The sequence below is a fragment of the Scyliorhinus torazame genome, chromosome 12 (assembly GCF_047496885.1).
Source record: "Scyliorhinus torazame isolate Kashiwa2021f chromosome 12, sScyTor2.1, whole genome shotgun sequence".
In the NCBI taxonomy this organism is placed as follows: Eukaryota; Metazoa; Chordata; class Chondrichthyes; order Carcharhiniformes; family Scyliorhinidae; genus Scyliorhinus; species Scyliorhinus torazame.
Window position 1 is genome coordinate 123,838,413 of NC_092718.1, and position 141,634 is coordinate 123,980,046.

Here is a 141,634-nt window from a genome sequence, read left to right on the forward strand (position 1 = left end):
CACAAGGCCAGCTGGGATTCCAAGAAACAACAGCAGACCAAGGGAGAGTCAAAGATTAGCGTTACAGACTCCCGTCGGTTTTTGCAAGGCCGAAACAAGATAACACGCTACAAACTGAAGCACAGAAGCGTACCCGATTAACTCAATGCATTTTATGATGGGTTCGAGCAGGCAATCATCAATCCACTATCGATCGGCCAGCAATCCCGGAAACACCTACACCCACCATCACAGTTTCTGAAGTCAAATCGTCCTTCTTAAAGTGGACACTCGGAAGGCGACGGGTTAGGATGGGGTCCATGGTCATGCACTCAGATCCTACACGGACAAGCTGACAGATGTGTTTGCTGACATCTTCCCCCACTCCCTACTTCGTTCCGAGCTCCCCACCTGCTTCAACATGACCAGAATCGTACCTGCGCGAAAAGAAAACAGGCAACCTCCCTCAATTGCAACCGTGCGGTGACCATTACATCGATCGTAACTGAAGTGCTTCGAGAGTCTGGTCTTGAGGCACATCAACTCAATACTCCCAGTTCCTCTTCAATTCGCATACCGCTGCAACAGGTCCACAGCAGAGGCCACGTGCTTGGTTCTACACATATCACTGGAGCATCTCAACAGCAAGGAATCCTACTCCACACTCCTATTTATTGTCTAGAGCTCTCTCGTCAACACCATAAGACCAGCCAATCTCAAACGAAATCTCCAAATCCTGGGACTTGGCTTCTCACTCTGGTACTGGATCTTGGACTTTTTGGCCCATAGACGACAATCAGTAAGAATAAACAACAACACCTCATCCATGATAGACTGCAATACCGGGGACCCGCAAGGCTGCCTACTTAACACCCTACGACACGCCTTACATGTATGACTGCTGGCAAAATGTGGCTCCAACACCTTCGACACTTTTGCTAACGACACGACCATATTGGCTTGGATCTTGAACAACGACGAATCAGAATACAGGAGTGAGATTGAGAACCTAGTGGAGTGGTGTAACGATAACAATCTCTCGACAAATGCCAACAAAACTAAAGAGCTAGTCATTGCTTTCAGGAAGCAAAGTACTGTACACACCTATTGTACGCACCCATGCTGCATAAATAGGGCCAAGGTGGAGCTGGTTGACCGCATCAAATTCCTATGTGTGCACATCAGGAAAAATCTGCCCTGGCCCACCCAGATTGACGCCACGCCCAATAAATCAGCCCAGCACCTATACTTCCTCAGGAATCTAAGGAAACGTGGCACGTCCACATTGACACTTACTAACCTTCACAGGCGCCCCAAAGAAAACATCCTATCTGGCTGCATCACAGTCTGGTATGGCAACTGCTCAGCCCAAGACCAAAATAAACTACAGAGAGTCGTGAATACGAAAAAGGCCATCGTAAATACCAACAAGTCCATCGTACGAACCCGTTTCCCATCCGTTGACTCTGTCTATACCTCCCGCTGCCTTGGGAAAGCGAGAGCATAATCAAAGACCCATCCCACCAGGCTTACTTATTCTTCCAACATTTTCCATCGGGCAGGAGGTAAAACAGGCTGAGAACACCAACGACCATATTCAAAAACAGTTTCTTCCCTGCTGTTGCCAGACCCGTAAACAACCCTCTTGTGGACTGATGTGATTAACACTACGTTCCTGAATACTTCACCTGATGCCGGTGTCTATGTCTTTGAAAAGTGTGCCTTTTGATGCCCCATTGCGTATTTTCTTTTCATGTGCTGCATGATCTGTTTTCGCTGCGCACAGAGAAATACTTTCCACTGTACCTTACTACATGTGACGATGAACAAATCAAATGCAATCCAACTGAGGAGCATTGCGTGTTCGATATGTTGCAGGATTACGCAACCCTGTTGTTCCGTAAATCGCAGAGGAGAGTCTGGAAAGTCCATGGCCAATTTGAAGGATGAATCAGTGCTGGCTGCCCCAGACATCCCCGAACTGTGGACTATGTAGAAACATATATTAAAACAAGAACGCGACGGTTTTCGGCCAGAGTCACTGATGTAAAAATTTGCTGCAATGTCTTTGCACATAATTCTTGGACGCAATAATGTGACGGCAAGTATTTTATCGTGCGTGTTGAACGTCAAATAGCCATTAATGCCGAAATCTGCCAGAGGATTTTTGGGCAGCTAGTTTAGGCAGGGATGTGCGGGTGCTGTGTGTCTGGCATAACTCGCAAGAAAACATTTCATTCCCTTCTGGGAGGAGGTGGTATGTCAGGATATTGCTGTAAAAAAATGTTGTCTGTCTTGTATACCTTTTTTGCCCTAGGCCTGTTGCCTGATTTTATCTACAGTTCCCGTTAGCTGCTGCAACATTCATGGACCGTTTGGGATTTCTGTTTAAATTACACCGTTTGGATCCTGGAACACCCCGGTCCTGTTGGGCCAGAATACGATGTCCTTTTAGTTTCTGTGGAAGAATGTGTGATGTTGACGTCAGAGAAGTAGCAAGCAGCCAATCGGTGCATGGAGGATTCTCTACTAGCTGCTGTCTTTACCTGTGATTGCTGAAGCCAGTCATAAACTGTCAAGAAACAAGACGGATATTCTTGAGAGTTCCATTTTGTCTTCAATTCCGAAGAGGTTTCAGACAGGTGGCGGCTGGAAGGCATTCTATCTATCTGCTGTTCTGTCTCCTCGGCCGGGCGATTTGTAAAAACTCCAAGCCAGTTCTGTGAAGAAAGCCAGCTAGCAAGGACCCTGAAGACAGCCCTAAGGTTTGGTGAAGTCTTCTGGAGTCAGAAAACAAGCAGTCACTTAGCAGATCTGTACACTTGCTGCCTGGAAGGCTGGGAAGAGCATGAACTGAGCACATTTCTTAAAATTCAGCTGGCATTTGTTTACTAAAATCAAGCAAACAATAGGGGTCCAAACCTTCAAATTGCATGCGCAGTAATCTCACAGGAGAGCGAAAGGTCCATCTGGTGGTTGGACAGTGGACGTGCACCAACGAAGCATCCTGTGTGCTGCACGTTCTCGTGGCCAGCTATGAGATTTTCATTGATCTGCTCACCCGGTACATAATGCCGTTTGGTGGCAGAAGGGTGGAAATTTCCCGATCTGCAACTCTGAGGAGAAACGCGATCTGCTAGTCAATGAACGGATTTACTCGAATCTGAAAACGTTGATTAAATCTGTTTCACAGAAGCCGCAGCCACAGCATTTAAGTCTTATTTCAAACCGATCCTTTAATTCATTGTATGTTTTTATCCCCACCAACCGTTGCCTTGTGTCTGTCTTGTGTGCGACAGGGTAGAGGGTGAGGCGGGATTTTGGGATTAGGTCGTCTGATAGATCATTATTCTGTTATTTCTTTATATATTTCGAGAATTCACACACATATACATATGCATATATATATATATTTACATATATACATATTTACTAACTTAGAAAACTGTTGCCTGTACCTCACTGGATCTGTCAAGGGTGAAAGATCTTTGCAAAATTCAAATTATTGGGTCATTTACTTAAATTGGAACTGCGGGGTTTGACCGTGCACTCGATCAGGGTGTCGCTACACTAGTTACTAGTGATACAATGCATTTGTTTATATTACCGCCCTCCCTATCTCCTTACACCGCATTATATTATCTCCTATGTCGGCCTGTGCTGTCGAAAGTTGTCTATGTTTGATAAACGCTTCCATTTCCATAAGAACTTGGAGCAGGAGTAGGTCATCTGGCCCCTCGAGCCTGCTCCACCATTCAATGAGATCATGGCTGATCTTTTGTGGACTCAGCTCCACTTTCCGGCCCGAACACCATAACCCTTAATCCCTTTATTCTTCAAAAAACTATCTATCTTTATTTTAAAAACATTTAATGAAGGAGCCTCTACTGCTTCACTGGGCAAGGAATCCATAGATTCACAACCCTTTGGGTGAAGAAGTTCCTCCTAAACGCAGTCCTAAATCTACTTCCCCTCATTTTGAGGCAATGCCCCCTAGTTCTGCTTTCACCCGCCAGTGGAAACAACATAAGAACATAACCTTTTGAAGTTTTTCCATCCATTTTTGCACATCTCTAGTATTTGTTTATTATGATTAGCCGGCTGTTGTGATTACCTTTCCTTGCTACAGCCCATCCGCGCCTGGAGTTCCCAACGGCATAGGATGGGAAACCCCGTTGACAATCGGGCAATGGGAAATACCATTGACTTACACTAATCCGAACGCCGATAAAGCTCAATATTTCGCATTTCATTAAATGGTGTTCGACCCTCCATTGCCGAAATGGAGAGGGTGTCCCGGATGTCCGACGGGCAGGAATCATGAATCGCTGGAGAAAAGAAGCAAGGAGAGAGAATGGCCTGGAAGCGGGGTCAACGAAGCTGTATTGCCCGACAGTGGAAACAAATGAGTGGCATTGTGGATACCCTCCGAAGTTGGCACTACCACCGTGCCAAATGGAATCGACTTAAGACCAGAAGACCAGAAGACATAGGAGCGGAAGTAAGGCCATTCGGCCCATCGAGTCCACTCCGCCATTCAATCATGGCTGATTTCAACTCCATTTACCCGCTCTCTCTCCATAGCCCTTAATTCCTCGAGAAATCAAGAATTTCTCAACTTCTGTCTTAAAGACACTCAACGTCCCGGCATCCACCGCCCTCTGTGGCAATGAATTCCACAGACCTACCACTCTCTGGCTGAAGAAGTTTCTCCTCATCTCTGTTCTAAAGTGACTCCCTTTTACTCTACGGCTGTGCCCCCGGGTCGTAGTCTCCCCTGCTAATGGAAACAACCTCCCTACATCCACCCTATCTAAGCCATTCATTTTCTTGTAAGTTTCTATTAGATCTCCCCTCAACCTCCTAAACTCCAATGAATATTATCCCAGGATCCTCAGACGTTCATCGTATGTTAGGCCTACCATTCCTGGGATCATCCGTGTGAATCTCCGCTGGACCCGCTCCAGTGCCAGTATGTCCTTCCTGAGGTGTGGGGCCCAAAATTGCTCACAGTATTCTAAATGGGGCCTAACTAATGCTTTATAAAGCTTCAGAAGTACATCCCTGCTTTTATATTCCAAGCCTCTTGAGATGAATCACAACATTGCATTTGCTTTCTTAATTACGGACTCAACCTGCAAGTTTACCTTTAGAGAATCCTGGACTAGGACTCCCAAGTCCCTTTGCACTTCAGCATTATGAATTTTGTCACCGTTTAGAAAATAGTCCATGCCTCTATTCTTTTTTCCACAGTGCAAGACCTCGCACTTGCCCACGTTGAATTTCATCAGACATTTCTTGGACCACTCTCCTAAACTATCTAAATATTTCTGCAGCCTCCCCACCTCCTCCATACTACCTGCCCCTCCACCTATCTTTGTATCATCGGCAAACTTAGCCAGAATGCCCCCAGTCCCGTCATCTAGATCGTTAATATATAAAGAGAACAGCTGTGGCCCCAACACTGAACCCTGCGGGACACCACTCGTCACCGGTTGCCATTCCGAAAAATAACCTTTTATCCCAACTCTCTGCCTTCTGCCTGACAGCCAATCGTCAATCCATGTTAGTACCTTGCCTCGAATACCATGGGCCCTTATTTTACTCAGCAGTCTCCCGTGAGGCACCTTATCAAAGGCCTTTTGGAAGTCAAGATAGATAACATCCATTGGCTCTCCTTGGTCTAACCTATTTGTTATCTCTTCAAAGAACTCTAACAGGTTTGTCAGGCACGACCTCCCCTTACTAAATCCATGCAGACTTGTCCTAATCTGACCCTGCACTTCCAAGAATTTAGAAATCTCATCCTTAACAATGGATTCTAGAATCTTGCCAACAACCGAGGTTAGGCTAATTGGCCTATAAATTTCCATCTTTTTCCTTGTTCTCTTCTTGAACAGGGGGGGTTACAACAGCGATTTTCCAATCCTCTGGGACTTTCCCGGACTCCAGTGACTTTTGAAAGATCATAATTAACGCCTCCACTATTTCTTCAGCTATGTCCTTTAGGACTCTAGGATGTAGTCCATCTGGGCCCGGAGATTTATCAATTTTTATGACCTCTTAGTTTCTCTAGCACTTTCTCCTTTGTGATGGCTACCATATTCAACTCTGCCCCCTGACTCTCCGGAATTGGTGGGATATTACTCATGTCTTCTACTGTGAAGACTGACGCAAAGTACATATTTAGTTCCTCAGCTATTTCCTTGTCTCCCATCTCAAAATTACCAGCGTCATTTTGGAGCGGCCCAATGTCAACTTTTGCCTCCCGTTTGTTTTCAATGTATTTAAAGAAACGTTTACTATCATTCCTAATGTTACTACCTTCATATTTGATCCTCTCTTTCCTTATTTCTCTCTTTGTTATCCTCTGTTTGTTTTTGTAGCCTTCCCAATCTTCTGACTTCCCACTACTCTTTGCCACATTATAGGCTTTCTCTTTGGCTTTGATGCATTCCCCAACTTCCTTTGTCAGCCATGGCTGCCTAATCCCCCCCTCTGATAACCTTTCTTTTCTTTGGGATGAACCTCTGCACTGTGTCCTCAATTACTCCCAGAAACTCCTGCAATTGCTGTTCTACTGTCTTTCCCACTCGGCTCTGCTCCCCGTCGATTTTCGTCAGTTCCTCCCTCATGCCCCTGTAGGTACCTTTATTTAACTGTAACACCTTTACATCCGATTCTACCTTCTTTCTTTCAAATTGGAGATTGAATTATACCATATTATGATATTACCATATTACCATATTAATTTCATTCCTAATTAACAAGGCTACCCCGCCCCCTCTGCCCACCTCCCTGTCTTTTCGATAGGTTATGAATCCCTGGATGTTTAAATGCCAGTCCTGAACCCCCTGCATCCATGTCTCTGTGATGCCTACCACATCATACCCGCCAGTCACAATCTGGGCCACAAGCTCATCTACCTTGTTCCTTACACTGCGCGCATTTAAATATACCACCTTTAATTCTCTATTGACCGTCCCTTTTTGTTTTCTTAGTGTGGTGGACCTTGGTTTACTGGGCCTTTCCATACACTGTGTCATATTTTGTGGGATGGGGACTATCGTAACCTCTCCTGAGTTTTGTCTTTTCGTGCTTTTTTGTATTCCTAAGCAGCTACGCTTCCCACTGATTACTTCACTTCTAGGTTCCCTGACTTTCCCTCCCCCCCGCCCCCCAATCTTCAGTTTAAAGTCCAATTGACCACCCTATTTATTCTTTTCGTCAGAACACTGGTCACAGCTCGGTTAAGGTGGAGACCATCCCAACGGTATAAGTCCCCCCTGCCCCAAAACTGATGCCAGTGTCCCATGAAAAGGAACCCCTTTTCCCACACCACTCTTTCAGCCACGTGTTAACTTCCCTTATTCTTGCCTCCCGATGCCAATTTGCACGTGGCTCGTGCAGTAATCCGGAGATTATGACCCTTGAGGACCTGTTGTTTAATTTGAATCCAAGCTCTTTATAATCTCTAAACAGGTCCTCTTTCCTAGATTTGCCTATGTTGTTGGTACCGACATGGACCACAACAACTGGATCCTCCCCCTCCCTCTCCAGTATCCTTTCAAGCCGGTCAGAGATGTCCCGCACCCTAGCACCGGGCAGGCAACATACCATGCGGGACTCTTTATCCTGCTCACAAAGGATACTATCTATCCCCCTGATAATAGAATCCCCTACAACTACAACTTGCCTATTTACTCCCTCTCCCTGAATGGCCTGCTGAACCATGGTGCCTTGGTCAGCTGACTCATCCTTCCTGCAGCCCTGTTCGCCATCCACACAGGGAGCAAGTGCCTCATACCTGTTGGACAGAGTCAAGGGCTGAGGCTCCTGAGTTCCTGACTGCTGGTTCCCTTTACCTACCTGACTTGCAGTCACACCCTGCTGTCCATGGCTACTGGCAGGATTTTAACTACTTACTCTGACAGGTGTGACTGCCTCCTGAAACACAGTGTCCAGGTAAGTCTCCCCCTCCCGGATGTGCCTCAGTGTTTGAAGCTCAGAATCCAGCTCATCAACTCTGCGCCGGAGCTCTTCGACCAGCCAACACTTACTGCAGATGTGGTCGCTGCAGCTCGCAATGGGATCTGCCAGCTCCCACATCAAGCAGCTCAAGCACATCACCTGACCAGCCATCACTAATTAATTAATTAGTCTAATTTAAGTTTATGAGTTTAGCTGTGGTTTTTTTTTTAAATTTGGGGCAGATTTGCTATCAATCACTCAGATCACAGCTTCCCTCTGACGTCAATTTTGGGAAACAAACTGGAAAACAGGACGTTTCCGTTAGGTTTTTATACTCACAGAGACTGCTCCTCCTCCTCCGAACGGCTCCCGAAATTAGGCCCGAAGAAAGAGAGAGAACAAAACGGTAGGGAAAAAGCACCTTTTCGCACTCTTCATCGAATTACCTCACTGCACCAATTTACCAAATTCTCACTCGGTCTGTATCTCTCTCACTTTTATACAGACTTTAGGATGACTCACACTAAAACTTCAAAGATAAGAAAACAATGTGTACCCTCGTGCCCCTTAACAGGCCTCAGGTGACTGCCAGATAACTGCCTCTCAGCAATTAGGGTGGGGGCAGCTTCAGCCAATCAGACACTAATCTACACTGCACTTTTAACTGAAAAACAGTAAAATTAGATGAACCACTTACCTTTCCTGGTTAGCTCACTGCACCAAATTACCAAATTCTCACTCGGTCTGTATCTCTCTCACTCAGGCTGTGTGTCCTTGACCTGCGCAATGCTTACTAATGTGCGCTTTCTGTCTGTCGTTTATACAGACTTTAGGATGACACACACTAAAACTTCAAAGAGAAGAAAACAATGTGTACCTTTGTGCCCCTTAACAGGCCTCAGGTGACTGCCAGATAACTGCCTCTCAGCAATTAGGGTGGGGCAGCTTCCGCCAATCATACACTAATCGATACTGCACTTTTAACTGAAAAACAGCAAAATTAGATGAACCACTTACCTTTCCTGGTTACCTCACTGCACCAAATTACCAAATTCTCACTCGGTCTGTATCTCTCTCACTCAGGCTGTGTGTCCTTGACCTGCGCAATGCTTCGAACTGATCTAGCAAATCAAGACTGGGCAGCCATGATACGCTGTGGCCACCAGCAGCAGGAGAATTGTATTCATCGTGAGCAGCATGGTGGTACAGGGTTAGCCCTGCTGCCTCACGGGGCTGAGGTCCCAGGTTCGATCCCGGCTCTGGGTCACTGTCCGTGTGGAGTTATCACATTCTCTCCGTGTTTGCGTGGTATTCGCCCCCACAACCCAAAAGATGTGCAGAGTAGATGGATTGGCCACGCTAAATTGACCCTTTATTGGAAAAAAATGAATTGGGTACTCTAAATTTATTTTAAAAATTAATTGTATCCATCCATAATGGAAAACCAAATGGCGCGGCATACCCCCACTCTACAATTACGACCAAGCCAGGTAATCAACCCTGGTTCAATGAAGAGTGCTGGACAGCATGCCATGGGCAACATCTGGCATATCGAATATTTAGATGTCGACCTGGTAAAACCACAACACACAATGGCTTGTGTACCAAACAGCATAAGTGCAAATAATGGACATAGCTAAGCGATTCCACGACAAAAGCATAAAATCAAAGCTATGTAGCCCTGCCATATCCAGCCCTAAATGTTCGGGGACAATTAAACAACTCAGTGGTGTAGGAGGCTCCACAAATATCTGCATCGTCAATGATGGAGGCTTCCAACACATATGTGCACAAGACAAGGCTGACGTATTCGCAACAATCTTCAGCTAGAACGGGCAAGAGGATGCTCCATCTCGGTCTCCTTCACAGGTCACCAGCATCACAGATGTCAGCCTCAGCCAATACAATTCACTCCACGTGATATCAAGAAAAGATTGAAGGCACTGGATACTGCTAAAGCTTTGATCCCTCCCAATATTACAGCAATAGTTCTGAAGACCTGTACTCCTGATTTTGCCGCACCCCGAGCCAAGCTGTTCCAATACAGATACAACATGCATGAACCCAGTAATGTGTGTCCTGTTAACAAAGAACAGGACAACTGCAACTTTGCCATTTACCGCCCTGTCAGTCTACATTCCATCTTCCCCAAAGTGATGAAATGAGTCATCAACAGTGCCGTGAATCGATTGTTTCTCGGCAATAACCTGCTCATGGACGCTCAACTTGTATTTCTCCAGGGACACTCAGCTCCTTACCTCATTACAGCCTTGTTTAATACATGGAAATAAGAGCTGAATGCCGGAGTTGAGGTAAGAGTGACTGCCCTTTACAGTATGGCATCAAGGAGCGCTAGCCAAACTGGAGTCAATGGGAATCATGGCGAACACACTCCGTTGGTTGGAGTTACACCTGGCCCAAAGAAAGATGGGTATGGAGATTGGAGGCCAATTATCTCAACCCTCGGACATCACTTCAGAAGTTCCTTCAGGGTAGTGTCATAGTCCCAGCCATCTTTATCTGATTCATCAATAACCTCTCTTCCATTATAAGGTCAGAAGTGGGGACGTTTGCGGGTGACCGCACAATTGTCATACCATTCGTGACTCCTCAGATAATAAGTGCAGCGAGACACGAACAATATCCAGGCTTGGGTAAACAAGTGGCAAATTACATTCGCGCCTGGGAATGACCATTACTAACAAGAGAGGAGAGAACCAGCGCCCCTTTACATTCACTGGCAATGCCATCGCTGAATCCCCAAAAATAAACATCCAGGAGCTGTCATTGATCAGAAAATTACCTGGTCTAGCCTCATTAACACTGCGGCTATCATGGCAGATCAAAGACTCGGAACTCTACCGCGAGTAACTCACCTCCTGACCCCCTCGCCCCCCGCCACCCCAAAACTGTCCACCATCTGCAAGGCACAAGTCAGGAATGTAACGGAATGCTATCGATTTGCATGGATTAGTGCAGCTCCAACAAAACTCAAGAAGGTCGGCGCCAGGCAGGACAAAGCAGCCGACTTGATTACCACCCCTTCCACAAACATTCAAACCCTCCACCACCGGCGAACAGTGGCAGCCATGTGGACCATCTAAATGATACACTGCAGGAGCTCACCAAGGTTCCTTACATAACACCTTCCAACCCGACGGCCACCAACATTTATGTATTTATTTATTTTTAAAAAAAATAAATTTAGAGTACCCAATTAATCTTTTCCAATTAAGTGGTAATTTAGCGTGGCCAATCCACATAGCCTGCACATCTTTGAGTTGCGGGGGCGAAACCCACGCAGGACGGGAAGAATGTGCAAACTCCGCACAGCCAGTGACCCAGAGCCGGAATCGAACATAGGACATCGGCGCCGTGAGGCAGCAGGGCTAACCCACTGCGCCACCGTGGTACCCTCACCACCCTTAACAAGAACACGATTAGCTGATACCTGGGAAGTCGAGCACCTCGAGGATGCCTTCCAAGTCACTCTCCAGCCTGACTTGGAATTATATGAGCCGCTCCTTCGCTGTCGTTCAAGCTAAATTTAGAGTATCTACTTCTTATTTTATTTTCAATTAAGGGGCAATATAGCGTGGCAATCCACTACCCTGCACATGTTTGGGTTGTGGGGATGAGACACCTGCAACCGCGAGGAAAATGGGCAAACTCCACATGAACAGTGACCCAGGGCCAGACTCGAACCCGGATCTCAGCGCCGTAAGGCAGCAGTGCTAAATACTGCGCCACCGTGATGCCCACACATAGGCCTTTCAATCACATCATTCTGTGCTCGCGATATGTTATTGTCAGTCGCACTCTTGCTGAAGGTGCGGGACCTGCTCGGCTGCCTGTGCCCTGACAGTGGAAGGCACAGGACCACAGGGCATGAAACATTGCCAATGAAATGGCCTAAGGTCAAACATAAGCAAATTTGGATCCATGGTCTTGCAGTCGGCTTTAACATGCATGACTCAAAATTCACATGTGATAACATGCGGACACTTGGTCTGGATCACTGCGAAGCAGTTGGGAAGGGATGAGCGGCTGTTCTGGTTCAATGAATAGAAACCCGGGATGAGACTGAAGTAGATCAAAATAGATGTGAAGCGGCCTGTCTGGAGCATCCCGTTGATCAGTATCATTAACCATCAGATTCGGGCGTGTCTGATGCTTTGATCACTCTAAAACTCAACGGGAGGAATGTGCAGCCGATCGGAAACACGCTAAAGCATATGAAGAAGTGTAGGATCGCTGGATAAAAAGGAACCAAGCCGGGAGAAGAATGGAACAGGTGAGTGTTATTTTGAAACAGACCGGTGCGAGTGTGAAGAAGGTTAGCATAAATGTAAAGCAGAACGAGAAGAGTGCAGCACGCCGCGCTTACGTTTATAATACACTTAAAGTATCCAATTATTTTCGATTTCAGGGGGAATTTGGCGTGTCCTATCCAACTAACAATACATATTTGGGTTGTGGGGATGAATCCCAGGCAGACACGGGGCGGGGGGGGGGGGGGGGGAGGATGTGCAACGCGACACCGTCAGTGGAGCAGCAGTGCTAACCACAGCGCCACCGTGCCGCCCCATGACGTCATGTATTCTGTGAAACAGTTCCTGACGAAAGTGCAGCAGGTCTGGATCACTGCAAAGCACACGGAAGGGTGGCAGGACAGGTTGTGATACGTGCGAAACGACATGGACGACACAGCACGAAACTGCAAGAGGATAAGGTATTAGTTTCAAAGGAAGGCCGTGAGTTGAATAGCTGATAAGTTTTGAGTTTATTTCTGTTTCTAATGTTAAGGGGTTCCCGACGGGAAAAATGGTGCGGCGCGTCCCCGCCGGCACAGGGGTTCTCCGTCGTGCAGCCGGCCAATGGGGTTTCCCATTGTGTGCTGCCCCACGTCGTCGGGAAATCTCGGGCGGGGCTGCGGTTCCGCCGCAACGGAGAACCCCGCCGACGGAGAAGCCAATCCAAAGTGTCAGTCTAATTAGCTAGAAAACAAAAGCTGTTTATCAATAATCGCCGTTTGAATTATGATTTCTCTTTGTTTTATAAACATAGAGTACTCAATTCATTTTTCCGTATTCAGGGGCAATTTAGCGTGTCCAATCCACATACCTCACAGATCTTTGTGTTGTGGGGGCGAAACCCAAGCAAACATGGGGAGACTGTGCAAATCCACACGGACAGTGACCCACAGCCGCGAATGCAACTGGGACCTGGAATGCCAAGATGGCGCCGGAGCGAGGCGACTCTCTGTGAGCTCTCCCCAACAGGTCCACTTCTTATTCAACTTATACTCGCTCTAATCTTTGAAAAATGAATTCTAAAACTAACAGTATTACTAATCGCTCTCTTTTACCTTCTGTTGCAGGCTCGAACATCCTCCTAGGCCCATGGAGACCTTTTGACCAGATCCCACCTGTCCGCGACCTGGAAGAACATCAGGCCCAAACCGGAAGAGAAGCTGCGACCTCGATCTGGAGCCGACCCAGACTTCGGAGCTCCAAACCCGGCCTAACTACCGACGCCAGCCCCCGGATCGCCCAGCCCAGTCCCCGGAGCCACAGACCATACCCCCAACGGCAAGACTCGGCCCACCGCGACCCCGAGTGACCCGCCCAGCGACCCGGCCCGGAGAGGCCCGCCAGCAAGGCGACCTACCTGGTGATGGAATAAAGAAACATCCAGCTGCAGGCCCGATAGGGCCTACTTCAAGATCCGACCCAAGGAGCTCCCAGGTAGGGAACAGACCACGGGACTCAGCGCAACCTGCATCAGGATGCCCCTTCCCATGACCCAGGACCCCAGAAATGGCTGAGACCCCGTGCGAGGAGCCGAACGCGCTGCAAGGTATTCCCGCACCCGCAGAATGCCGGGACCCATCCGGATCGCAAACTCGCCCCCCGAGCAATCTCTCTCCCTCAACCAGCGCCCGGAAACCTGGCATACGTGACCCCGGATACGTAAACAGCGTCCTGGTTCCCGCCAGCGCCCTGGGCCCCTCCAGACAAATCCAATTACCTTCCACAATGGCTGACGTCTCTCTTCGGATCACAGGATCATCCAGCCGCAGCCCGAGACGGAGGAAGCGAGGGAAATGCGGCGGTCTGCAGGTTAGACTGAAGCAACGCGGTTTCAAGACCCCTCTCCTCAGCATACTCCTGGCAAACGTCCAAGCGATCGAAAACAAGCTGGGTGAACTTAACGCTTGACTCACCTCTCACAGGGATTTAAGAGACTGCTATGTGCTCTGTTTCACAGAGACATGGCTCACCCCCGCCTCACCGGACTGTGCCATACAACCTGAAGGCTTCTCAATACACCGCTTGGACCGCACGGCATCATCAGGCAAAGTAAAGGGTGGAGGGGTATGCCTCCTCATCAACTCCTCCTGGTGCTTGGATGTGGCGATCCTGGCGACCTACTGCTCCCCAGATCTGGAATACCTTACCATAAAGTGCCACCCACAGTATTTTCCACGTGAGTTCACTTCAGCCATTATCACAGTGGTCTGCATCCCACCCCATGCAGAAGTGAGGAAGGCGCTGGATGAACTGTACACAGTTATACACAATTATGAAACAGAACACCCGGAGGCCATGTTCACCATGGCCGGAGACTTCAACAAGGCCAACCTCAAGGCTGTACTGCCAACATTCCACCAGCACATCTCCTGTCCCACCAGGGGCGACAACACTCTTGACCACTGCTACTCAAAAATCAAGGGTGCCTACCATTCGATGCCCCGACCGCATTTTGGGAAAACAGACCATACGACAGTGCTCCTTCTCCCGGCATTCAAGCAGAAACTCAAGCGGGATAATCCTGCTAAGAAGGTTGTGCAGTGCTGGACCGAGCAGACATAAGAGCTCTTACGTGACTGCTTAAAGACAGTGGACTGGTCCATATTGAAGAACTCAGCGACCAACTTAAAGGGGCATGCCACCACCGTCACAGACTTCATCAGCAAATGAGTGGACGACTGCGTGCCAAAGAAAGCAGTACGTACGTTCCCCAACCGGAAACCATGGCTCAATTGCGAGACTGACTGCCTCCTGAAGGACAGATCTGAGGCATTCAAGGCAGACGACCCTGACCAATACATGAAATCCTGGTACGACCTCCACAAAGCCATCCGAGGTGCAAGAGAGAATAACAAACCAACCTGGAGTCACAGACAGACTCTCTGCGGTTGTGGCAAGGACTAAACAACATACAAACTACAAAGCGAAGCCGAGCAGTATCTCTGGCAGCAGCTCACCCCTCCCCAATGAACTCAATGCATTCTGTGCTCGGTTCGAGCAGATAACCAACAATCCGATGTCGAATGCCCCAGCAGCCCATAATTCACCCATACCCACCATCACAGCTTCCGAAGTCAGATCGGCCTTCCTGCAAGTGAACTCTCAGATGGCGACTGGCCCGGACGGGATACCTGGTCGTGCACTCAGAGACTGCACGGACCAGCTGGCAAAGGTATTCAAATACATCTTTAACATGTCCCTACTCCACTCCGTGTTCCCCACCAGCTTTAAGAAGACCACCATCATAACGGTACCAAAGAAGAATCAGGCAACGTGCCTCAATGACTACCGACTGGTGTCTCTGATTTCAGTCGTAATGAAGTGCTTCGAGAGGTTGATCATGAAGCGCATCACCTGCATCCTCCCAGAACGCCTTGATCACTGCAGTTCATATACCGTTGCAACCGGTCCACATCAGACGCTATTTTTCTGCCCCTACACTCTACCCGAGAGCATCTCGAAAACAAGGAGCCCTACATATGACTCCTATTTCTTGACTACAGCTCCCCCTTCAACACCATAATCTCAGCCACGGTCATATCAAAGCTCCAAAACCTTGGACTTGGCTCTCCACTCTGCAACTGGATCCTCTATTTTCTGACCAACAGACTACACTCAGTAAGAATGAATAACAACACCTCCTCCATAATAGTCCTCAATACCGGGCCCCCGCAATGCTGCGTACTTAGCCCCCTACTCTACTCCCTGTACACACACGACTGCGTGGCAAAACTTGGTTCAAACTCCATCTACAAATTTCCTGACGATTCGACCATAGTGGGCCGGATCTCGAATAATGACGAGTCACAATACAGGAGGGAGATACAGAATCTAGTGGAGTGGTGTAGCGACAACAATCTCTGCCTCAATGCCAGCTAAACTAAAGAGCTGGTCATTGACTTCAGGAAGTCAAGTATTGTACACACCCCTGTCAGCATCATCAACGGGGCCGCGGTGGAGATGGTTAGCAGTTTCAAATTCCTAGGACTGCACATCTCCAAAAAATTGTCCTGGTCCACCCACGTCGACGCTACCAGCAAGAAAGCAAAGCAGCGTCTATACTTCCTCAGAAAACTAAGGAAATTCGGCATGTCCACATTAACCCTAACCAACTTTTACAGATGCACCAGAGGAAGCATCCTATTGGGCTGCATCACAGCCTGGTATGGCAACTGCTCGGCCCAGGCGCGCAAGAAATTTCAGAGATTCGTGAACACCGCCCAGTCCATCACACGAACCTGCCTCCCATCCATTGACTCCATCTACATCTCCCGCTTCCTTGGGAGGGCGGGCAATATAATAAAATATCCCTCCCACCCGGCATACTCACTCTTGCAACTTCCTCCATCAGGCACGAGATACAGAAGGCTGAGAATACGCACGAACAGACTCAAAAACAGCTTCTTCCCCACTGTAGCCAGATCCCTAAATAACAATCTTGTGGATTGACCTCAACAACACTACACCCTGTATGCTTCATCCAATGCCAGTACTTATGTAGTTACATTGTATATCTTGTGTTGCCGTATTATGTATTTTCTTCTATTCCATTTTCTTCCCATGCACTTAATCATCTGTTGAGCTGCTCACAGAAAAATATTTTTCACTGTACCTCGGTACACGTGACAATAAACAAATCCAATCCAATCTAATCCAAACCTCGGTACCGTGAGACTGCAGTGCTAACCGCCGTGCTGCCCTGTGCTTCCTCTTCTTAAGTTTGTGCAGGAACAGAGCAGCAAGAACCTCGTGAGCATACATTTATACATTTAAAGTGTATTATCAGATAATAAGATGAATGGAAATGCAGAAGAAACAGTTGGTGTGTGCATTATCTTCCGCATGAATACCCCAGAATATTCCCTGAGTACTGGGTAAACATAAGTTCAGGAAGTGCTGTCAGCTCCAGCATCTGCATCTCGACAGCTAGTTTTCGAACCTGAGACTTGAACCAGCATTGCATCCGTATATCCATGAATTAGTAACGTTGTGGCTATCACGATTATAGATGTGATCGATTGAAGCTCAAGCATTGAGAGACGGAGCTCGTTTCCATAAAGCATTCGAGTAGAAACAGGCGTGGAGTGGATAAATCCCCGCATCTCACACCTCCAGTATTTAGTTTTGAATTCTGATCAACGCGATGTTTCTGCTGGGACGTTCATAGAACATACAGTACAAGATGCCATTCCACCCAACGAGTCTGCGACGACCCACTTAAACCCTTATTTCCACCCTATCCCAGTGACCCCATAACCCCTCCTAACCTTTTTGGTCACCAAGGGCAATTTGTTATGGCCTGTCCGCCCTCCTTACGAGAAGGCAGCACACAACCGCCTCAAGATGGGTAATACTGGAGTGGACACCTCAACGAAGCAGAGGCTTCTCACCAAAGCATAAATGATGGCAATGGAGGTGGTGAGATGGCCTGAATAACGTGTAGTTGCAGAGTAGAGGTGGGCATTTGGCGAGGATTTGAGACCCCACTGAGTTGTGTTTTCCCCATGGTACATGTGCATCGCTCCCAGCATCACCCCCCACACCCAAACAACCCCCACATCACCAAGAGCCACACACACCGGTTCATCACCATCACCACAACCATCCCCATACCCACTTTCCCGCACTATCCATTTCTGTCTCCCAACACCCAAACCCTCACACGCCAGCATGACTCCCATGCCCCTCGGCCCGCGATGTGACCATGCATCTTATTTTGTGTCTTGCAGGATGCGCTAGTCATGATCCGGGACCCTTGTTGCCCCTCGCCATACCGAAACACAACCACATCCACACATTCAGAGCAGCGACAACAATGAGGGGCACGAGCGGGTGCTAGCGATCCTAATCCCGTGATACCCTGGAGCTCGTGCCTGGAAATAACACCGAATTTCGTGACAGCTGTCCATAACATTCTCTACCATCCAAAAAAGACTCACCTCGGCTGTGTATCTAAGTGAATAGGCACCGGGGACACTATCTCGTGCGCAGCACACACATGGTGCGGTGCAACAGGTGGAGGTTTGAACCCCCGAGAGGGCGGACAGTCGGAGGGTGAGCACGTCAGTGACAAACGGCCGTCCATAAACGTTTCAGGCTTCAGCACCTGAGGGTCCCATCGCTTCTTGAGATGCAGTCACGGAGCGAGAGACTGCATGAAGGGTTTTCGGCAAACATCCAGTAACCCCAGGTTCAGTTAGAGGAGTCCATCCGCGTGCAGGAACTGTGGTGCTGTCGATGCATGTCACCCAGGCAAACAGCGCACAAGAAGCGTCCATGGTGGAGTCCTTGAGTGCGAGGCTTTCGGCCATCGGTCAACATGTCCAAGGTTTGGGGCAATTTGTGCAGGCGCTGGCCGAGGCGCAGGGCAGCGTGGTCTTATCACCGGAAGCCACGTACCAGCGCAACGTCGACATTACAGGGTATCTCCAGAGCGTGTCCCAGTCACAGAAAGCATGGCTGAGAGGGCCGGTGGCATTGTGCGGCGACGTGGAACAGACACAACGGGAGGGCTCCCGGTACCAGAGGGAGATGACGCTGTCACTGGCTGATGTGCCGCACACCCATAAGCTGATGGCAGAGTGTGGCGCATTGGTAGATGGAAGTTGTACACACCATGTGCCCCGTGGCCGCGAACATGCAGACCCTAGTCGAGTTGTGAGGGGACTGCAGATATAGCAGCGCCCTACCGCGTGCAGGGAGGGAGGAAGAAGTGATGGAGCCTGTGCCGCTAACTCCAACAGGGGAGATGCCAGAATACCGCAGCGCCTTAGAATCCCCCTTGATTACTTGGACAGCAGCTGAGCAGGGGGAACCATACCACCTGGCACTCAACAGTAGCAGGTCTGTCCCTCCATGCCCGGTCGGCCACCGAACGTGGCCGCCAAAGACGACCCATGTCACAAGTAAGAAGTCGCAGCAGGCCACCTGGAATCCTGATGTGCTACCTGGGGAACCACGTAGGCGTGGTAACAGGGTCCTTTCAATTGCTTTGCACTGCATTGAGTTAGGGGTTAGGACATAAACGTTTTTACAGTTGTTCACTTTATAAACCCGTGCGCAATCCTACAATCTGCCTTGTAGCTCGGTCAGAAGGGTGCGAGGGATGGGCATGCCTGAACGTGCCGCGGGGGGGGGGGGCAGGGGGCGAAGGGAGTTGGGGAAATTAGCCGACACCGTGGGTAGGCTTGGCTCAGGGACCACAGTTCAGCCAACGAAAGGGAAAATGCTCGAAAATCTCACTCAGTCTGGCAGCATCTGTAGGGAGAGAAACGAGCTAACGTTTTGAGTCCGATGACACTTTGTCAAAGCTAAGAGGCAGAGAAGTGGGAAATATTTATACTGTGGAGTGAGAATGAAAGATGAATCACAGCCACAGAAACCCAGGGAAACCGGATACTAATGGCCACAGAAACCAAGGGAAAAGAGTGCGAATGGCAGAACCCAGACAGGACAAAAGATGTGAAAGGTCAAACAGCAGCGAAACTAACATCAGAGGATGAACTGCAGATGTGGAGGGAGGGGAAGGGGAGCAAAGAGGAGAGAGGTGAAGGACAGGTGGATAAGATTGGTGGTGGGGGGGGGGGGGCAATTTAAATGTATATTAAGAAAGAAAGAAATGGTAAAAGACAGTTAAAATGAAATGACAACAAATGGGTCGATGTGGGGTAGGCCTGATCATCTGAAGTTGTTGGATTCGATGTTCGGGCCGGAAGGCTGCAGCGTGCTTGACCGGAAGTTGTGATGTTGTTCCACCAGTTTGCGTTCCGCTGCACTCTAACATTGCAGCAGGCCAGGAACAGACATGTGGGCATGGGAGCAGGGTCTTTTGTTAAAATGGCAAGCAACAGGAAATTGAGCAACAGGGCATCTTGACAAATACATGAATAGGGTGGGAATAGAGGGATACGGACCCAGGAAGGGGTCCTAAATGCGCACAGATAGAAGATACTCAGCAAAGTGATCACCCAGTCTGCATTTGGTCTCTCCGATGTAGAGGAGACCGCATTGGAAGCAGCGAATGCAGTAGAACAAATTGGAAGAGATGCAAGTGAAACGCTGCTTCACCTGGAATTCGTGTTTTGGGCCTGGGATGTTAAGCATGGAAGAGGTAAAGAGGCATGTGTTAGCCCTTCTGCGAGTGCATGGGAAGGTGCCATGGGTGATGGGAGAGGTACTGGGTATGGTGAAGGAGTGGACTAAATTGTCTCGGAGGAAGCAGTCTCTGCGGAATGCTGACCGAGGGAGGGAAGGGAAGATGTGTTTGGTGGTGGCATCACGCTGGAGTTGTCGAAAATGGCGGAGGATTATGCTTTGCACACGGAGGCTGGTGGGATGAAAGGTGAGAACGAGGGGGACTCTATCCCTGTTCTGGGAAGGAATGGAGGGTGCGAGGGTAGTGGCGCTGGAGATGGATGAGCACACTGTTGAGGCCCCTGTCCACAATAGTCAGAGGCTTTTCCCCAGGGTACTAGGGGGCATAGGTTTAAGGTGCGACGGGCAAGGTTTAGAGTAGATGCACGAGGCAAATCTTTCACACAGAGGGTAGTGGGTGCCTGGAACTCGCTACCGGAGGTGGTGCTGGAAGCAGGGACGGGGGTGACATGTAAGGGGAATCTTGACAAATACATGAATATGATGGGGATAGAGGGATACGGACCCAGGAAGTGTAGAAGATTGTAGTTTAGTCGGGCAGCATGGTCGGCACGGGCTTGGAGGGCCGAAGGGCCTTTTCCTGTGCTGTACTTTTCTTTGTTCTTTGTTCACAACTGTAGATGGGAAATCACGTTTTAGGAAGAAGGATTACATTTTCGAAGCACCAATTTTGGAAAGTGGCATCATCGTAACAAATGCGATGGAGGCAAAGGAGTTGAGAGAAAGGTATGGAGTCGTTACAGTGTGTAGGGTGCGAAGAGCTGTAGTCCAGATAGTTGTGGGAGTCAGTGGGCTTATAGTGGATATTAGTGGACAGCCTATTGCCGGAAATGAAGACAGAAACTTCAAGGAAGGGAAGTGTCTGAGATGGACCAGGTCAAAGTGATGGAGGGGTCCAAACTGGAGGAGCAGTTGATGACGTTTTCAAGTTCTGGGCGAGAGCATGATGCGGACCAAAATTGTCATGAATGTATCGCTAAACGAGTTGTGGGAGGGGGCCCGGATAGACCCGGAATAAGGAATGTTCCACATACCCCATAAAAAGGCAAGAGTAGCTAGGACCCATGCGGGTACCCATTGCTACACCTTTGATTTGTAGAAACTTAGATGAGTTAAAGGAGAAGTTGTTGAGAGTTAGGGCGAGTTCAGCCAAGTGGAGGAGAATGGGAGTGGATTGGAATTGTCCGGGCCTCTTTTCGAGAAAAATGCGAAAAACTCTCAGGCTATCCTGGTGTGGGATGGAGGTCTAGAGGGATTGCACATCAATGGTGAATAGAATGCGGTTAGGGCCCGCCAACTGGAAGCTGCCAATATGACGTAGGGCATCAGAGGAATCCCGGACGTAGGTGGGGAGGTAATGGACCAGAGGAGTGAGGATGGAGTCAAGATAAGAGAAAATAAGTTCGGTGGGTCAAGATCATGCTGACATAATGAGCCTGTCGGGACAGTCCGTTTTGTGCATTTTGGGAAATAGGTAAAAGCGGCCTGTCCCGGGTTGGGAGACGAGGAGGTTGGAAGCCGTAGGGGCAAGGCATCCAGAGGAAATGAGGTCGCTAACGGTGTTGGAGAAAATGGCTTAATGTTCAGTGGTCTGGTCATGGTCCAGGGGGAGGTAAGAGGAAGTATCAGAGAGTTGGCGCTCAGCCTCTGCGAGGTAGAGGTCAGTGCGCCAGACGACAACAGCACCCCCTTTGTCGGCAGGTTTGATGACAAAGCCGGGGTTAGACTTAACGGAGTGAAGAGCAGAAAGTTGGGAAGGAGACAGGTTGGAATGGGTGAGGGGGGAAGAAAAATTAAGACGGCCAATGTCCTGTCGACAGTTCTCAATAAAAAGATCAAGGGCAGGTAGTTGTCCCGGCCCGGGGGGGTTGGGGGAGGGGGGTGGCAGGGGGGTCCACTTAGAGGCAGAATGTTGGAGGCACACAAAAGGATCAGTGGAACTGGAGCGGGGGGGGGGGGTTCTTGCCCCAAAAAAGTGGGCACGGAGACGAAGGCGACGAAAGAAGAGTTTAACATCATGTCGAGCCCGGAATGAAAATGAAGTGAAATGAAAATCGCTTATCATCACAAATAGGCTTCAGATGAAGTTACTGTGAATAGCGCCTAATCGCCACATTCCGGTGCGTGTTCGGGGAGGCTCGTACGGGAATCGAACCGTGCTGCTGGCCTGCCTTGATCTGCTTTAAAAGCCAGCGATTTAGCTCAATGTGCTAAACCAGCCCCATTGAGGTGGGGATGTAAGGGCGCACAGCTGAGTCCTTTGCTGAGAACAGCACGCTCAGCCTCAGACAGGGGAAGGTCATCGGGTATGGTGAACACTCGTCAAGTGCTGAGGTTGGGAAAAATGGGGTACGAGGCATTGGGACTGGTGGAGGGCATGGGATGGGCAGTGGTGTTGGTACTGGGAGAAGCAGGGTACGAGGGATTGGGACTGGTGGTGGGCCTAAGTTGGGTTGTGGTGTTGATGAGTTGCTGAAGCTTGCGTTCCTTACCATCTGTAAGACGTCGAATGATGCAAAGGATGAAATTAAAATGGATACAGGGACAGCTTTGAGAGAGAGTAAGATGGTGCTGCTGGAGAGCGATGACGAGTGTCTTCATGTGGCGGCGCATGGCACTGAGTGTTCCTTTCAGGATGCGGCGAGAGCAGCAGTTGGAAGAATGTTGTGTATCCTGGCGGGTACCTGTAATCGTGGAGGTTACATACAGGGTGGAATTTAAGTTGAAATCCCTGTGGCGCAGGTCGGCGACGAAAACAGTCACTGAGGAAGGACAGTTCAGCCAACTCTAACCGCTCCGGTGTCCCACCTCCATTTTACCCCTCCCAAACCGTCCCCAACTCAGCCACCCTAGGATTTCGATGGGACCATTTGGTGGAATGGTCAGAGTGCATTTCGGGGTCACCCAGGTATACGGCGGAAAGTACTACTGTTGGCAGTAGTCAGATTCGGGATCCCAGGATAACTCCTCTGCATGTTCTCCCTCGTCTCTCTCCCGCATTAGCCACGGCACCTGTTTCCTCATTTTTAAGAGCAAGTGAACTCCGCCGTCTGGAATTCCCCCCGAGCAGGGTCGGAGGATTGCATTTACTCCAGAGAATTCCGGGTCAGGCCTTCTCACGATAAGCGAATGCCGTTTATATGCGTAACACCACTGGTCCCAGCCCTCCAATCAGAAAAGCACCTTTCCATTGCTACTCTCTGCCTTCTCTGACCTAGCCAGTTCTGTATCCGTCTTGCCAGCTCACCGCTGACCCCGTGTGACTTCCCCTTTTGTACCAGTCGACCATGAGGGACCTTGTCAAAGGCCTTACTGAGTTCCATATGGACAACATCCAATGCCCTACCTGCATCAATCATCTTTGCGACCTCCTCGAAAAACTCTGTCAAGTTAGTGAGACACGACCTCCCCTTCAAAAACCCGAGTTGACTCTCGCTAATACGTCCACTTGCTTCCAAATGGAGTAGATCCTGCCTCGAAGAATTCTCTCTCGTAATTTCCCTACCACTAATGTAAGACTCACCGGCCTGAAGTTCCCTGGATTATCCTTGCTATCCTTATTAAACAAAGGAACACCTGTACATTCTCCACCAAATGCAAGTGCATCGCGTTCCACAATTTAAGGTCCACCTTAAACAGCTCCAGTAACCCCGTCAGGTTCCACCTACCCATCGTTTCCCACTCACGCGTTACCTGGTTCCCCAGACACCGGGAACTCTCCATCACCATCTTTAATTACAGAGCCCTCTGCTTTGCCCCTGTGCAAATTGTGTTATTGGGTCTTGGGTGGGGCAGTGTTTGTAAGGTGTATTCAGGAAGGCATCTTGATGCAATAGGTAGATAGTCCAACTGGGGAGAGACAGTATTGGACATGGCATTGGGAAATGAGCCTTGGAAGGTGATTGACGTTTCAGTCGGGGAACATTTTGGACGTAGTGACCACAATATGGTAGGTGCTAATGTAATTCTGGATAGGGATGAGGGTAACCCTTTCGTTCAGGTGCTAAAACGGAGAAAGACAAATTCTGATAACGTTGGGCAGGAATTGTAGAAGTTGGATTAGGTGTGGCTGTGTAAGTAAACGTCGGACATGAAGAAGTATTTCCAGCTACAGTTGAGCATGATTCAGGAAGGTCACGCTCCTGACATAACGACGGATACGTATGGGGAGATTAGGGAGCCTTGGATCAGGAGGGTCATTGTGAAAATCGTCAAAAAAGGGGGATTTTGTAAGATGCAGTAGGCGCAATCAGTCCAAAGCTTTGAGGAGTAAAAAGAAAGTAAGAAGGTATGGAAGATGGAAATTATGAGCGCTCGGAGGTGTTCCGAAAAGTCGTTGGCATGTAGGATTAATCTACGTTTTAATCAAATGTGAATAGCAAGTGCGTGACCAGGGACATGATTGAACCACCGAAGGTCAATGGGGAGAATCAATGTGTTGAGCCAGGGGAAATGGGTGAGGTACTAAATGAGTACTTTGCATTTGTGTTCATCAATGAAAAGGACTTTGTGTAAGATGATGTTTGGATGTGTGGACCGCTTGGGCCATATTGACGTCGAAAACGAGGAGGTATTGGTTCTTTTTGGAAGTATTAATGCATATTGGTCTCCTGATGGGAGTTACCACAGACTACTGAGTCAACTACGGGAAGAAATTGTTGGGACCCTGACTGAGATATTTGTATCCTCATTGGGTACAGGTGAGATGCCATAGGGCAGGAAAATAGCTAATATGGTACCGCTGTTTCACAAAAGTAGCAGGGATAATCCAGGAAACTATAGGTCGGTGAGTCTCAGTTCTGTAATCGGTACATTATTGGAGAGAATTCTCATGGACAGGATCCATACCCAATTGGAAACAAATTGACTCATTAGCGATAGGCGGCATGATTTTGTCAAGGGTGTGTCCCGCCTCACTAAAACGATCGAGTTTTTTGAGGAGGTGACAAAGATGATTGATGACGGTGGAACGTATTTAGATGGACTTCAGTAAAGTCTTTGATAAGGTGCCGCATGGATGGCTGGTGCAAAATGTGAAGTCACACGGGACCATAGAACATGGAACATTACAGCGCAGTACAGGCCCTTAAGTCCTCGATGTTGCGCCGACCTGTGAAACCACTCTAAAGCCCATCTACACTATTCCCTTCTTGTCCATATCTCTATTCAATGACCATTTGAATGTCCTTAGTGTTGGCGTGTCCACTACTGTTGCAGGCAGGGCATTCTACGCCCTTACTACTCTCTGAGTAAAGAACCTACCTCTGACATCTGTCTTACCTCAATCTCCCCTCAATTTAATTTTACATCCCCTCGTTCTAGACATCACCATCCGAGGAAAAAGGCTCTCACTGTCTACCCTATCGAATCCTCTAATCGTCTTGTATGCCTCAATTAAGTTACCTCTTAACCTTCTTCTCTCTAAGGAAAGCAGTCTGAAGTCCCTCAGCCTTTCCTCATAAGATTTTCCCTCCATACCAGGCAACATTCTGGTAAATCTCCTCTGCACCCTTTCCAATGCTTCCACATCCTTCCTATAATGCGGCGACCAGAATTGCACGCAGTACTCCAAATGTGGCCGCACCACAGTGTTGTATAGCTGCAACATAACCTCGTGGCTCCTAAACTCAATCCCTCTACCAATAAAAGCTAACACACCGTACGCCTTCTTAACAACCCTCTCAACCTGGGTGGCAACTTTCAGGGATCTATGTGCATGGACACTGAGATCTCGCTGCTCATCAACACTGCCAAGAATCTTACCATTAGCCCAGTACTCAGTCTTCCTGTTATTCCTTCCAAAATGAATCACCTCGCACTTTTCTGCATTAAACTCCATTTTCCACCTCGCAGCCCAGCGCTGCAGCTTAGCTATGCCCCTCTGTAACTTGTAACATCCTTCCGCACCGTCCCCAACTCCACCGACTTTAGTGTTATCTGCAAATTTACTCACCCATCCTTCTGCGCCCTCCTCCAGGTCATTTCCAAACATGACAAACAGCAGTGGCCCCAAAACAGATCCTTGTGGTACACCACTAGTAACTGGACTCCAGTCTGAACATTTCCCATCAACCACCACCCTTTGTCTTCTTCCAGCTAGCCAATTTCTGATCCAAACTGTTAAATCACCATGAATCCCATGCCTCCGTATTTTCTGCAGCAGTCTACCATGGGGAAACTTATCAAACGCTTTACTGAAATCCATATACACCACACCAACTGCTTTACCCTCATCCACCTATTTGGTCACCTTCACAAAGAACTCAATCAGGTTAGTGAGGCACGACCTACCCTTCAAAAAACCGTGTTGACTATCTCTAATCATGTTCTCTACTGAGCTGGCTAAAGAAAAAGGGAGCAAATAATTTATGGTGATAAAGTTGAAGAACAGTGGAGAATATTCCAAGTGATTTTTCACAGTGCTCAGCAAAAGTGTATACCAATCAAAAGGAAGGACGGTCGAAAGAGGGAAACTCGATCGTAGATATCTAAGGAAATAAGGGAGAGTATCAAATTGAAGGTAAAAACATACAAAGTGGCAAAAAATAGTGGGAGACTAGAGGATTGGGAAATCTTTAGGGGCCAAAAGAAAGCTACTAAAAAAGCTATAAAGATGTGTTAAATAGATTATGACAGTAAACTTGCTCAGAATATAATAACAGATAGTAAACGTTTCTACAAATATCTCAGAACAAAAAAGAGTGGCGAAGATAAATATTGGTCCTTTAGACGATGAGAAGGGGGATTTAATAATGGGAGATGAGGAAATGGCTGAGGAACTGAACATTTGGGCGGTCTTCACAGTGGAAGAGACAAATAACATGCCAGTGACAAATGGAAATGAGGCTATGACACGTGAGGACCTTGCGATGATTGTTATCACAAAGAGGGTCGTGATGGGCAAGCTAATGGGGCTAAAGGTAGTACAAGTCTTCTGGCCTTGATGGAATGCAAAGATGATACTAAAATGGAAAGCTAGAGAAATTGCAAATGCAAGCTTGATAATTTACGGCCATTCACTGGACTCTTCGGTGGTCCTGGCGGATTGGAAATTAGCAAACGTGACACCGCTGTTTAAGAAAGGAGGCAGGCAGAATGCGGGTAATTATAGGCTAATTACTTAACGTCAGTAGTAGTGAAGATGCTGGAATATATCGCCACGGAAGAGATAGCGAGGTAACTGGATGGAAATTGTCCCATTGGACAGATGCAGCATGGGTTCAAAAAGGACAGGTCGTGCCTAACTAATTTGGTGGAATTTGTTGAGGACATTACCAGTGCAGTAGACAACGGGGAGACAATTGATGTGGTATATCTGGATTTCCAGAAAGCATTTGACAAGGTGCCACACAAAATGTTGCTGCATGAGATAAAGACGCATGGCGTTAAGGGTAAAGTAGTAACATGGATAGAGGATTTTTTAATTAATAGAAAGCAAATAATTTGGATTAATGGGTGTTTCTCTGGTAGCCAATCAGTAGCTGGTGCTGTCCCTCAGGGACCAGTGATGTGCCAACAATTGTTCGCAAATTCCATACATGATTTAGAGTTGGGGACCAAGTACAATGTGTTCACGTTTGCAGACGACACTAAGTTGAGTGGTGAAGCAAAATTCTGCACAGGGATTTGGATAGTTTAAGGGAATGGGCTCGGGTCTGGCAGATGAAATACAATGTTGAAAATGTGAGGTTATCTATCTTGAAAGGAATAACAGCAAAAGGGATTATTATTTAAATGATAACATATTAAAACATGCTGTTGTGCAGAGGGACCAGGTTGTCACAGTGCACGAGTCCCAAAAAGTTAATTTACAGATGCAGCATGAGATTAAAAAGGCGAATGGAGTTTTGTCCTTCATTGGTAGAAGGATGGAGTTTAAGACTAGGCAGGTTATGCGATTATGCTGCAACTGTATGAAGTGTTGGTGAGGCCACATCTGCAGTATTGTGTTCAGTTTTGGTCTGCTTCCCTGAGAAAGGACGTACTGTCGCAGGAGGGTGTGCAGAGGAGATTCACGAGGTTAATCCCAGGGTGGAGAGGGTTGGATTACGAGGAGAGGTTCAGTAGACTGGGACTTTACTCGTTGGAATTTCGAACGATGCGGGGGATCTTATAGAAACATGTAGACTTATGAAGGGAATGAATAGGATAGATGCGGGGTGGTTGTTTTCAGTGATGGATTAAAGCAGAACTAGGGGGCATAGCCTCAAAATAAGAGGAAGTAGATTTATGACTGAGATTAGGAGGATCATCTTGACACAAAGGTTGTGAATCTATGGAATTCCCTGCCAGTGAAGCAGTTGAGGCTCCTTCATTACATGTCTTCAAGATAAAGATAGGTGGTTTTTTTGAAGAATAAAGGAGTAAAGGGTTATGATGTACGGGCGGCAAAGTCCACAAAAGATCAGCCACGATTTGATTGAATGGCGGAGCAGGCTCGAAGGGCCAGACGGCATACAGCTGCTTCGAGTTTTTATCTTCTCATGTTCTTATAGACCGCACTCTGCTGCGATAAAGAGCCGATTTTCTTCCGAACATTTTATGATTCGCTCGTGAAAATGAAAATCGCTTATTGTCACAAGTCGGCTTCAAATGAAGTTACTGTGAAAAGCCCCTAGTCGCCAGATTCCGGCGCCTGTTCGGAGAGGCTGTTACGGCAATCGAACCGTGCTGCTGGCCTGCCTCGCTCTGCTTTCAAAGCCAGCGATTTACCCCTGTGCTAATCAGCCCTGTAATCGTCAGATTAAAAGCTATGAAAACATGTTGTCACGTGTTTGTTCATTTTTAGTGGTTTTGCTCGAAGTGACCAATGGACCCCATTAAGTCTTTGTTCACCACTCCTGTTACATCTTTCAGCATTTGTTTCAATATGTCGTCGAATATGGATCTTTTATTCCTTCAGGAAGACCCACGATATTTAGGTTATTCCACATTGATATATTTTTCCACGACATACACCATTGTTGCTCGGCTATTATTTTACTCTTCCATTTTTCGTAACTTAGCATCGAGAGAGACTAAATGGTGACTGTACTGTGACAGTGCGTCTTCCATTTCCCACAATATCTTGTCATATTGCAGTACTGCCGTCGCTATTACTTCCACAGTTTCCTTCATCGATGCCAGGTGCTCATTTTTGTACGTTTCCATAATGTAACTCTCATGTCATGTAAAATATTTACGAAATCGTTGGTGAAATTATCCGCTGATGTGCCGATTTTAATTGGTATGGTATCATAATTTAATAGTTTCATCTGAAGTACTTGCCAAACGCATTTTATTTTTTTCTGCTCACCTAATTTTTTGGATGGATTATTTTTTCTATCTGTTTAGTAAAGCTTTCTTTGGTGCATTTGACATTTGTATCTATTATATTTGTGATTAGGCTCAGTTTATTCACTAAATACTCCTTTTTTTTAAATGGCTGAATCTGAAGGAGCTATCTTTCGAGAGGCTGTTCACTACGTCGCGCTAAAAGGAAAAAAAAGTAGCATCACTGTTAAATAATAAATATTTATTTGTGTAGATTTTTCAAACTTGTTGACTGCAGTTTATTGGGCACAGCCAAAGTCCTCAGATATGTTTTCGACAGCACGAAATTTCGTTTGTTTTGCGACTGTGCGTCAAGGTGTGCTGTGTTTGACAACGCAAGAGTTCAGAGGGGTGTGACATAAATTCTGGGCTTGCTTCTGGGCTGATTAGAATGATTTACAGCAACAATTTGCGGACAGTATATATTAAAAAGTGATACCAGATTATTCGTACTGTAACACATGTGAATGCAACCAACGTCTTTCTTCAAGTAAAGAACCTGCCTTTGTTTTATTTTACAATGGTGTCGAAAAGACAAAAGCAATGAATTGACAAGTGAATTAAATAGAGTTGCCGGCCACAATTGAGAAGGTCCACATAATTGAAGCTTTCATTCAGCTTTCGGTTTGAAAGAGATGTCAAAGGCACAGCTTGAGTCGTGGCAAATGTAGATGCGAAGTTACAAATTAAATAATTAGAAAAGCAGAAAATGGGAAAAGATAGAGCTTTCAAATATAAATTCAAATGAAGGGAAACGAAATTCGAAAGAGTGGAAAACTAAAGAGAGGAACAGAAAAAGCACGAGAGAAAATGAGGTGGCCATCTGGCCCCTCGAGCCTGCTCCACCATTCAATGAGATCATGGCTGATCTTTTGTGGACTCAGCTCCACTTTCCGGCCCGAACACCATAACCCTTAATCCCTTTATTCTTCAAAAAACTATCTATCTTTATTTTAAAAACATTTAATGAAGGAGCCTCTACTGCTTCACTGGGCAAGGAATCCATAGATTCACAACCCTTTGGGTGAAGAAGTTCCTCCTAAACGCAGTCCTAAATCTACTTCCCCTCATTTTGAGGCAATGCCCCCTAGTTCTGCTTTCACCCTCCAGTGGAAACAACATAAGAACATAACCTTTTGAAGTTTTTCCATCCATTTTTGCACATCTCTAGTATTTGTTTATTATGATTAGCCGGCTGTTGTGATTACCTTTCCTTGCTACAGCCCATCCGCGCCTGGAGTTCCCAACGGCATAGGATGGGAAACCCCGTTGACAATCGGGCAATGGGAAATACCATTGACTTACACTAATCCGAACGCCGATAAAGCCCAATATTTCGCATTTCATTAAATGGTGTTCGACCCTCCATTGCCGAAATGGAGAGGGTGTCCCGGATGTCCGACGGGCAGGAATCATGAATCGCTGGAGAAAAGAAGCAAGGAGAGAGAATGGCCTGGAAGCGGGGTCAACGAAGCTGTATTGCCCGACAGTGGAAACAAATGAGTGGCATTGTGGATACCCTCCGAAGTTGGCACTACCACCGTGCCAAATGGAATCGACTTAAGACCAGAAGACCAGAAGACATAGGAGCGGAAGTAAGGCCATTCGGCCCATCGAGTCCACTCCGCCATTCAATCATGGCTGATTTCAACTCCATTTACCCGCTCTCTCTCCATAGCCCTTAATTCCTCGAGAAATCAAGAATTTCTCAACTTCTGTCTTAAAGACACTCAACGTCCCGGCATCCACCGCCCTCTGTGGCAATGAATTCCACAGACCTACCACTCTCTGGCTGAAGAAGTTTCTCCTCATCTCTGTTCTAAAGTGACTCCCTTTTACTCTACGGCTGTGCCCCCGGGTCGTAGTCTCCCCTGCTAATGGAAACAACCTCCCTACATCCACCCTATCTAAGCCATTCATTTTCTTGTAAGTTTCTATTAGATCTCCCCTCAACCTCCTAAACTCCAATGAATATTATCCCAGGATCCTCAGACGTTCATCGTATGTTAGGCCTACCATTCCTGGGATCATCCGTGTGAATCTCCGCTGGACCCGCTCCAGTGCCAGTATGTCCTTCCTGAGGTGTGGGGCCCAAAATTGCTCACAGTATTCTAAATGGGGCCTAACTAATGCTTTATAAAGCTTCAGAAGTACATCCCTGCTTTTATATTCCAAGCCTCTTGAGATGAATCACAACATTGCATTTGCTTTCTTAATTACGGACTCAACCTGCAAGTTTACCTTTAGAGAATCCTGGACTAGGACTCCCAAGTCCCTTTGCACTTCAGCATTATGAATTTTGTCACCGTTTAGAAAATAGTCCATGCCTCTATTCTTTTTTCCACAGTGCAAGACCTCGCACTTGCCCACGTTGAATTTCATCAGACATTTCTTGGACCACTCTCCTAAACTATCTAAATATTTCTGCAGCCTCCCCACCTCCTCCATACTACCTGCCCCTCCACCTATCTTTGTATCATCGGCAAACTTAGCCAGAATGCCCCCAGTCCCGTCATCTAGATCGTTAATATATAAAGAGAACAGCTGTGGCCCCAACACTGAACCCTGCGGGACACCACTCGTCACCGGTTGCCATTCCGAAAAATAACCTTTTATCCCAACTCTCTGCCTTCTGCCTGACAGCCAATCGTCAATCCATGTTAGTACCTTGCCTCGAATACCATGGGCCCTTATTTTACTCAGCAGTCTCCCGTGAGGCACCTTATCAAAGGCCTTTTGGAAGTCAAGATAGATAACATCCATTGGCTCTCCTTGGTCTAACCTATTTGTTATCTCTTCAAAGAACTCTAACAGGTTTGTCAGGCACGACCTCCCCTTACTAAATCCATGCAGACTTGTCCTAATCTGACCCTGCACTTCCAAGAATTTAGAAATCTCATCCTTAACAATGGATTCTAGAATCTTGCCAACAACCGAGGTTAGGCTAATTGGCCTATAAATTTCCATCTTTTTCCTTGTTCTCTTCTTGAACAGGGGGGGTTACAACAGCGATTTTCCAATCCTCTGGGACTTTCCCGGACTCCAGTGACTTTTGAAAGATCATAATTAACGCCTCCACTATTTCTTCAGCTATGTCCTTTAGAACTCTAGAATGTAGTCCATCTGGGCCCGGAGATTTATCAATTTTTATGACCTCTTAGTTTCTCTAGCACTTTCTCCTTTGTGATGGCTACCATATTCAACTCTGCCCCCTGACTCTCCGGAATTGGTGGGATATTACTCATGTCTTCTACTGTGAAGACTGACGCAAAGTACATATTTAGTTCCTCAGCTATTTCCTTGTCTCCCATCTCAAAATTACCAGCATCATTTTGGAGCGGCCCAATGTCAACTTTTGCCTCCCGTTTGTTTTCAATGTATTTAAAGAAACGTTTACTATCATTCCTAATGTTACTACCTTCATATTTGATCCTCTCTTTCCTTATTTCTCTCTTTGTTATCCTCTGTTTGTTTTTGTAGCCTTCCCAATCTTCTGACTTCCCACTACTCTTTGCCACATTATAGGCTTTCTCTTTGGCTTTGATGCATTCCCCAACTTCCTTTGTCAGCCATGGCTGCCTAATCCCCCCTCTGATAACCTTTCTTTTCTTTGGGATGAACCTCTGCACTCTGTCCTAAATTACTCCCAGAAACTCCTGCAATTGCTGTTCTACTGTCTTTCCCACTCGGCTCTGCTCCCAGTCGATTTTCGTCAGTTCCTCCCTCATGCCCCTGTAGGTACCTTTATTTAACTGTAACACCTTTACATCCGATTCTACCTTCTTTCTTTCAAATTGGAGATTGAATTATACCATATTATGATATTACCATATTACCATATTAATTTCATTCCTAATTAACAAGGCAACCCCGCCCCCTCTGCCCACCTCCCTGTCTTTTCGATAGGTTATGAATCCCTGGATGTTTAAATGCCAGTCCTGAACCCCCTGCATCCATGTCTCTGTGATGCCTACCACATCATACCCGCCAGTCACAATCTGGGCCACAAGCTCATCTACCTTGTTCCGTACACTGCGCGCATTTAAATATACCACCTTTAATTCTCTATTGACCGTCCTTTTTTGTTTTCTTAGTGTGGTGGACCTTGGTTTACTGGGCCTTTCCATACACTGTGTCATATTTTGTGGGATGGGGACTATCGTAACCTCTCCTGAGTTTTGTCTTTTCGTGCTTTTTTGTATTCCTAAGCAGCTACGCTTCCCACTGATTACTTCACTTCTAGGTTCCCTGACTTTCCCTCCCCCCCCCCCCCAATCTTCAGTTTAAAGTCCTATTGACCACCCTATTTATTCTGTTCGCCAGAACACTGGTCACAGCTCGGTTAAGGTGGAGACCATCCCAACGGTATAAGTCCCCCCTGCCCCAAAACTGATGCCAGTCTCCCATGAAAAGGAACCCCCTTTCCCACACCACTCTTTCAGCCACGTGTTAACTTCCCTTATTCTTGCCACCCGATGCCAATTTGCACGTGGCTCGTGCAGTAATCCGGAGATTATGACCCTTGAGGACCTGTTGTTTAATTTGAATCCAAGCTCTTTATAATCTCTAAACAGGTCCTCTTTCCTAGATATGCCTATGTTGTTGGTACCGACATGGACCACAACAACTGGATCCTCCCCCTCCCTCTCCAGTATCCTTTCAAGCCGGTCAGAGATGTCCCGCACCCTAGCACCGGGCAGGCAACATACCATGCGGGACTCTTTATCCTGCTCACAAAGGATACTATCTATCCCCCTGATAATAGAATCCCCTACAAGTACAACTTGCCTATTTACTCCCTCTCCCTGAATGGCCTGCTGAACCATGGTGCCTTGGTCAGCTGACTCATCCTTCCTGCAGCCCTGTTCGCCATCCACACAGGGAGCAAGTGCCTCATACCTGTTGGACAGAGTCAAGGGCTGAAGCTCCTGAGTTCCTGACTGCTGGTTCCCTTTACCTACCTGACTTGCAGTCACACCCTGCTGTCCATGGCTACTGGCAGAATTTTAACTACTTACTCTGACAGGTGTGACTGCCTCCTGAAACACAGTGTCCAGGTAAGTCTCCCCCTCCCGGATGTGCCTCAGTGTTTGAAGCTCAGAATCCAGCTCATCAACTCTGCGCCGGAGCTCTTCGACCAGCCAACACTTACTGCAGATGTGGTCGCTGCAGCTCGCAATGGGATCTGCCAGCTCCCACATCAAGCAGCTCAAGCACATCACCTGACCAGCCATCACTAATTAATTAATTAGTCTAATTTAAGTTTATGAGTTTAGCTGTGGTTTTTTTTTAAATTTGGGGCAGATTTGCTATTAATCACTCAGATCACAGCTTCCCTCTGACGTCAATTTTGGGAAACAAACTGGAAAACAGGACGTTTCCGTTAGGTTTTTATACTCACAGAGACTGCTCCTCCTCCTCCGAACGGCTCCCGAAATTAGGCCCGAAGAAAGAGAGAGAACAAAACGGTAGGGAAAAAGCACCTTCTCGCACTCTTCATCGAATTACCTCACTGCACCAATTTACCAAATTCTCACTCGGTCTGTATCTCTCTCACTTTTATACAGACTTTAGGATGACTCACACTAAAACTTCAAAGAGAAGAAAACAATGTGTACCCTCGTGCCCCTTAACAGGCCTCAGGTGACTGCCAGATAACTGCCTCTCAGCAATTAGGGTGGGGGCAGCTTCAGCCAATCAGACACTAATCTACACTGCACTTTTAACTGAAAAACAGTAAAATTAGATGAACCACTTACCTTTCCTGGTTAGCTCACTGCACCAAATTACCAAATTCTCACTCGGTCTGTATCTCTCTCACTCAGGCTGTGTGTCCTTGACCTGCGCAATGCTTACTAATGTGCGCTTTCTGTCTGTCGTTTATACAGACTTTAGGATGACACACACTAAAACTTCAAAGAGAAGAAAACAATGTGTACCTTTGTGCCCCTTAACAGGCCTCAGGTGACTGCCAGATAACTGCCTCTCAGCAATTAGGGTGGGGCAGCTTCCGCCAATCATACACTAATCGATACTGCACTTTTAACTGAAAAACAGCAAAATTAGATGAACCACTTACCTTTCCTGGTTACCTCACTGCACCAAATTACCAAATTCTCACTCGGTCTGTATCTCTCTCACTCAGGCTGTGTGTCCTTGACCTGCGCAATGCTTCGAACTGATCTAGCAAATCAAGACTGGGCAGCCATGATACGCTGTGGCCACCAGCAGCAGGAGAATTGTATTCATCGTGAGCAGCATGGTGGTACAGGGTTAGCCCTGCTGCCTCACGGGGCTGAGGTCCCAGGTTCGATCCCGGCTCTGGGTCACTGTCCGTGTGGAGTTATCACATTCTCTCCGTGTTTGCGTGGTATTCGCCCCCACAACCCAAAAGATGTGCAGAGTAGATGGATTGGCCACGCTAAATTGACCCTTTATTGGAAAAAAATGAATTGGGTACTCTAAATTTATTTTAAAAATTAATTGTATCCATCCATAATGGAAAACCAAATGGCGCGGCATACCCCCACTCTACAATTACGACCAAGCCAGGTAATCAACCCTGGTTCAACGAAGAGTGCTGGACAGCATGCCATGGGCAACATCTGGCATATCGAATATTTAGATGTCGACCTGGTAAAACCACAACACACAATGGCTTGTGTACCAAACAGCATAAGTGCAAATAATGGACATAGCTAAGCGATTCCACGACAAAAGCATAAAATCAAAGCTATGTAGCCCTGCCATATCCAGCCCTAAATGTTCGGGGACAATTAAACAACTCAGTGGTGTAGGAGGCTCCACAAATATCTGCATCGTCAATGATGGAGGCTTCCAACACATATGTGCACAAGACAAGGCTGACGTATTCGCAACAATCTTCAGCTAGAACGGGCAAGAGGATGCTCCATCTCGGTCTCCTTCACAGGTCACCAGCATCACAGATGTCAGCCTCAGCCAATACAATTCACTCCACGTGATATCAAGAAAAGATTGAAGGCACTGGATACTGCTAAAGCTTTGATCCCTCCCAATATTACAGCAATAGTTCTGAAGACCTGTACTCCTGATTTTGCCGCACCCCGAGCCAAGCTGTTCCAATACAGATACAACATGCATGAACCCAGTAATGTGTGTCCTGTTAACAAAGAACAGGACAACTGCAACTTTGCCATTTACCGCCCTGTCAGTCTACATTCCATCTTCCCCAAAGTGATGAAATGAGTCATCAACAGTGCCGTGAATCGATTGTTTCTCGGCAATAACCTGCTCATGGACGCTCAACTTGTATTTCTCCAGGGACACTCAGCTCCTTACCTCATTACAGCCTTGTTTAATACATGGAAATAAGAGCTGAATGCCGGAGTTGAGGTAAGAGTGACTGCCCTTTACAGTATGGCATCAAGGAGCGCTAGCCAAACTGGAGTCAATGGGAATCATGGCGAACACACTCCGTTGGTTGGAATTACACCTGGCCCAAAGAAAGATGGGTATGGAGATTGGAGGCCAATTATCTCAACCCTCGGACATCACTTCAGAAGTTCCTTCAGGGTAGTGTCATAGTCCCAGCCATCTTTATCTGATTCATCAATAACCTCTCTTCCATTATAAGGTCAGAAGTGGGGACGTTTGCGGGTGACCGCACAATTGTCATACCATTCGTGACTCCTCAGATAATAAGTGCAGCGAGACACGAACAATATCCAGGCTTGGGTAAACAAGTGGCAAATTACATTCGCGCCTGGGAATGACCATTACTAACAAGAGAGGAGAGAACCAGCGCCCCTTTACATTCACTGGCAATGCCATCGCCGAATCCCCAAAAATAAACATCCAGGAGCTGTCATTGATCAGAAAATTACCTGGTCTAGCCTCATTAACACTGCGGCTATCATGGCAGATCAAAGACTCGGAACTCTACCGCGAGTAACTCACCTCCTGACCCCCTCGCCCCCCGCCACCCCAAAACTGTCCACCATCTGCAAGGCACAAGTCAGGAATGTGACGGAATGCTATCGATTTGCATGGATTAGTGCAGCTCCAACAAAACTCAAGAAGGTCGGCGCCAGGCAGGACAAAGCAGCCGACTTGATTACCACCCCTTCCACAAACATTCAAACCCTCCACCACCAGCGAACAGTGGCAGCCATGTGGACCATCTAAATGATACACTGCAGGAGCTCACCAAGGTTCCTTACATAACACCTTCCAACCCGACGGCCACCAACATTTATGTATTTATTTATTTTTTTTAAAAATAAATTTAGAGTACCCAATTAATCTTTTCCAATTAAGTGGTAATTTAGCGTGGCCAATCCACATAGCCTGCACATCTTTGGGTTGTGGGGGCGAAACCCACGCAGGACGGGAAGAATGTGCAAACTCCGCACAGCCAGTGACCCAGAGCCGGAATCGAACATAGGACATCGGCGCCGTGAGGCAGCAGGGCTAACCCACTGCGCCACCGTGGTACCCTCACCACCCTTAACAAGAACACGATTAGCTGATACCTGGGAAGTCGAGCACCTCGAGGATGCCTTCCAAGTCACTCTCCAGCCTGACTTGGAATTATATGAGCCGCTCCTTCGCTGTCGTTCAAGCTAAATTTAGAGTATCTACTTCTTATTTTATTTTCAATTAAGGGGCAATATAGCGTGGCAATCCACTACCCTGCACATGTTTGGGTTGTGGGGATGAGACACCTGCAACCGCGAGGAAAATGGGCAAACTCCACATGAACAGTGACCCAGGGCCAGACTCGAACCCGGATCTCAGCGCCGTAAGGCAGCAGTGCTAAATACTGCGCCACCGTGATGCCCACACATAGGCCTTTCAATCACATCATTCTGTGCTCGCGATATGTTATTGTCAGTCGCACTCTTGCTGAAGGTGCGGGACCTGCTCGGCTGCCTGTGCCCTGACAGTGGAAGGCACAGGACCACAGGGCATGAAACATTGCCAATGAAATGGCCTAAGGTCAAACATAAGCAAATTTGGATCCATGGTCTTGCAGTCGGCTTTAACATGCATGACTCAAAATTCACATGTGATAACATGCGGACACTTGGTCTGGATCACTGCGAAGCAGTTGGGAAGGGATGAGCGGCTGTTCTGGTTCAATGAATAGAAACCCGGGATGAGACTGAAGTAGATCAAAATAGATGTGAAGCGGCCTGTCTGGAGCATCCCGTTGATCAGTATCATTAACCATCAGATTCGGGCGTGTCTGATGCTTTGATCACTCTAAAACTCAACGGGAGGAATGTGCAGCCGATCGGAAACACGCTAAAGCATATGAAGAAGTGTAGGATCGCTGGATAAAAAGGAACCAAGCCGGGAGAAGAATGGAACAGGTGAGTGTTATTTTGAAACAGACCGGTGCGAGTGTGAAGAAGGTTAGCATAAATGTAAAGCAGAACGAGAAGAGTGCAGCACGCCGCGCTTACGTTTATAATACACTTAAAGTATCCAATTATTTTCGATTTCAGGGGGAATTTGGCGTGTCCTATCCAACTAACAATACATATTTGGGTTGTGGGGATGAATCCCAGGCAGACACGGGGCGGGGGGGGGGGGGAGGATGTGCAACGCGACACCGTCAGTGGAGCAGCAGTGCTAACCACAGCGCCACCGTGCCGCCCCATGTCGTCATGTATTCTGTGAAACAGTTCCTGACGAAAGTGCAGCAGGTCTGGATCACTGCAAAGCACACGGAAGGGTGGCACGACAGGTTGTGATACGTGCGAAACGACATGGACGACACAGCACGAAACTGCAAGAGGATAAGGTATTAGTTTCAAAGGAAGGCCGTGAGTTGAATAGCTGATAAGTTTTGAGTTTATTTCTGTTTCTAATGTTAAGGGGTTCCCGACGGGAAAAATGGTGCGGCGCGTCCCCGCCGGCACAGGGGTTCTCCGTCGTGCAGCCGGCCAATGGGGTTTCCCATTGTGTGCTGCCCCACGTCGTCGGGAAATCTCGGGCGGGGCTGCGGTTCCGCCGCAACGGAGAACCCCGCCGACGGAGAAGCCAATCCAAAGTGTCAGTCTAATTAGCTAGAAAACAAAAGCTGTTTATCAATAATCGCCGTTTGAATTATGATTTCTCTTTGTTTTATAAACATAGAGTACTCAATTCATTTTTCCGTATTCAGGGGTAATTTAGCGTGTCCAATCCACATACCTCACAGATCTTTGTGTTGTGGGGGCGAAACCCAAGCAAACATGGGGAGACTGTGCAAATCCACACGGACAGTGACCCACAGCCGCGAATGCAACTGGGACCTGGAATGCCAAGATGGCGCCGGAGCGAGGCGACTCTCTGCGAGCTCTCCCCAACAGGTCCACTTCTTATTCAACTTATACTCGCTCTAATCTTTGAAAAATGAATTCTAAAACTAACAGTATTACTAATCGCTCTATTTTACCTTCTGTTGCAGGCTCGAACATCCTCCTAGGCCCATGGAGACCTTTTGACCAGATCCCACCTGTCCGCGACCTGGAAGAACATCAGGCCCAAACCGGAAGAGAAGCTGCGACCTCGATCTGGAGCCGACCCAGACTTCGGAGCTCCAAACCCGGCCTAACTACCGACGCCAGCCCCCGGATCGCCCAGCCCAGTCCCCGGAGCCACAGACCATACCCCCAACGGCAAGACTCGGCCCACCGCGACCCCGAGTGACCCGCCCAGCGACCCGGCCCGGAGAGGCCCGCCAGCAAGGCGACCTACCTGGTGATGGAATAAAGAAACATCCAGCTGCAGGCCCGATAGGGCCTACTTCAAGATCCGACCCAAGGAGCTCCCAGGTAGGGAACAGACCACGGGACTCAGCGCAACCTGCATCAGGATGCCCCTTCCCATGACCCAGGACCCCAGAAATGGCTGAGACCCCGTGCGAGGAGCCGAACGCGCTGCAAGGTATTCCCGCACCCGCAGAATGCCGGGACCCATCCGGATCGCAAACTCGCCCCCCGAGCAATCTCTCTCCCTCAACCAGCGCCCGGAAACCTGGCATACGTGACCCCGGATACGTAAACAGCGTCCTGGTTCCCGCCAGCGCCCTGGGCCCCTCCAGACAAAACCAATTACCTTCCACAATGGCTGACGTCTCTCTTCGGATCACAGGATCATCCAGCCGCAGCCCGAGACGGAGGAAGCGAGGGAAATGCGGCGGTCTGCAGGTTAGACTGAAGCAACGCGGTTTCAAGACCCCTCTCCTCAGCATACTCCTGGCAAACGTCCAAGCGATCGAAAACAAGCTGGGTAAACTTAACGCTTGACTCACCTCTCACAGGGATTTAAGAGACTGCTATGTGCTCTGTTTCACAGAGACATGGCTCACCCCCGCCTCACCGGACTGTGCCATACAACCTGAAGGCTTCTCAATACACCGCTTGGATCGCACGGCATCATCAGGCAAAGTAAAGGGTGGAGGGGTATGCCTCCTCATCAACTCCTCCTGGTGCTTGGATGTGGCGATCCTGGCGACCTACTGCTCCCCAGATCTGGAATACCTTACCATAAAGTGCCACCCACAGTATTTTCCACGTGAGTTCACTTCAGCCATTATCACAGTGGTCTGCATCCCACCCCATGCAGAAGTGAGGAAGGCGCTGGATGAACTGTACACAGTTATACACAATTATGAAACAGAACACCCGGAGGCCTTGTTCACCATGGCCGGAGACTTCAACAAGGCCAACCTCAAGGCTGTACTGCCAACATTCCACCAGCACATCTCCTGTCCCACCAGGGGCGACAACACTCTTGACCACTGCTACTCAAAAATCAAGGGTGCCTACCATTCGATGCCCCGACCGCATTTTGGGAAAACAGACCATACGACAGTGCTCCTTCTCCCGGCATTCAAGCAGAAACTCAAGCGGGATAATCCTGCTAAGAAGGTTGTGCAGTGCTGGACCGAGCAGACATAAGAGCTCTTACGTGACTGCTTAAAGACAGTGGACTGGTCCATATTGAAGAACTCAGCGACCAACTTAAAGGGGCATGCCACCACCGTCACAGACTTCATCAGCAAATGAGTGGACGACTGCGTGCCAAAGAAAGCAGTACGTACGTTCCCCAACCGGAAACCATGGCTCAATTGCGAGACTGACTGCCTCCTGAAGGACAGATCTGAGGCATTCAAGGCAGACGACCCTGACCAATACATGAAATCCTGGTACGACCTCCACAAAGCCATCCGAGGTGCAAGAGAGAATAACAAACCAACCTGGAGTCACAGACAGACTCTCTGCGGTTGTGGCAAGGACTAAACAACATACAAACTACAAAGCGAAGCCGAGCAGTATCTCTGGCAGCAGCTCACCCCTCCCCAATGAACTCAATGCATTCTGTGCTCGGTTCGAGCAGATAACCAACAATCCGATGTCGAATGCCCCAGCAGCCCATAATTCACCCATACCCACCATCACAGCTTCCGAAGTCAGATCGGCCTTCCTGCAAGTGAACTCTCAGATGGCGACTGGCCCGGACGGGATGCCTGGTCGTGCACTCAGAGACTGCACGGACCAGCTGGCAAAGGTATTCAAATACATCTTTAACATGTCCCTACTCCACTCCGTGTTCCCCACCAGCTTTAAGAAGACCACCATCATAACGGTACCAAAGAAGAATCAGGCAACGTGCCTCAATGACTACCGACTGGTGTCTCTGATTTTAGTCGTAATGAAGTGCTTCGAGAGGTTGATCATGAAGCGCATCACCTGCATCCTCCCAGAACGCCTTGATCACTGCAGTTCACATACCGTTGCAACCGGTCCACATCAGACGCTATTTTTCTGCCCCTACACTCTACCCGAGAGCATCTCGAAAACAAGGAGCCCTACATATGACTCCTATTTCTTGACTACAGCTCCCCCTTCAACACCATAATCTCAGCCACGGTCATATCAAAGCTCCAAAACCTTGGACTTGGCTCTCCACTCTGCAACTGGATCCTCTATTTTCTGACCAACAGACTACACTCAGTAAGAATGAATAACAACACCTCCTCCATAATAGTCCTCAATACCGGGCCCCCGCAATGCTGCGTACTTAGCCCCCTACTCTACTCCCTGTACACACACGACTGCGTGGCAAAACTTGGTTCAAACTCCATCTACAAATTTCCTGACGATTCGACCATAGTGGGCCGGATCTCGAATAATGACGAGTCACAATACAGGAGGGAGATACAGAATCTAGTGGAGTGGTGTAGCGACAACAATCTCTGCCTCAATGCCAGCTAAACTAAAGAGCTGGTCATTGACTTCAGGAAGTCAAGTATTGTACACACCCCTGTCAGCATCATCAACGGGGCCGCGGTGGAGATGGTTAGCAGTTTCAAATTCCTAGGACTGCACATCTCCAAAAAATTGTCCTGGTCCACCCACGTCGACGCTACCAGCAAGAAAGCAAAGCAGCGTCTATACTTCCTCAGAAAACTAAGGAAATTCGGCATGTCCACATTAACCCTAACCAACTTTTACAGATGCACCAGAGGAAGCATCCTGTTGGGCTGCATCACAGCCTGGTATGGCAACTGCTCGGCCCAGGCGCGCAAGAAATTTCAGAGATTCGTGAACACCGCCCAGTCCATCACACGAACCTGCCTCCCATCCATTGACTCCATCTACACCTCCCGCTTCCTTGGGAGGGCGGGCAATATAATAAAATATCCCTCCCACCCGGCATACTCACTCTTGCAACTTCCTCCATCAGGCACGAGATACAGAAGGCTGAGAATACGCACGAACAGACTCAAAAACAGCTTCTTCCCCACTGTAGCCAGACCCCTAAATAACAATCTTGTGGATTGACCTCAACAACACTACACCCTGTATGCTTCATCCAATGCCAGTACTTATGTAGTTACATTGTATATCTTGTGTTGCCGTATTATGTATTTTCTTCTATTCCATTTTCTTCCCATGCACTTAATCATCTGTTGAGCTGCTCACAGAAAAATATTTTTCACTGTACCTCGGTACACGTGACAATAAACAAATCCAATCCAATCTAATCCAAACCTCGGTACCGTGAGACTGCAGTGCTAACCGCCGTGCTGCCCTGTGCTTCCTCTTCTTAAGTTTGTGCAGGAACAGAGCAGCAAGAACCTCGTGAGCATACATTTATACATTTAAAGTGTATTATCAGATAATAAGATGAATGGAAATGCAGAAGAAACAGTTGGTGTGTGCATTATCTTCCGCATGAATACCCCAGAATATTCCCTGAGTACTGGGTAAACATAAGTTCAGGAAGTGCTGTCAGCTCCAGCATCTGCATCTCGACAGCTAGTTTTCGAACCTGAGACTTGAACCAGCATTGCATCCGTATATCCATGAATTAGTAACGTTGTGGCTATCACGATTATAGATGTGATCGATTGAAGCTCAAGCATTGAGAGACGGAGCTCGTTTCCATAAAGCATTCGAGTAGAAACAGGCGTGGAGTGGATAAATCCCCGCATCTCACACCTCCAGTATTTAGTTTTGAATTCTGATCAACGCGATGTTTCTGCTGGGACGTTCATAGAACATACAGTACAAGATGCCATTCCACCCAACGAGTCTGCGACGACCCACTTAAACCCTTATTTCCACCCTATCCCAGTGACCCCATAACCCCTCCTAACCTTTTTGGTCACCAAGGGCAATTTGTTATGGCCTGTCCGCCCTCCTTACGAGAAGGCAGCACACAACCGCCTCAAGATGGGTAATACTGGAGTGGACACCTCAACGAAGCAGAGGCTTCTCACCAAAGCATAAATGATGGCAATGGAGGTGGTGAGATGGCCTGAATAACGTGCAGTTGCAGAGTAGAGGTGGGCATTTGGCGAGGATTTGAGACCACACTGAGTTGTGTTTTCCCCATGGAACATGTGCATCGCTCCCAGCATCACCCCCCACACCCAAACAACCCCCACATCACCAAGAGCCACACACACCGGTTCATCACCATCACCACAACCATCCCCATACCCACTTTCCCGCACTATCCATTTCTGTCTCCCAACACCCAAACCCTCACACGCCAGCATGACTCCCATGCCCCTCGGCCCGCGATGTGACCATGCATCTTATTTTGTGTCTTGCAGGATGCGCTAGTCATGATCCGGGACCCTTGTTGCCCCTCGCCATACCGAAACACAACCACATCCACACATTCAGAGCAGCGACAACAATGAGGGGCACGAGCGGGTGCTAGCGATCCTAATCCCGTGATACCCTGGAGCTCGTGCCTGGAAATAACACCGAATTTCGTGACAGCTGTCCATAACATTCTCTACCATCCAAAAAAGACTCACCTCGGCTGTGTATCTAAGTGAATAGGCACCGGGGACACTATCTCGTGCGCAGCACACACATGGTGCGGTGCAACAGGTGGAGGTTTGAACCCCCGAGAGGGCGGACAGTCGGAGGGTGAGCACGTCAGTGACAAACGGCCGTCCATAAACGTTTCAGGCTTCAGCACCTGAGGGTCCCATCGCTTCTTGAGATGCAGTCACGGAGCGAGAGACTGCATGAAGGGTTTTCGGCAAACATCCAGTAACCCCAGGTTCAGTTAGAGGAGTCCATCCGCGTGCAGGAACTGTGGTGCTGTCGATGCATGTCACCCAGGCAAACAGCGCACAAGAAGCGTCCATGGTGGAGTCCTTGAGTGCGAGGCTTTCGGCCATCGGTCAACATGTCCAAGGTTTGGGGCAATTTGTGCAGGCGCTGGCCGAGGCGCAGGGCAGCGTGGTCTTATCACCGGAAGCCACGTACCAGCGCAACGTCGACATTACAGGGTATCTCCAGAGCGTGTCCCAGTCACAGAAAGCATGGCTGAGAGGGCCGGTGGCATTGTGCGGCGACGTGGAACAGACACAACGGGAGGGCTCCCGGTACCAGAGGGAGATGACGCAGTCACTGGCTGATGTGCCGCACACCCATAAGCTGATGGCAGAGTGTGGCGCATTGGTAGATGGAAGTTGTACACACCATGTGCCCCGTGGCCGCGAACATGCAGACCCTAGTCGAGTTGTGAGGGGACTGCAGATATAGCAGCGCCCTTCCGCGTGCAGGGAGGGAGGAAGAAGTGATGGAGCCTGTGCCGCTAACTCCAACAGGGGAGATGCCAGAATACCGCAGCGCCCTAGAATCCCCCTTGATTACTTGGACAGCAGCTGAGCAGGGGGGAACCATACCACCTGGCACTCAACAGTAGCAGGTCTGTCCCTCCATGCCCGGTCGGCCACCGAACGTGGCCGCCAAAGACGACCCATGTCACAAGTAAGAAGTCGCAGCAGGCCACCTGGAATCCTGATGTGCTACCTGGGGAACCACGTAGGCGTGGTAACAGGGTCCTTTCAATTGCTTTGCACTGCATTGAGTTAGGGGTTAGGACATAAACGTTTTTTCAGTTGTTCACTTTAAAAACCCGTGCGCAACCCTACAATCTGCCTTGTAGCTCGGTCAGAAGGGTGCGAGGGATGGGCATGCCTGAACGTGCCGCGGGGGGGGGGGGGGGCAGGGGGCGAAGGGAGTTGGGGAAAGTAGCCGACACCGTGGGTAGGCTTGGCTCAGGGACCACAGTTCAGCCAACGAAAGGGAAAATGCTCGAAAATCTCACTCAGTCTGGCAGCATCTGTAGGGAGAGAAACGAGCTAACGTTTTGAGTCCGATGACACTTTGTCAAAGCTAAGAGGCAGAGAAGTGGGAAATATTTATACTGTGGAGTGAGAATGAAAGATGAATCACAGCCACAGAAACCCAGGGAAACCGGATACTAATGGCCACAGAAACCAAGGGAAAAGAGTGCGAATGGCAGAACCCAGACAGGACAAAAGATGTGAAAGGTCAAACAGCAGCGAAACTAACATCAGAGGATGAACTGCAGATGTGGAGGGAGGGGGAAGGGGAGCAAAGAGGAGAGAGGTGAAGGACAGGTGGATAAGATTGGTGGTGGGGGGGGGGCAATGTAAATGTATATTAAGAAAGAAAGAAATGGTAAAAGACAGTTAAAATGAAATGACAACAAATGGGTCGATGTGGGGTAGGCCTGATCATCTGAAGTTGTTGAATTCGATGTTCGGGCCGGAAGGCTGCAGCGTGCTTGACCGGAAGTTGTGATGTTGTTCCACCAGTTTGCGTTGCGCTGCACTCTAACATTGCAGCAGGCCAGGAACAGACATGTGGGCATGGGAGCAGGGTCTTTTGTTAAAATGGCAAGCAACAGGAAATTGAGCAACAGGGCATCTTGACAAATACATGAATAGGGTGGGAATAGAGGGATACGGACCCAGGAAGGGGTCCTAAATGCGCACAGATAGAAGATACTCAGCAAAGTGATCACCCAGTCTGCATTTGGTCTCTCCGATGTAGAGGAGACCGCATTGGAAGCAGCGAATGCAGTAGAACAAATTGGAAGAGATGCAAGTGAAACGCTGCTTAACCTGGAATTCGTGTTTTGGGCCTGGGATGTTAAGCATGGAAGAGGTAAAGAGGCATGGGTTAGCCCTTCTGCGAGTGCATGGGAAGGTGCCATGGGTGATGGGAGAGGTACTGGGTATGGTGAAGGAGTGGACTGAATTGTCTCGGAGGAAGCAGTCTCTGCGGAATGCTGACCGAGGGAGGGAAGGGAAGATGTGTTTGGTGGTGGCATCACGCTGGAGTTGTCGAAAATGGCGGAGGATTATGCTTTGCACACGGAGGCTGGTGGGATGAAAGGTGAGAACGAGGGGGACTCTATCCCTGTTCTGGGAAGGAATGGAGGGTGCGAGGGTAGTGGCGCTGGAGATGGATGAGCACACTGTTGAGGCCCCTGTCCACAATAGTCAGAGGCTTTTCCCCAGGGTACTAGGGGGCATAGGTTTAAGGTGCGACGGGCAAGGTTTAGAGTAGATGCACGAGGCAAATCTTTCACACAGAGGGTAGTGGGTGCCTGGAACTCGCTACCGGAGGTGGTGCTGGAAGCAGGGACGGGGGTGACATTTAAGGGGAATCTTGTCAAATACATGAATATGATGGGGATAGAGGGATACGGACCCAGGAAGTGTAGAAGATTGTAGTTTAGTCGGGCAGCATGGTCGGCACGGGCTTGGAGGGCCGAAGGGCCTTTTCCTGTGCTGTACTTTTCTTTGTTCTTTGTTCACAACTGTAGATGGGAAATCACGTTTTAGGAAGAAGGATTACATTTTCGAAGCACCAATTTTGGAAAGTGGCATCATCGTAACAAATGCGATGGAGGCAAAGGAGTTGAGAGAAAGGTATGGAGTCGTTACAGTATGTAGGGTGCGAAGAGCTGTAGTCCAGATAGTTGTGGGAGTCAGTGGGCTTATAGTGGATATTAGTGGACAGCCTATTGCCGGAAATGAAGACAGAAACTTCAAGGAAGGGAAGTGTCTGAGATGGACCAGGTCAAAGTGATGGAGGGGTCCAAACTGGAGGAGCAGTTGATGACGTTTTCAAGTTCTGGGCGAGAGCATGATGCGGACCAAAATTGTCATGAATGTATCGCTAAACGAGTTGTGGGAGGGGGCCCGGATAGACCCGGAATAAGGAATGTTCCACATACCCCATAAAAAGGCAAGAGTAGCTAGGACCCATGCGGGTACCCATTGCTACACCTTTGATTTGTAGAAACTTAGATGAGTTAAAGGAGAAGTTGTTGAGAGTTAGGGCGAGTTCAGCCAAGTGGAGGAGAATGGGAGTGGATTGGAATTGTCCGGGCCTCTTTTCGAGAAAAATGCGAAAAACTCTCAGGCTATCCTGGTGTGGGATGGAGGTCTAGAGGGATTGCACATCAATGGTGAATAGAATGCGGTTAGGGCCCGCCAACTGGAAGCTGCCAATATGACGTAGTGCATCAGAGGAATCCCGGACGTAGGTGGGGAGGTAATGGACCAGAGGAGTGAGGATGGAGTCAAGATAAGAGAAAATAAGTTCGGTGGGTCAAGATCATGCTGACATAATGAGCCTGTCGGGACAGTCCGTTTTGTGCATTTTGGGAAATAGGTAAAAGCGGCCTGTCCCGGGTTGGGAGACGAGGAGGTTGGAAGCCGTAGGGGCAAGGCATCCAGAGGAAATGAGGTCGCTAACGGTGTTGGAGAAAATGGCTTAATGTTCAGTGGTCTGGTCATGGTCCAGGGGGAGGTAAGAGGAAGTATCAGAGAGTTGGCGCTCAGCCTCTGCGAGGTAGAGGTCAGTGCGCCAGACGACAACAGCACCCCCTTTGTCGGCAGGTTTGATGACAAAGCCGGGGTTAGACTTAACGGAGTGAAGAGCAGAAAGTTGGGAAGGAGACAGGTTGGAATGGGTGAGGGGGGAAGAAAAATTAAGACGGCCAATGTCCTGTCGACAGTTCTCAATAAAAAGATCAAGGGCAGGTAGTTGTCCCGGCCCGGGGGGGTTGGGGGAGGGGGGGGGGCAGGGGGGTCCACTTAGAGGCAGAATGTTGGAGGCACACAAAAGGATCAGTGGAACTGGAGCGGGGGGGGGGGGGTTCTTGCCCCAAAAAAGTGGGCACGGAGACGAAGGCGACGAAAGAAGAGTTTAACATCATGTCGAGCCCGGAATGAAAATGAAGTGAAATGAAAATCGCTTATTATCACAAATAGGCTTCAGATGAAGTTACTGTGAATAGCGCCTAATCGCCACATTCCGGTGCGTGTTCGGGGAGGCTCGTACGGGAATCGAACCGTGCTGCTGGCCTGCCTTGATCTGCTTTAAAAGCCAGCGATTTAGCTCAATGTGCTAAACCAGCCCCATTGAGGTGGGGATGTAAGGGCGCACAGCTGAGTCCTTTGCTGAGAACAGCACGCTCAGCCTCAGACAGGGGAAGGTCATCGGGTATGGTGAACACGCGTCAAGTGCTGAGGTTGGGAAAAATGGGGTACGAGGCATTGGGACTGGTGGAGGGCATGGGATGGGCAGTGGTGTTGGTACTGGGAGAAGCAGGGTACGAGGGATTGGGACTGGTGGTGGGCCTAAGTTGGGTTGTGGTGTTGATGAGTTGCTGAAGCTTGCGTTCCTTACCATCTGTAAGACGTCGAATGATGCAAAGGATGAAATTAAAATGGATACAGGGACAGCTTTGAGAGAGAGTAAGATGGTGCTGCTGGAGAGCGATGACGAGTGTCTTCATGTGGCGGCGCATGGCACTGAGTGTTCCTTTCAGGATGCGGCGAGAGCAGCAGTTGGAAGAATGTTGTGTATCCTGGCGGGTACCTGTAATCGTGGAGGTTGCATACAGGGTGGAATTTAAGTTGAAATCCCTGTGGCGCAGGTCGGCGACGAAAACAGTCACTGAGGAAGGACAGTTCAGCCAACTCTAACCGCTCCGGTGTCCCACCTCCATTTTACCCCTCCCAAACCGTCCCCAACTCAGCCACCCTAGGATTTCGATGGGACCATTTGGTGGAATGGTCAGAGTGCATTTCGGGGTCACCCAGGTATACGGCGGAAAGTACTACTGTTGGCAGTAGTCAGATTCGGGATCCCAGGATAACTCCTCTGCATGTTCTCCCTCGTCTCTCTCCCGCATTAGCCACGGCACCTGTTTCCTCATTTTTAAGAGCAAGTGAACTCCGCCGTCTGGAATTCCCCCCGAGCAGGGTCGGAGGATTGCATTTACTCCAGAGAATTCCGGGTCAGGCCTTCTCACGATAAGCGAATGCCGTTTATATGCGTAACACCACTGGTCCCAGCCCTCCAATCAGAAAAGCACCTTTCCATTGCTACTCTCTGCCTTCTCTGACCTAGCCAGTTCTGTATCCGTCTTGCCAGCTCACCGCTGACCCCGTGTGACTTCCCCTTTTGTACCAGTCGACCATGAGGGACCTTGTCAAAGGCCTTACTGAGTTCCATATGGACAACATCCAATGCCCTACCTGCATCAATCATCTTTGCGACCTCCTCGAAAAACTCTGTCAAGTTAGTGAGACACGACCTCCCCTTCAAAAACCCGAGTTGACTCTCGCTAATACGTCCACTTGCTTCCAAATGGAGTAGATCCTGCCTCGAAGAATTCTCTCTCGTAATTTCCCTACCACTAATGTAAGACTCACCGGCCTGAAGTTCCCTGGATTATCCTTGCTATCCTTATTAAACAAAGGAACACCTGTACATTCTCCACCAAATGCAAGTGCATCGCGTTCCACAATTTAAGGTCCACCTTAAACAGCTCCAGTAACCCCGTCAGGTTCCACCTACCCATCGTTTCCCACTCACGCGTTACCTGGTTCCCCAGACACCGGGAACTCTCCATCACCATCTTTAATTACAGAGCCCTCTGCTTTGCCCCTGTGCAAATTGTGTTATTGGGTCTTGGGTGGGGCAGTGTTTGTAAGGTGTATTCAGGAAGGCATCTTGATGCAATAGGTAGATAGTCCAACTGGGGAGAGACAGTATTGGACATGGCATTGGGAAATGAGCCTTGGAAGGTGATTGACGTTTCAGTCGGGGAACATTTTGGACGTAGTGACCACAATATGGTAGGTGCTAATGTAATTCTGGATAGGGATGAGGGTAACCCTTTCGTTCAGGTGCTAAAACGGAGAAAGACAAATTCTGATAACGTTGGGCAGGAATTGTAGAAGTTGGATTAGGTGTGGCTGTGTAAGTAAACGTCGGACATGAAGAAGTATTTCCAGCTACAGTTGAGCATGATTCAGGAAGGTCACGCTCCTGACATAACGACGGATACGTATGGGGAGATTAGGGAGCCTTGGATCAGGAGGGACATTGTGAAAATCGTCAAAAAAGGGGGATTTTGTAAGATGCAGTAGGCGCAATCAGTCCAAAGCTTTGAGGAGTAAAAAGAAAGTAAGAAGGTATGGAAGATGGAAATTATGAGCGCTCGGAGGTGTTCCGAAAAGTCGTTGGCATGTAGGATTAATCTACGTTTTAATCATATGTGAATAGCAAGTGCGTGACCAGGGACATGATTGAACCACCGAAGGTCAATGGGGAGAATCAATGTGTTGAGCCAGGGGAAATGGGTGAGGTACTAAATGAGTACTTTGCATTTGTGTTCATCAATGAAAAGGACTTTGTGTAAGATGATGTTTGGATGTGTGGACCGCTTGGGCCATATTGACGTCGAAAACGAGGAGGTATTGGTTCTTTTTGGAAGTATTAATGCATATTGGTCTCCTGATGGGAGTTACCACAGACTACTGAGTCAACTACGGGAAGAAATTGTTGGGACCCTGACTGAGATATTTGTATCCTCATTGGGTACAGGTGAGATGCCATAGGGCAGGAAAATAGCTAATATGGTACCGCTGTTTCACAAAAGTAGCAGGGATAATCCAGGAAACTATAGGTCGGTGAGTCTCAGTTCTGTAATCGGTACATTATTGGAGAGAATTCTCATGGACAGGATCCATACCCAATTGGAAACAAATTGACTCATTAGCGATAGGCGGCATGATTTTGTCAAGGGTGTGTCCCGCCTCACTAAAACGATCGAGTTTTTTGAGGAGGTGACAAAGATGATTGATGACGGTGGAACGTATTTAGATGGACTTCAGTAAAGTCTTTGATAAGGTGCCGCATGGATGGCTGGTGCAAAATGTGAAGTCACACGGGACCATAGAACATGGAACATTACAGCGCAGTACAGGCCCTTAAGTCCTCGATGTTGCGCCGACCTGTGAAACCACTCTAAAGCCCATCTACACTATTCCCTTCTTGTCCATATCTCTATTCAATGACCATTTGAATGTCCTTAGTGTTGGCGTGTCCACTACTGTTGCAGGCAGGGCATTCTACGCCCTTACTACTCTCTGAGTAAAGAACCTACCTCTGACATCTGTCTTACCTCAATCTCCCCTCAATTTAATTTTACATCCCCTCGTTCTAGACATCACCATCCGAGGAAAAAGGCTCTCACTGTCTACCCTATCGAATCCTCTAATCGTCTTGTATGCCTCAATTAAGTTACCTCTTAACCTTCTTCTCTCTAACGAAAGCAGTCTGAAGTCCCTCAGCCTTTCCTCATAAGATTTTCCCTCCATACCAGGCAACATTCTGGTAAATCTCCTCTGCACCCTTTCCAATGCTTCCACATCCTTCCTATAATGCGGCGACCAGAATTGCACGCAGTACTCCAAATGTGGCCGCACCACAGTGTTGTATAGCTGCAACATAACCTCGTGGCTCCTAAACTCAATCCCTCTACCAATAAAAGCTAACACACCGTACGCCTTCTTAACAACCCTCTCAACCTGGGTGGCAACTTTCAGGGATCTATGGGCATGGACACTGAGATCTCGCTGCTCATCAACACTGCCAAGAATCTTACCATTAGCCCAGTACTCAGTCTTCCTGTTATTCCTTCCAAAATGAATCACCTCGCACTTTTCTGCATTAAACTCCATTTTCCACCTCGCAGCCCAGCGCTGCAGCTTAGCTATGCCCCTCTGTAACTTGTAACATCCTTCCGCACCGTCCCCAACTCCACCGACTTTAGTGTTATCTGCAAATTTACTCACCCATCCTTCTGCGCCCTCCTCCAGGTCATTTCCAAACATGACAAACAGCAGTGGCCCCAAAACAGATCCTTGTGGTACACCACTAGTAACTGGACTCCAGTCTGAACATTTCCCATCAACCACCACCCTTTGTCTTCTTCCAGCTAGCCAATTTCTGATCCAAACTGTTAAATCACCATGAATCCCATGCCTCCGTATTTTCTGCAGCAGTCTACCATGGGGAAACTTATCAAACGCTTTACTGAAATCCATATACACCACACCAACTGCTTTACCCTCATCCACCTATTTGGTCACCTTCACAAAGAACTCAATCAGGTTAGTGAGGCACGACCTACCCTTCAAAAAACCGTGTTGACTATCTCTAATCATGTTCTCTACTGAGCTGGCTAAAGAAAAAGGGAGCAAATAATTTATGGTGATAAAGTTGAAGAACAGTGGAGAATATTCCAAGTGATTTTTCACAGTGCTCAGCAAAAGTGTATACCAATCAAAAGGAAGGACGGTCGAAAGAGGGAAACTCGATCGTAGATATCTAAGGAAATAAGGGAGAGTATCAAATTGAAGGTAAAAACATACAAAGTGGCAAAAAATAGTGGGAGACTAGAGGATTGGGAAATCTTTAGGGGCCAAAAGAAAGCTACTAAAAAAGCTATAAAGATGTGTTAAATAGATTATGACAGTAAACTTGCTCAGAATATAATAACAGATAGTAAACGTTTCTACAAATATCTCAGAACAAAAAAGAGTGGCGAAGATAAATATTGGTCCTTTAGACGATGAGAAGGGGGATTTAATAATGGGAGATGAGGAAATGGCTGAGGAACTGAACATTTGGGCGGTCTTCACAGTGGAAGAGACAAATAACATGCCAGTGACAAATGGAAATGAGGCTATGACACGTGAGGACCTTGCGATGATTGTTATCACAAAGAGGGTCGTGATGGGCAAGCTAATGGGGCTAAAGGTAGTACAAGTCTTCTGGCCTTGATGGAATGCAAAGATGATACTAAAATGGAAAGCTAGAGAAATTGCAAATGCAAGCTTGATAATTTACGGCCATTCACTGGACTCTTCGGTGGTCCTGGCGGATTGGAAATTAGCAAACGTGACACCGCTGTTTAAGAAAGGAGGCAGGCAGAATGCGGGTAATTATAGGCTAATTACTTAACGTCAGTAGTAGTGAAGATGCTGGAATATATCGCCACGGAAGAGATAGCGAGGTAACTGGATGGAAATTGTCCCATTGGACAGATGCAGCATGGGTTCAAAAAGGACAGGTCGTGCCTAACTAATTTGGTGGAATTTGTTGAGGACATTACCAGTGCAGTAGACAACGGGGAGACAATTGATGTGGTATATCTGGATTTCCAGAAAGCATTTGACAAGGTGCCACACAAAATGTTGCTGCATGAGATAAAGACGCATGGCGTTAAGGGTAAAGTAGTAACATGGATAGAGGATTTTTTAATTAATAGAAAGCAAATAATTTGGATTAATGGGTGTTTCTCTGGTAGCCAATCAGTAGCTGGTGCTGTCCCTCAGGGACCAGTGATGTGCCAACAATTGTTCGCAAATTCCATACATGATTTAGAGTTGGGGACCAAGTACAATGTGTTCACGTTTGCAGACGACACTAAGTTGAGTGGTGAAGCAAAATTCTGCACAGGGATTTGGATAGTTTAAGGGAATGGGCTCGGGTCTGGCAGATGAAATACAATGTTGAAAATGTGAGGTTATCTATCTTGAAAGGAATAACAGCAAAAGGGATTATTATTTAAATGATAACATATTAAAACATGCTGTTGTGCAGAGGGACCAGGTTGTCACAGTGCACGAGTCCCAAAAAGTTAATTTACAGATGCAGCATGAGATTAAAAAGGCGAATGGAGTTTTGTCCTTCATTGGTAGAAGGATGGAGTTTAAGACTAGGCAGGTTATGCGATTATGCTGCAACTGTATGAAGTGTTGGTGAGGCCACACCTGCAGTATTGTGTTCAGTTTTGGTCTGCTTCCCTGAGAAAGGACGTACTGTCGCAGGAGGGTGTGCAGAGGAGATTCACGAGGTTAATCCCAGGGTGGAGAGGGTTGGATTACGAGGAGAGGTTCAGTAGACTGGGACTTTACTCGTTGGAATTTCGAACGATGCGGGGGATCTTATAGAAACATGTAGACTTATGAAGGGAATGAATAGGATAGATGCGGGGTGGTTGTTTTCAGTGATGGATTAAAGCAGAACTAGGGGGCATAGCCTCAAAATAAGAGGAAGTAGATTTATGACTGAGATTAGGAGGATCATCTTGACACAAAGGTTGTGAATCTATGGAATTCCCTGCCAGTGAAGCAGTTGAGGCTCCTTCATTACATGTCTTCAAGATAAAGATAGGTGGTTTTTTTGAAGAATAAAGGAGTAAAGGGTTATGATGTACGGGCGGCAAAGTCCACAAAAGATCAGCCACGATTTGATTGAATGGCGGAGCAGGCTCGAAGGGCCAGGCGGCATACAGCTGCTTCGAGTTTTTATCTTCTCATGTTCTTATAGACCGCACTCTGCTGCGATAAAGAGCCGATTTTCTTCCGAACATTTTATGATTCGCTCGTGAAAATGAAAATCGCTTATTGTCACAAGTCGGCTTCAAATGAAGTTACTGTGAAAAGCCCCTAGTCGCCAGATTCCGGCGCCTGTTCGGAGAGGCTGTTACGGCAATCGAACCGTGCTGCTGGCCTGCCTCGCTCTGCTTTCAAAGCCAGCGATTTACCCCTGTGCTAATCAGCCCTGTAATCGTCAGATTAAAAGCTATGAAAACATGTTGTCACGTGTTTGTTCATTTTTAGTGGTTTTGCTCGAAGTGACCAATGGACCCCATTAAGTCTTTGTTCACCACTCCTGTTACATCTTTCAGCATTTGTTTCAATATGTCGTCGAATATGGATCTTTTATTCCTTCAGGAAGACCCACGATATTTAGGTTATTCCACATTGATATATTTTTCCACGACATACACCATTGTTGCTCGGCTATTATTTTACTCTTCCATTTTTCGTAACTTAGCATCGAGAGAGACTAAATGGTGACTGTACTGTGACAGTGCGTCTTCCATTTCCCACAATATCTTGTCATATTGCAGTACTGCCGTCGCTATTACTTCCACAGTTTCCTTCATAGATGCCAGGTGCTCATTTTTGTACGTTTCCATAATGTAACTCTCATGTCATGTAAAATATTTACGAAATCGTTGGTGAAATTATCCGCTGATGTGCCGATTTTAATTGGTATGGTATCATAATTTAATAGTTTCATCTGAAGTACTTGCCAAACGCATTTTATTTTTTTCTGCTCACCTAATTTTTTGGATGGATTATTTTTTCTATCTGTTTAGTAAAGCTTTCTTTGGTGCATTTGACATTTGTATCTATTATATTTGTGATTAGGCTCAGTTTATTTACTAAATACTCCTTTTTTTTTTAATGGCTGAATCTGAAGGAGCTATCTTTCGAGAGGCTGTTCACTACGTCGCGCTAAAAGGAAAAAAAAGTAGCATCACTGTTAAATAATAAATATTTATTTGTGTAGATTTTTCAAACTTGTTGACTGCAGTTTATTGGGCACAGCCAAAGTCCTCAGATATGTTTTCGACAGCACGAAATTTCGTTTGTTTTGCGACTGTGCGTCAAGGTGTGCTGTGTTTGACAACGCAAGAGTTCAGAGGGGTGTGACATAAATTCTGGGCTTGCTTCTGGGCTGATTAGAATGATTTACAGCAACAATTTGCGGACAGTATATATTAAAAAGTGATACCAGATTATTCGTACTGTAACACATGTGAATGCAACCAACGTCTTTCTTCAAGTAAAGAACCTGCCTTTGTTTTATTTTACAATGGCGTCGAAAAGACAAAAGCAATGAATTGACAAGTGAATTAAATAGAGTTGCCGGCCACAATTGAGAAGGTCCACATAATTGAAGCTTTCATTCAGCTTTCGGTTTGAAAGAGATGTCAAAGGCACAGCTTGAGTCGTGGCAAATGTAGATGCGAAGTTTCAAATTAAATAATTAGAAAAGCAGAAAATGGGAAAAGATAGAGCTTTCAAATATAAATTCAAATGAAGGGAAACGAAATTCGAAAGAGTGGAAAACTAAAGAGAGGAACAGAAAAAGCACGAGAGAAAAAGAGCACGAGAGAACGAGAAGTAGAAAGAGAGATAGAGAGAGAAAAAGAAGCAGGAAAAGTGAGAAGCAACGTCTCAAGATGGGATACATCCGATGAAGTGATGGTAGGACTTAATTAATGGAGGCTCAGAAGGCACAGCGGAGATACAAAGTTTCGGATAGTCCCCTCACACGGAATTTGATTTTGAGAGTGTTCCCGGGTGCTGTTATTCAGATTGGAGTTATGATGAATACACCCAGAGCCTGCGGAGTTGGAACGGATGGCTGGTCATCAAAAACTGCTGCCGCAGAAATGTCGTCAGAAAATACTGCGAGATACTAGCGGGAAGACATGTGTTCAACCGCAGAATGGGATTTAAAAAGCGCCTTTAATAAACAGACCTGTGTTTCAACAACTGTTTAGTTACGGCTGGCAGATGGCACAGGACAGTTGCATTAATAGATACATAGATGCATAGATGATGGGAGGAGGAGGATGACTTTTGGCCCTTCGAACCAACTCCGCCATTCATCACGATCATGGCTAATCATCCAACTCTATAGCCTAATCCTGCATTTTCCCCATAACCTTTGATCCCATTCGCCCAAGTTTCATATTTAGCCGCCTCTTGAATACATCTTGTTTTAGCATCAACGATTTCCTGTGATATTGAATTCCACAGGCTCACCACTTTATTGGGTGAAGACATATCTCCTCATCTCTGTCCGAAATGGTTTACGCTGAATCCTCAGACTGTGACCCCCTCGTTCTGGACACACCCACTTTCGGGAACATCTTCCCTGAATCTATCCTTTTTAGTCCATTGAGTATTTTATCAGTCTCTACGAGACCCCCCCCCCCCTCATTCTTCTGAACTCCATCGAGAACAATCCAAACCTAGGCAATCGTTCCTCATCTGACAGCCGCAATTCCTGGAATCGGTCTGGTAAACTTTCGCTGCACTCCGTCGAGAGCAAAAACATCCTTCCTCAGAAATGGAGACCAACACTTCACCAATATTCGCGGCGTGGTCTCACCAAGACCCTGTAGAATGGCAACAACACATCCCTGCTCCTGTACTCGAAACCTCTCGCAATAACGGCCAACATGTCATTAGCCTTCATTACCGCCTGCAGCACCTGCATGTTTGTAACAAGTATACCGCTTTGGATATTGTGGGGGGGGGACTTACCAGGGTAAGCCATGGGGTACGGGCCTCTGGCACGGAGTCTGTCCCTGGTGCTCAGAAGGGAAGGGGGGAGAGGAGCAGAGCATTAGTAATTGGGGACTCGATAGTCAGGGGCACAGATAGGAGATTTTGTGGGAGAGAGAGAGACTCACGTTTGGTATGTTGCCTCCCAGGTGCAAGGGTACGTGATGTCACGGATCGTGTTTTCCGGGTCCTTAAGGGGGAGGGGGAGCAGCCCCAAGTCGTGGTCCACATTGGCACTAACGATATAGGTAGGAAAGGGGACAAGGATGTCAGGCAGGCTTTCAGGGAGCTAGGATGGAAGCTCAGAGCGAGAACAAACAGAGTTATTATCTCTGGGTTGTTGCCCGTGCCGCGTGATAATGAGATGAGGCATAGGGAGCGAGAGCAATTAAACACGTGACTACAGGGATGGTGCAGGCGGGAGGGATTCAGATTTCTGGATTACTGGGGCTCTTTCTGGGGAAGGTGGGACCTCCACAGACAGGATGGTCTACATCTGAACCTGAGAGGCACAAATATCCTGGGGGGGGAGATTTGTTAGTGCTCTTTGGGGGGGGGGGGGTTAAACTAATGCAGCAGGGGCATGGGAACCTGGATTGTAGTTTCAGGGTACGGGAGAATGAGAGTATAGAGGTCAGGAACACAGATTTGACGTCGCAGGACGGGGGCCAGTGTTCAGGTAGGTGGTTTGAAGTGTGTCTACTTCAATGCCAGGAGTATACGAAATAAGGTAGGGGAACTGGTAGCATGGGATGGTACCCGGGACTTCGATGTTGTGGCCATTTCGGACACATGGATAGAGCAGGGACAGGAATGGATGTTGCAGGTTCCGGGGTTTAGGTGTTTTAGTAAGCTCAGAGAAGGAGGCAAAAGAGAGGGACGTGTGGCGCTGCTAGTCAAGAACAGTATTACGGTGGCGGAGAGGATGCTAGATGGGGACTCTCCTTCCGAGGTAGTATGGGCTGAGGTTAGAAACAGGAAAGGAGAGGTCACCTTGTTGGGAGTTTTCTATAGGCCTCCAAATAGTTCTAGGGATGTAGGGGAAAGGATGGCGAAGATGATTCTGGATTAGAGCGAAAGTAACAGGGTAGTTATTATGGGAGACTTTAACTTTCCAAATATTGACTGGAAAATATATAGTTCGAGTACATTAGATGGGTCGTTTTTTGTACAATGTGTGCAGGAGGGTTTCCTGACACAATATGTTGACAGGCCAACAAGAGGCGAGGCCACTTTGGATTTGGTTTTGGGTAATGAACCAGGCCAGGTGTTGGATTTGGAGGTAGGACAGCACTTTGGGGACAGTGACCACAATTCGGTGACGTTTACGTTAGTGATGGAAAGTGATAAGTATACACCGCAGGGCAAGAGTTATAGCTGGGGGAAAGGCAATTATGATGCCATTAGACATGACTTGGGGGGGTAGGTTGGAGAAGTAGGCTACAAGTGTTGGGCACACTGGATAAGTGGAGCTTGTTCAAGGAACAGAAACTGCGTGTTCTTGATAAGTACGTACCGATCAGGCAGGGAGGAAGGCGTCGAGTGAGGGAACCGTGGTGTACCAAATAAGTGGAATCTCTTGTTAAGAGGAAGAAGGAGGCCTATGTGAAGATGAGGTGAGAAGTTTCAGTTGGGGCGATGGATATTTACAAGGTAGCGAGGAAGGATCTAAAGAGAGAGCTAAGACGAGCAACGAGGGGACATGAGAAGTATTTAGCAGGTAGGATCAAGGAAAACCCAAAAGCGTTCTATAGGTATGTCAGGAATAAAAGAATGACTAGGGTCAGAGTAGGGCCAGTCAAGGACAGGGATGGGAAGTTGTGTGTGGAGTCTGAAGAGATAGGCGAGATACTAAATGAATATTTTTCGTCAGTATTCACTCAGGAAAAAGATAATGTTGTGGAGGAGAATGCTGAGACCCAGGCTATTAGAACAGATGGCATTGAGGTACGTAGGGAAGAGGTGTTGGCAATTCTGGACAGGCTGAAAATAGATAAGTCCCCGGGGCTTGATGGGATTTATCCTAGGATTCTCTGCGAAGCCAGGGAAGAGATTGCTGGGCCTTTGGCTTTGATTTTTATGTCATCATTGGCTACAGGAATAGTGCCAGAGAACTGGAGGATAGCAAATGTGGTCCCTTTGTTCAAAAAGGGGAGTAGAGACAACCCCGGCAACTATAGACCGGTGAGCCTCACGTCTGTTGTGGGTAAAGTCTTGGAGGGGATTTTAAGAGACAAGATTTATAATCTAGTTGGGAATAATTTGATCAGGGATAGTCAGCATGGCTTTGTGAAGGGTAGGTCATGCCTCACAAACCTCATTGAGTTATTTGAGAAGGTGACTGAACAGGTAGACGAGGGTAGAGCAGTTGATGTGGTGTATATGGATTTCAGTGAAGCATTTGATAAGGTTCCCCACTACTGCAGAAAATACGGAGGCTTGGGATTGAGGGTGATTTCGAGATGTGGATCAGAAATTGGCTAGCTGAAAGAAGACAGAGGGTGGTGGTTGATGGGAAATGTTCAGAATGGAGTTCAGTTACAAGTGGCGTACCACAAGGATCTGTTCTGGGGCCGTTGCTGTTTGTCATTTTTATAAATGACCTAGAGGAGGGCGCAGAAGGATGGGTGAGTAAATTTGCAGACGACACTAAAGTCGGTGGTGTTGTCGACAGTGCGAAAGGATGTAGCAGGTTACAGAGGGACATTGATAAGCTGCAGAGCTGGTCTGAGAGGTGGCAAATGGAGTCTAATCTAGAGAAGTGTGAGGTGATTTACTTTGGAAGGAATGAAATAACAGGAATGTGGAATATTTGGCTAATGGTAATGTTCTTGGAAGTGTGGATGAGCAGAGGGATCTAGGTGTCCATGTACATAGATCCCTGAAAGTTGCCACCCAGGTTGATAGGGTTGTGAAGAAGGCCTATGGAGTGTTGGCCTTTATTGGTAGAGGGATTGAGTTCCGGAGTCGGGAGGTCATGTTGCAGCTGTACAGAACTCTGGTACGGCCGCATTTGGAGTATTGCGTACAGTTCTGGTCACCACATTATAGGAAGGACGTGGAAACTTTGGAGCGGGTGCAGAGGAGATTTACCAGGATGTTGCCTGGTATGGAGGGAAAATCTTATGAGGAAAGGCTGATGGACTTGAGGTTGTTTTCGTTAGAGAGAAGAAGGTTAAGGGGAGACTTAGTAGAGGCATAAACAATGATCAGGGGGTTAGATATGGTGGACAGTGAGAGCCTTCTCCCGCGGATGGAAATGGCTAGCACGAGGGGACATAGCTTTAAACTGAGGGGTAATAGATATAGGACAGAGGTCAGAGGTAGGTTCTTTACGCAAAGAGTGGTGAGGCCGTGGAATGCCCTACCTGCAACAGTCGTGAACTCACCAACATTGAGGGCATTTAAAAGTTTATTGGATAAGCATATGGATGATAATGGCATAGTGTAGGTTAGATGGCTTTTTGTTTCGCTGCAACATCGTGGGCCGAAGGGCCTGTACTGCGCTGTATCATTCTATGTTCTATGTTTACCTTCATCGACTTGTGCACAACGCCAACCATGTTCTGCTGCACAGTCTCATCTCCCAATTGACAACCGTTGATCCGCCTTCCTGTTTTTGCTTCCAAAGTGAATAACCTCACCCTTACCCAGATTATACTGCATCTGCCATTACATTTCCCACTCGCCCAACCTGTCCAAATCATGCTGTATGATCTCGGCATCCTCGTCACAGTTCACCCTCCCACCCAACTTCGTATCATCTGGAAACTTTGTGATATTATATTTTATTCCCTCATACAAATCGTTAATATATGTTGTAAATAGATAGGGGTCCAGCACCGATTCCTGCGGCACCCCACTAGTTACTGCGTGCCAATCTTAAAATGACCCATTAGTTTCTAATCTTTGTTTCCTCTCTGCCAACCAAAGAAGAAAAGAACAAAGAACTAAGAAATGTACAGCACAGAAACAGGCTCTTCGGCCCTCCAAGCCCGTGCCGACCATGGCTGCCCGACTAAACTACAATCTTCTACACTTCCTCGGTCCGTATCCCTCTATTCCCATCCTATTCATGTATTTGTCAAGATGCCCCTTAAATGTCCCTATCGTCCCTGCTTCCACCACCTCCTCCGGTAGCGAGTTCCTGACACACACTACTCTCTGCGTAAAAAACTTGCTTCGTACATCTACTCTAAACTTTGCCCCCTCACCTTAAACCTATGTCCCCTAGTAATTGAGCCCTCTATCCTGGGGAAAAGCCTCTGACTATCCACTCTGTCTATGCCACTCATAATTTTGCAGACCTCTATCAGGTCTCTCCTCAACCTCCTTCATTCCAGTGAGAACAAACCGAGTTTATTCAACCGCTCCTCATAGCTAATGCCCTCCATACCAGGCAACATTCTGGTTAATCTCTTCTGCACCCTGGAGTAACCCCCAACATTGTGACTGCACCCTTCTTATTCCTGATCTCTACCCATATAGCCTCGCTGCCCTGTGAGGTGTCCTCCCGCAGTACAGCTGTGATATTCTCCCGAACAGTAGCGCAACTCCGCCTCCCCTTTTACATCCCCCTCTATCCCGCCTGAAACATCTAAATCCTGGAACGTTTAGCTGCCAATCCTGCCCTTCCCTCAACCAGGTCTCTGTAATGGCAACAACATCATAGTTCCAAGTACTAATCCAAGCTCTAAATTCATCTGCCTTACCCGTAATACTTCTTGCATTAAAACATATGCACTTCAGGCCACCAGACCCGCTGTGTTCAGCAACTTCTCCCTGTCTGCTCTGCCTCAGAGCCTCACTGTCCCTATTCCCTAGTTCTCCCTCAATCCTCTCACTTTCTGACCTATTGCTCCTGTGCCCACCCCCCTGCCATGCTAGTATAAACCCTCCCGTGTGACACTAGCAAACCTCGTGGCCAGGATACTTATGCCCCTCCGTTTTAGATGCAACCCGTCCTTCTTATATAAGTCACACCTGCCCCGGAAGAGCTCCCAGTGGTCCAGATAACGGAAACCCTCCCTCCTACACCAGCTGTTTAGCCACGTGTTTAGCTGCTCTATCTTCCTATTTCTAGCCTCACTGGCACGTGGCACAGGGAGTAATCCCGAGATTACAACCCTCGAGGTCCTGACTTTTAACTTTCTGCCCAGCTCCCTGAACTCCTGCTGCAGGACCTCATGCCCCTTCCTGCCTATGTCGTTAGTACCAATATGTACAACGACCTCTGCCTGTTTGCCCTCCCCCTTCAGGATGCCCTCTACCCGTTCGGAGACGTCCTGGACCCTGGCACCAGGGAGGCAACATACCATCCTGGAGTCTTTTTCACGTCCACAGAAGCGCCTATCTGTGCCCCTGACTATAGAGTCCCCTATTACTATTACTCTTCTGCGCTCCCTCCCTTCTGAACATCAGAGCCAGCCGTGGTGCCACTGTTCCGGCTGCTGCTGTTTTCCCCTGATAGGCTATCCCCCCCCCCCCCGACAGTATCTAAAGGGGTATCGAGACCAATTCGAGAGGGGGACAACCACAGGGGATTCCTGCACTGACTGCCTGCCCTTTCTGGTGGTCACCCATTTCTCTGCCTGCACCTTGGGTGTGACCACATTTACAGAACTGCAATCTATAACACTTTCCGCCACCTGCATGCTCCTAAGTGCATCCAATTGCTGCTCCAACCGAACCATGCGGTCTGCGAGGAACTCCTGTTGGGTGCACTTTCTGCAGAAGAAGCCATCCGGGACGCTGGAAGCCTCCCGGACCTGCCACATCTCACAGTCAGAGCACTGCACCCCTCTAACTGACATTGCGTCAATTAATTAAAATTAAAATTAAAAATTTTTTAAAAGAAATATTTTAAATTTGTTTTTCAAAGCGACTGTTAACTATCTGTTTCCTAGCACTAGATTTCTAATAGAAATGCTGAAGTTAAATATAGTACTCTCCGATCTCTGGCTTAGATATCCCTCTAAATTATAATTAAGTAATTATGTTTAATTAGTTACCAATGCTTAATTTTTTTTAAATTTAGTGTAGATTCCCAACCAGCCACTCAGGCCACAGATTTTCTGTGATGTCACTTCAGTTCCCCCCCCCCCCCCCCCCACTCCCCCCCCCCCCCCCCCACACACACAATTTGAAAACGGTATAAAAGTAAAAATGAGTAAACATCACTGACTTACCTTCTTACCCTCTGAGTGTCTTAGATGTTCTCAGGTTCTCTCCCTGACAGAGACGGCTCCCGAACTAGGCTGCGATCTTTTGAAATCTCCGCTCCGACTCGCAGCTCCTGCGCTTTTTAAATCTCCCGCGCTTTTTAAATCTCCCGGCTCTCTCCCCTCCCGCGCTTTCTCACCTCCCGCGCTGTTTTCAGAGTCCTGGCTAACTCACCTCTCCCGCTGTTTTCAGAGTCCGGGCTCAATCAGCCCCCGCGCTGCTTTCACAGTCCCGGCTCACTCACCTCCCGCGCTATTTTCACTGTCCCTGCTCACTCACATCTCGCGCTGTTTTCAGAGTCTCGGCTCACTCACCTCCCGCGTTGTTTTCACTGTCCCGGCTCACTCAGCTCCCGCGCTGTTTTCAGAGTCCCGGCTCACTCAGCTCTCGCGCTGTTTTCAGAGTCCCGGCTCACTCACCTCTCGCGCTGTTTTCAGAGTATCAGCTCACTCATCTCTTGCGCTGTTTTCAGAGTCCCGGCCGACTCAGCTGCCGCGCTGTTTTCAGAGTCCTGGCTCACTCAGCTCCCGCGCTGTTTTCACTGTCACGGCTCACTCAGCTCCCGTGCTGTTTTCAGAGTCCCGGCTCACTTAGCTCCCGCGCTGTTTTCACTGTACCGGCTCACTCAGCTCCCGCGGTATTTTCAGAGTCCAGGCTCACTCAGCTCCCGCGGTATTTTCAGAGTCCCGGCTCACTCAGCTCACGCGCTGCTTTCAGACTCCCGGCTCACTCAGCTCTCGCGGTGTTTTCAGAGTCCTGGCTCACTCAGCTCCCGCGCTGTTTTCAGAGTCGCAGCTCACTCAGCACCTGCGCTGTTTTCACTGTCCCGGCTCACTCAGCTCCCGCGCAGTTTTCACTGTCCCGGCTCACTCAGCTCCCGCGCTGTTTTAAGAGTCCCCTGCTCACACAGCTCCCGCGCTGTTTTTAGAGTCCCGGCTCACTTAGCTCTCGCGCTGGTTTCAGAGTCCCGGCTCAGTCAGCTCCCGCGCTGTTTTCACTGTCCCGGCTCACTCTGCTACCGCGCTGTTTTCAGAGTCCCGGCTCACTCAGCTCCCGCGCTGTTTTCAGAGTCCCGGCTCACTCAGCTCCCGCGCTGTTTTCAGAGTCCCGGCTCACTCAGCTCTCGCGGTGTTTTCAGAGTCCCGGCTCACTCAGCTCCCGCGCTGTTTTCGGAGTCCCGGCACACTCAGCTCCCGCGCTGTTTTCAGAGTCCTGGCTCACTCAGCTCCCGCGCTGTTTTCACTGTCACGGCTCACTCAGATCCGGCGCTGTTTTCAGAATCCCGGCTCACTTAGCTCCCGCGCTGTTTTCACTGTCCCGGCTCACTCAGCTCCCGCGGTATTTTCAGAGTCCCGGCTCACTCAGCTCACGCGCTGCTTTCAGAGTCCCGGCTCACTCAGCTCTCGCGGTGTTTTCAGAGTCCTGGCTCATTCAGCTCCCGCGCTGTTTTCAGATTCCCAGCTCACTCAGCACCTGCGCTGTTTTCACTGTCCCGGCTCACTCAGCTCCCGCGCAGTTTTCACTGTCCCGGCTCACTCAGCTCCCGCGCTGTTATAAGAGTCCCCTGCTCACACAGCTCCCGCGCTGTTTTTAGAGTCCCGGCTCACTCAGCTCTCGCGCTGTTTTCAGAGTCCCGGCTCACTCACCTCTCGCGCTGTTTTCAGAGTATCAGGTCACTCTGCTCTTGCGCTGTTTTCAAAGTCCCGGGTCACTCAGCTCCCGCGCTGTTTTCAGAGTCCCGGCTCACTCAGCTCCCGCGCTGTTTTCAGAGTCCTGTCTCACTTAGCTCCCGCGCTGTTTTCACTTTCCCGGCTCACTCTGCTACCGCGCTGTTTTCAGAGTCCCGGCTCACTCAGCTCCCGCGCTGTTTTCAGAGTCCCGGCTCACTCAGCTCCCGCGCTGTTTTCAGAGTCCCGGCTCATTCAGCTATCGCGGGGTTTTCAGAGTCCCGGCTCACTCAGCTCCCGCGCTATTTTCGGAGTCCCGGCTCACTTAGCTCCCGCGCTGTTTTCACTGTCGTGGCTCACTCAGCTCCAGCGCTGTTTTCACTGTCCAGGCTCACTCAGCTCCCGCGCTATTTTCAGAGTCCCGGCTCACTCAGCTCACGCGCTGTTTTCAGAGTCCCGGCTCACTCAGCTCTCGCGGTGTTTTCAGAGACCCGGCTCACTCAGCTCGCGCGCTGTTTTCAGAACCCCGGCTCACTCAGCTCCCGCGCTGTTTTCAGAGTCCCGGCTCACTCAGCTCCCGCGCTGTTTTCAGTGTCCCGGCTCACTCAGCTCCAGCGCTGTTTTCACTGTCCAGGCTCACTCAGCTCCCGCGCTATTTTCAAAGTCCCGGCTCACTCAGCTCACGCGCTGTTTTCAGAGTCCCGGCTCACTCAGCTCTCGCGGTGTTTTCAGAGACCCGGCTCACTCAGCTCGCGCGCTGTTTTCAGAACCCCGGCTCACTCAGCTCCCGCGCTGTTTTCAGAGTCCCGGCTCACTCAGCTCCCGCGCTGTTTTCAGAGTCACGGCTCACTCTGCTTTCGCGCTGTTTTCAGATTCCCGGCTCACTCACCTCTCGCGCTGTTTTCAGAGTATCAGTTCACTCATCTCTTGCGCTGTTTTCAGACTCCCGGCCCACTCAGCTGCCGCGCTGTTTTTAGAGTCCCGGCTCACTCATCTCTCGCGCTGTTTTTAGAGTATCAGCTCACTCAGCTATTGCGCTGTTTTCAGAGTCCCGGCTCACTCAGATCCCGCGCTGTTTTCAGAGTCCCGACTCACTCAGCTCCCGCGCTGTTTTCACTGTCCAGGCTCATTCAGCTCCCGCGCTGTTTTCAGAGTCCTGGCTCACTTAGCTCCCGCGCTTTTTTCACTGTCCCGGCTCACTCAGCTCCCGCGCTGTTTTCAGAGTCCCGGCTCACTCAGCTCCCGCGCTGTTTTCAGTGTCCCGGCTCACTCAGCTCCCGCGCTGTTTTCAGAGTCCCGGCTCACTCAGCTCTCGCGTTGTTTTCAGAGTCCCGGCACACTCAGCTCTCGCGGTGTTTTCAGAGTCCCGGCACACTCAGCTCCCGCGCTGTTTTCAGAGTCCTGGCTCACTCAGCTCCCGCGCTGTTTTCACTGTCACGGCTCACTCAGCTCCCGCGCTGTTTTCAGAGTCCCGGCTCACTTAGCTCCCGCGCTCTTTTCACTGTCCCGGCTCACTCAGCTCCCGCGCTGTTTTCACTGTCTCGGCTCACTCAGTTCCCGCGCTATTTTCAGAGTCCCGGATCACTCAGCTCCCGCGCTGTTTTCAGAGTCCCGGCTCACTCAGCTCCCGCGCTGTTTTCAGAGTCACGGCTCACTCTGCTTTCGCGCTGTTTTCAGATTCCCAGCTCACTCACCTCTCGCGCTGTTTTCAGAGTATCAGTTCACTCATCTCTTGCGCTGTTTTCAGAGTCCCGGCCCACTCAGCTGCCGCGCTGTTTTTAGAGTCTCAGCTCACTCAGCTATTGCGCTGTTTTCATAGTCCCGGCTCACTCAGATCCCGCGCTGTTTTCAGAGTCCCGACTCACTCAGCTCCCGCGCTGTTTTCACTGTCCAGGCTCATTCAGCTCCCGCGCTGTTTTCAGAGTCCTGGCTCACTTAGCTCCCGCGCTGTTTTCACTGTCCCGGCTCACTCAGCTCCCGCGCTGTTTTCAGAGTCCGGGCTCACTCAGCTCCCGCGCTGTTTTCAGTGTCCCGGCTCACTCAGCTCCCGCGCTGTTTTCAGAGTCCCGGTTCACTCAGCTCTCGCGGTGTTTTCAGAGTCCCGCTCACTCAGCTGTCGCGGTGTTTTCAGAGTCCCGGCACACTCAGCTCCCGGGCTGTTTTCAGAGTCCTGGCTCACTCAGCTCCCGCGCTGTTTTCACTGTCACGGCTCACTCAGCTCCCGCGCTGTTTTCAGAGTCCCGGCTCACTTAGCTCCCGCGCTCTTTTCACTGTCCCGGCTCACTCAGCTCCCGCGCTGTTTTCACTGTCTCGGCTCACTCAGTTCCCGCGCTATTTTCAGAGTCCCGGATCACTCAGCTCTCGCGCTGTTTTCAGAGTCCCGGCTCACTCAGCTCTCGCGGTGTTTTCAGAGTCCCGGCTCGCTCAGCTCCCGCGCTGTTTTCAGAGTCCCGGCTCACTCAGCTCCCACGCTGTTTTCAGAGTCTGGGCTCACTCAGCTCCCGCGCTGTTTTCAGAGTCACGGCTCACTCAGCTCTCGCGCTGTTTTCAGATTCCCGGCTCACTCACCTCTCGCGCTGTTTTCAGAGTATCAGCTCACTCATCTCTTGCGCTGTTTTCAGAGACACGGCTCACTCAGCTGCCGCGCTGTTTTCAGAGTCCTGGCTCACTCAGCTCCCGCGCTGTTTTCAATGTCACGGCTCACTTAGCTCACGCGCTTTTTTCAGTGTCCCGGCTCACTTAGCTCCCGCGCTGTTTTCACTGTCCCGGCTCACTCATCTCCCGCACTGTTTTCACTGTCCCGGCTCACTGAGCTCCCGCACTATTTTCAGAGTCCCGGCTCACTCAGCTCTCGCTGTGTTTTCAGAGTCCCGGCTCACTCAGCTCCCGCGCTGTTTTCAGAGTCCCAGCTCACTCAGCACCTGCGCTGTTTTCACTGTCCCGGCTCACTCAGCTCCCGCGCTGTTTTAAGAGTCCCCTGCTCACACAGCTCCCGCGCTGTTTTCAGAGTCCCGGCTCACTCAGCTCTCGCGCTGGTTTCAGAGTCCCGGCTCACTCGCCTAAGCGCTGTTTTCAGAGTATCAGCTCACTTAGCTCCCGCGCTCTTTTCACTGTCCCGGCTCACTCAGCTCCCGCGCTGTTTTCACTGTCTCGGCTCACTCAGTTCCCGCGCTATTTTCAGAGTCCCGGATCACTCAGCTCACGCGCTGTTTTCAGAGTCCCGGCTCACTCAGCTCTCGCGGTGTTTTCAGAGTCCCGGCTCACTCAGCTCCCGCGCTGTTTTCAGAGTCCCGGCTCACTCAGCTCCCACGCTGTTTTCAGAGTCACGGCTCAATCAGCTCTCGCGCTGTTTTCAGATTCCCGGCTCACTCACCTCTCGCGCTGTTTTCAGAGTATCAGCTCACTCATCTCTTGCGCTGTTTTCAGAGTCACGGCTCACACAGCTGCCGCGCTATTTTCACTGTCCCTGTTCAGTCAGCTCCCGCGCTATTTTCAGAGTCCTGGCACACTCAGCTCCCGCGCTGTTTTCAGAGTCCTGGCTCACTCAGCTCCCGCGCTGTTTTCACTGTCACGGCTCACTTAGCTCACGCGCTTTTTTCAGAGTCGCGGTTCACTTAGCTCCCGCGCTGTTTTCACTGTCCCGGCTCACTCATCTCCCGCACTGTTTTCACTGTCCCGGCTCACTGAGCTCCCGCACTATTTTCAGAGTCCCGGCTCACTCAGCTCTCGTTGTGTTTTCAGAGTCCCGGCTCACTCAGCTCCCGCGCTGTTTTCAGAGTCCCAGCTCACTCAGCACCTGCGCTGTTTTCACTGTCCCGGCTCACTCAGCTCCCGCGCTGTTTTAAGAGTCCCCTGCTCACACAGCTCCCGCGCTGTTTTCAGAGTCCCGGCTCACTCAGCTCTCGCGCTGGTTTCAGAGTCCCGGCTCACTCACCTAAGCGCTGTTTTCAGAGTATCAGCTCACTCAGCTCTTGCGCTGTTTTCAGAGTCCCGGCTCACTCAGCTCCCGCGCTGTTTTCAGAGTCCCGGCTCACTCAGCTCCCGCGCTGTTTTCACTGTCCCGGCTCACTCAGCTCCCGCGCTGTTTTCAGAGTCCCGGCTCACTTAGCTCCCGCGCTGTTTTCACTGTCCCGGCTCACTCAGCTCCCGCGCTGTTTTCAGAGTCCCGGCTCACTCAGCTCCCGCGCTCTTTTCAGAGTCCCGGCTCACTCAGCTCCCGCGCTATTTTCACTGTCCCTGTTCAGTCAGCTCCCGCGCTATTTTCAGAGTCCTGGCACACTCAGCTCCCGCGCTGTTTTCAGAGTCCTGGCTCACTCAGCTCCCGCGCTGTTTTCACTGTCACGGCTCACTCAGCTCCCGCGCTGTTTTCAGAGTCCCGGCTCACTTAGCTCCCGCGCTCTTTTCACTGTCCCGGCTCACTCAGCTCCCGCGCTGTTTTCACTGTCCCGGCTCACTCAGCTCCCGCGCTGTTTTCAGAGTCACGGCTCACTCTGCTTTCGCGCTGTTTTCAGATTCCCAGCTCACTCACCTCTCGCGCTGTTTTCAGAGTATCAGTTCACTCATCTCTTGCGCTGTTTTCAGAGTCCCGGCCCACTCAGCTGCCGCGCTGTTTTTAGAGTCTCAGCTCACTCAGCTATTGCGCTGTTTTCATACTCCCGGCTCACTCAGATCCCGCGCTGTTTTCAGAGTCCCGACTCACTCAGCTCCCGCGCTGTTTTCACTGTCCAGGCTCATTCAGCTCCCGCGCTGTTTTCAGAGTCCTGGCTCACTTAGCTCCCGCGCTGTTTTCACTGTCCCGGCTCACTCAGCTCCCGCGCTGTTTTCAGAGTCCGGGCTCACTCAGCTCCCGCGCTGTTTTCAGTGTCCCGGCTCACTCAGCTCCCGCGCTGTTTTCAGAGTCCCGGTTCACTCAGCTCTCGCGGTGTTTTCAGAGTCCCGCTCACTCAGCTGTCGCGGTGTTTTCAGAGTCCCGGCACACTCAGCTCCCGGGCTGTTTTCAGAGTCCTGGCTCACTCAGCTCCCGCGCTGTTTTCACTGTCACGGCTCACTCAGCTCCCGCGCTGTTTTCAGAGTCCCGGCTCACTTAGCTCCCGCGCTCTTTTCACTGTCCCGGCTCACTCAGCTCCCGCGCTGTTTTCACTGTCTCGGCTCACTCAGTTCCCGCGCTATTTTCAGAGTCCCGGATCACTCAGCTCTCGCGCTGTTTTCAGAGTCCCGGCTCACTCAGCTCTCGCGGTGTTTTCAGAGTCCCGGCTCGCTCAGCTCCCGCGCTGTTTTCAGAGTCCCGGCTCACTCAGCTCCCACGCTGTTTTCAGAGTCTGGGCTCACTCAGCTCCCGCGCTGTTTTCAGAGTCACGGCTCACTCAGCTCTCGCGCTGTTTTCAGATTCCCGGCTCACTCACCTCTCGCGCTGTTTTCAGAGTATCAGCTCACTCATCTCTTGCGCTGTTTTCAGAGACACGGCTCACTCAGCTGCCGCGCTGTTTTCAGAGTCCTGGCTCACTCAGCTCCCGCGCTGTTTTCAATGTCACGGCTCACTTAGCTCACGCGCTTTTTTCAGTGTCCCGGCTCACTTAGCTCCCGCGCTGTTTTCACTGTCCCGGCTCACTCATCTCCCGCACTGTTTTCACTGTCCCGGCTCACTGAGCTCCCGCACTATTTTCAGAGTCCCGGCTCACTCAGCTCTCGCTGTGTTTTCAGAGTCCCGGCTCACTCAGCTCCCGCGCTGTTTTCAGAGTCCCAGCTCACTCAGCACCTGCGCTGTTTTCACTGTCCCGGCTCACTCAGCTCCCGCGCTGTTTTAAGAGTCCCCTGCTCACACAGCTCCCGCGCTGTTTTCAGAGTCCCGGCTCACTCAGCTCTCGCGCTGGTTTCAGAGTCCCGGCTCACTCGCCTAAGCGCTGTTTTCAGAGTATCAGCTCACTTAGCTCCCGCGCTCTTTTCACTGTCCCGGCTCACTCAGCTCCCGCGCTGTTTTCACTGTCTCGGCTCACTCAGTTCCCGCGCTATTTTCAGAGTCCCGGATCACTCAGCTCACGCGCTGTTTTCAGAGTCCCGGCTCACTCAGCTCTCGCGGTGTTTTCAGAGTCCCGGCTCACTCAGCTCCCGCGCTGTTTTCAGAGTCCCGGCTCACTCAGCTCCCACGCTGTTTTCAGAGTCACGGCTCAATCAGCTCTCGCGCTGTTTTCAGATTCCCGGCTCACTCACCTCTCGCGCTGTTTTCAGAGTATCAGCTCACTCATCTCTTGCGCTGTTTTCAGAGTCACGGCTCACACAGCTGCCGCGCTATTTTCACTGTCCCTGTTCAGTCAGCTCCCGCGCTATTTTCAGAGTCCTGGCACACTCAGCTCCCGCGCTGTTTTCAGAGTCCTGGCTCACTCAGCTCCCGCGCTGTTTTCACTGTCACGGCTCACTTAGCTCACGCGCTTTTTTCAGAGTCGCGGTTCACTTAGCTCCCGCGCTGTTTTCACTGTCCCGGCTCACTCATCTCCCGCACTGTTTTCACTGTCCCGGCTCACTGAGCTCCCGCACTATTTTCAGAGTCCCGGCTCACTCAGCTCTCGTTGTGTTTTCAGAGTCCCGGCTCACTCAGCTCCCGCGCTGTTTTCAGAGTCCCAGCTCACTCAGCACCTGCGCTGTTTTCACTGTCCCGGCTCACTCAGCTCCCGCGCTGTTTTAAGAGTCCCCTGCTCACACAGCTCCCGCGCTGTTTTCAGAGTCCCGGCTCACTCAGCTCTCGCGCTGGTTTCAGAGTCCCGGCTCACTCACCTAAGCGCTGTTTTCAGAGTATCAGCTCACTCAGCTCTTGCGCTGTTTTCAGAGTCCCGGCTCACTCAGCTCCCGCGCTGTTTTCAGAGTCCCGGCTCACTCAGCTCCCGCGCTGTTTTCACTGTCCCGGCTCACTCAGCTCCCGCGCTGTTTTCAGAGTCCCGGCTCACTTAGCTCCCGCGCTGTTTTCACTGTCCCGGCTCACTCAGCTCCCGCGCTGTTTTCAGAGTCCCGGCTCACTCAGCTCCCGCGCTCTTTTCAGAGTCCCGGCTCACTCAGCTCCCGCGCTATTTTCACTGTCCCTGTTCAGTCAGCTCCCGCGCTATTTTCAGAGTCCTGGCACACTCAGCTCCCGCGCTGTTTTCAGAGTCCTGGCTCACTCAGCTCCCGCGCTGTTTTCACTGTCACGGCTCACTCAGCTCCCGCGCTGTTTTCAGAGTCCCGGCTCACTTAGCTCCCGCGCTCTTTTCACTGTCCCGGCTCACTCAGCTCCCGCGCTGTTTTCACTGTCCCGGCTCACTCAGCTCCCGCGGTATTTTCAGAGTCCCGGCTCACTCAGCTCACGCGCTGCTTTCAGAGTCCCGGCTCACTCAGCTCTCGCGGTGTTTTCAGAGTCCTGGCTCATTCAGCTCCCGCGCTGTTTTCAGATTCCCAGCTCACTCAGCACCTGCGCTGTTTTCACTGTCCCGGCTCACTCAGCTCCCGCGCAGTTTTCACTGTCCCGGCTCACTCAGCTCCCGCGCTGTTATAAGAGTCCCCTGCTCACACAGCTCCCGCGCTGTTTTTAGAGTCCCGGCTCACTCAGCTCTCGCGCTGTTTTCAGAGTCCCGGCTCACTCACCTCTCGCGCTGTTTTCAGAGTATCAGGTCACTCTGCTCTTGCGCTGTTTTCAAAGTCCCGGGTCACTCAGCTCCCGCGCTGTTTTCAGAGTCCCGGCTCACTCAGCTCCCGCGCTGTTTTCAGAGTCCTGGCTCACTTAGCTCCCGCGCTGTTTTCACTTTCCCGGCTCACTCTGCTACCGCGCTGTTTTCAGAGTCCCGGCTCACTCAGCTCCCGCGCTGTTTTCAGAGTCCCGGCTCACTCAGCTCCCGCGCTGTTTTCAGAGTCCCGGCTCATTCAGCTATCGCGGGGTTTTCAGAGTCCCGGCTCACTCAGCTCCCGCGCTATTTTCGGAGTCCCGGCTCACTTAGCTCCCGCGCTGTTTTCACTGTCGTGGCTCACTCAGCTCCAGCGCTGTTTTCACTGTCCAGGCTCACTCAGCTCCCGCGCTATTTTCAGAGTCCCGGCTCACTCAGCTCACGCGCTGTTTTCAGAGTCCCGGCTCACTCAGCTCTCGCGGTGTTTTCAGAGACCCGGCTCACTCAGCTCGCGCGCTGTTTTCAGAACCCCGGCTCACTCAGCTCCCGCGCTGTTTTCAGAGTCACGGCTCACTCTGCTTTCGCGCTGTTTTCAGATTCCCGGCTCACTCACCTCTCGCGCTGTTTTCAGAGTATCAGTTCACTCATCTCTTGCGCTGTTTTCAGACTCCCGGCCCACTCAGCTGCCGCGCTGTTTTTAGAGTCCCGGCTCACTCATCTCTCGCGCTGTTTTTAGAGTATCAGCTCACTCAGCTATTGCGCTGTTTTCAGAGTCCCGGCTCACTCAGATCCCGCGCTGTTTTCAGAGTCCCGACTCACTCAGCTCCCGCGCTGTTTTCACTGTCCAGGCTCATTCAGCTCCCGCGCTGTTTTCAGAGTCCTGGCTCACTTAGCTCCCGCGCTTTTTTCACTGTCCCGGCTCACTCAGCTCCCGCGCTGTTTTCAGAGTCCCGGCTCACTCAGCTCCCGCGCTGTTTTCAGTGTCCCGGCTCACTCAGCTCCAGCGCTGTTTTCACTGTCCAGGCTCACTCAGCTCCCGCGCTATTTTCAAAGTCCCGGCTCACTCAGCTCACGCGCTGTTTTCAGAGTCCCGGCTCACTCAGCTCTCGCGGTGTTTTCAGAGACCCGGCTCACTCAGCTCGCGCGCTGTTTTCAGAACCCCGGCTCACTCAGCTCCCGCGCTGTTTTCAGAGTCCCGGCTCACTCAGCTCCCGCGCTGTTTTCAGAGTCACGGCTCACTCTGCTTTCGCGCTGTTTTCAGATTCCCGGCTCACTCACCTCTCGCGCTGTTTTCAGAGTATCAGTTCACTCATCTCTTGCGCTGTTTTCAGACTCCCGGCCCACTCAGCTGCCGCGCTGTTTTTAGAGTCCCGGCTCACTCATCTCTCGCGCTGTTTTTAGAGTATCAGCTCACTCAGCTATTGCGCTGTTTTCAGAGTCCCGGCTCACTCAGATCCCGCGCTGTTTTCAGAGTCCCGACTCACTCAGCTCCCGCGCTGTTTTCACTGTCCAGGCTCATTCAGCTCCCGCGCTGTTTTCAGAGTCCTGGCTCACTTAGCTCCCGCGCTTTCTTCACTGTCCCGGCTCACTCAGCTCCCGCGCTGTTTTCAGAGTCCCGGCTCACTCAGCTCCCGCGCTGTTTTCAGTGTCCCGGCTCACTCAGCTCCCGCGCTGTTTTCAGAGTCCCGGCTCACTCAGCTCTCGCGGTGTTTTCAGAGTCCCGGCACACTCAGCTCTCGCGGTGTTTTCAGAGTCCCGGCACACTCAGCTCCCGCGCTGTTTTCAGAGTCCTGGCTCACTCAGCTCCCGCGCTGTTTTCACTGTCACGGCTCACTCAGCTCCCGCGCTGTTTTCAGAGTCCCGGCTCACTTAGCTCCCGCGCTCTTTTCACTGTCCCGGCTCACTCAGCTCCCGCGCTGTTTTCACTGTCTCGGCTCACTCAGTTCCCGCGCTATTTTCAGAGTCCCGGATCACTCAGCTCCCGCGCTGTTTTCAGAGTCCCGGCTCACTCAGCTCCCGCGCTGTTTTCAGAGTCACGGCTCACTCTGCTTTCGCGCTGTTTTCAGATTCCCAGCTCACTCACCTCTCGCGCTGTTTTCAGAGTATCAGTTCACTCATCTCTTGCGCTGTTTTCAGAGTCCCGGCCCACTCAGCTGCCGCGCTGTTTTTAGAGTCTCAGCTCACTCAGCTATTGCGCTGTTTTCATAGTCCCGGCTCACTCAGATCCCGCGCTGTTTTCAGAGTCCCGACTCACTCAGCTCCCGCGCTGTTTTCACTGTCCAGGCTCATTCAGCTCCCGCGCTGTTTTCAGAGTCCTGGCTCACTTAGCTCCCGCGCTGTTTTCACTGTCCCGGCTCACTCAGCTCCCGCGCTGTTTTCAGAGTCCGGGCTCACTCAGCTCCCGCGCTGTTTTCAGTGTCCCGGCTCACTCAGCTCCCGCGCTGTTTTCAGAGTCCCGGTTCACTCAGCTCTCGCGGTGTTTTCAGAGTCCCGCTCACTCAGCTGTCGCGGTGTTTTCAGAGTCCCGGCACACTCAGCTCCCGGGCTGTTTTCAGAGTCCTGGCTCACTCAGCTCCCGCGCTGTTTTCACTGTCACGGCTCACTCAGCTCCCGCGCTGTTTTCAGAGTCCCGGCTCACTTAGCTCCCGCGCTCTTTTCACTGTCCCGGCTCACTCAGCTCCCGCGCTGTTTTCACTGTCTCGGCTCACTCAGTTCCCGCGCTATTTTCAGAGTCCCGGATCACTCAGCTCTCGCGCTGTTTTCAGAGTCTCGGCTCACTCAGCTCTCGCGGTGTTTTCAGAGTCCCGGCTCACTCAGCTCCCGCGCTGTTTTCAGAGTCCCGGCTCACTCAGCTCCCACGCTGTTTTCAGAGTCTCGGCTCACTCAGCTCCCGCGCTGTTTTCAGAGTCACGGCTCACTCAGCTCTCGCGCTGTTTTCAGATTCCCGGCTCACTCACCTCTCGCGCTGTTTTCAGAGTATCAGCTCACTCATCTCTTGCGCTGTTTTCAGAGACACGGCTCACTCAGCTGCCGCGCTGTTTTCAGAGTCCTGGCTCACTCAGCTCCCGCGCTGTTTTCAATGTCACGGCTCACTTAGCTCACGCGCTTTTTTCAGTGTCCCGGCTCACTTAGCTCCCGCGCTGTTTTCACTGTCCCGGCTCACTCATCTCCCGCACTGTTTTCACTGTCCCGGCTCACTGAGCTCCCGCACTATTTTCAGAGTCCCGGCTCACTCAGCTCTCGCTGTGTTTTCAGAGTCCCGGCTCACTCAGCTCCCGCGCTGTTTTCAGAGTCCCAGCTCACTCAGCACCTGCGCTGTTTTCACTGTCCCGGCTCACTCAGCTCCCGCGCTGTTTTAAGAGTCCCCTGCTCACACAGCTCCCGCGCTGTTTTCAGAGTCCCGGCTCACTCAGCTCTCGCGCTGGTTTCAGAGTCCCGGCTCACTCGCCTAAGCGCTGTTTTCAGAGTATCAGCTCACTTAGCTCCCGCGCTCTTTTCACTGTCCCGGCTCACTCAGCTCCCGCGCTGTTTTCACTGTCTCGGCTCACTCAGTTCCCGCGCTATTTTCAGAGTCCCGGATCACTCAGCTCACGCGCTGTTTTCAGAGTCCCGGCTCACTCAGCTCTCGCGGTGTTTTCAGAGTCCCGGCTCACTCAGCTCCCGCGCTGTTTTCAGAGTCCCGGCTCACTCAGCTCCCACGCTGTTTTCAGAGTCACGGCTCAATCAGCTCTCGCGCTGTTTTCAGATTCCCGGCTCACTCACCTCTCGCGCTGTTTTCAGAGTATCAGCTCACTCATCTCTTGCGCTGTTTTCAGAGTCACGGCTCACACAGCTGCCGCGCTATTTTCACTGTCCCTGTTCAGTCAGCTCCCGCGCTATTTTCAGAGTCCTGGCACACTCAGCTCCCGCGCTGTTTTCAGAGTCCTGGCTCACTCAGCTCCCGCGCTGTTTTCACTGTCACGGCTCACTTAGCTCACGCGCTTTTTTCAGAGTCGCGGTTCACTTAGCTCCCGCGCTGTTTTCACTGTCCCGGCTCACTCATCTCCCGCACTGTTTTCACTGTCCCGGCTCACTGAGCTCCCGCACTATTTTCAGAGTCCCGGCTCACTCAGCTCTCGTTGTGTTTTCAGAGTCCCGGCTCACTCAGCTCCCGCGCTGTTTTCAGAGTCCCAGCTCACTCAGCACCTGCGCTGTTTTCACTGTCCCGGCTCACTCAGCTCCCGCGCTGTTTTAAGAGTCCCCTGCTCACACAGCTCCCGCGCTGTTTTCAGAGTCCCGGCTCACTCAGCTCTCGCGCTGGTTTCAGAGTCCCGGCTCACTCACCTAAGCGCTGTTTTCAGAGTATCAGCTCACTCAGCTCTTGCGCTGTTTTCAGAGTCCCGGCTCACTCAGCTCCCGCGCTGTTTTCAGAGTCCCGGCTCACTCAGCTCCCGCGCTGTTTTCACTGTCCCGGCTCACTCAGCTCCCGCGCTGTTTTCAGAGTCCCGGCTCACTTAGCTCCCGCGCTGTTTTCACTGTCCCGGCTCACTCAGCTCCCGCGCTGTTTTCAGAGTCCCGGCTCACTCAGCTCCCGCGCTCTTTTCAGAGTCCCGGCTCACTCAGCTCCCGCGCTATTTTCACTGTCCCTGTTCAGTCAGCTCCCGCGCTATTTTCAGAGTCCTGGCACACTCAGCTCCCGCGCTGTTTTCAGAGTCCTGGCTCACTTAGCTCCCGCGCTGTTTTCACTGTCACGGCTCACTCAGCTCCCGCGCTGTTTTCAGAGTCCCGGCTCATTTAGCTCCCGCGCTCTTTTCACTGTCCCGGCTCACTCATCTCACGCGCTGTTTTCAGAGTCCCGGCTCACTCAGCTCTCGCGGTGTTTTCAGAGTCCCGGCTCACTCAGCTCCCGCGCTGTTTTCAGAGTCCCGGCTCACTCAGCTCCCGCGCTGTTTTCAGAGTCTCGGCTCACTCAGCTGCCGCGCTGTTTTCAGAGTCACGGCTCACTCAGCTCTCGCGCTGTTTTCAGATTCCCGGCTCATTCACCTCTCGCGAAGTTTTCAGAGTATTAGCTCACTCATCTCTTGCGCTGTTTTCACTGTCACGGCTCACTTAGCTCACACGCTTTTTTCAGAGTCCCGGCTCACTTAGCTCCCGCGCTGTTTTCACTGTCCCGGCTCACTCATCTCCCGCACTGTTTTCACTGTCCCAGCTCACTCAGCTCCCGTACTATTTTCAGAGTCCCGGCTCACTCAGCTCTCGCTGTGTTTTCAGAGTCCCGGCTCACTCAGCTCTCGCGGTGTTTTCAGAGTCCCGGCACACTCAGCTCCCGGGCTGTTTTCAGAGTCCTGGCTCACTCAGCTCCCGCGCTGTTTTCACTGTCACGGCTCACTCAGCTCCCGCGCTGTTTTCAGAGTCCCGGCTCACTTAGCTCCCGCGCTCTTTTCACTGTCCCGGCTCACTCAGCTCCCGCGCTGTTTTCACTGTCTCGGCTCACTCAGTTCCCGCGCTATTTTCAAAGTCCCGGATCACTCAGCTCTCGCGCTGTTTTCAGAGTCCCGGCTCACTCAGCTCTCGCGGTGTTTTCAGAGTCCCGGGTCACTCAGCTCCCGCGCTGTTTTCAGAGTCCCGGCTCACTCAGCTCCCACGCTGTTTTCAGAGTCTCGGCTCACTCAGCTCCCGCGCTGTTTTCAGAGTCACGGCTCACTCAGCTCTCGCGCTGTTTTCAGATTCCCGGCTCACTCACCTCTCGCGCTGTTTTCAGAGTATCAGCTCACTCATCTCTTGCGCTGTTTTCAGAGACACGGCTCACTCAGCTGCCGCGCTGTTTTCAGAGTCCTGGCTCACTCAGCTCCCGCGCTGTTTTCAATGTCACGGCTCACTTAGCTCACGCGCTTTTTTCAGTGTCCCGGCTCACTTAGCTCCCGCGCTGTTTTCACTGTCCCGGCTCACTCATCTCCCGCACTGTTTTCACTGTCCCGGCTCACTGAGCTCCCGCACTATTTTCAGAGTCCCGGCTCACTCAGCTCTCGCTGTGTTTTCAGAGTCCCGGCTCACTCAGCTCCCGCGCTGTTTTCAGAGTCCCAGCTCACTCAGCACCTGCGCTGTTTTCACTGTCCCGGCTCACTCAGCTCCCGCGCTGTTTTAAGAGTCCCCTGCTCACACAGCTCCCGCGCTGTTTTCAGAGTCCCGGCTCACTCAGCTCTCGCGCTGGTTTCAGAGTCCCGGCTCACTCGCCTAAGCGCTGTTTTCAGAGTATCAGCTCACTTAGCTCCCGCGCTCTTTTCACTGTCCCGGCTCACTCAGCTCCCGCGCTGTTTTCACTGTCTCGGCTCACTCAGTTCCCGCGCTATTTTCAGAGTCCCGGATCACTCAGCTCACGCGCTGTTTTCAGAGTCCCGGCTCACTCAGCTCTCGCGGTGTTTTCAGAGTCCTGGCTCACTTAGCTCCCGCGCTTTTTTCACTGTCCCGGCTCACTCAGCTCCCGCGCTGTTTTCAGAGTCCCGGCTCACTCAGCTCCCGCGCTGTTTTCAGTGTCCCGGCTCACTCAGCTCCCGCGCTGTTTTCAGAGTCCCGGCTCACTCAGCTCTCGCGGTGTTTTCAGAGTCCCGGCACACTCAGCTCTCGCGGTGTTTTCAGAGTCCCGGCACACTCAGCTCCCGCGCTGTTTTCAGAGTCCTGGCTCACTCAGCTCCCGCGCTGTTTTCACTGTCACGGCTCACTCAGCTCCCGCGCTGTTTTCAGAGTCCCGGCTCACTTAGCTCCCGCGCTCTTTTCACTGTCCCGGCTCACTCAGCTCCCGCGCTGTTTTCACTGTCTCGGCTCACTCAGTTCCCGCGCTATTTTCAGAGTCCCGGATCACTCAGCTCCCGCGCTGTTTTCAGAGTCCCGGCTCACTCAGCTCCCGCGCTGTTTTCAGAGTCCCGGCCCACTCAGCTGCCGCGCTGTTTTTAGAGTCCCGGCTCACTCATCTCTCGCGATGTTTTTAGAGTATCAGCTCACTCAGCTATTGCGCTGTTTTCAGAGTCCCGGCTCACTCAGATCCCGCGCTGTTTTCAGAGTCCCGACTCACTCAGCTCCCGCGCTGTTTTCACTGTCCAGGCTCATTCAGCTCCCGCGCTGTTTTCAGAGTCCTGGCTCACTTAGCTCCCGCGCTGTTTTCACTGTCCCGGCTCACTCAGCTCCCGCGCTGTTTTCAGAGTCCGGGCTCACTCAGCTCCCGCGCTGTTTTCAGTGTCCCGGCTCACTCAGCTCCCGCGCTGTTTTCAGAGTCCCGGTTCACTCAGCTCTCGCGGTGTTTTCAGAGTCCCGCTCACTCAGCTGTCGCGGTGTTTTCAGAGTCCCGGCACACTCAGCTCCCGGGCTGTTTTCAGAGTCCTGGCTCACTCAGCTCCCGCGCTGTTTTCACTGTCACGGCTCACTCAGCTCCCGCGCTGTTTTCAGAGTCCCGGCTCACTTAGCTCCCGCGCTCTTTTCACTGTCCCGGCTCACTCAGCTCCCGCGCTGTTTTCACTGTCTCGGCTCACTCAGTTCCCGCGCTATTTTCAGAGTCCCGGATCACTCAGCTCTCGCGCTGTTTTCAGAGTCCCGGCTCACTCAGCTCTCGCGGTGTTTTCAGAGTCCCGGCTCACTCAGCTCCCGCGCTGTTTTCAGAGTCCCGGCTCACTCAGCTCCCACGCTGTTTTCAGAGTCTCGGCTCACTCAGCTCCCGCGCTGTTTTCAGAGTCACGGCTCACTCAGCTCTCGCGCTGTTTTCAGATTCCCGGCTCACTCACCTCTCGCGCTGTTTTCAGAGTATCAGCTCACTCATCTCTTGCGCTGTTTTCAGAGACACGGCTCACTCAGCTGCCGCGCTGTTTTCAGAGTCCTGGCTCACTCAGCTCCCGCGCTGTTTTCAATGTCACGGCTCACTTAGCTCACGCGCTTTTTTCAGTGTCCCGGCTCACTTAGCTCCCGCGCTGTTTTCACTGTCCCGGCTCACTCATCTCCCGCACTGTTTTCACTGTCCCGGCTCACTGAGCTCCCGCACTATTTTCAGAGTCCCGGCTCACTCAGCTCTCGCTGTGTTTTCAGAGTCCCGGCTCACTCAGCTCCCGCGCTGTTTTCAGAGTCCCAGCTCACTCAGCACCTGCGCTGTTTTCACTGTCCCGGCTCACTCAGCTCCCGCGCTGTTTTAAGAGTCCCCTGCTCACACAGCTCCTGCGCTGTTTTCAGAGTCCCGGCTCACTCAGCTCTCGCGCTGGTTTCAGAGTCCCGGCTCACTCGCCTAAGCGCTGTTTTCAGAGTATCAGCTCACTTAGCTCCCGCGCTCTTTTCACTGTCCCGGCTCACTCAGCTCCCGCGCTGTTTTCACTGTCTCGGCTCACTCAGTTCCCGCGCTATTTTCAGAGTCCCGGATCACTCAGCTCACGCGCTGTTTTCAGAGTCCCGGCTCACTCAGCACTCGCGGTGTTTTCAGAGTCCCGGCTCACTCAGCTCCCGCGCTGTTTTCAGAGTCCCGGCTCACTCAGCTCCCACGCTGTTTTCAGAGTCACGGCTCAATCAGCTCTCGCGCTGTTTTCAGATTCCCGGCTCACTCACCTCTCGCGCTGTTTTCAGAGTATCAGCTCACTCATCTCTTGCGCTGTTTTCAGAGTCACGGCTCACACAGCTGCCGCGCTATTTTCACTGTCCCTGTTCAGTCAGCTCCCGCGCTATTTTCAGAGTCCTGGCACACTCAGCTCCCGCGCTGTTTTCAGAGTCCTGGCTCACTCAGCTCCCGCGCTGTTTTCACTGTCACGGCTCACTTAGCTCACGCGCTTTTTTCAGAGTCGCGGTTCACTTAGCTCCCGCGCTGTTTTCACTGTCCCGGCTCACTCATCTCCCGCACTGTTTTCACTGTCCCGGCTCACTGAGCTCCCGCACTATTTTCAGAGTCCCGGCTCACTCAGCTCTCGCTGTGTTTTCAGAGTCCTGGCTCACTCAGCTCCCGCGCTGTTTTCAGAGTCCCAGCTCACTCAGCACCTGCGCTGTTTTCACTGTCCCGGCTCACTCAGCTCCCGCGCTGTTTTAAGAGTCCCCTGCTCACACAGCTCCCGCGCTGTTTTCAGAGTCCCGGCTCACTCAGCTCTCGCGCTGGTTTCAGAGTCCCGGCTCACTCACCTAAGCGCTGTTTTCAGAGTATCAGCTCACTCAGCTCTTGCGCTGTTTTCAGAGTCCCGGCTCACTCAGCTCCCGCGCTGTTTTCAGAGTCCCGGCTCACTCAGCTCCCGCGCTGTTTTCACTGTCCCGGCTCACTCAGCTCCCGCGCTGTTTTCAGAGTCCCGGCTCACTTAGCTCCCGCGCTGTTTTCACTGTCCCGGCTCACTCAGCTCCCGCGCTGTTTTCAGAGTCCCGGCTCACTCAGCTCCCGCGCTCTTTTCAGAGTCCCGGCTCACTCAGCTCCCGCGCTATTTTCACTGTCCCTGTTCAGTCAGCTCCCGCGCTATTTTCAGAGTCCTGGCACACTCAGCTCCCGCGCTGTTTTCAGAGTCCTGGCTCACTCAGCTCCCGCGCTGTTTTCACTGTCACGGCTCACTCAGCTCCCGCGCTGTTTTCAGAGTCCCGGCTCATTTAGCTCCCGCGCTCTTTTCACTGTCCCGGCTCACTCATCTCACGCGCTGTTTTCAGAGTCCCGGCTCACTCAGCTCTCGCGGTGTTTTCAGAGTCCCGGCTCACTCAGCTCCCGCGCTGTTTTCAGAGTCCCGGCTCACTCAGCTCCCGCGCTGTTTTCAGAGTCTCGGCTCACTCAGCTGCCGCGCTGTTTTCAGAGTCACGGCTCACTCAGCTCTCGCGCTGTTTTCAGATTCCCGGCTCATTCACCTCTCGCGCTGTTTTCAGAGTATTAGCTCACTCATCTCTTGCGCTGTTTTCAGAGTCCCGGCTCACTCAGCTGCCGCGCTGTTTTCAGAGTCCTGGCTCACTCAGCTCCCGCGCTGTTTTCACTGTCACGGCTCACTTAGCTCACACGCTTTTTTCAGAGTCCCGGCTCACTTAGCTCCCGCGCTGTTTTCACTGTCCCGGCTCACTCATCTCCCGCACTGTTTTCACTGTCCCAGCTCACTCAGCTCCCGTACTATTTTCAGAGTCCCGGCTCACTCAGCTCTCGCTGTGTTTTCAGAGTCCCGGCTCACTCAGCTCTCGCGGTGTTTTCAGAGTCCCGGCACACTCAGCTCCCGGGCTGTTTTCAGAGTCCTGGCTCACTCAGCTCCCGCGCTGTTTTCACTGTCACGGCTCACTCAGCTCCCGCGCTGTTTTCAGAGTCCCGGCTCACTTAGCTCCCGCGCTCTTTTCACTGTCCCGGCTCACTCAGCTCCCGCGCTGTTTTCACTGTCTCGGCTCACTCAGTTCCCGCGCTATTTTCAGAGTCCCGGATCACTCAGCTCTCGCGCTGTTTTCAGAGTCCCGGCTCACTCAGCTCTCGCGGTGTTTTCAGAGTCCCGGGTCACTCAGCTCCCGCGCTGTTTTCAGAGTCCCGGCTCACTCAGCTCCCACGCTGTTTTCAGAGTCTCGGCTCACTCAGCTCCCGCGCTGTTTTCAGAGTCACGGCTCACTCAGCTCTCGCGCTGTTTTCAGATTCCCGGCTCACTCACCTCTCGCGCTGTTTTCAGAGTATCAGCTCACTCATCTCTTGCGCTGTTTTCAGAGACACGGCTCACTCAGCTGCCGCGCTGTTTTCAGAGTCCTGGCTCACTCAGCTCCCGCGCTGTTTTCAATGTCACGGCTCACTTAGCTCACGCGCTTTTTTCAGTGTCCCGGCTCACTTAGCTCCCGCGCTGTTTTCACTGTCCCGGCTCACTCATCTCCCGCACTGTTTTCACTGTCCCGGCTCACTGAGCTCCCGCACTATTTTCAGAGTCCCGGCTCACTCAGCTCTCGCTGTGTTTTCAGAGTCCCGGCTCACTCAGCTCCCGCGCTGTTTTCAGAGTCCCAGCTCACTCAGCACCTGCGCTGTTTTCACTGTCCCGGCTCACTCAGCTCCCGCGCTGTTTTAAGAGTCCCCTGCTCACACAGCTCCCGCGCTGTTTTCAGAGTCCCGGCTCACTCAGCTCTCGCGCTGGTTTCAGAGTCCCGGCTCACTCGCCTAAGCGCTGTTTTCAGAGTATCAGCTCACTTAGCTCCCGCGCTCTTTTCACTGTCCCGGCTCACTCAGCTCCCGCGCTGTTTTCACTGTCTCGGCTCACTCAGTTCCCGCGCTGTTTTCACTGTCTCGGCTCACTCAGTTCCCGCGCTATTTTCAGAGTCCCGGATCACTCAGCTCTCGCGCTGTTTTCAGAGTCCCGGCTCACTCAGCTCTCGCGGTGTTTTCAGAGTCCCGGGTCACTCAGCTCCCGCGCTGTTTTCAGAGTCCCGGCTCACTCAGCTCCCACGCTGTTTTCAGAGTCTCGGCTCACTCAGCTCCCGCGCTGTTTTCAGAGTCACGGCTCACTCAGCTCTCGCGCTGTTTTCAGATTCCCGGCTCACTCACCTCTCGCGCTGTTTTCAGAGTATCAGCTCACTCATCTCTTGCGCTGTTTTCAGAGACACGGCTCACTCAGCTGCCGCGCTGTTTTCAGAGTCCTGGCTCACTCAGCTCCCGCGCTGTTTTCAATGTCACGGCTCACTTAGCTCACGCGCTTTTTTCAGTGTCCCGGCTCACTTAGCTCCCGCGCTGTTTTCACTGTCCCGGCTCACTCATCTCCCGCACTGTTTTCACTGTCCCGGCTCACTGAGCTCCCGCACTATTTTCAGAGTCCCGGCTCACTCAGCTCTCGCTGTGTTTTCAGAGTCCCGGCTCACTCAGCTCCCGCGCTGTTTACAGAGTCCCAGCTCACTCAGCACCTGCGCTGTTTTCACTGTCCCGGCTCACTCAGCTCCCGCGCTGTTTTAAGAGTCCCCTGCTCACACAGCTCCCGCGCTGTTTTCAGAGTCCCGGCTCACTCAGCTCTCGCGCTGGTTTCAGAGTCCCGGCTCACTCGCCTAAGCGCTGTTTTCAGAGTATCAGCTCACTTAGCTCCCGCGCTCTTTTCACTGTCCCGGCTCACTCAGCTCCCGCGCTGTTTTCACTGTCTCGGCTCACTCAGTTCCCGCGCTATTTTCAGAGTCCCGGATCACTCAGCTCACGCGCTGTTTTCAGAGTCCCGGCTCACTCAGCTCTCGCGGTGTTTTCAGAGTCCTGGCTCACTTAGCTCCCGCGCTTTTTTCACTGTCCCGGCTCACTCAGCTCCCGCGCTGTTTTCAGAGTCCCGGCTCACTCAGCTCCCGCGCTGTTTTCAGTGTCCCGGCTCACTCAGCTCCCGCGCTGTTTTCAGAGTCCCGGCTCACTCAGCTCTCGCGGTGTTTTCAGAGTCCCGGCACACTCAGCTCTCGCGGTGTTTTCAGAGTCCCGGCACACTCAGCTCCCGCGCTGTTTTCAGAGTCCTGGCTCACTCAGCTCCCGCGCTGTTTTCACTGTCACGGCTCACTCAGCTCCCGCGCTGTTTTCAGAGTCCCGGCTCACTTAGCTCCCGCGCTCTTTTCACTGTCCCGGCTCACTCAGCTCCCGCGCTGTTTTCACTGTCTCGGCTCACTCAGTTCCCGCGCTATTTTCAGAGTCCCGGATCACTCAGCTCCCGCGCTGTTTTCAGAGTCCCGGCTCACTCAGCTCCCGCGCTGTTTTCAGAGTCACGGCTCACTCTGCTTTCGCGCTGTTTTCAGATTCCCAGCTCACTCACCTCTCGCGCTGTTTTCAGAGTATCAGTTCACTCATCTCTTGCGCTGTTTTCAGAGTCCCGGCCCACTCAGCTGCCGCGCTGTTTTTAGAGTCCCGGCTCACTCATCTCTCGCGATGTTTTTAGAGTATCAGCTCACTCAGCTATTGCGCTGTTTTCAGAGTCCCGGCTCACTCAGATCCCGCGCTGTTTTCAGAGTCCCGACTCACTCAGCTCCCGCGCTGTTTTCACTGTCCAGGCTCATTCAGCTCCCGCGCTGTTTTCAGAGTCCTGGCTCACTTAGCTCCCGCGCTGTTTTCACTGTCCCGGCTCACTCAGCTCCCGCGCTGTTTTCAGAGTCCGGGCTCACTCAGCTCCCGCGCTGTTTTCAGTGTCCCGGCTCACTCAGCTCCCGCGCTGTTTTCAGAGTCCCGGTTCACTCAGCTCTCGCGGTGTTTTCAGAGTCCCGCTCACTCAGCTGTCGCGGTGTTTTCAGAGTCCCGGCACACTCAGCTCCCGGGCTGTTTTCAGAGTCCTGGCTCACTCAGCTCCCGCGCTGTTTTCACTGTCACGGCTCACTCAGCTCCCGCGCTGTTTTCAGAGTCCCGGCTCACTTAGCTCCCGCGCTCTTTTCACTGTCCCGGCTCACTCAGCTCCCGCGCTGTTTTCACTGTCTCGGCTCACTCAGTTCCCGCGCTATTTTCAGAGTCCCGGATCACTCAGCTCTCGCGCTGTTTTCAGAGTCCTGGCTCACTCAGCTCTCGCGGTGTTTTCAGAGTCCCGGCTCACTCAGCTCCCGCGCTGTTTTCAGAGTCCCGGCTCACTCAGCTCCCACGCTGTTTTCAGAGTCTCGGCTCACTCAGCTCCCGCGCTGTTTTCAGAGTCACGGCTCACTCAGCTCTCGCGCTGTTTTCAGATTCCCGGCTCACTCACCTCTCGCGCTGTTTTCAGAGTATCAGCTCACTCATCTCTTGCGCTGTTTTCAGAGACACGGCTCACTCAGCTGCCGCGCTGTTTTCAGAGTCCTGGCTCACTCAGCTCCCGCGCTGTTTTCAATGTCACGGCTCACTTAGCTCACGCGCTTTTTTCAGTGTCCCGGCTCACTTAGCTCCCGCGCTGTTTTCACTGTCCCGGCTCACTCATCTCCCGCACTGTTTTCACTGTCCCGGCTCACTGAGCTCCCGCACTATTTTCAGAGTCCCGGCTCACTCAGCTCTCGCTGTGTTTTCAGAGTCCCGGCTCACTCAGCTCCCGCGCTGTTTTCAGAGTCCCAGCTCACTCAGCACCTGCGCTGTTTTCACTGTCCCGGCTCACTCAGCTCCCGCGCTGTTTTAAGAGTCCCCTGCTCACACAGCTCCCGCGCTGTTTTCAGAGTCCCGGCTCACTCAGCTCTCGCGCTGGTTTCAGAGTCCCGGCTCACTCGCCTAAGCGCTGTTTTCAGAGTATCAGCTCACTTAGCTCCCGCGCTCTTTTCACTGTCCCGGCTCACTCAGCTCCCGCGCTGTTTTCACTGTCTCGGCTCACTCAGTTCCCGCGCTATTTTCAGAGTCCCGGATCACTCAGCTCACGCGCTGTTTTCAGAGTCCCGGCTCACTCAGCACTCGCGGTGTTTTCAGAGTCCCGGCTCACTCAGCTCCCGCGCTGTTTTCAGAGTCCCGGCTCACTCAGCTCCCACGCTGTTTTCAGAGTCACGGCTCAATCAGCTCTCGCGCTGTTTTCAGATTCCCGGCTCACTCACCTCTCGCGCTGTTTTCAGAGTATCAGCTCACTCATCTCTTGCGCTGTTTTCAGAGTCACGGCTCACACAGCTGCCGCGCTATTTTCACTGTCCCTGTTCAGTCAGCTCCCGCGCTATTTTCAGAGTCCTGGCACACTCAGCTCCCGCGCTATTTTCAGAGTCCTGGCTCACTCAGCTCCCGCGCTGTTTTCACTGTCACGGCTCACTTAGCTCACGCGCTTTTTTCAGAGTCGCGGTTCACTTAGCTCCCGCGCTGTTTTCACTGTCCCGGCTCACTCATCTCCCGCACTGTTTTCACTGTCCCGGCTCACTGAGCTCCCGCACTATTTTCAGAGTCCCGGCTCACTCAGCTCTCGCTGTGTTTTCAGAGTCCCGGCTCACTCAGCTCCCGCGCTGTTTTCAGAGTCCCAGCTCACTCAGCACCTGCGCTGTTTTCACTGTCCCGGCTCACTCAGCTCCCGCGCTGTTTTAAGAGTCCCCTGCTCACACAGCTCCCGCGCTGTTTTCAGAGTCCCGGCTCACTCAGCTCTCGCGCTGGTTTCAGAGTCCCGGCTCACTCACCTAAGCGCTGTTTTCAGAGTATCAGCTCACTCAGCTCTTGCGCTGTTTTCAGAGTCCCGGCTCACTCAGCTCCCGCGCTGTTTTCAGAGTCCCGGCTCACTCAGCTCCCGCGCTGTTTTCACTGTCCCGGCTCACTCAGCTCCCGCGCTGTTTTCAGAGTCCCGGCTCACTTAGCTCCCGCGCTGTTTTCACTGTCCCGGCTCACTCAGCTCCCGCGCTGTTTTCAGAGTCCCGGCTCACTCAGCTCCCGCGCTCTTTTCAGAGTCCCGGCTCACTCAGCTCCCGCGCTATTTTCACTGTCCCTGTTCAGTCAGCTCCCGCGCTGTTTTCAGAGTCCCGGCTCATTTAGCTCCCGCGCTCTTTTCACTGTCCCGGCTCACTCATCTCACGCGCTGTTTTCAGAGTCCCGGCTCACTCAGCTCTCGCGGTGTTTTCAGAGTCCCGGCTCACTCAGCTCCCGCGCTGTTTTCAGAGTCCCGGCTCACTCAGCTCCCGCGCTGTTTTCAGAGTCTCGGCTCACTCAGCTGCCGCGCTGTTTTCAGAGTCACGGCTCACTCAGCTCTCGCGCTGTTTTCAGATTCCCGGCTCATTCACCTCTCGCGCTGTTTTCAGAGTATTAGCTCACTCATCTCTTGCGCTGTTTTCAGAGTCCCGGCTCACTCAGCTGCCGCGCTGTTTTCAGAGTCCTGGCTCACTCAGCTCCCGCGCTGTTTTCACTGTCACGGCTCACTTAGCTCACACGCTTTTTTCAGAGTCCCGGCTCACTTAGCTCCCGCGCTGTTTTCACTGTCCCGGCTCACTCATCTCCCGCACTGTTTTCACTGTCCCAGCTCACTCAGCTCCCGTACTATTTTCAGAGTCCCGGCTCACTCAGCTCTCGCTGTGTTTTCAGAGTCCCGGCTCACTCAGCTCTCGCGGTGTTTTCAGAGTCCCGGCACACTCAGCTCCCGGGCTGTTTTCAGAGTCCTGGCTCACTCAGCTCCCGCGCTGTTTTCAGAGTCCCGGCTCACTTAGCTCCCGCGCTCTTTTCACTGTCCCGGCTCACTCAGCTCCCGCGCTGTTTTCACTGTCTCGGCTCACTCAGTTCCCGCGCTATTTTCAGAGTCCCGGATCACTCAGCTCTCGCGCTGTTTTCAGAGTCCCGGCTCACTCAGCTCTCGCGGTGTTTTCAGAGTCCCGGGTCACTCAGCTCCCGCGCTGTTTTCAGAGTCCCGGCTCACTCAGCTCCCACGCTGTTTTCAGAGTCTCGGCTCACTCAGCTCCCGCGCTGTTTTCAGAGTCACGGCTCACTCAGCTCTCGCGCTGTTTTCAGATTCCCGGCTCACTCACCTCTCGCGCTGTTTTCAGAGTATCAGCTCACTCATCTCTTGCGCTGTTTTCAGAGACACGGCTCACTCAGCTGCCGCGCTGTTTTCAGAGTCCTGGCTCACTCAGCTCCCGCGCTGTTTTCAATGTCACGGCTCACTTAGCTCACGCGCTTTTTTCAGTGTCCCGGCTCGCTTAGCTCCCGCGCTGTTTTCACTGTCCCGGCTCACTCATCTCCCGCACTGTTTTCACTGTCCCGGCTCACTGAGCTCCCGCACTATTTTCAGAGTCCCGGCTCACTCAGCTCTCGCTGTGTTTTCAGAGTCCCGGCTCACTCAGCTCCCGCGCTGTTTTCAGAGTCCCAGCTCACTCAGCACCTGCGCTGTTTTCACTGTCCCGGCTCACTCAGCTCCCGCGCTGTTTTAAGAGTCCCCTGCTCACACAGCTCCCGCGCTGTTTTCAGAGTCCCGGCTCACTCAGCTCTCGCGCTGGTTTCAGAGTCCCGGCTCACTCGCCTAAGCGCTGTTTTCAGAGTATCAGCTCACTTAGCTCCCGCGCTCTTTTCACTGTCCCGGCTCACTCAGCTCCCGCGCTGTTTTCACTGTCTCGGCTCACTCAGTTCCCGCGCTATTTTCAGAGTCCCGGATCACTCAGCTCACGCGCTGTTTTCAGAGTCCCGGCTCACTCAGCTCTCGCGGTGTTTTCAGAGTCCCGGCTCACTCAGCTCCCGCGCTGTTTTCAGAGTCCCGGCTCACTCAGCTCCCACGCTGTTTTCAGAGTCACGGCTCAATCAGCTCTCGCGCTGTTTTCAGATTCCCGGCTCACTCACCTCTCGCGCTGTTTTCAGAGTATCAGCTCACTCATCTCTTGCGCTGTTTTCAGAGTCACGGCTCACACAGCTGCCGCGCTATTTTCACTGTCCCTGTTCAGTCAGCTCCCGCGCTATTTTCAGAGTCCTGGCACACTCAGCTCCCGCGCTGTTTTCAGAGTCCTGGCTCACTCAGCTCCCGCGCTGTTTTCACTGTCACGGCTCACTTAGCTCACGCGCTTTTTTCAGAGTCGCGGTTCACTTAGCTCCCGCGCTGTTTTCACTGTCCCGGCTCACTCATCTCCCGCACTGTTTTCACTGTCCCGGCTCACTAAGCTCCCGCACTATTTTCAGAGTCCCGGCTCACTCAGCTCTCGCTGTGTTTTCAGAGTCCCGGCTCACTCAGCTCCCGCGCTGTTTTCAGAGTCCCAGCTCACTCAGCACCTGCGCTGTTTTCACTGTCCCGGCTCACTCAGCTCCCGCGCTGTTTTAAGAGTCCCCTGCTCACACAGCTCCCGCGCTGTTTTCAGAGTCCCGGCTCACTTAGCTCCCGCGCTGTTTTCACTGTCCCGGCTCACTCAGCTCCCGCGCTGTTTTCAGAGTCCCGGCTCACTCAGCTCCCGCGCTCTTTTCAGAGTCCCGGCTCACTCAGCTCCCGCGCTATTTTCACTGTCCCTGTTCAGTCAGCTCCCGCGCTATTTTCAGAGTCCTGGCACACTCAGCTCCCGCGCTGTTTTCAGAGTCCTGGCTCACTCAGCTCCCGCGCTGTTTTCACTGTCACGGCTCACTCAGCTCCCGCGCTGTTTTCAGAGTCCCGGCTCATTTAGCTCCCGCGCTCTTTTCACTGTCCCGGCTCACTCATCTCACGCGCTGTTTTCAGAGACCCGGCTCACTCAGCTCTCGCGGTGTTTTCAGAGTCCCGGCTCACTCAGCTCCCGCGCTGTTTTCAGAGTCCCGGCTCACTCAGCTCCCGCGCTGTTTTCAGAGTCTCGGCTCACTCAGCTGCCGCGCTGTTTTCAGAGTCACGGCTCACTCAGCTCTCGCGCTGTTTTCAGATTCCCGGCTCATTCACCTCTCGCGCGGTTTTCAGAGTATCAGCTCACTCATCTCTTGCGCTGTTTTCACTGTCACGGCTCACTTAGCTCACACGCTTTTTTTCAGAGTCCCGGCTCACTTAGCTCCCGCGCTGTTTTCACTGTCCCGGCTCACTCATCTCCCGCACTGTTTTCACTGTCCCAGCTCACTCAGCTCCCGTACTATTTTCAGAGTCCCGGCTCACTCAGCTCTCGCTGTGTTTTCAGAGTCCCGGCTCACTCAGCTCTCGCGGTGTTTTCAGAGTCCCGGCACACTCAGCTCCCGGGCTGTTTTCAGAGTCCTGGCTCACTCAGCTCCCGCGCTGTTTTCACTGTCACGGCTCACTCAGCTCCCGCGCAGTTTTCAGAGTCCCAGCTCACTTAGCTCCCGCGCTCTTTTCACTGTCCCGGCTCACTCAGCTCCCGCGCTGTTTTCACTGTCTCGGCTCACTCAGTTCCCGCGCTATTTTCAGAGTCCCGGATCACTCAGCTCTCGCGCTGTTTTCAGAGTCCCGGCTCACTCAGCTCTCGCGGTGTTTTCAGAGTCCCGGCTCACTCAGCTCCCGCGCTGTTTTCAGAGTCCCGGCTCACTCAGCTCCCACGCTGTTTTCAGAGTCTCGGCTCACTCAGCTCCCGCGCTGTTTTCAGAGTCACGGCTCACTCAGCTCTCGCGCTGTTTTCAGATTCCCGGCTCACTCACCTCTCGCGCTGTTTTCAGAGTATCAGCTCACTCATCTCTTGCGCTGTTTTCAGAGACACGGCTCACTCAGCTGCCGCGCTGTTTTCAGAGTCCTGGCTCACTCAGCTCCCGCGCTGTTTTCAATGTCACGGCTCACTTAGCTCACGCGCTTTTTTCAGTGTCCCGGCTCACTTAGCTCCCGCGCTGTTTTCACTGTCCCGGCTCACTCATCTCCCGCACTGTTTTCACTGTCCCGGCTCACTGAGCTCCCGCACTATTTTCAGAGTCCCGGCTCACTCAGCTCTCGCTGTGTTTTCAGAGTCCCGGCTCACTCAGCTCCCGCGCTGTTTTCAGAGTCCCAGCTCACTCAGCACCTGCGCTGTTTTCACTGTCCCGGCTCACTCAGCTCCCGCGCTGTTTTAAGAGTCCCCTGCTCACACAGCTCCCGCGCTGTTTTCAGAGTCCCGGCTCACTCAGCTCTCGCGCTGGTTTCAGAGTCCCGGCTCACTCGCCTAAGCGCTGTTTTCAGAGTATCAGCTCACTTTGCTCCCGCGCTCTTTTCACTGTCCCGGCTCACTCAGCTCCCGCGCTGTTTTCACTGTCTCGGCTCACTCAGTTCCCGCGCTATTTTCAGAGTCCCGGATCACTCAGCTCACGCGCTGTTTTCAGAGTCCCGGCTCACTCAGCTCTCGCGGTGTTTTCAGAGTCCCGGCTCACTCAGCTCCCGCGCTGTTTTCAGAGTCCCGGCTCACTCAGCTCCCACGCTGTTTTCAGAGTCACGGCTCAATCAGCTCTCGCGCTGTTTTCAGATTCCCGGCTCACTCACCTCTCGCGCTGTTTTCAGAGTATCAGCTCACTCATCTCTTGCGCTGTTTTCAGAGTCACGGCTCACACAGCTGCCGCGCTATTTTCACTGTCCCTGTTCAGTCAGCTCCCGCGCTATTTTCAGAGTCCTGGCACACTCAGCTCCCGCGCTGTTTTCAGAGTCCTGGCTCACTCAGCTCCCGCGCTGTTTTCACTGTCACGGCTCACTTAGCTCACGCGCTTTTTTCAGAGTCGCGGCTCACTTAGCTCCCGCGCTGTTTTCACTGTCCCGGCTCACTCATCTCCCGCACTGTTTTCACTGTCCCGGCTCACTGAGCTCCCGCACTATTTTCAGAGTCCCGGCTCACTCAGCTCTCGCTGTGTTTTCAGAGTCCCGGCTCACTCAGCTCCCGCGCTGTTTTCAGAGTCCCAGCTCACTCAGCACCTGCGCTGTTTTCACTGTCCCGGCTCACTCAGCTCCCGCGCTGTTTTAAGAGTCCCCTGCTCACACAGCTCCCGCGCTGTTTTCAGAGTCCCGGCTCACTCAGCTCTCGCGCTGGTTTCAGAGTCCCGGCTCACTCACCTAAGCGCTGTTTTCAGAGTATCAGCTCACTCAGCTCTTGCGCTGTTTTCAGTGTCCCGGCTCACTCAGCTCCCGCGCTGTTTTCAGAGTCCCGGCTCACTCAGCTCCCGCGCTGTTTTCACTGTCCCGGCTCACTCAGCTCCCGCGCTGTTTTCAGAGTCCCGGCTCACTTAGCTCCCGCGCTGTTTTCACTGTCCCGGCTCACTCAGCTCCCGCGCTGTTTTCAGAGTCCCGGCTCACTCAGCTCCCGTGCTCTTTTCAGAGTCCCGGCTCACTCAGCTCCCGCGCTGTTTTCAGAGTCACGGCTCACTCAGCTCTCGCGCTGTTTTCAGATTCCCGGCTCATTCACCTCTCGCGCGGTTTTCAGAGTATCAGCTCACTCATCTCTTGCGCTGTTTTCAGAGTCCCGGCTCACTCAGCTGCCGCGCTGTTTTCAGAGTCCTGGCTCACTCAGCTCCCGCGCTGTTTTCACTGTCACGGCTCACTTAGCTCACACGCTTTTTTCAGAGTCCCGGCTCACTTAGCTCCCGCGCTGTTTTCACTGTCCCGGCTCACTCATCTCCCGCACTGTTTTCACTGTCCCAGCTCACTCAGCTCCCGTACTATTTTCAGAGTCCCGGCTCACTCAGCTCTCGCTGTGTTTTCAGAGTCCCGGCTCACTCAGCTCTCGCGGTGTTTTCAGAGTCCCGGCACACTCAGCTCCCGGGCTGTTTTCAGAGTCCTGGCTCACTCAGCTCCCGCGCTGTTTTCACTGTCACGGCTCACTCAGCTCCCGCGCAGTTTTCAGAGTCCCAGCTCACTTAGCTCCCGCGCTCTTTTCACTGTCCCGGCTCACTCAGCTCCCGCGCTGTTTTCACTGTCTCGGCTCACTCAGTTCCCGCGCTATTTTCAGAGTCCCGGATCACTCAGCTCTCGCGCTGTTTTCAGAGTCCCGGCTCACTCAGCTCTCGCGGTGTTTTCAGAGTCCCGGCTCACTCAGCTCCCGCGCTGTTTTCAGAGTCCCGGCTCACTCAGCTCCCACGCTGTTTTCAGAGTCTCGGCTCACTCAGCTCCCGCGCTGTTTTCAGAGTCACGGCTCACTCAGCTCTCGCGCTGTTTTCAGATTCCCGGCTCACTCACCTCTCGCGCTGTTTTCAGAGTATCAGCTCACTCATCTCTTGCGCTGTTTTCAGAGACACGGCTCACTCAGCTGCCGCGCTGTTTTCAGAGTCCTGGCTCACTCAGCTCCCGCGCTGTTTTCAATGTCACGGCTCACTTAGCTCACGCGCTTTTTTCAGTGTCCCGGCTCACTTAGCTCCCGCGCTGTTTTCACTGTCCCGGCTCACTCATCTCCCGCACTGTTTTCACTGTCCCGGCTCACTGAGCTCCCGCACTATTTTCAGAGTCCCGGCTCACTCAGCTCTCGCTGTGTTTTCAGAGTCCCGGCTCACTCAGCTCCCGCGCTGTTTTCAGAGTCCCAGCTCACTCAGCACCTGCGCTGTTTTCACTGTCCCGGCTCACTCAGCTCCCGCGCTGTTTTAAGAGTCCCCTGCTCACACAGCTCCCGCGCTGTTTTCAGAGTCCCGGCTCACTCAGCTCTCGCGCTGGTTTCAGAGTCCCGGCTCACTCGCCTAAGCGCTGTTTTCAGAGTATCAGCTCACTTAGCTCCCGCGCTCTTTTCACTGTCCCGGCTCACTCAGCTCCCGCGCTGTTTTCACTGTCTCGGCTCACTCAGTTCCCGCGCTATTTTCAGAGTCCCGGATCACTCAGCTCACGCGCTGTTTTCAGAGTCCCGGCTCACTCAGCTCTCGCGGTGTTTTCAGAGTCCCGGCTCACTCAGCTCCCGCGCTGTTTTCAGAGTCCCGGCTCACTCAGCTCCCACGCTGTTTTCAGAGTCCCGGCTCACTCAGCTCTCGCGCTGTTTTCAGAGTATCAGCTCACTCATCTCTTGCGCTGTTTTCAGAGTCACGGCTCACACAGCTGCCGCGCTATTTTCACTGTCCCTGTTCAGTCAGCTCCCGCGCTATTTTCAGAGTCCTGGCACACTCAGCTCCCGCGCTGTTTTCAGAGTCCTGGCTCACTCAGCTCCCGCGCTGTTTTCACTGTCACGGCTCACTTAGCTCACGCGCTTTTTTCAGAGTCGCGGCTCACTTAGCTCCCGCGCTGTTTTCACTGTCCCGGCTCACTCATCTCCCGCACTGTTTTCACTGTCCCGGCTCACTGAGCTCCCGCACTATTTTCAGAGTCCCGGCTCACTCAGCTCTCGCTGTGTTTTCAGAGTCCCGGCTCACTCAGCTCCCGCGCTGTTTTCAGAGTCCCAGCTCACTCAGCACCTGCGCTGTTTTCACTGTCCCGGCTCACTCAGCTCCCGCGCTGTTTTAAGAGTCCCCTGCTCACACAGCTCCCGCGCTGTTTTCAGAGTCCCGGCTCACTCAGCTCTCGCGCTGGTTTCAGAGTCCCGGCTCACTCACCTAAGCGCTGTTTTCAGAGTATCAGCTCACTCAGCTCTTGCGCTGTTTTCAGTGTCCCGGCTCACTCAGCTCCCGCGCTGTTTTCAGAGTCCCGGCTCACTCAGCTCCCGCGCTGTTTTCACTGTCCCGGCTCACTCAGCTCCCGCGCTGTTTTCAGAGTCCCGGCTCACTTAGCTCCCGCGCTGTTTTCACTGTCCCGGCTCACTCAGCTCCCGCGCTGTTTTCAGAGTCCCGGCTCACTCAGCTCCCGCGCTCTTTTCAGAGTCCCGGCTCACTCAGCTCCCGCGCTATTTTCACTGTCCCTGTTCAGTCAGCTCCCGCGCTATTTTCAGAGTCCTGGCACACTCAGCTCCCGCGCTGTTTTCAGAGTCCTGGCTCACTCAGCTCCCGCGCTGTTTTCACTGTCACGGCTCACTCAGCTCCCGCGCTGTTTTCAGAGTCCCGGCTCATTTAGCTCCCGCGCTCTTTTCACTGTCCCGGCTCACTCATCTCACGCGCTGTTTTCAGAGTCCCGGCTCACTCAGCTCTCGCGGTGTTTTCAGAGTCCCGGCTCACTCAGCTCCCGCGCTGTTTTCAGAGTCCCGGCTCACTCAGCTCCCGCGCTGTTTTCAGAGTCTCGGCTCACTCAGCTGCCGCGCTGTTTTCAGAGTCACGGCTCACTCAGCTCTCGCGCTGTTTTCAGATTCCCGGCTCATTCACCTCTCGCGCTGTTTTCAGAGTATCAGCTCACTCATCTCTTGCGCTGTTTTCAGAGTCCCGGCTCACTCAGCTGCCGCGCTGTTTTCAGAGTCCTGACTCACTCAGCTCCCGCGCTGTTTTCACTGTCACGGCTCACTTAGCTCACACGCTTTTTTCAGAGTCCCGGCTCACTTAGCTCCCGCGCTGTTTTCACTGTCCCGGCTCACTCATCTCCCGCACTGTTTTCACTGTCCCAGCTCACTCAGCTCCCGTACTATTTTCAGAGTCCCGGCTCACTCAGCTCTCGCTGTGTTTTCAGAGTCCCGGCTCACTCAGCTCCCGCGCTGTTATCAGAGTCCCAGCTCACTCAACACCTGCGCTGTTTTCACTGTCCCGGCTCACTCAGCTCCCGCGCTGTTTTATGAGTCCCCTGCTCACACAGCTCCCTCGCTGTTTTCAGAGACCCGGCTCACTCAGCTCCCGCGCTGTTTTCACTGTCCCTGTTCAGTCAGCTCCCGCGCTGTTTTCTGAGTCCCGGCTCACTTAGCTCCCGCGCTGTATTCACTGTCCCGGCTCACACATCTCCAGCACTGTTTTCAGAGTCCCGGCTCACTCAGCTGCCGCCCTGTTTTCAGAGTCCTGGCTCACTCAGCTCCCGCGCTGTTTTCACTGTCACGGCTCACTTAGCTCACGCGCTTTTTTCAGAGTCCCGGCTCACTTAGCTCCCGCGCTGTTTTCACTGTCCCGGCTCACTCATCTCCCGCACTGTTTTCACTGTCCCGGCTCAGTCAGCTCCCGCACTATTTTCAGAGTCCCGGCTCACTCAGCTCTCGCTGTGTTTTCAGAGTCCCGGCTCACTCAGCTCCCGCGCTGTTTTCAGAGTCCCGGCTCACTCAGCTCTCGCGGTGTTTTCAGAGTCCCGGCAGACTCAGCTCCCGCGCTGTTTTCAGAGTCCTAGCTCACTCAGCTCCCGCGCTGTTTTCACTGTCACGGCTCACTCAGCTCCCGCGCTGTTTTCAGAGTCCCGGCTCACTTAGCTCCCGCGCTCTTTTCACTGTCCCGGCTCACTCAGCTCCCGCGCTGTTTTCACTGTTTCGGCTCACTCAGTTCCCGCGCTATTTTCAGAGTCCCGGATCACTCAGCTCTCGCGCTGTTTTCAGAGTCCCGGCTCACTCAGCTCTCGCGGTGTTTTCAGAGTCCCGGCTCACTCAGCTCCCGCGCTGTTTTCAGAGTCCCGGCTCACTCAGCTCCCACGCTGTTTTCAGAGTCTCGGCTCACTCAGCTCCCGCGCTGTTTTCAGAGTCACGGCTCACTCAGCTCTCGCGCTGTTTTCAGATTCCCGGCTCACTCACCTCTCGCGCTGTTTTCAGAGTATCAGCTCACTCATCTCTTGCGCTGTTTTCAGAGACACGGCTCACTCAGCTGCCGCGCTGTTTTCAGAGTCCTGGCTCACTCAGCTCCCGCGCTGTTTTCACTGTCACGGCTCACTTAGCTCACGCGCTTTTTTCAGTGTCCCGGCTCACTTAGCTCCCGCGCTGTTTTCACTGTCCCGGCTCACTCATCTCCCGCACTGTTTTCACTGTCCCGGCTCACTGAGCTCCCGCACTATTTTCAGAGTCCCGGCTCACTCAGCTCTCGCTGTGTTTTCAGAGTCCCGGCTCACTCAGCTCCCGCGCTGTTTTCAGAGTCCCAGCTCACTCAGCACCTGCGCTGTTTTCACTGTCCCGGCTCACTCAGCTCCCGCGCTGTTTTAAGAGTCCCCTGCTCACACAGCTCCCGCGCTGTTTTCAGAGTCCCGGCTCACTCAGCTCTCGCGCTGGTTTCAGAGTCCGGGCTCACTCACCTAAGCGCTGTTTTCAGAGTATCAGCTCACTTTGCTCCCGCGCTCTTTTCACTGTCCCGGCTCACTCAGCTCCCGCGCTGTTTTCACTGTCTCGGCTCACTCAGTTCCCGCGCTATTTTCAGAGTCCCGGATCACTCAGCTCACGCGCTGTTTTCAGAGTCCCGGCTCACTCAGCTCTCGCGGTGTTTTCAGAGTCCCGGCTCACTCAGCTCCCGCGCTGTTTTCAGAGTCTCGGCTCACTCAGCTCCCGCGCTGTTTTCAGAGTCACGGCTCAATCAGCTCTCGCGCTGTTTTCAGATTCCCGGCTCACTCACCTCTCGCGCTGTTTTCAGAGTATCAGCTCACTCATCTCTTGCGCTGTTTTCAGAGTCACGGCTCACACAGCTGCCGCGCTATTTTCACTGTCCCTGTTCAGTCAGCTCCCGTGCTATTTTCAGAGTCCTGGCACACTCAGCTCCCGCGCTGTTTTCAGAGTCCTGGCTCACTCAGCTCCCGCGCTGTTTTCACTGTCACGGCTCACTTAGCTCACGCGCTTTTTTCAGAGTCGCGGCTCACTTAGCTCCCGCGCTGTTTTCACTGTCCCGGCTCACTCATCTCACGCGCTGTTTTCAGAGTCCCGGCTCACTCAGCTCTCGCTGTGTTTTCAGAGTCCCGGCTCACTCAGCTCCCGCGCTGTTTTCAGAGTCCCAGCTCACTCAGCACCTGCGCTGTTTTCACTGTCCCGGCTCACTCAGCTCCCGCGCTGTTTTAAGAGTCCCCTGCTCACACAGCTCCCGCGCTGTTTTCATAGTCCCGGCTCACTCAGCTCTCGCGCTGGTTTCAGAGTCCCGGCTCACTCACCTAAGCGCTGTTTTCAGAGTATCAGCTCACTCAGCTCTTGCGCTGTTTTCAGAGTCCCGGCTCACTCAGCTCCCGCGCTGTTTTCAGAGTCCCGGCTCACTCAGCTCCCGCGCTGTTTTCACTGTCCCGGCTCAATCAGCTCCCGCGCTGTTTTCAGAGTCCCGGCTCACTTAGCTCCCGCGCTGTTTTCACTGTCCCGGCTCACTCAGCTCCCGCGCTGTTTTCAGAGTCCCGGCTCACTCAGCTCCCGCGCTCTTTTCAGAGTCCCGGCTCACTCAGCTCCCGCGCTATTTTCACTGTCCCTGTTCAGTCAGCTCCCGCGCTATTTTCAGAGTCCTGGCACACTCAGCTCCCGCGCTGTTTTCAGAGTCCTGGCTCACTCAGCTCCCGCGCTGTTTTCACTGTCACGGCTCACTCAGCTCCCGCGCTGTTTTCAGAGTCCCGGCTCATTTAGCTCCCGCGCTCTTTTCACTGTCCCGGCTCACTCATCTCACGCGCTGTTTTCAGAGTCCCGGCTCACTCAGCTCTCGCGGTGTTTTCAGAGTCCCGGCTCACTCAGCTCCCGCGCTGTTTTCAGAGTCCCGGCTCACTCAGCTCCCGCGCTGTTTTCAGAGTCTCGGCTCACTCAGCTGCCGCGCTGTTTTCAGAGTCACGGCTCACTCAGCTCTCGCGCTGTTTTCAGATTCCCGGCTCATTCACCTCTCGCGCTGTTTTCAGAGTATCAGCTCACTCATCTCTTGCGCTGTTTTCAGAGTCCCGGCTCACTCAGCTGCCGCGCTGTTTTCAGAGTCCTGGCTCACTCAGCTCCCGCGCTGTTTTCACTGTCACGGCTCACTCAGCTCCCGCGCTGTTTTCAGAGTCCCGGCTCACTTAGCTCCCGCGCTCTTTTCACTGTCCCGGCTCACTCAGCTCCCGCGCTGTTTTTACTGTCTCGGCTAACTCAGTTCCCGCGCTATTTTCAGAGTCCCGGATCACTCAGCTCACGCGCTGTTTTCAGAGTCCCGGCTCACTCAGCTCTCGCGGTGTTTTCAGAGTCCCGGCTCACTAAGGTCCCGCGCTGTTTTCAGAGTCCCGGCTCACTCAGCTCCCACGCTGTTTTCAGAGTCTCGGCTCACTCAGCTCCCGCGCTGTTTTCAGAGTCACGGCTCACTCAGCTCTCGCGCTGTTTTCAGATTCCCGGCTCACTCACCTCTTGCGCTGTTTTCAGAGTATCAGCTCACTCATCTCTTGCGCTGTTTTCAGAGTCACGGCTCAATCAGCTGCCGCGCTGTTTTCAGAGTCCTGGCTCACTCAGCTCCCGCGCTGTTTTCACTGTCACGGCTCACTTAGCTCACGCGCTTTTTTCAGAGTCCCGGCTCACTTAGCTCCCGCGCTGTTTTCACTGTCCCGGCTCACTCATCTCCCGCACTGTTTTCACTGTCCCGGCTCACTGAGCTCCCGCACTATTTTCAGAGTCCCGGCTCACTCAGCTCTCGCTGTGTTTTCAGAGTCCCGGCTCACTCAGCTCTCGCGCTGGTTTCAGAGTCCCGGTTCACTCACCTAAGCGCTGTTTTCAGAGTATCAGCTCACTTAGCTCCCGCGCTCTTTTCACTGTCCCGGCTCACTCAGCTCCCGCGCTGTTTTCACTGTCTCGGCTCACTCAGTTCCCGCGCTATTTTCAGAGTCCCGGATCACTCAGCTCACGCGTTGTTTTCAGAGTCCCGGCTCACTCAGCTCTCGCGGTGTTTTCAGAGTCCCGGCTCACTCAGCTCCCGCGCTGTTTTCAGAGTCCCGGCTCACTCACCTCTCGCGCTGTTTTCAGAGTATCAGCTCACTCATCTCTTGCGCTGTTTTCAGAGTCACGGCTCACACAGCTGCCGCGCTATTTTCACTGTCCCTGTTCAGTCAGCTCCCGTGCTATTTTCAGAGTCCTGGCACACTCAGCTCCCGCGCTGTTTTCAGAGTCCTGGCTCACTCAGCTCCCGCGCTGTTTTCACTGTCACGGCTTACTTAGCTCACGCGCTTTTTTCAGATTCGCGGCTCACTTAGCTCCCGCGCTGTTTTCACTGTCCCGGCTCACTCATCTCCCGCACTGTTTTCACTGTCCCGGCTCACTGAGCTCCCGCACTATTTTCAGAGTCCCGGCTCACTCAGCTCTCGCTGTGTTTTCAGAGTCCCGGCTCACTCAGCTCCCGCGCTGTTTTCAGAGTCCCAGCTCACTCAGCACCTGCGCTGTTTTCACTGTCCCGGCTCACTCAGCTCCCGCGCTGTTTTAAGAGTCCCCTGCTCACACAGCTCCCGCGCTGTTTTCAGAGTCCCGGCTCACTCAGCTCTCGCGCTGGTTTCAGAGTCCCGGCTCACTCACCTAAGCGCTGTTTTCAGAGTATCAGCTCACTCAGCTCTTGCGCTGTTTTCAGAGTCCCGGCTCACTCAGCTCCCGCGCTGTTTTCAGAGTCCCGGCTCACTCAGCTCCCGCGCTGTTTTCACTGTCCCGGCTCAATCAGCTCCCGCGCTGTTTTCAGAGTCCCGGCTCACTTAGCTCCCGCGCTGTTTTCACTGTCCCGGCTCACTCAGCTCCCGCGCTGTTTTCAGAGTCCCGGCTCACTCAGCTCCCGCGCTCTTTTCAGAGTCCCGGCTCACTCAGCTCCCGCGCTATTTTCACTGTCCCTGTTCAGTCAGCTCCCGCGCTATTTTCAGAGTCCTGGCACACTCAGCTCCCGCGCTGTTTTCAGAGTCCTGGCTCACTCAGCTCCCGCGCTGTTTTCACTGTCACGGCTCACTCAGCTCCCGCGCTGTTTTCACAGTCCCGGCTCATTTAGCTCCCGCGCTCTTTTCACTGTCCCGGCTCACTCATCTCACGCGCTGTTTTCAGAGTCCCGGCTCACTCAGCTCTCGCGGTGTTTTCAGAGTCCCGGCTCACTCAGCTCCCGCGCTGTTTTCACTGTCCCGGCTCACTCATCTCCAGCACTGTTTTCACTGTCCCGGCTCACTCAGCTCTCGCGGTGTTTTCAGAGTCCCGGCTCACTTAGCTCCCGCCCTGTTTTCACTGTCCCGGCTCACTCAGCTGCCGCGCTGTTTTCACTGTCCCGGCTCACTCATCTCCAGCACTGTTTTCAATGTCCCGGCTCACTCAGCTCTCGCGGTGTTTTCAGAGTCCCGGCTCACTTAGCTCCCGCCCTGTTTTCACTGTCCCGGCTCACTCAGCTGCCGCGCTGTTTTCACTGTCCCGGCTCACTCAGCTCCCGCGCTGTTTTCACTGTCCCGGCTCACTCAGCTCCCGCGCTGTTTTCAGAGTCCCGGCTCACTCAGCTCCCGCGCTGTTTTCACTGTCCTGGCTCACTCAGCTCCCGCGCTGTTTTCAGAGTCCCGGCTCACGCAGCTCCCGCGCTCTTTTCAGAGTCCCGGTTCACTCAGCTCCCGCGCTGTTTTCACTGTCCCTGTTCAGTCAGCTCCCGCGCTGTTTTCTGAGTCCCGGCTCATTTAGCTCCCGCGCTGTTTTCACTGTCCCGGCTCACTCATCTCCAGCACTGTTTTCAGAGTCCCGGCACACTCAGATCCCTGGCTGTTTTCAGAGTCCTGGCTCACTCAGCTCCCGGGCTGTTTTCACTGTCACGGCTCACTCAGCTCCCGCGCTGTTTTCAGAGTCCCGGCTCACTTAGCTCCCGCGCTCTTTTCACTGTCCCGGCTCACTCAGCTCCCGCGCTGTTTTTACTGTCTCGGCTAACTCAGTTCCCGCGCTATTTTCAGAGTCCCGGATCACTCAGCTCACGCGCTGTTTTCAGAGTCCCGGCTCACTCAGCTCTCGCGGTGTTTTCAGAGTCCCGGCTCACTAAGGTCCCGCGCTGTTTTCAGAGTCCCGGCTCACTCAGCTCCCACGCTGTTTTCAGAGTCTCGGCTCACTCAGCTCCCGCGCTGTTTTCAGAGTCACGGCTCACTCAGCTCTCGCGCTGTTTTCAGATTTCCGGCTCACTCACCTCTCGCGCTGTTTTCAGAGTATCAGCTCACTCATCTCTTGCGCTGTTTTCAGAGTCACGGCTCAATCAGCTGCCGCGCTGTTTTCAGAGTCCTGGCTCACTCAGCTCCCGCGCTGTTTTCACTGTCACGGCTCACTTAGCTCACGCGCTTTTTTCAGAGTCCCGGCTCACTTAGCTCCCGCGCTGTTTTCACTGTCCCGGCTCACTCATCTCCCGCACTGTTTTCACTGTCCCGGCTCACTGAGCTCCCGCACTATTTTCAGAGTCCCGGCTCACTCAGCTCACGCTGTGTTTTCAGAGTTCCGGCTCACTCAGCTCTCGCGCTGGTTTCAGAGTCCCGGCTCACTCACCTAAGCGCTGTTTTCAGAGTATCAGCTCACTTAGCTCCCGCGCTCTTTTCACTGTCCCGGCTCACTCAGCTCCCGCGCTGTTTTCACTGTCTCGGCTCACTCAGTTCCCGCGCTATTTTCAGAGTCCCGGATCACTCAGCTCACGCGTTGTTTTCAGAGTCCCGGCTCACTCAGCTCTCGCGGTGTTTTCAGAGTCCCGGCTCACTCAGCTCCCGCGCTGTTTTCAGAGTCCCGGCTCACTCAGCTCCCACGCTGTTTTCAGAGTCTCGGCTCACTCAGCTCCCGCGCTGTTTTCAGCGTCACGGCTCAATCAGCTCTCGCGCTGTTTTCAGATTCCCGGCTCACTCACCTCTCGCGCTGTTTTCAGAGTATCAGCTCACTCATCTCTTGCGCTGTTTTCAGAGTCACGGCTCACACAGCTGCCGCGCTATTTTCACTGTCCCTGTTCAGTCAGCTCCCGTGCTATTTTCAGAGTCCTGGCACACTCAGCTCCAGCGCTGTTTTCAGAGTCCTGGCTCACTCAGCTCCCGCGCTGTTTTCACTGTCACGGCTCACTTAGCTCACGCGCTTTTTTCAGAGTCGCGGCTCACTTAGCTCCCGCGCTGTTTTCACTGTCCCGGCTCACTCATCTCCCGCACTGTTTTCACTGTCCCGGCTCACTGAGCTCCCGCACTATTTTCAGAGTCCCGGCTCACTCAGCTCTCGCTGTGTTTTCAGAGTCCCGGCTCACTCAGCTCCCGCGCTGTTTTCAGAGTCCCAGCTCACTCAGCACCTGCGCTGTTTTCACTGTCCCGGCTCACTCAGCTCCCGCGCTGTTTTAAGAGTCCCCTGCTCACACAGCTCCCGCGCTGTTTTCAGAGTCCCGGCTCACTCAGCTCTCGCGCTGGTTTCAGAGTCCCGGCTCACTCACCTAAGCGCTGTTTTCAGAGTATGAGCTCACTCAGCTCTTGCGCTGTTTTCAGAGTCCCGGCTCACTCAGCTCCCGCGCTGTTTTCAGAGTCCCGGCTCACTCAGCTCCCGCGCTGTTTTCACTGTCCCGGCTCACTCAGCTCCCGCGCTGTTTTCAGAGTCCCGGCTCACTCAGCTCCCGCGCTCTTTTCAGAGTCCCGGCTCACTCAGCTCCCGCGCTATTTTCACTGTCCCTGTTCAGTCAGCTCCCGCGCTATTTTCAGAGTCCTGGCACACTCAGCTCCCGCGCTGTTTTCAGAGTCCTGGCTCACTCAGCTCCCGCGCTGTTTTCACTGTCACGGCTCACTCAGCTCCCGCGCTGTTTTCAGAGTCCCGGCTCATTTAGCTCCCGCGCTCTTTTCACTGTCCCGGCTCACTCATCTCACGCGCTGTTTTCAGAGTCCCGGCTCACTCAGCTCTCGCGGTGTTTTCAGAGTCCCGGCTCACTCAGCTCCCGCGCTGTTTTCAGAGTCCCGGCTCACTCAGCTCCCGCGCTGTTTTCAGAGTCTCGGCTCACTCAGCTCTCGCGGTGTTTTCAGAGTCCCGGCTCACTAAGGTCCCGCGCTGTTTTCAGAGTCCCGGCTCACTCAGCTCCCACGCTGTTTTCAGAGTCTCGGCTCACTCAGCTCCCGCGCTGTTTTCAGAGTCACGGCTCACTCAGCTCTCGCGCTGTTTTCAGATTTCCGGCTCACTCACCTCTCGCGCTGTTTTCAGAGTATCAGCTCACTCATCTCTTGCGCTGTTTTCAGAGTCACGGCTCAATCAGCTGCCGCGCTGTTTTCAGAGTCCTGGCTCACTCAGCTCCCGCGCTGTTTTCACTGTCACGGCTCACTTAGCTCACGCGCTTTTTTCAGAGTCCCGGCTCACTTAGCTCCCGCGCTGTTTTCACTGTCCCGGCTCACTCATCTCCCGCACTGTTTTCACTGTCCCGGCTCACTGAGCTCCCGCACTATTTTCAGAGTCCCGGCTCACTCAGCTCTCGCTGTGTTTTCAGAGTTCCGGCTCACTCAGCTCTCGCGCTGGTTTCAGAGTCCCGGCTCACTCACCTAAGCGCTGTTTTCAGAGTATCAGCTCACTTAGCTCCCGCGCTCTTTTCACTGTCCCGGCTCACTCAGCTCCCGCGCTGTTTTCACTGTCTCGGCTCACTCAGTTCCCGCGCTATTTTCAGAGTCCCGGATCACTCAGCTCACGCGTTGTTTTCAGAGTCCCGGCTCACTCAGCTCTCGCGGTGTTTTCAGAGTCCCGGCTCACTCAGCTCCCGCGCTGTTTTCAGAGTCCCGGCTCACTCAACTCCCACGCTGTTTTCAGAGTCTCGGCTCACTCAGCTCCCGCGCTGTTTTCAGCGTCACGGCTCAATCAGCTCTCGCGCTGTTTTCAGATTCCCGGCTCACTCACCTCTCGCGCTGTTTTCAGAGTATCAGCTCACTCATCTCTTGCGCTGTTTTCAGAGTCACGGCTCACACAGCTGCCGCGCTATTTTCACTGTCCCTGTTCAGTCAGCTCCCGTGCTATTTTCAGAGTCCTGGCACACTCAGCTCCAGCGCTGTTTTCAGAGTCCTGGCTCACTCAGCTCCCGCGCTGTTTTCACTGTCACGGCTCACTTAGCTCACGCGCTTTTTTCAGAGTCGCGGCTCACTTAGCTCCCGCGCTGTTTTCACTGTCCCGGCTCACTCATCTCCCGCACTGTTTTCACTGTCCCGGCTCACTGAGCTCCCGCACTATTTTCAGAGTCCCGGCTCACTCAGCTCTCGCTGTGTTTTCAGAGTCCCGGCTCACTCAGCTCCCGCGCTGTTTTCAGAGTCCCAGCTCACTCAGCACCTGCGCTGTTTTCACTGTCCCGGCTCACTCAGCTCCCGCGCTGTTTTAAGAGTCCCCTGCTCACACAGCTCCCGCGCTGTTTTCAGAGTCCCGGCTCACTCAGCTCTCGCGCTGGTTTCAGAGTCCCGGCTCACTCACCTAAGCGCTGTTTTCAGAGTATGAGCTCACTCAGCTCTTGCGCTGTTTTCAGAGTCCCGGCTCACTCAGCTCCCGCGCTGTTTTCAGAGTCCCGGCTCACTCAGCTCCCGCGCTGTTTTCACTGTCCCGGCTCACTCAGCTCCCGCGCTGTTTTCAGAGTCCCGGCTCACTCAGCTCCCGCGCTCTTTTCAGAGTCCCGGCTCACTCAGCTCCCGCGCTATTTTCACTGTCCCTGTTCAGTCAGCTCCCGCGCTATTTTCAGAGTCCTGGCACACTCAGCTCCCGCGCTGTTTTCAGAGTCCTGGCTCACTCAGCTCCCGCGCTGTTTTCACTGTCACGGCTCACTCAGCTCCCGCGCTGTTTTCAGAGTCCCGGCTCATTTAGCTCCCGCGCTCTTTTCACTGTCCCGGCTCACTCATCTCACGCGCTGTTTTCAGAGTCCCGGCTCACTCAGCTCTCGCGGTGTTTTCAGAGTCCCGGCTCACTCAGCTCCCGCGCTGTTTTCAGAGTCCCGGCTCACTCAGCTCCCGCGCTGTTTTCAGAGTCTCGGCTCACTCAGCTGCCGCGCTGTTTTCAGAGTCACGGCTCACTCAGCTCTCGCGCTGTTTTCAGATTCCCGGCTCATTCACCTCTCGCGCTGTTTTCAGAGTATCAGCTCACTCATCTCTTGCGCTGTTTTCAGAGTCCCGGCTCACTCAGCTGCCGCGCTGTTTTCAGAGTCCTGGCTCACTCAGCTCCCGCGCTGTTTTCACTGTCACGGCTCACTTAGCTCACGCGCTTTTTTCAGAGTCCCGGCTCACTTAGCTCCCGCGCTGTTTTCACTGTCCCGGCTCACTCATCTCCCGCACTGTTTTCACTGTCCCGGCTCACTCAGCTCCCGCACTATTTTCAGAGTCCCGGCTCACTCAGCTTTCGCTGTGTTTTCAGAGTCCCGGCTCACTCAGCTCCCGCGCTGTTTTCAGAGTCCCAGCTCACTCAACACCTGCGCTGTTTTCACTGTCCCGGCTCACTCAGCTCCCGCGCTGTTTTATGAGTCCCCTGCTCACACAGCTCCCGCGCTGTTTTCAGAGTCCCGGCTCACTCAGCTCCCGCGCTGTTTTCACTGTCCCTGTTCAGTCAGCTCCCGCACTGTTTTCTGAGTCCTGGCTCACTTAGCTCCCGCGCTGTATTCACTGTCCCGGCTCACTCATCTCCAGCACTGTTTTCAGAGTCCCGGCTCACTCAGCTGCCGCCCTGTTTTCAGAGTCCTGGCTCACTCAGCTCCCGCGCTGTTTTCACTGTCACGGCTCACTTAGCTCCCGCGCTGTTTTCACTGTCCCGGCTCACTCATCTCCCGCACTGTTTTCACTGTCCCGGCTCACTCAGCTCCCGCACTATTTTCAGAGTCCCGGCTCACTCAGCTCTCGCTGTGTTTTCAGAGTCCCGGCTCACTCAGCTCCCGCGCTGTTTTCAGAGACCCAGCTCACTCAGCTCTCGCGCTGGTTTCAGAGTCCCGGCTCACTCACCTAAGCGCTGTTTTCAGAGTATCAGCTCACTCAGCTCTTGCGCTGTTTTCAGAGTCCCGGCTCACTCAGCTCCCGCGCTGTTTTCAGAGTCCCGGCTCACTCAGCTCCAGCGCTGTTTTCACTGTCCCGGCTCACTCAGCTCCCGCGCTGTTTTCAGAGTCCCGGCTCACTTAGCTCCCGCGCTGTTTTCACTGTCCCGGCTCACTCAGCTCCCGCGCTGTTTACAGAGTCCCGGCTCACTCAGCTCCCGCGCTCTTTTCAGAGTCCCGGCTCACTCAGCTCCCGCGCTGTTTTCACCGTCCCTATTCAGTCAGCTCCCGCGCTGTTTTCTGAGTCCCGGCTCACTTAGCTCCCGCGCTGTTTTCACTGTCCCGGCTCACTCATCTCCAGCACTGTTTTCACTGTCCCGGCTCACTCAGCTCTCGCGGTGTTTTCAGAGTCCCGGCTCACTTAGCTCCCGCCCTGTTTTCACTGTCCCGGCTCACTCAGCTGCCGCGCTGTTTTCACTGTCCCGGCTCACTCAGCTCCCGCGCTGTTTTCACTGTCCCGGCTCACTCAGCTCCCGCGCTGTTTTCAGAGTCCCGGCTCACTCAGCTCCCGCGCTGTTTTCACTGTCCTGGCTCACTCAGCTCCCGCGCTGTTTTCAGAGTCCCGGCTCACGCAGCTCCCGCGCTCTTTTCAGAGTCCCGGCTCACTCAGCTCCCGCGCTGTTTTCACTGTCCCTGTTCAGTCAGCTCCCGCGCTGTTTTCTGAGTCACGGCTCACTTAGCTCCCGCGCTGTTTTCACTGTCCCGGCTCACTCATCTTCAGCACTGTTTTCAGAGTCCCGGCACACTCAGCTCCCTGGCTGTTTTCAGAGTCCTGGCTCACTCAGCTCCCGGGCTGTTTTCACTGTCACGGCTCACTCAGCTCCCGCGCTGTTTTCAGAGTCCCGGTTCACTCAGCTCCCGCGCTGTTTTTACTGTCTCGGCTAACTCAGTTCCCGCGCAATTTTCAGAGTCCCGGATCACTCAGCTCACGCGCTGTTTTCAGAGTCCCGGCTCACTCAGCTCTCGCGGTGTTTTCAGAGTCCCGGCTCACTAAGGTCCCGCGCTGTTTTCAGAGTCCCGGCTCACTCAGCTCCCACGCTGTTTTCAGAGTCTCGGCTCACTCAGCTCCCGCGCTGTTTTCAGAGTCACGGCTCACTCAGCTCTCGCGCTGTTTTCAGATTCCCGGCTCACTCACCTCTCGCGCTGTTTTCAGAGTATCAGCTCACTCATCTCTTGCGCTGTTTTCAGAGTCACGGCTCAATCAGCTGCCGCGCTGTTTTCAGAGTCCTGGCTCACTCAGCTCCCGCGCTGTTTTCACTGTCACGGCTCACTTAGCTCACGCGCTTTTTTCAGAGTCCCGGCTCACTTAGCTCCCGCGCTGTTTTCACTGTCCCGGCTCACTCATCTCCCGCACTGTTTTCACTGTCCCGGCTCACTGAGCTCCCGCACTATTTTCAGAGTCCCGGCTCACTCAGCTCTCGCTGTGTTTTCAGAGTCCCGGCTCACTCAGCTCCCGCGCTGTTTTCAGAGTCCCGGCTCACTCAGCTCCCGCGCTGTTTTCACTGTCCCTGTTCAGTCAGCTCCCGCGCTGTTTTCTGAGTCCCGGCTCACTTAGCTCCCCGCGCTGTTTTCACTGTCCCGGCTCACTCATCTCCCGCACTGTTTTCACTGTCCCGGCTCACTCAGCTCCCGCACTATTTTCAGAGTCCCGGCTCACTCAGCTCTCGCTGTGTTTTCAGAGTCCCGGCTCACTCAGCTCCCGCGCTGTTTTCAGAGACCCAGCTCACTCAGCACCTGCGCTGTTTTCACTGTCCCGGCTCACTCAGCTCCCGCGCTATTTTAAGAGTCCCCTGCTCACACAGCTCACGCGCTGTTTTCAGAGTCCCGGCTCACTCAGCTCTCGCGCTGGTTTCAGAGTCCCGGCTCACTCACCTAAGCGCTGTTTTCAGAGTATCAGCTCACTCAGCTCCCGCGCTGTTTTCAGAGTCCCGGCTCACTCAGCTCTCGCGGTGTTTTCAGAGTCCCGGCTCACTCAGCTCCCGCGCTGTTTTCAGAGTCCCGGCTCACTCAGCTCCCACGCTGTTTTCAGAGTCTCGGCTCACTCAGCTCCCGCGCTGTTTTCAGCGTCACGGCTCAATCAGCTCTCGCGCTGTTTTCAGATTCCCGGCTCACTCACCTCTCGCGCTGTTTTCAGAGTATCAGCTCACTCATCTCTTGCGCTGTTTTCAGAGTCACGGCTCACACAGCTGCCGCGCTATTTTCACTGTCCCTGTTCAGTCAGCTCCCGTGCTATTTTCAGAGTCCTGGCACACTCAGCTCCAGCGCTGTTTTCAGAGTCCTGGATCACTCAGCTCCCGCGCTGTTTTCACTGTCACGGCTCACTTAGCTCACGCGCTTTTTTCAGAGTCGCGGCTCACTTAGCTCCCGCGCTGTTTTCACTGTCCCGGCTCACTCATCTCCCGCACTGTTTTCACTGTCCCGGCTCACTGAGCTCCCGCACTATTTTATGAGTCCCCTGCTCACACAGCTCCCGCGCTGTTTTCAGAGTCCCGGCTCACTCAGCTCCCGCGCTGTTTTCACTGTCCCTGTTCAGTCAGCTCCCGCACTGTTTTCTGAGTCCTGGCTCACTTAGCTCCCGCGCTGTATTCACTGTCCCGGCTCACTCATCTCCAGCACTGTTTTCAGAGTCCCGGCTCACTCAGCTGCCGCCCTGTTTTCAGAGTCCTGGCTCACTCAGCTCCCGCGCTGTTTTCACTGTCACGGCTCACTTAGCTCCCGCGCTGTTTTCACTGTCCCGGCTCACTCATCTCCCGCACTGTTTTCACTGTCCCGGCTCACTCAGCTCCCGCACTATTTTCAGAGTCCCGGCTCACTCAGCTCTCGCTGTGTTTTCAGAGTCCCGGCTCACTCAGCTCCCGCGCTGTTTTCAGAGACCCAGCTCACTCAGCTCTCGCGCTGGTTTCAGAGTCCCGGCTCACTCACCTAAGCGCTGTTTTCAGAGTATCAGCTCACTCAGCTCTTGCGCTGTTTTCAGAGTCCCGGCTCACTCAGCTCCCGCGCTGTTTTCAGAGTCCCGGCTCACTCAGCTCCAGCGCTGTTTTCACTGTCCCGGCTCACTCAGCTCCCGCGCTGTTTTCAGAGTCCCGGCTCACTTAGCTCCCGCGCTGTTTTCACTGTCCCGGCTCACTCAGCTCCCGCGCTGTTTACAGAGTCCCGGCTCACTCAGCTCCCGCGCTCTTTTCAGAGTCCCGGCTCACTCAGCTCCCGCGCTGTTTTCACCGTCCCTGTTCAGTCAGCTCCCGCGCTGTTTTCTGAGTCCCGGCTCACTTAGCTCCCGCGCTGTTTTCACTGTCCCGGCTCACTCATCTCCAGCACTGTTTTCACTGTCCCGGCTCACTCAGCTCTCGCGGTGTTTTCAGAGTCCCGGCTCACTTAGCTCCCGCCCTGTTTTCACTGTCCCGGCTCACTCAGCTGCCGCGCTGTTTTCACTGTCCCGGCTCACTCAGCTCCCGCGCTGTTTTCACTGTCCCGGCTCACTCAGCTCCCGCGCTGTTTTCAGAGTCCCGGCTCACTCAGCTCCCGCGCTGTTTTCACTGTCCTGGCTCACTCAGCTCCCGCGCTGTTTTCAGAGTCCCGGCTCACGCAGCTCCCGCGCTCTTTTCAGAGTCCCGGCTCACTCAGCTCCCGCGCTGTTTTCACTGTCCCTGTTCAGTCAGCTCCCGCGCTGTTTTCTGAGTCACGGCTCACTTAGCTCCCGCGCTGTTTTCACTGTCCCGGCTCACTCATCTCCAGCACTGTTTTCAGAGTCCCGGCACACTCAGCTCCCTGGCTGTTTTCAGAGTCCTGGCTCACTCAGCTCCCGGGCTGTTTTCACTGTCACGGCTCACTCAGCTCCCGCGCTGTTTTCAGAGTCCCGGCTCACTTAGCTCCCGCGCTCTTTTCACTGTCCCGGTTCACTCAGCTCCCGCGCTGTTTTTACTGTCTCGGCTAACTCAGTTCCCGCGCTATTTTCAGAGTCCCGGATCACTCAGCTCACGCGCTGTTTTCAGAGTCCCGGCTCACTCAGCTCTCGCGGTGTTTTCAGAGTCCCGGCTCACTAAGGTCCCGCGCTGTTTTCAGAGTCCCGGCTCACTCAGCTCCCACGCTGTTTTCAGAGTCTCGGCTCACTCAGCTCCCGCGCTGTTTTCAGAGTCACGGCTCACTCAGCTCTCGCGCTGTTTTCAGATTCCCGGCTCACTCACCTCTCGCGCTGTTTTCAGAGTATCAGCTCACTCATCTCTTGCGCTGTTTTCAGAGTCACGGCTCAATCAGCTGCCGCGCTGTTTTCAGAGTCCTGGCTCACTCAGCTCCCGCGCTGTTTTCACTGTCACGGCTCACTTAGCTCACGCGCTTTTTTCAGAGTCCCGGCTCACTTAGCTCCCGCGCTGTTTTCACTGTCCCGGCTCACTCATCTCCCGCACTGTTTTCACTGTCCCGGCTCACTGAGCTCCCGCACTATTTTCAGAGTCCCGGCTCACTCAGCTCTCGCTGTGTTTTCAGAGTCCCGGCTCACTCAGCTCCCGCGCTGTTTTCAGAGTCCCGGCTCACTCAGCTCCCGCGCTGTTTTCACTGTCCCTGTTCAGTCAGCTCCCGCGCTGTTTTCTGAGTCCCGGCTCACTTAGCTCCCCGCGCTGTTTTCACTGTCCCGGCTCACTCATCTCCCGCACTGTTTTCACTGTCCCGGCTCACTCAGCTCCCGCACTATTTTCAGAGTCCCGGCTCACTCAGCTCTCGCTGTGTTTTCAGAGTCCCGGCTCACTCAGCTCCCGCGCTGTTTTCAGAGACCCAGCTCACTCAGCACCTGCGCTGTTTTCACTGTCCCGGCTCACTCAGCTCCCGCGCTATTTTAAGAGTCCCCTGCTCACACAGCTCACGCGCTGTTTTCAGAGTCCCGGCTCACTCAGCTCTCGCGCTGGTTTCAGAGTCCCGGCTCACTCACCTAAGCGCTGTTTTCAGAGTATCAGCTCACTCAGCTCCCGCGCTGTTTTCAGAGTCCCGGCTCACTCAGCTCCAGCGCTGTTTTCACTGTCCCGGCTCACTCAGCTCCCGCGCTGTTTTCAGAGTCCCGGCTCACTTAGCTCCCGCGCTGTTTTCACTGTCCCGGCTCACTCAGCTCCCGCGCTGTTTTCAGAGTCCCGGCTCACTCAGCTCCCGCGCTCTTTTCAGAGTCCCGGCTCACTAAGCTCCCTCGCTCTTTTCAGAGTCCCGGCTCGCGCTCTTTTCAGAGTCCCGGCTCACTCAGCTCCCGCGCTGTTTTCACTGTCCCTGTTCAGTCAGCTCCCGCGCTGTTTTCTGAGTCCCGGCTCACTTAGCTCCCGCGCTGTTTTCACTGTCCCGGCTCACTCATCTCCAGCACTGTTTTCAGAGTCCCGGCACACTCAGCTCCCGCGCTGTTTTCAGAGTCCTGGCTCACTCAGCTCCCGGGCTGTTTTCACTGTCACGGCTCACTCAGCTCCCGCGCTGTTTTCAGAGTCCCGGCTCACTTAGCTCCCGCGCTCTTTTCACTGTCCCGGCTCACTCAGCTCCCGCGCTGTTTTCACTGTCTCGGCTAACTCAGTTCCCGCGCTATTTTCAGAGTCCCTGATCACTCAGCTCACGCGCTGTTTTCAGAGTCCCGGCTCACTCAGCTCTCGCGGTGTTTTCAGAGTCCCGGCTCACTCACCTCCCGCGCTGTTTTCAGAGTCCCGGCTCACTCAGCTCCCACGCTGTTTTCAGAGTCTCGGCTCACTCAGCTCCCGCGCTGTTTTCAGAGTCACGGCTCACTCAGCTCTTGCGCTGTTTTCAGATTTCCGGCTCACTCACCTCTCGCGCTGTTTTCAGAGTATCAGCTCACTCATCTCTTGCGCTGTTTTCAGAGTCACGGCTCAATCAGCTGCCGCGCTGTTTTCAGAGTCCTGGCTCACTCAGCTCCCGCGCTGTTTTCACTGTCACGGCTCACTTAGCTCACGCGCTTTTTTCAGAGTCCCGGCTCACTTAGCTCCCGCGCTGTTTTCTCTGTCCCGGCTCACTCATCTCCCGCACTGTTTTCACTGTCCCGGCTCACTGAGCTCCCGCACTATTTTCAGAGTCCCGGCTCACTCAGCTCTCGCTGTGTTTTCAGAGTCCCGGCTCACTCAGCTCCCGCGCTGTTTTCAGAGTCCCAGCTCACTCAGCACCTGCGCTATTTTCACTGTCCCGGCTCACTCAGCTCCCGCGCTGTTTTAAGAGTCCCCTGCTCACACAGCTCCCGCGCTGTTTTCAGAGTCCCGGCTCACTCAGCTCTCGCGCTGCTTTCAGAGTCCCGGCTCACTCACCTAAGCGCTGTTTTCAGAGTTTCAGCTCACTCAGCTCTTGCGCTGTTTTCAGAGTCCCGGCTCACTCAGCTCCCGCGCTGTTTTCAGAGTCCCGGCTCACTCAGCTCCCGCGCTGTTTTCACTGTCCCGGCTCACTCAGCTCCCGCGCTGTTTTCAGAGTCCCGGCTCACTGAGCTCCCGCGCTGTTTTCACTGTCCCGGCTCACTCAGCTCCCGCGCTGTTTTCAGTGTCCCGGCTCAATCAGCTCCCGCGCTCTTTTCAGAGCCCCGGCTCACTCAGCTCCCGCGCTGTTTTCACTGTCCCTGTTCAGTCAGCTCCCGCGCAATTTTCTGAGTCCCGGCTCACTTAGCTCCCACGCTGTTTTCACTGTCCCGGCTCACTCATCTCCAGCACTGTTTTCACTGTCCCGGCTCACTCAGCTCTCGCGGTGTTTTCAGAGTCCCGGCTCACTTAGCTCCCGCCCTGTTTTCACTGTCCCGGCTCACTCAGCTGCCGCGCTGTTTTCACTGTCCCGGCTCACTCAGCTCCCGCGCTGTTTTCAGAGTCCCGGCTCACTCAGCTCCCGCGCTGTTTTCAGAGTCCCGGCTCACTCAGCAATCGCGCTGTTTTCAGAGTCCCGGCTCACTCACCTCTCGCGCTGTTTTCAGAGTCCCGGGTCACCCACCTCTCCCGCTGTTTTCAGAGTCCCGGCTCACTTAGCTCCCGCGGTGTTTTCAGAGTCCCGGCTTACTCACCTCCCGCGCTGTTTTCACTGTCCCGGCTCACTCACCTCTCGCGCTGTTTTCAGAGACTCGGGTCACTCAAGTCCCTCGCTGTTTTCAATGTCCCGCCTCACTCAGCTCCCGCGCAGTTTCCACTGTCCCGGCTCACTCAGCTCCCGCGCTGTTTTAAGAGTCCCGACTCACTCAGCTCCCGCGCTGTTTTCAGAGGCACGACTCACTCAGATCTCGCGCTGTATTCAGAGTCCCGGCTCAGTCACCTCTCGCGCTGTTTTCAGGGTATCAGCTCACTCATCTCTTGCGCTGTTTGCAGAGTCCCGGCACACTCCGCTCCCGCGCTATTTTCAGAGTCCCGGCTCACTCAGCTCCCGCGCTGTTTTCACTGTCTCGGCTGACTCAGCTCCCGCGCTGTTTTCAGAGTCCCGGCTCACTTAGCTCCCGCGCTGTTTTCACTGTCCCGGCTCACTCAGCTCCCGCGCTGTTTTTAGAGTTCCGGCTCACTCAGCTCCCGCGCTATTTTCAGAGTCCCGGCTCACTCAGCTCTCGCGGTGTTTGCAGAGTCCCGGCTCACTCAGCTCCCGCGCTGTTTTCAGATTGCCAGCTCACTCAGCTCCCGCGCTGTTTTCACTGTCGCGGCTCACTCAGCTCACGCGCTGTTTTCAGAGTCCCGGCTCACTCAGCTCTCGCGGTGTTTTCAGAGTCCCGGCTCACTCAGATCCCGCGCTGTTTTCAGAGTCCCAGCTCACTCAGCACCTGCGCTGTATTCACTGTCTCGGCTCACTCAGCTCCCGCCTGTTTTAAGAGTCCCCAGCTCACACAGCTCCCGCGCTGTTTTCAGAGTCCCGGCTCACTCTGCTCTCGCGCTGGTTTCAGAGTCCCGGCTCACTCACCTAAGCGCTGTTTTCAGAGTATCAGCTCACTCAGCTCTTGCGCTGTTTTCAGAGTTCCGGCTCACTCATCTCCCGCGCTGTTTTCACTGTCCCGGCTCACTCAGCGCCCGCGCTGTTTTCAGAGTCCCGGCTCATTTACCTCCCGCGCTGTTTTCACTGGCACGGCTCACTCAGCTCCCGCGCTGTTTTCCGAGTCCCGGCTCACTCAGCTCCCGCGCTGTTTTCACTGTCCAGGCTCATTCAGCTCCCGCGATGTTTTCAGAGTCCTGGCTCACTTAGCTCCCGCGCTGTTTTCACTGTCCCGGCTCACTCAGCTCCCGCGATGTTTGCAGAGTCCCGGCTCACTCAGCTCTCGCGCTGTTTTCAGTGTCCCGGCTCACTCAGCTCCCGCGCTGTTTTCAGAGTCCCGGCTCACTCAGCTCCCGAGCTGTTTTCAAAGTCCCGGGTCACTCATCTCTCGCGCTGTTTTCAGAGTCCCGGCTCACTCAGCTCTCGCACTGTTTTCAGAGTCCCGGCTCACTCAGCTCCCGCGCTGTTTTCACTGTCCCTGTTCAGTCAGCTCCCGCGCTGTTTTCTGAGTCCCGGCTCACTGAGCTCCCGCGCTGTTTTCACTGTCCCGGCTCACTCATCTCCAGCACTGTTTTCAGAGTCCTGGCTCACTCAGCTCCCGGGCTGTTTTCACTGTCACGGCTCACTCAGCTCCCGCGCTGTTTTCAGAGTCCCGGCTCACTTAGCTCCCGCGCTCTTTTCACTGTCCCGGGTCACTCAGCTCCCGCGCTGTTTTTACTGTCTCGGCTAACTCAGTTCCCGCGCTATTTTCAGAGTCCCGGATCACTCAGCTCACGCGCTGTTTTCAGAGTCCCGGCTCACTCAGCTCTCGCGGTGTTTTCAGAGTCCCGGCTCACTAAGGTCCCGCGCTGTTTTCAGAGTCCCGGCTCACTCAGCTCCCACGCTGTTTTCAGAGTCTCGGCTCACTCAGCTCCCGCGCTGTTTTCAGAGTCACGGCTCACTCAGCTCTCGCGCTGTTTTCAGATTCCCGGCTCACTCACCTCTCGCGCTGTTTTCAGAGTATCAGCTCACTCATCTCTTGCGCTGTTTTCAGAGTCACGGCTCAATCAGCTGCCGCGCTGTTTTCAGAGTCCTGGCTCACTCAGCTCCCGCGCTGTTTTCACTGTCACGGCTCACTTAGCTCACGCGCTTTTTTCAGAGTCCCGGCTCACTTAGCTCCCGCGCTGTTTTCACTGTCCCGGCTCACTCATCTCCCGCACTGTTTTCACTGTCCCGGCTCACTGAGCTCCCGCACTATTTTCAGAGTCCCGGCTCACTCAGCTCTCGCTGTGTTTTCAGAGTCCCGGCTCACTCAGCTCTCGCGCTGGTTTCAGAGTCCCGGCTCACTCACCTAAGCGCTGTTTTCAGAGTATCAGCTCACTCATCTCTTGCGCTGTTTTCAGAGTCACGGCTCACACAGCTGCCGCGCTATTTTCACTGTCCCTGTTCAGTCAGCTCCCGTGCTATTTTCAGAGTCCTGGCACACTCAGCTCCCGCGCTGTTTTCAGAGTCCTGGCTCACTCAGCTCCCGCGCTGTTTTCACTGTCACGGCTCACTTAGCTCACGCGCTTTTTTCAGAGTCGCGGCTCACTTAGCTCCCGCGCTGTTTTCACTGTCCCGGCTCACTCATCTCCCGCACTGTTTTCACTGTCCCGGCTCACTGAGCTCCCGCACTATTTTCAGAGTCCCGGCTCACTCAGCTCTCGCTGTGTTTTCAGAGTCCCGGCTCACTCAGCTCCCGCGCTGTTTTCAGAGTCGCAGCTCACTCAGCACCTGCGCTGTTTTCACTGTCCCGGCTCACTCAGCTCCCGCGCTGTTTTAAGAGTCCCCTGCTCACACAGCTCCCGCGCTGTTTTCAGAGTCCCGGCTCACTCAGCTCTCGCGCTGGTTTCAGAGTCCCGGCTCACTCACCTAAGCGCTGTTTTCAGAGTATCAGCTCACTCAGCTCTTGCGCTGTTTTCAGAGTCCCGGCTCACTCAGCTCCCGCGCTGTTTTCAGAGTCCCGGCTCACTCAGCTCCCGCGCTGTTTTCACTGTCCCGGCTCAATCAGCTCCCGCGCTGTTTTCAGAGTCCCGGCTCACTTAGCTCCCGCGCTGTTTTCACTGTCCCGGCTCACTCAGCTCCCGCGCTGTTTTCAGAGTCCCGGCTCACTCAGCTCCCGCGCTCTTTTCAGAGTCCCGGCTCACTCAGCTCCCGCGCTATTTTCACTGTCCCTGTTCAGTCAGCTCCCGCGCTATTTTCAGAGTCCTGGCACACTCAGCTCCCGCGCTGTTTTCAGAGTCCTGGCTCACTCAGCTCCCGCGCTGTTTTCACTGTCACGGCTCACTCAGCTCCCGCGCTGTTTTCAGAGTCCCGGCTCATTTAGCTCCCGCGCTCTTTTCACTGTCCCGGCTCACTCATCTCACGCGCTGTTTTCAGAGTCCCGGCTCACTCAGCTCTCGCGGTGTTTTCAGAGTCCCGGCTCACTCAGCTCCCGCGCTGTTTTCAGAGTCCCGGCTCACTCAGCTCCCGCGCTGTTTTCAGAGTCTCGGCTCACTCAGCTGCCGCGCTGTTTTCAGAGTCACGGCTCACTCAGCTCTCGCGCTGTTTTCAGATTCCCGGCTCATTCACCTCTCGCGCTGTTTTCAGAGTATCAGCTCACTCATCTCTTGCGCTGTTTTCAGAGTCCCGGCTCACTCAGCTGCCGCGCTGTTTTCAGAGTCCTGGCTCACTCAGCTCCCGCGCTGTTTTCACTGTCACGGCTCACTTAGCTCACGCGCTTTTTTCAGAGTCCCGGCTCACTTAGCTCCCGCGCTGTTTTCACTGTCCCGGCTCACTCATCTCCCGCACTGTTTTCACTGTCCCGGCTCACTCAGCTCCCGCACTATTTTCAGAGTCCCGGCTCACTCAGCTCTCGCTGTGTTTTCAGAGTCCCGGCTCACTCAGCTCCCGCGCTGTTTTCAGAGTCCCAGCTCACTCAACACCTGCGCTGTTTTCACTGTCCCGGCTCACTCAGCTCCCGCGCTGTTTTATGAGTCCCCTGCTCACACAGCTCCCGCGCTGTTTTCAGAGTCCCGGCTCACTCAGCTCCCGCGCTGTTTTCACTGTCCCTGTTCAGTCAGCTCCCGCGCTGTTTTCTGAGTCCCGGCTCACTTAGCTCCCGCGCTGTATTCACTGTCCCGGCTCACTCATCTCCAGCACTGTTTTCAGAGTCCCGGCTCACTCAGCTGCCGCCCTGTTTTCAGAGTCCTGGCTCACTCAGCTCCCGCGCTGTTTTCACTGTCACGGCTCACTTAGCTCACGCGCTTTTTTCAGAGTCCCGGCTCACTTAGCTCCCGCGCTGTTTTCACTGTCCCGGCTCACTCAGCTCCCGCACTATTTTCAGAGTCCCGGCTCACTCAGCTCTCGCTGTGTTTTCAGAGTCCCGGCTCACTCAGCTCCCGCGCTGTTTTCAGAGACCCAGCTCACCCAGCTCTCGCGCTGGTTTCAGAGTCCCGGCTCACTCACCTAAGCGCTGTTTTCAGAGTATCAGCTCACTCAGCTCTTGCGCTGTTTTCAGAGTCCCGGCTCACTCAGCTCCAGCGCTGTTTTCACTGTCCCGGCTCACTCAGCTCCCGCGCTGTTTTCAGAGTCCCGGCTCACTTAGCTCCCGCGCTGTTTTCACTGTCCCGGCTCACTCAGCTCCCGCGCTGTTTTCAGAGTCCCGGCTCACTCAGCTCCCGCGCTCTTTTCAGAGTCCCGGCTCACTCAGCTCCCGCGCTGTTTTCACCGTCCCTGTTCAGTCAGCTCCCGCGCATTTTTCTGAGTCCCGGCTCACTCAGCTCCCGCGCTGTTTTCACTGTCCCTGTTCAGTCAGCTCCCGCGCTGTTTTCTGAGTCCCGGCTCACTTAGCTCCCGCGCTGTATTCACTGTCCCGGCTCACTCATCTCCAGCACTGTTTTCAGAGTCCCGGCTCACTCAGCTGCCGCCCTGTTTTCAGAGTCCTGGCTCACTCAGCTCCCGCGCTGTTTTCACTGTCACGGCTCACTTAGCTCACGCGCTTTTTTCAGAGTCCCGGCTCACTTAGCTCCCGCGCTGTTTTCACTGTCCCGGCTCACTCATCTCCCGCACTGTTTTCACTGTCCCGGCTCACTCAGCTCCCGCACTATTTTCAGAGTCCCGGCTCACTCAGCTCTCGCTGTGTTTTCAGAGTCCCGGCTCACTCAGCTCCCGCGCTGTTTTCAGAGACCCAGCTCACCCAGCTCTCGCGCTGGTTTCAGAGTCCCGGCTCACTCACCTAAGCGCTGTTTTCAGAGTATCAGCTCACTCAGCTCTTGCGCTGTTTTCAGAGTCCCGGCTCACTCAGCTCCCGCGCTGTTTTCAGAGTCCCGGCTCACTCAGCTCCAGCGCTGTTTTCACTGTCCCGGCTCACTCAGCTCCCGCGCTGTTTTCAGAGTCCCGGCTCACTTAGCTCCCGCGCTGTTTTCACTGTCCCGGCTCACTCAGCTCCCGCGCTGTTTTCAGAGTCCCGGCTCACTCAGCTCCCGCGCTCTTTTCAGAGTCCCGGCTCACTCAGCTCCCGCGCTGTTTTCACCGTCCCTGTTCAGTCAGCTCCCGCGCTGTTTTCTGAGTCCCGGCTCACTTAGCTCCCGCGCTGTTTTCACTGTCCCGGCTCACTCATCTCCAGCACTGTTTTCACTGTCCAGGCTCACTCAGCTCTCGCGGTGTTTTCAGAGTCCCGGCTCACTTAGCTCCCGCCCTGTTTTCACTGTCCCGGCTCACTCAGCTGCCGCGCTGTTTTCACTGTCCCGGCTCACTCAGCTCCCGCGCTGTTTTCACTGTCCCGGCTCACTCAGCTCCCGCGCTGTTTTCAGAGTCCAGGCTCACTCAGCTCCCGCGCTGTTTTCACTGTCCTGGCTCACTCAGCTTCCGCGCTGTTTTCAGAGTCCCAGCTAACTCAGCACCTGCGCTGTTTTCACTGTCCCGGCTCACTCAGCTCCCGCGCTGTTTTAAGAGTCCCCTGCTCACACAGCTCCCGCGCTGTTTTCAGAGTCCCGGCTCACTCAGCTCTCGCGCTGGTTTCAGAGTCCCGGCTCACTCACCTAAGCGCTGTTTTCAGAGTATCAGCTCACTCAGCTCTTGCGCTGTTTTCAGAGTCCCGGCTCACTCAGCTCCCGCGCTGTTTTCAGAGTCCCGGCTCACTCAGCTCCCGCGCTGTTTTCACTGTCCCGGCTCAATCAGCTCCCGCGCTGTTTTCAGAGTCCCGGCTCACTTAGCTCCCGCGCTGTTTTCACTGTCCCGGCTCACTCAGCTCCCGCGCTGTTTTCAGAGTCCCGGCTCACTCAGCTCCCGCGCTCTTTTCAGAGTCCCGGCTCACTCAGCTCCCGCGCTATTTTCACTGTCCCTGTTCAGTCAGCTCCCGCGCTATTTTCAGAGTCCTGGCACACTCAGCTCCCGCGCTGTTTTCAGAGTCCTGGCTCACTCAGCTCCCGCGCTGTTTTCACTGTCACGGCTCACTCAGCTCCCGCGCTGTTTTCAGAGTCCCGGCTCATTTAGCTCCCGCGCTCTTTTCACTGTCCCGGCTCACTCATCTCACGCGCTGTTTTCAGAGTCCCGACTCACTCAGCTCTCGCGGTGTTTTCAGAGTCCCGGCTCACTCAGCTCCCGCGCTGTTTTCAGAGTCCCGGCTCACTCAGCTCCCGCGCTGTTTTCAGAGTCTCGGCTCACTCAGCTGCCGCGCTGTTTTCAGAGTCACGGCTCACTCAGCTCTCGCGCTGTTTTCAGATTCCCGGCTCATTCACCTCTCGCGCTGTTTTCAGAGTATCAGCTCACTCATCTCTTGCGCTGTTTTCAGAGTCCCGGCTCACTCAGCTGCCGCGCTGTTTTCAGAGTCCTGGCTCACTCAGCTCCCGCGCTGTTTTCACTGTCACGGCTCACTTAGCTCACGCGCTTTTTTCAGAGTCCCGGCTCACTTAGCTCCCGCGCTGTTTTCACTGTCCCGGCTCACTCATCTCCCGCACTGTTTTCACTGTCCCGGCTCACTCAGCTCCCGCACTATTTTCAGAGTCCCGGCTCACTCAGCTCTCGCTGTGTTTTCAGAGTCCCGGCTCACTCAGCTCCCGCGCTGTTTTCAGAGTCCCAGCTCACTCAACACCTGCGCTGTTTTCACTGTCCCGGCTCACTCAGCTCCCGCGCTGTTTTATGAGTCCCCTGCTCACACAGCTCCCGCGCTGTTTTCAGAGTCCCGGCTCACTCAGCTCCCGCGCTGTTTTCACTGTCCCTGTTCAGTCAGCTCCCGCGCTGTTTTCTGAGTCCCGGCTCACTTAGCTCCCGCGCTGTATTCACTGTCCCGGCTCACTCATCTCCAGCACTGTTTTCAGAGTCCCGGCTCACTCAGCTGCCGCCCTGTTTTCAGAGTCCTGGCTCACTCAGCTCCCGCGCTGTTTTCACTGTCACGGCTCACTTAGCTCACGCGCTTTTTTCAGAGTCCCGGCTCACTTAGCTCCCGCGCTGTTTTCACTGTCCCGGCTCACTCATCTCCCGCACTGTTTTCACTGTCCCGGCTCACTCAGCTCCCGCGCTGTTTTCACTGTCCCGGCTCACTCATCTCCCGCACTGTTTTCACTGTCCCGGCTCACTCAGCTCCCGCACTATTTTCAGAGTCCCGGCTCACTCAGCTCTCGCTGTGTTTTCAGAGTCCCGGCTCACTCAGCTCCCGCGCTGTTTTCAGAGACCCAGCTCACCCAGCTCTCGCGCTGGTTTCAGAGTCCCGGCTCACTCACCTAAGCGCTGTTTTCAGAGTATCAGCTCACTCAGCTCTTGCGCTGTTTTCAGAGTCCCGGCTCACTCAGCTCCCGCGCTGTTTTCAGAGTCCCGGCTCACTCAGCTCCAGCGCTGTTTTCACTGTCCCGGCTCACTCAGCTCCCGCGCTGTTTTCAGAGTCCCGGCTCACTTAGCTCCCGCGCTGTTTTCACTGTCCCGGCTCACTCAGCTCCCGCGCTGTTTTCAGAGTCCCGGCTCACTCAGCTCCCGCGCTCTTTTCAGAGTCCCGGCTCACTCAGCTCCCGCGCTGTTTTCACCGTCCCTGTTCAGTCAGCTCCCGCGCTGTTTTCTGAGTCCCGGCTCACTTAGCTCCCGCGCTGTTTTCACTGTCCCGGCTCACTCATCTCCAGCACTGTTTTCACTGTCCCGGCTCACTGAGCTCTCGCGGTGTTTTCAGAGTCCCGGCTCACTTAGCTCCCGCCCTGTTTTCACTGTCCCGGCTCACTCAGCTGCCGCGCTGTTTTCACTGTCCCGGCTCTCTCAGCTCCCGCGCTGTTTTCACTGTCCCGGCTCACTCAGCTCCCGCGCTGTTTTCAGAGTCCCGGCTCACTCAGCTCCCGCGCTGTTTTCACTGTCCTGGCTCACTCAGCTCCCGCGCTGTTTTCAGAGTCCCAGCTCACTCAGCACCTGCGCTGTTTTCACTGTCCCGGCTCACTCAGCTCCCGCGCTGTTTTAAGAGTCCCGGCTCACTCAGCTCTCGCGCTGGTTTCAGAGTCCCGGCTCACTCAGCTCTCGCGCTGGTTTCAGAGTCCCGGCTCACTCACCTAAGCGCTGTTTTCAGAGTATCAGCTCACTCAGCTCTTGCGCTGTTTTCAGAGTCCCGGCTCACTCAGCTCCCGCGCTGTTTTCAGAGTCCCGGCTCACTCAGCTCCCGCGCTGTTTTCACTGTCCCGGCTCAATCAGCTCCCGCGCTGTTTTCAGAGTCCCGGCTCACTTAGCTCCCGCGCTGTTTTCACTGTCCCGGCTCACTCAGCTCCCGCGCTGTTTTCAGAGTCCCGGCTCACTCAGCTCCCGCGCTCTTTTCAGAGTCCCGGCTCACTCAGCTCCCGCGCTATTTTCACTGTCCCTGTTCAGTCAGCTCCCGCGCTATTTTCAGAGTCCTGGCACACTCAGCTCCCGCGCTGTTTTCAGAGTCCTGGCTCACTCAGCTCCCGCGCTGTTTTCACTGTCACGGCTCACTCAGCTCCCGCGCTGTTTTCAGAGTCCCGGCTCATTTAGCTCCCGCGCTCTTTTCACTGTCCCGGCTCACTCATCTCACGCGCTGTTTTCAGAGTCCCGACTCACTCAGCTCTCGCGGTGTTTTCAGAGTCCCGGCTCACTCAGCTCCCGCGCTGTTTTCAGAGTCCCGGCTCACTCAGCTCCCGCGCTGTTTTCAGAGTCTCGGCTCACTCAGCTGCCGCGCTGTTTTCAGAGTCACGGCTCACTCAGCTCTCGCGCTGTTTTCAGATTCCCGGCTCATTCACCTCTCGCGCTGTTTTCAGAGTATCAGCTCACTCATCTCTTGCGCTGTTTTCAGAGTCCCGGCTCACTCAGCTGCCGCGCTGTTTTCAGAGTCCTGGCTCACTCAGCTCCCGCGCTGTTTTCACTGTCACGGCTCACTTAGCTCACGCGCTTTTTTCAGAGTCCCGGCTCACTTAGCTCCCGCGCTGTTTTCACTGTCCCGGCTCACTCATCTCCCGCACTGTTTTCACTGTCCCGGCTTACTCAGCTCCCGCACTATTTTCAGAGTCCCGGCTCACTCAGCTCTCGCTGTGTTTTTAGAGTCCCGGCTCACTCAGCTCCCGCGCTGTTTTCAGAGTCCCAGCTCACTCAACACCTGCGCTGTTTTCACTGTCCCGGCTCACTCAGCTCCCGCGCTGTTTTATGAGTCCCCTGCTCACACAGCTCCCGCGCTGTTTTCAGAGTCCCGGCTCACTCAGCTCCCGCGCTGTTTTCACTGTCCCTGTTCAGTCAGCTCCCGCGCTGTTTTCTGAGTCCCGGCTCACTTAGCTCCCGCGCTGTATTCACTGTCCCGGCTCACTCATCTCCAGCACTGTTTTCAGAGTCCCGGCTCACTCAGCTGCCGCCCTGTTTTCAGAGTCCTGGCTCACTCAGCTCCCGCGCTGTTTTCACTGTCACGGCTCACTTAGCTCACGCGCTTTTTTCAGAGTCCCGGCTCACTTAGCTCCCGCGCTGTTTTCACTGTCCCGGCTCACTCATCTCCCGCACTGTTTTCACTGTCCCGGCTCACTCAGCTCCCGCACTATTTTCAGAGTCCCGGCTCACTCAGCTCTCGCTGTGTTTTCAGAGTCCCGGCTCACTCAGCTCCCGCGCTGTTTTCAGAGACCCAGCTCACCCAGCTCTCGCGCTGGTTTCAGAGTCCCGGCTCACTCACCTAAGCGCTGTTTTCAGAGTATCAGCTCACTCAGCTCTTGCGCTGTTTTCAGAGTCCCGGCTCACTCAGCTCCCGCGCTGTTTTCAGAGTCCCGGCTCACTCAGCTCCAGCGCTGTTTTCACTGTCCCGGCTCACTCAGCTCCCGCGCTGTTTTCAGAGTCCCGGCTCACTTAGCTCCCGCGCTGTTTTCACTGTCCCGGCTCACTCAGCTCCCGCGCTGTTTTCAGAGTCCCGGCTCACTCAGCTCCCGCGCTCTTTTCAGATCCCGGCTCACTCAGCTCCCGCGCTGTTTTCACCGTCCCTGTTCAGTCAGCTCCCGCGCTGTTTTCTGAGTCCCGGCTCACTTAGCTCCCGCGCTGTTTTCACTGTCCCGGCACACTCATCTCCAGCACTGTTTTCACTGTCCCGGCTCACTCAGCTCTCGCGGTGTTTTCAGAGTCCCGGCTCACTTAGCTCCCGCCCTGTTTTCACTGTCCCGGCTCACTCAGCTGCCGCGCTGTTTTCACTGTCCCGGCTCACTCAGCTCCCGCGCTGTTTTCACTGTCCCGGCTCACTCAGCTCCCGCGCTGTTTTCAGAGTCCCGGCTCACTCAGCTCCCGCGCTGTTTTCACTGTCCTGGCTCACTCAGCTCCCGCGCTGTTTTCAGAGTCCCGGCTCACGCAGCTCCCGCGCTCTTTTCAGAGTCCCGGCTCACTCAGCTCCCGCGCTGTTTTCACTGTCCCTGTTCAGTCAGCTCCCGCGCTGTTTTCTGAGTCCCGGCTCACTTAGCTCCCGCGCTGTTTTCACTGTCCCGGCTCACTCATCTCCAGCACTGTTTTCAGAGTCCCGGCACACTCAGCTCCCGCGCTGTTTTCAGAGTCCTGGCTCACTCAGCTCCCGGGCTGTTTTCACTGTCACGGCTCACTCAGCTCCCGCGCTGTTTTCAGAGTCCCGGCTCACTTAGCTCCCGCGCTCTTTTCACTGTCCCGGCTCACTCAGCTCCCGCGCTGTTTTTACTGTCTCGGCTAACTCAGTTCCCGCGCTATTTTCAGAGTCCCGGATCACTCAGCTCACGCGCTGTTTTCAGAGTCCCGGCTCGCTCAGCTCTCGCGGTGTTTTCAGAGTCCCGGCTCACTAAGGTCCCGCGCTGTTTTCAGAGTCCCGGCTCACTCAGCTCCCACGCTGTTTTCAGAGTCTCGGCTCACTCAGCTCCCGCGCTGTTTTCAGAGTCACGGCTCACTCAGATCTCGCGCTGTTTTCAGATTCCCGGCTCACTCACCTCTCGCGCTGTTTTCAGAGTATCAGCTCATTCATCTCTTGCGCTGTTTTCAGAGTCACGGCTCAATCAGCTGCCGCGCTGTTTTCAGAGTCCTGGCTCACTCAGCTCCCGCGCTGTTTTCACTGTCACGGCTCACTTAGCTCACGCGCTTTTTTCAGAGTCCCGGCTCACTTAGCTCCCGCGCTGTTTTCACTGTCCCGGCTCACTCATCTCCCGCACTGTTTTCACTGTCCCGGCTCACTGAGCTCCCGCACTATTTTCAGAGTCCCGGCTCACTCAGCTCTCGCTGTGTTTTCAGAGTCCCGGCTCACTCAGCTCCCGCGCTGTTTTCAGAGTCCCGGCTCACTCAGCTCCCGCGCTGTTTTCACTGTCCCTGTTCAGTCAGCTCCCGCGCTGTTTTCTGAGTCCCGGCTCACTTAGCTCCCGCGCTGTTTTCACTGTCCCGGCTCACTCATCTCCCGCACTGTTTTCACTGTCCCGGCTCACTCAGCTCCCGCACTATTTTCAGAGTCCCGGCTCACTCAGCTCTCGCTGTGTTTTCAGAGTCCCGGCTCACTCAGCTCCCGCGCTGTTTTCAGAGACCCAGCTCACTCAGCACCTGCGCTGTTTTCACTGCCCCTGCTCACACAGCTCACGCGCTGTTTTCAGAGTCCCGGCTCACTCAGCTCTCGCGCTGGTTTCAGAGTCCCGGCTCACTCACCTAAGCGCTGTTTTCAGAGTATCAGCTCACTCAGCTCTTGCGCTGTTTTCAGAGTCCCGGCTCACTCAGCTCCCGCGCTGTTTTCAGAGTCCCGGCTCACTCAGCTCCAGCGCTGTTTTCACTGTCCCGGCTCACTCAGCTCCCGCGCTGTTTTCAGAGTCCCGGCTCACTTAGCTCCCGCGCTGTTTTCACTGTCCCGGCTCACTCAGCTCCCGCGCTGTTTTCAGAGTCCCGGCTCACTCAGCTCCCGCGCTCTTTTCAGAGTCCCGGCTCACTCAGCTCCCGCGCTCTTTTCAGAGTCCCGGCTCGCGCTCTTTTCAGAGTCCCGGCTCACTCAGCTCCCGCGCTGTTTTCACTGTCCCTGTTCAGTCAGCTCCCGCGCTGTTTTCTGAGCCCCGGCTCACTTAGCTCCCGCGCTGTTTTCACTGTCCCGGCTCACTCATCTCCAGCACTGTTTTCAGAGTCCCGGCACACTCAGCTCCCGCGCTGTTTTCAGAGTCCTGGCTCACTCAGCTCCCGGGCTGTTTTCACTGTCACGGCTCACTCAGCTCCCGCTCTGTTTTCAGAGTCCCGGCTCACTTAGCTCCCGCGCTCTTTTCACTGTCCCGGCTCACTCAGCTCCCGCGCTGTTTTCACTGTCTCGGCTAACTCAGTTCCCGCGCTATTTTCAGAGTCCCTGATCACTCAGCTCACGCGCTGTTTTCAGAGTCCCGGCTCACTCAGCTCTCGCGGTGTTTTCAGAGTCCCGGCTCACTCACCTCCCGCGCTGTTTTCAGAGTCCCGGCTCACTCAGCTCCCACGCTGTTTTCAGAGTCTCGGCTCACTCAGCTCCCGCGCTGTTTTCAGAGTCACGGCTCACTCAGCTCTCGCGCTGTTTTCAGATTTCCGGCTCACTCACCTCTCGCGCTGTTTTCAGAGTATCAGCTCACTCATCTCTTGCGCTGTTTTCAGAGTCACGGCTCAATCAGCTGCCGCGCTGTTTTCAGAGTCCTGGCTCACTCAGCTCCCGCGCTGTTTTCACTGTCACGGCTCACTTAGCTCACGCGCTTTTTTCAGAGTCCCGGCTCACTTAGCTCCCGCGCTGTTTTCACTGTCCCGGCTCACTCATCTCCCGCACTGTTTTCACTGTCCCGGCTCACTGAGCTCCCGCACTATTTTCAGAGTCCCGGCTCACTCAGCTCTCGCTGTGTTTTCAGAGTCCCGGCTCACTCAGCTCCCGCGCTGTTTTCAGAGTCCCAGCTCACTCAGCACCTGCGCTATTTTCACTGTCCCGGCTCACTCAGCTCCCGCGCTGTTTTAAGAGTCCCCTGCTCACACAGCTCCCGCGCTGTTTTCAGAGTCCCGGCTCACTCAGCTCTCGCGCTGCTTTCAGAGTCCAGGCTCACTCACCTAAGCGCTGTTTTCAGAGTATCAGCTCACTCAGCTCTTGCGCTGTTTTCAGAGTCCCGGCTCACTCAGCTCCCGCGCTGTTTTCAGAGTCCCGGCTCACTCAGCTCCCGCGCTGTTTTCACTGTCCCGGCTCACTCAGCTCCCGCGCTGTTTTCAGAGTCCCGCCTCACTTAGCTCCCACGCTGTTTTCACTGTCCCGGCTCACTCAGCTCCCGCGCTGTTTTCAGAGTCCCGGCTCACTCAGCTCTCGCGGTGTTTTCAGAGTCCCGGCTCACTTAGCTCCCGCCCTGTTTTCACTGTCCCGGCTCACTCAGCTGCCGCGCTGTTTTCACTGTCCCGGCTCACTCAGCTCCCGCGCTGTTTTCAGAGTCCCGGCTCACTCAGCTCCCGCGCTGTTTTCAGAGTCCCGGCTCACTCAGCAATCGCGCTGTTTTCAGAGTCCCGGCTCACTCACCTCTCGCGCTGTTTTCAGAGTCCCGGGTCACCCACCTCTCCTGATGTTTTCAGAGTCCCGGCTCACTTAGCTCCCGCGGTGTTTTCAGAGTCCCGGCTCACTCACCTCCCGCGCTGTTTTCACTGTCCCGGCTCACTCACCTCTCGCGCTGTTTTCAGAGTCTCGGGTCACTCAAGTCCCTCGCTGTTTTCAATGTCCCGCCTCACTCAGCTCCCGCGCAGTTTCCACTGTCCCGGCTCACTCAGCTCCCGCGCAGTTTCCACTGTCCCGGCTCACTCAGCTCCCGCGCTGTTTTAAGAGTCCCGACTCACTCAGCTCCCGCGCTGTTTTCAGAGGCACGACTCACTCAGATCTCGCGCTGTATTCAGAGTCCCGGCTCAGTCACCTCTCGCGCTGTTTTCAGGGTATCAGCTCACTCATCTCTTGCGCTGTTTTCAGAGTCCCGGCACACTCCGCTCCCGCGCTATTTTCAGAGTCCCGGCTCACTCAGCTCCCGCGCTGTTTTCACTGTCTCGGCTTACTCAGCTCCCGCGCTGTTTTCAGAGTCCCGGCTCACTTAGCTCCCGCGCTGTTTTCACTGTCCCGGCTCACTCAGCTCCCGCGCTGTTTTTAGAGTTCCGGCTCACTCAGCTCCCGCGCTATTTTCAGAGTCCCGGCTCACTCAGCTCTCGCGGTGTTTGCAGAGTCCCGGCTCACTCAGCTCCCGCGCTGTTTTCAGATTGCCAGCTCACTCAGCTCCTGCGCTGTTTTCACTATCCCGGCTCACTCAGCTCCCGAGCTGTTTTCAAAGTCCCGGGTCACTCACCTCTCGCTCTATTTTCAGAGTCCGGGCTCACTCAGCTCTCGCGCTGTTTTCAGAGTCCCGGCTCACTCAGCTCTCGCACTGTTTTCAGAGTCCCGGCTCACTCAGCTCTCGCGCTGTTTTCAGAGTCACGGCACACTCAGCACCCGCGCTGTTTTCAGAGTCCCGGCTCACTCAGCTCCCGCGCTGTTTTCACTGTCGCGGCTCACTCAGCTCACGCGCTGTTTTCAGAGTCCCGGCTCACTCAGCTCTCGCGGTGTTTTCAGAGTCCCGGCTCACTCAGATCCCGCGCTGTTTTCAGAGTCCCAGCTCACTCAGCACCTGCGCTGTATTCACTGTCTCGGCTCACTCAGCTCCCGCGCTGTTTTAAGAGTCCCCAGCTCACACAGCTCCCGCGCTGTTTTCAGAGTCCCGGCTCACTCTGCTCTCGCGCTGGTTTCAGAGTCCCGGCTCACTCACCTAAGCGCTGTTTTCAGAGTATCAGCTCACTCAGCTCTTGCGCTGTTTTCAGAGTTCCGGCTCACTCATCTCCCGCGCTGTTTTCACTGTCCCGGCTCACTCAGCGCCCGCGCTGTTTTCAGAGTCCCGGCTCATTTACCTCCCGCGCTGTTTTCACTGGCACGGCTCACTCAGCTCCCGCGCTGTTTTCCGAGTCCCGGCTCACTCAGCTCCCGCGCTGTTTTCACTGTCCAGGCTCATTCAGCTCCCGCGATGTTTTCAGAGTCCTGGCTCACTTAGCTCCCGCGCTGTTTTCACTGTCCCGGCTCACTCAGCTCCCGCGCTGTTTTCAGAGTCCCGGCTCACTCAGCTCTCGCGCTGTTTTCAGTGTCCCGGCTCACTCAGCTCCCGCGCTGTTTTCAGAGTCCCGGCTCACTCAGCTCCCGAGCTGTTTTCAAAGTCCCGGGTCACTCATCTCTCGCGCTGTTTTCAGAGTCCCGGCTCACTCAGCTCTCGCACTGTTTTCAGAGTCCCGGCTCACTCAGCTCTCGCGCTGTTTTCAGAGTCACGTCTCGCTCACCTCTCGCGCTGTTTTCAGAGACCCGGCTCACTCAGCTCCCGCGCTGTTTTCAGAGTCACGGCTCACTCAGCTCTCGCGCTGTTTTCAGAGACGCGGCTCACTCACCTCTCGCGCTGTTTTCAGAGTATCAGCTCACTCATCTCTTGCGCTGTTTTCAGAGGCCCGGCCCACTCAGCTGCCGCGCTGTTTTCAGAGTCCTGGCTCACTCAGCTCACGCGCTGTTTTCACTGTCACGGCTCACTCAGCTCCCGCGCTTTTTTCAGAGTCCCGGCTCACTTAGCTCCCGCGCTGGTTTCACTGTCCCGGCTCACTCATCTCCCGCACTGTTTTCACTGTCCCGGCTTACTCAGCTCCCGCGCTATTTTCAGAGTCCCGGCTCACTCAGCTCACGCGCTGTTTTCAGAGTCCCGGCTCACTCAGCTCTCGCGGTGTTTTCAGAGTCCCGGCTCACTCAGATCCCGCGCTGTTTTCAGAGTCCCAGCTCACTCAGCACCTGCGCTGTATTCACTGTCCCGGTTCACTCAGCTCCCGCGCTGTTTTAAGAGTCCCCTGCTCACACAGCTCCCGCGCTGTTTTCAGAGTCCCGGCTCACTCTGCTCTCGCGCTGGTTTCAGAGTCCCGGCTCACTCACCCAAGCGCTGTTTTCAGAGTATCAGCTCACTCAGCTCTTGCGCTGTTTTCAGAGTCCCGGCTCACTCATCTCCCGCGCTGTTTTCACTGTCCCGGCTCACTCAGCGCCCGCGCTGTTTTCAGAGTCCCGGCTCATTTACCTCCCGCGCTGTTTTCACTGTCCCGGCTCACTCAGCTCCCGCGCTGTTTTCAGAGTCCCGGCTCACTCAGCTCCCGCGCTATTTTCAGAGACTCGGCTCACTTAGCTCCCGCGCTGTTTTCAGAGTCCCGGCTCACTCAGCTCTCGCGGTGTTTTCACTGTCCCGGTTCACTCAGCTCCCGCGCTGTTTTCTGAGTGCCGGCTCACTTAGCTCCCGCCCTGTTTTCAGAGTCCCGGCTCACTCAGCTCCCGCGCTGTTTTCAGAGTCCCGGCTCACTCAGCTCTCGCGCTGTATTTCAGAGTCCCGGCTCACTCACCTCTCGCGCTGTTTTCAGAGACCCGGGTCACTCACCCCTCCCGCTGTTTTCAGAGTCCCGGCTCACTCAGCTCCCGCGCTGTTTTCAGAGTCCCGGCTCACTCACCTCCCGCGCTGTTTTCATTGTCACGGCTCACTCACCTCTCGCGCTGTTTTCAGAGTCTCGGGTCACTCAACTCCCGCGCTGTTTTCACTGTCTCGCCTCACTCAGCTCCCGCGCAGTTTTCACTGCCCCGGATCACTCAGGTCCCGCGCTGTTTTAAGAGTCCCGGCTCACTCAGCTCCCGCGCTGTTTTCAGAGGCACGGCTCACTCAGATCTCGCGCTGTATTCAGAGTCCCGGCTCACTCACCTCTCGCGCTGTTTTCAGAGTATCAGCTCACTCACCTCTTGCGCTGTTTTCAGAGTCCCGGCACACTCAGCACCCGCGCTGTTTTCAGAGTCCCGGCTCACTCAGCTCCCGCGCTGTTTTCACTGTCCCGGCTCACTCAGCTCACGCGCTGTTTTCAGAGTCCCGGCTCACTCAGCTCTCGCGGTGTTTTCAGAGTCCCGGCTCACTCAGATCCCGCGCTGTTTTCAGAATCCCAGCTCACTCAGCACCTGCGCTGTATTCACTGTCCCGGCTCACTCAGCTCCCGCGCTGTTTTAAGAGTCCCCAGCTCACACAGCTCCCGCGCTGTTTTCAGAGTCCCGGCTCACTCTGCTCTCGCGCTGGTTTCAGAGTCCCGGCTCACTCACCTAAGCGCTGTTTTCAGAGTATCAGCTCACTCAGCTCTTGCGCTGTTTTCAGAGTCCCGGCACACTCAGCACCCGCGCTGTTTTCAGAGTCCCGGCTCACTCAGCTCCCGCGCTGTTTTCACTGTCACGGCTCACTCAGCTCCCGCGCTGGTTTCACTGTCCCGGCTCACTCATCTCCCGCACTGTTTTCACTGTCCCGGCTTACTCAGCTCCCGCGCTATTTTCAGAGTCCCGGCTCACTCAGCTCACGCGCTGTTTTCAGAGTCCCGGCTCACTCAGCTCTCGCGGTGTTTTCAGAGTCCCGGCTCACTCAGATCCCGCGCTGTTTTCAGAGTCCCAGCTCACTCAGCACCTGCGCTGTATTCACTGTCCCGGTTCACTCAGCTCCCGCGCTGTTTTAAGAGTCCCCTGCTCACACAGCTCCCGCGCTGTTTTCAGAGTCCCGGCTCACTCTGCTCTCGCGCTGGTTTCAGAGTCCCGACTCACTCACCCAAGCGCTGTTTTCAGAGTATCAGCTCACTCAGCTCTTGCGCTGTTTTCAGAGTCCCGGCTCACTCATCTCCCGCGCTGTTTTCACTGTCCCGGCTCACTCAGCGCCCGCGCTGTTTTCAGAGTCCCGGCTCATTTACCTCCCGCGCTGTTTTCACTGTCCCGGCTCACTCAGCTCCCGCGCTGTTTTCAGAGTCCCGGCTCACTCAGCTCCCGCGCTATTTTCAGAGACTCGGCTCACTTAGCTCCCGCGCTGTTTTCAGAGTCCCGGCTCACTCAGCTCTCGCGGTGTTTTCACTGTCCCGGTTCACTCAGCTCCCGCGCTGTTTTCTGAGTGCCGGCTCACTTAGCTCCCGCCCTGTTTTCAGAGTCCCGGCTCACTCAGCTCCCGCGCTGTTTTCAGAGTCCCGGCTCACTCAGCTCTCGCGCTGTATTTCAGAGTCCCGGCTCACTCACCTCTCGCGCTGTTTTCAGAGACCCGGGTCACTCACCCCTCCCGCTGTTTTCAGAGTCCCGGCTCACTCAGCTCCCGCGCTGTTTTCAGAGTCCCGGCTCACTCAGCTCACGCGCTGTTTTCATTGTCACGGCTCACTCACCTCTCGCCCTGTTTTCAGAGTCTCGGGTCACTCAACTCCCGCGCTGTTTTCACGGTCCCGCCTCACTCAGCTCCCGCGCAGTTTTCACTGCCCCGGATCACTCAGGTCCCGCGCTGTTTTAAGAGTCCCGGCTCACTCAGCTCCCGCGCTGTTTTCAGAGGCACGGCTCACTCAGATCTCGCGCTGTATTCAGAGTCCCGGCTCACTCACCTCTCGCGCTGTTTTCAGAGTATCAGCTCACTCAGCTCTTGCGCTGTTTTCAGAGTCCCGGCACACTCAGCACCCGCGCTGTTTTCAGAGTCCCGGCTCACTCAGCTCCCGCGCTGTTTTCACTGTCACGGCTCACTCAGCTCCCGCGCTGGTTTCACTGTCCCGGCTCACTCATCTCCCGCACTGTTTTCACTGTCCCGGCTTACTCAGCTCCCGCGCTATTTTCAGAGTCCCGGCTCACTCAGCTCACGCGCTGTTTTCAGAGTCCCGGCTCACTCAGCTCTCGCGGTGTTTTCAGAGTCCCGGCTCACTCAGATCCCGCGCTGTTTTCAGAGTCCCAGCTCACTCAGCACCTGCGCTGTATTCACTGTCCCGGTTCACTCAGCTCCCGCGCTGTTTTAAGAGTCCCCTGCTCACACAGCTCCCGCGCTGTTTTCAGAGTCCCGGCTCACTCTGCTCTCGCGCTGGTTTCAGAGTCCCGACTCACTCACCCAAGCGCTGTTTTCAGAGTATCAGCTCACTCAGCTCTTGCGCTGTTTTCAGAGTCCCGGCTCACTCATCTCCCGCGCTGTTTTCACTGTCCCGGCTCACTCAGCGCCCGCGCTGTTTTCAGAGTCCCGGCTCATTTACCTCCCGCGCTGTTTTCACTGTCCCGGCTCACTCAGCTCCCGCGCTGTTTTCAGAGTCCCGGCTCACTCAGCTCCCGCGCTATTTTCAGAGACTCGGCTCACTTAGCTCCCGCGCTGTTTTCAGAGTCCCGGCTCACTCAGCTCTCGCGGTGTTTTCACTGTCCCGGTTCACTCAGCTCCCGCGCTGTTTTCTGAGTGCCGGCTCACTTAGCTCCCGCCCTGTTTTCAGAGTCCCGGCTCACTCAGCTCCCGCGCTGTTTTCAGAGTCCCGGCTCACTCAGCTCTCGCGCTGTATTTCAGAGTCCCGGCTCACTCACCTCTCGCGCTGTTTTCAGAGACCCGGGTCACTCACCCCTCCCGCTGTTTTCAGAGTCCCGGCTCACTCAGCTCCCGCGCTGTTTTCAGAGTCCCGGCTCACTCACCTCCCGCGCTGTTTTCATTGTCACGGCTCACTCACCTCTCGCCCTGTTTTCAGAGTCTCGGGTCACTCAACTCCCGCGCTGTTTTCACGGTCCCGCCTCACTCAGCTCCCGCGCAGTTTTCACTGCCCCGGATCACTCAGGTCCCGCGCTGTTTTAAGAGTCCCGGCTCACTCAGCTCCCGCGCTGTTTTCAGAGGCACGGCTCACTCAGATCTCGCGCTGTATTCAGAGTCCCGGCTCACTCACCTCTCGCGCTGTTTTCAGAGTATCAGCTCACTCACCTCTTGCGCTGTTTTCAGAGTCCCGGCACACTCAGCACCCGCGCGGTTTTCAGAGTCCCGGCTCACTCAGCTCCCGCGCTGTTTTCACTGTCCCGGCTCACTCAGCTCACGCGCTGTTTTCAGAGTCCCGGCTCACTCAGCTCTCGCGGTGTTTTCAGAGTCCCGGCTCACTCAGATCCCGCGCTGTTTTCAGAGTCCCAGCTCACTCAGCACCTGCGCTGTATTCACTGTCCCGGCTCACTCAGCTCCCGCGCTGTTTTAAGAGTCCCTAGCTCACACAGCTCCCGCGCTGTTTTCAGAGTCCCGGCTCACTCTGCTCTCGCGCTGGTTTCAGAGTCCCGGCTCACTCACCTAAGCGCTGTTTTCAGAGTATCAGCTCACTCAGCTCTTGCGCTGTTTTCAGAGTCCTGGCTCACTCAGCTCCCGCGCTGTTTTAAGAGTCCCTAGCTCACACAGCTCCTCGCGCTGTTTTCAGAGTCCCGGCACACTCAGCTCCCGCGCTGTTTTCAGTGTCCTGGCTCACTCAGCTCCCGCGCTGTTTTCACTGTCACGGCTCACTCAGCTCCCGCGCTGTTTTCAGAGTCCCGGCTCACGCGCTCGTTTCACTGTCCCGGCTCACTCAACTCCCGCGCTGTTTTCACTGTCTCGGCTCACTCAGTTCCCGCGCTATTTTCAGAGTCCCGGATCACTCAGCTCACGCGCTGTTTTCAGAGTCCCGGCTCACTCAGCTCCCGCGCTGTTTTCAGAGTCCCGGCTCACTCAGCTCCCACGCTGTTTTCAGAGTCTCGGCTCACTCAGCTCCCGCGCTGTTTTCAGAGTCACGGCTCACTCAGCTCTCGCGCTGTTTTCAGATTCCCGGCTCACTCACCTCTCGCGCTGTTTTCAGAGTATCAGCTCACTCATCTCTTGCGCTGTTTTCAGAGTCACGGCTCACTCAGCTGCCGCGCTGTTTTCAGAGTCCTGGCTCACTCAGCTCCCGCGCTGTTTTCACTGTCACGGCTCACTTAGCTCCCGCGCTGTTTTCACTGTCCCGGCTCACTCATCTCCCTCACTGTTTTCACTGTCCCGGCTCACTGAGCTCCCGCACTATTTTCAGAGACCTGGCTCCCTCAGCTCTCGCTGTGTTTTCAGAGACCCAGCTCACTCAGCACCTGCGCTGTTTTCACTGTCCCGGCTCACTCAGCTCCCGCGCTGTTTTAAGAGTCCCTTGCTCACACAGCTCCCGCGCTGTTTTCAGAGTCCCGGCTCAATCAGCTCTCGCGCTGGTTTCAGAGTCCCGGCTCACTCACCTAAGCGCTGTTTTCAGAGTATCAGCTCACTCAGCTCTTGCGCTGTTTTCAGAGTCCCGGCCACTCAGCTCCCGCGCTGTTTTCAGAGTCCCGGCTCACTCAGCTCCCGCGCTGTTTTCAGAGTCCCGGCTCACTCAGCTCCCGCGCTGTTTTCAGAGTCCCGGCTCACTTAGCTCCCGCGCTGTTTTCACTGTCCCGGCTCACTCAGCTCCCGCGCTGTTTTCAGGGTCCCGGCTCACTCAGCTCCCGCGCTCTTTTCAGAGACCCGGCTCACTCAGCTCCCGCGCTATTTTCACTGTCCCTGTTCAGTCAGCTCCCGCGCTGTTTTCAGAGTCCTGGCACACTCAGCTCCCGCGCTGTTTTCAGAGTCCTGGCTCACTCAGCTCCCGCGCTGTTTTCACTGTCACGGCTCACTCAGATCCCGCGCTGTTTTCAGAGTCCCGGCTCATTTAGCTCCCGCGCTCTTTTCACTGTCCCGGCTCACTCAGCTCCCGCGCTGTTTTTACTGTCCCGGCTCTCTCAGTTCCCGCGCTATTTTCAGAGTCCCGGCTCACTCATCTCACGCGCTGTTTTCAGAGTCCCGGCTCACTCAGCTCTCGCGGTGTTTTCAGAGTCCCGGCTCACTCAGCTCCCGCGCTGTTTTCAGAGTCCCGGCTCACTCAGCTCCCGCGCTGTTTTCAGAGTCTCGGCTCACTCAGCTCCCGCGATGTTTTCAGAGTCACGGCTCACTCAGCTCTCGCGCTGTTTTCAGATTCCCGGCTCACTCACCTCTCGCGCTGTTTTCAGAGTATCAGCTCACTCATCTCTTGCGCTGTTTTCAGAGTCCCGGCTCACTCAGCTGCCGCGCTGTTTTCAGAGTCCTGGCTCACTCAGCTCCCGCGCTGTTTTCACTGTCACGGCTCACTTAGCTCACGCGCTTTTTTCAGAGTCCCGGCTCACTTAGCTCCCGCTGTTTTCACTGTCCCGGCTCACTCATCTCCCGCACTGTTTTCACTGTCCCGGCTCACTCAGCTCCCGCACTATTTTCAGAGCCCCGGCTCACTCAGCTCTCGCTGTGTTTTCAGAGTACCGGCTCACTCAGCTCCCGCGTTGTTTTCAGAGTCCCAGCTCACTTAGCACCTGCGCTGTTTTCACTGTCCCGGCTCACTCAGCTCCCGCGCTGTTTTATGAGTCCCCTGCTCACACAGCTCCCGCGCTGTTTTCAGAATCCCGGCTCACTCAGCTCCCGCGCTGTTTTCACTGTCACGGCTCACTCAGCTCCCGCGCTTTTTTCAGAGTCCCGGCTCACTTAGCTCCCGCGCTGGTTTCACTGTCCCGGCTCACTCATCTCCCGCACTGTTTTCACTGTCCCGGCTTACTCAGCTCCCGCGCTATTTTCAGAGTCCCGGCTCACTCAGCTCACGCGCTGTTTTCAGAGTCCCGGCTCACTCAGCTCTCGCGGTGTTTTCAGAGTCCCGGCTCACTCAGATCCCGCGCTGTTTTCAGAGTCCCAGCTCACTCAGCACCTGCGCTGTATTCACTGTCCCGGTTCACTCAGCTCCCGCGCTGTTTTAAGAGTCCCCTGCTCACACAGCTCCCGCGCTGTTTTCAGAGTCCCGGCTCACTCTGCTCTCGCGCTGGTTTCAGAGTCCCGGCTCACTCACCCAAGCGCTGTTTTCAGAGTATCAGCTCACTCAGCTCTTGCGCTGTTTTCAGAGTCCCGGCTCACTCATCTCCCGCGCTGTTTTCACTGTCCCGGCTCACTCAGCGCCCGCGCTGTTTTCAGAGTCCCGGCTCATTTACCTCCCGCGCTGTTTTCACTGTCCCGGCTCACTCAGCTCCCGCGCTGTTTTCAGAGTCCCGGCTCACTCAGCTCCCGCGCTATTTTCAGAGACTCGGCTCACTTAGCTCCCGCGCTGTTTTCAGAGTCCCGGCTCACTCAGCTCTCGCGGTGTTTTCACTGTCCCGGTTCACTCAGCTCCCGCGCTGTTTTCTGAGTGCCGGCTCACTTAGCTCCCGCCCTGTTTTCAGAGTCCCGGCTCACTCAGCTCCCGCGCTGTTTTCAGAGTCCCGGCTCACTCAGCTCTCGCGCTGTATTTCAGAGTCCCGGCTCACTCACCTCTCGCGCTGTTTTCAGAGACCCGGGTCACTCACCCCTCCCGCTGTTTTCAGAGTCCCGGCTCACTCAGCTCCCGCGCTGTTTTCAGAGTCCCGGCTCACTCACCTCCCGCGCTGTTTTCATTGTCACGGCTCACTCACCTCTCGCGCTGTTTTCAGAGTCTCGGGTCACTCAACTCCCGCGCTGTTTTCACTGTCCCGCCTCACTCAGCTCCCGCGCAGTTTTCACTGCCCCGGATCACTCAGGTCCCGCGCTGTTTTACGAGTCCCGGCTCACTCAGCTCCCGCGCTGTTTTCAGAGGCACGGCTCACTCAGATCTCGCGCTGTATTCAGAGTCCCGGCTCACTCACCTCTCGCGCTGTTTTCAGAGTATCAGCTCACTCACCTCTTGCGCTGTTTTCAGAGTCCCGGCACACTCAGCACCCGCGCTGTTTTCAGAGTCCCGGCTCACTCAGCTCCCGCGCTGTTTTCACTGTCCCGGCTCACTCAGCTCACGCGCTGTTTTCAGAGTCCCGGCTCACTCAGCTCTCGCGGTGTTTTCAGAGTCCCGGCTCACTCAGATCCCGCGCTGTTTTCAGAGTCCCAGCTCACTCAGCACCTGCGCTGTATTCACTGTCCCGGCTCACTCAGCTCCCGCGCTGTTTTAAGAGTCCCCAGCTCACACAGCTCCCGCGCTGTTTTCAGAGTCCCGGCTCACTCTGCTCTCGCGCTGGTTTCAGAGTCCCGGCTCACTCACCTAAGCGCTGTTTTCAGAGTATCAGCTCACTCAGCTCTTGCGCTGTTTTCAGAGTCCCGGCACACTCAGCACCCGCGCTGTTTTCAGAGTCCCGGCTCACTCAGCTCCCGCGCTGTTTTCACTGTCACGGCTCACTCAGCTCCCGCGCTTTTTTCAGAGTCCCGGCTCACTTAGCTCCCGCGCTGGTTTCACTGTCCCGGCTCACTCATCTCCCGCACTGTTTTCACTGTCCCGGCTTACTCAGCTCCCGCGCTATTTTCAGAGTCCCGGCTCACTCAGCTCACGCGCTGTTTTCAGAGTCCCGGCTCACTCAGCTCTCGCGGTGTTTTCAGAGTCCCGGCTCACTCAGATCCCGCGCTGTTTTCAGAGTCCCAGCTCACTCAGCACCTGCGCTGTATTCACTGTCCCGGTTCACTCAGCTCCCGCGCTGTTTTAAGAGTCCCCTGCTCACACAGCTCCCGCGCTGTTTTCAGAGTCCCGGCTCACTCTGCTCTTGCGCTGGTTTCAGAGTCCCGGCTCACTCACCCAAGCGCTGTTTTCAGAGTATCAGCTCACTCAGCTCTTGCGCTGTTTTCAGAGTCCCGGCTCACTCATCTCCCGCGCTGTTTTCACTGTCCCGGCTCACTCAGCGCCCGCGCTGTTTTCAGAGTCCCGGCTCATTTACCTCCCGCGCTGTTTTCACTGTCCCGGCTCACTCAGCTCCCGCGCTGTTTTCAGAGTCCCGGCTCACTCAGCTCCCGCGCTATTTTCAGAGACTCGGCTCACTTAGCTCCTGCGCTGTTTTCAGAGTCCCGGCTCACTCAGCTCTCGCGGTGTTTTCACTGTCCCGGTTCACTCAGCTCCCGCGCTGTTTTCTGAGTGCCGGCTCACTTAGCTCCCGCCCTGTTTTCAGAGTCCCGGCTCACTCAGCTCCCGCGCTGTTTTCAGAGTCCCGGGTCACTCAGCTCTCGCGCTGTATTTCAGAGTCCCGGCTCACTCACCTCTCGCGCTGTTTTCAGAGACCCGGGTCACTCACCCCTCCCGCTGTTTTCAGAGTCCCGGCTCACTCACCTCTCGCGCTGTTTTCAGAGTCTCGGGTCACTCAACTCCCGCGCTGTTTTCACTGTCCCGCCTCACTCAGCTCCCGCGCAGTTTTCACTGCCCCGGATCACTCAGGTCCCGCGCTGTTTTAAGAGTCCCGGCTCACTCACCTCCCGCGCTGTTTTCAGAGGCACGGCTCACTCAGATCTCGCGCTGTATTCAGAGTCCCGGCTCACTCACCTCTCGCGCTGTTTTCAGAGTATCAGCTCACTCACCTCTTGCGCTGTTTTCAGAGTCCCGGCACACTCAGCACCCGCGCTGTTTTCAGAGTCCCGGCTCACTCAGCTCCCGCGCTGTTTTCACTGTCCCGGCTCACTCAGCTCACGCGCTGTTTTCAGAGTCCCGGCTCACTCAGATCTCGCGGT